Source organism: Xyrauchen texanus, chromosome 39 (genome assembly GCF_025860055.1).
Source record: "Xyrauchen texanus isolate HMW12.3.18 chromosome 39, RBS_HiC_50CHRs, whole genome shotgun sequence".
Classification (NCBI taxonomy): Eukaryota; Metazoa; Chordata; class Actinopteri; order Cypriniformes; family Catostomidae; genus Xyrauchen; species Xyrauchen texanus.
This window is the reverse complement of record NC_068314.1, coordinates 29,872,658-30,016,836: the sequence shown is the minus strand read 5'-3', so window position 1 is coordinate 30,016,836 and position 144,179 is coordinate 29,872,658. Positions and strand designations below refer to the sequence as shown.

General features: G+C 38.0%; 4 protein-coding genes and 1 pseudogene across 5 annotated transcripts; 1 reads left to right on the top strand and 4 right to left on the bottom strand.

Annotated features, from left to right (window-relative positions):
- Positions 1–40,943: 40,943 nt before the first annotated feature.
- On the top strand, positions 40,944–46,552 carry LOC127633012 (tribbles homolog 2-like; annotated as a pseudogene).
- A 6,689-nt stretch (positions 46,553–53,241) lies between these two features.
- On the bottom strand, positions 53,242–62,901 carry LOC127632920 (zinc finger CCCH domain-containing protein 11A-like). 2 transcript variants are annotated; one of them, XM_052111757.1, is made up of 17 exons: positions 62,759–62,888; positions 61,346–61,898; positions 61,061–61,206; positions 59,779–59,898; positions 59,562–59,685; positions 59,273–59,461; positions 59,126–59,185; positions 58,965–59,039; positions 58,242–58,343; positions 58,062–58,130; positions 57,872–57,976; positions 57,257–57,775; positions 57,080–57,147; positions 55,147–55,522; positions 54,890–55,056; positions 54,662–54,804; positions 53,242–54,500 (listed from the first exon to the last, which is right to left on the bottom strand). In XM_052111757.1, the coding sequence occupies exons 3-17, from the start codon at positions 61,112–61,114 to the stop codon at positions 54,284–54,286; spliced, it is 2,388 nt and encodes a 795-aa protein (XP_051967717.1). In that variant the 5' UTR covers positions 61,115–61,206; positions 61,346–61,898; positions 62,759–62,888; the 3' UTR covers positions 53,242–54,283. The 2 variants fall into 2 exon arrangements, with proteins under 2 accessions (XP_051967717.1, XP_051967718.1); XM_052111758.1 differs by having other exon boundaries at positions 57,080–57,144; positions 61,346–62,901.
- A 6,321-nt stretch (positions 62,902–69,222) lies between these two features.
- LOC127632708 (acidic mammalian chitinase-like) lies at positions 69,223–75,834 on the bottom strand. Its single transcript, XM_052111445.1, has 5 exons — positions 75,825–75,834; positions 73,462–73,574; positions 69,831–69,889; positions 69,704–69,710; positions 69,223–69,363 (listed from the first exon to the last, which is right to left on the bottom strand). Exons 1-5 carry the CDS (start codon positions 75,832–75,834, stop codon positions 69,223–69,225), a joined length of 330 nt encoding a protein of 109 aa, XP_051967405.1.
- Positions 75,835–76,292: 458 nt separating this feature from the next.
- LOC127632677 (acidic mammalian chitinase-like) lies at positions 76,293–81,160 on the bottom strand. The gene is made up of 11 exons (XM_052111415.1): positions 81,125–81,160; positions 81,016–81,042; positions 80,570–80,774; positions 79,575–79,631; positions 79,270–79,435; positions 79,048–79,172; positions 78,381–78,504; positions 78,018–78,200; positions 77,450–77,566; positions 77,232–77,364; positions 76,293–76,721 (listed from the first exon to the last, which is right to left on the bottom strand). Exons 1-11 carry the CDS (start codon positions 81,147–81,149, stop codon positions 76,465–76,467), a joined length of 1,419 nt encoding a protein of 472 aa, XP_051967375.1. The 5' UTR covers positions 81,150–81,160; the 3' UTR covers positions 76,293–76,464.
- Positions 81,161–87,528: 6,368 nt separating this feature from the next.
- On the bottom strand, positions 87,529–132,990 carry LOC127632676 (contactin-2-like). Its single transcript, XM_052111414.1, has 23 exons — positions 132,752–132,990; positions 117,678–117,775; positions 111,955–112,096; positions 111,277–111,452; positions 111,045–111,140; positions 110,240–110,452; positions 109,714–109,816; positions 109,398–109,579; positions 107,475–107,611; positions 106,424–106,553; positions 101,747–101,897; positions 101,409–101,536; positions 100,070–100,245; positions 99,359–99,479; positions 98,738–98,896; positions 98,466–98,615; positions 98,249–98,319; positions 97,861–98,095; positions 97,338–97,453; positions 94,038–94,224; positions 91,719–91,831; positions 90,171–90,339; positions 87,529–89,636 (listed from the first exon to the last, which is right to left on the bottom strand). The coding sequence occupies exons 2-23, from the start codon at positions 117,733–117,735 to the stop codon at positions 89,533–89,535; spliced, it is 3,117 nt and encodes a 1,038-aa protein (XP_051967374.1). The 5' UTR covers positions 117,736–117,775; positions 132,752–132,990; the 3' UTR covers positions 87,529–89,532.
- Between the last annotated feature and the right edge of the window lie 11,189 nt (positions 132,991–144,179).

Genomic DNA, 144,179 nt, shown 5'->3' with positions numbered 1-144,179 from the left:
TGTGTGTGGTGTTGATCTGTTTTATAACTATTTGTGTTCACATATAAAGAAAAGGTGTTTACTCTTTCAGGTTTTATTTATTTACAGTTAGGCTATTGTAGTCATTTTCATGGGAGCATTTGGTCATTATTGATTCACAGCTTGTAAAACGTTAAATTATTAATACATGGCACCTTGGTTAATGTAAATGGTAACCGCAGTTTATTGACTCATGAACACCACATCTGCTTAATTTGACAAATATGAACTTATGAACAAATCTTTTCGTGATCAACACCATTTCACAACGTTCAAAGTGTTTAAAAATTATTTGAACAATCTCTTCTTTTCAGATTCTCCAGTGAAACCCCATTTCGTGCTGTCCGAGGTCTAAACAAATCGTTACTGAAAAGAATATACTCATAAGAACGATTTGTTAGTGAATATGGGACATCACCATCCAGGCGCGGACTGGCTATTGGAAAGTTCGCGAAACGTTAAACCTACTTGATTAAAGTAGAAATATTCCTGAAATCAGCACACCAGTGCTTTAGTGCAGTGGTTCTTGCACACTAGGGTTGAATTCCACTTCATTATTTTTGTATTTACGTGCCCCCATCTCTAACTTCCCTCAGTCTTGAGTTCGAAATGACATGCTACCATACTCTCTGTGTCTACTCTGTTCAGTGAGTGACAGACAGAGGAGCAGCACATTCAGTTCACCAAACAGCAGATGACACAGACGTGAATGAGCTGCACATGTGCAAACATAGTTGCCAAGGTTACCAATCAGTAATCAGCATGGTTTGCTCTGTTTTAATTTGAACAATTTAATTTGACCATTATTTGTCTTGCGTATCACTCACTGTTACACAGACGGTGGCTGCGCGCTGTGTAAGAGATATAGAAAAATAAGACAATCGCTTCTAACTTTCTCTCTGAGTGATCATTTCACATATAAATATAGCTGAAATCATAGCACAGCCGTTGTCTTTAACTGATTTTATAAAATCAGGATTTTAGCAGTGTATAACAGCAGCTTGGGAATTGCTTGAAAGTGACTACCGGTTCACATGTAGTCTTAATGGGCGGTGTTTCAATCACTAATTCGTAGGCCTACTCGTTCCGTTGTCTGACAGAACAAATATGTACATGAGAACAGCATTATTAAAATACAGTATGAAGGCACAGAAAGTAGGAGAGACACAAACAGAAGTAGAGGGCTGACACAAGGCAGAATGCAAATACGACGTGATGACATCATGAATATGCTGTTTAACGCATGACGTTAAACACATTTTTTAGGAGGCTTTAGCTTCTTACAATGAAAGTAGTTAGCAACACTGGTTATTGCCTTAAGTTCATTTTACCTTCCTAATTGTTTACATGTGTTTATAGTTTGTGTCATTTAGTTCTGTGTATAGCCCTGCGTTCTCCCTGTATTTTATGTTGCATTGTTGACCGTATCGAATTGAGTTTGGTGAGCCTTCGTGTTTCTTTTGTTGTTCCTCTCGCCCTGGATTCAGTGTTGCCAACTATTTTCAATGGAAAGTAGCTAAATGTCGCCAGATGACGTCATGCGTCATTAGCATATTAATGACGTCATCGCGTCGTATTTGCATTCTGCCTAATTTGTCGGTACTGTAGCCTACTTCAGTTTATAATAACGGTTGTCTCCCCTAAACCGTGCTCATACTGTTTTTATATAAGTATATAGCCGAATGTCCAGTAAAACGGTTCTCAATTACATATTTTCTGTTAGACAACGGAACGGAACTTAGCTAACGTTACATGTTTATGAGTTTGAAGAAGGTTTATTGTTGTGTTTGGATAAGTAAAATGTATAAAGTCTGTAAATATACGATCTGAAGTCGGAGAGTTCAGAAACCGAACCGGAATGAACTAAAACTCTGATTAGTAGTGAATATAAGCGCATGCCAAGAAAAAACGGTCAAATTAAATGTTTTGAATTAAAACAAAGGAGAAGGCAGCTGCTATGTGATCACTGATTGGTTCCTGCTAACACAGCGTGCACATGCGCAGCTCATTCATGTCTATGTCCGCTGGCGTGCAGTCAACGGAATGTGCTGCTCCTCTCAGCCGCTCACTGAACAGAGCAGACGCAGCGGGGAAGTAAGACCTCACGCTTGCAGTACTGGCGATATTTGGAATTTGGAAAGTTGCTAAGGTTTGTCCAAAAAGTCGCTAGATTTGTCGCTAGTCGCTTTTTTGAAAAAATGTTGCTAAAGGGGTCTGAAAAGTCGCTAAAAATAGCGACAAAGTCGCTAAGTTGGCAACAATGACCATACTACTCATATTATTTCTGCCATATAGCCCAGTGACGTGCGGTGATGTCTTAAAGAGGCTAGGCACTGAGTTATGAAAGCCCTATTACCTGATTTATTGTTTAAGCTAATAATACGTAATAACAGTGAACGTTACGCACAAGCGCGGCATATCAAGAAATGTAAAAATCAGGATGAATTATTTGTCAATAAAAAAAAAATAAAAAAAATCAGGATGTATATCGTGTACTCTCTCTCTCTATCACAGACACACACACAGAGTGAACGTTACGCACAAGCGCGGCATATCAAGAAATGTATGTATTTTATATATGTATATAATATATACGATTTTGTTAATATATCTTCATTAGATATTATTATACAAAATTCAGTAGTCAAAACACAGAACATATAACAGAACATAAGTTGTTTATTTTTTACAACATTATGTGCTTATTTTTTTATGTGCAATCTTCATCTTTATAACAGAAGATACAATACAACAATCATTTACCTTTTCATTGTGGTAGGTTATATACAGCTTCCTTTGCTCGTCAAGTGCAAGGTTGATCCGAGATTTTCCAAAGGTTAAGAGTGTAATTTGACACTGGATGTGAGCTGACGACTTTTCATGCTGGCAGGTTGTTCAAATCACAATATCCTGCTGAAGTCCAAACAGTCTGACTGGTTGAAAAAAGCAGGCAGGGATAGCAGTACAGCCGCTGATTGTTAGCACAGCCACATAGCCAATCTTTTCTTACATACCATCAGTTTGAAATGATCGGATAATTTTTGGGCCCTTTACTAGCCCATCTAAGGCTGGCGTAGACCTCCCTCTTGCAATTAACTCATATTTGGAATTAAAATCGAGCTTGGAAAAAATTCTTAATTCCGTGATTACGGCCGGTGCTGTCATTTTGATTTTGAATTTGGCGGGGATTAGGCATGTACGCTAGCTGTGGTGTAATGACGTTAGCTACGCAAATGTCCAGGAATATCTCGATTTTAATTGGTCCATGTCTGATACGTAACGGAGATGATTACGGGCATAACATGTTTACGTCAAAAGGCACAGCAGATTTGTGCTTTTTGCCGTACATGTTAAAGAATACAGGATCGAGGGTTTTCCGCTTATCGTCTGCAATGAATGGACCGTAAAAGCACTGCTTATTCTACCATATGTTTTTAGTTGATTATGCGTAACTGCTACATTTGTCATCATAACGTCTAAACAATTGGAATAACACACATATTGCATATATAAATCACAAGAATAAAAAGTAAAAATACAAATACAAGTTTATTATTTAATAAACATTTTATTTTTGAATTTTGGCAGGGTAGGCAGTGCCTAGTTTGCCTACCCAGACCGCACGTCAGTGATATAGCCTACACATATGGCAAAAGAAGTAAGAGTAGTATGGGTAGTGTGCCATTCCAAATTCAGCATCTGATTTACGTAATTGTTTATGTTAAGCGAGTGCCCACTACTGCGAAACCATGCAATATGTTATTCTCAGTAGTGCCATATTTGACTAATGGGAATAAAAATGAGGATGTGAGGGATAGACTTGCCATCTCTTCATGGCAGTATGAAGCTGTATAAAGCTTCTATATCTCATCTGAATTTTGAAATTCTGAAACTGAGTTTTTTTTGTCTGATGAATGTTCTAGAAAATATATTTTTTTCATCGTCTGCTGAACGATCCAACAACACATTGAAGTTGGCATGACATGAAAATTCACCCTATCTAGTTTAAAAAAAAAAAAGCTTTTTATTGATCTTATTGTGAACGCAAAATTCACCATTGCATATGTTTTATTTAATTTTGTTATGTTTACCTCGTAATCTGTAGCTAATCAAAATGTAATAGATCGACCTTCCGGTGAAATGACAGACTTCTCTCTGGTGGTGCAGGACTTTCCAAATTATTTAGTCCGCCTAATCCCTGCCCCTTTCTTATAAATACCACAACCTTGCGTAGAGTTGAACAAAGAGTCAATTGCATGTTAGTGAAGATGGCAAGGTTTGAATATATTTTCATCTGTTTTCCTTAAAAACGATCGTTCCTTAACCCAAACTTCCTTGATTACGTGTCAGCTGGCTTGAGTTTACATTTCGAATGAGGAGGAATAATGGCGAATTCGCGGTTGTGTTCGAGACATTTCATAGCTGAGGTGATCACTATAATGAATACAACACTTTGGAAGCCTCTGGAGTTTATTTATATTTTTGAAAGCAGTTATCCTGAGATGCACAGCACGTGTAAGTGTGTTTTTTACATTTATATTTAGTGTATTGTGATTAAAAACGTTAAAATATCTTTACTCACTCGTTTTTCAACAGCTACAGTCTCTTCGTAAGCAAAGACCACAATGTGCCTGTGTGTTTATGTTGTCAGTTAATCATAAATGTGTTGAGATCACCGTTCAGTTTCACCGATAACCGTCTCGGGCTCGAGCAACAGTGGTAGGGGTTTGTGAGTCCACTGCAAACTCGCATTCAGATCTGCCTCTGTTCCGCTATTCAACGCCCATATTTTCCCAATCCAGTCAACAACCAATGGATAAACTCCAATCCCCTCCCAACATTTGTTTCACTCGGAAGTACATCACAATACATAAGTCCTTTGCAACTTCCATTTCATGCTGACTTCAACTGCAGTAGCCTACAGCCCATTAAAGAGACTGTACGTCTATCCCTCACTCACAGTCTCGTTGTCATTCCCAACAAAAATCAAAGATGGCGCTGCTGCGAATAAGGTCGTGGGTTGAAATGAAGTGACTAAGATCTTGATCACTTGGAGTTCGTTATCACTCTTGCAATAGCACTGATTTTGTGGACCTAAGAAAAAACATCTTCAGAGATAGATGCAATTAAAAATTCAGGTAATGTTTAGTTGTAATTTCAGAGCCTTGTATATAAATCTTGTCACGTATAAATTAACTTCTTATTTGAATTAATTGTTAGAAAGATTTACACACTTACAAATTATAACACTGCAATGAACACATAGGCTAATTACTGTGTCAGTTTAAGGTAGCTCTAAGTATTATGTGGTTAAATATCAATATAACTTTTCTAAACTGCTTATTTGATCTAACTTCAAATACAGCTTTCCGTTATCACTGGGGAAGGTTATGCGCAATCTGCTGTGATATCACATTAGAGTTGCATTGTGGGATGTGGAGCTGCCTGAAGCGTACATCTCAGTAGGCTCACTCCCTTGGTCAAAATCAAGAGGTTGAGGGTCTGTCAGTATAAATGTCCCTCACCCACTTTCCAAAATGATTCCCCTGAGGGTAAGTGATTAGGAAAGTTAGTGAGTGGATGTTTAAAGTGAAGTGGAACACAGCCTAGAGTGCACACTAGAGAGTTGAGTTGACTCAAGGATAACTGTTCTTCCATTTATTTATTTTAACCACAAGATGGCAGTAAATGCAATATAATAAACAAGATATCATGAAATCTTAACCTGGATGACAATTTCGAACATATTTTCATTATCAAGTATCATAATGCAATTTATAGGTCATGTGGGCCACATTTCCAACACCAAGTGCATTGCAAACATGCATTAACAGGATGAATTTAAACTATTTAAAGGCTTTTACTTTTTTTTATATTGTGTTTAAGGTGTTTCAAAACAGCTTTCATAAATACATGCTCTGATTTCTTAAGACAATTCAACCCAACTCATAAGCCTGAGGATTTGTCTACACTGCCTGCATTATAAACAAAAAATAGAATGAGTCTGCTCAGCACACAGCCCCAATGGTCTGCTGATGCCTTGTGTAATGAGATGAAAATGAGAGTGATTCTTTTGAAAGGGTCAGTATTGAGTTGAACTGTGGATGCCCGTTTTCCCAACTGACTTCCCATGTGAATAGCGACGCCTCAGAGCTCCCTACAATAACACATGACCACACACCACTTACCACAGCCCCCCACCACATCCTACATCCTGCATCCTGCCGAGGCCCGACCAACTGCTCCTGTCAGGAAGTGGCGCGCTAATAAGCAGAAAAGGTTCTGTGGATGAGGGTACACTCTGTTTTTGGGTGGAGGAGGAGGTCTATTGTGAATCTAAGGACCTCAGTGGATCATCACCCTGTAACCACGATGAGTTTGTTTCCGCTGGTCTGAGATGAACGCACCACTCAGAGGTAACTCTGCCGTAACTGGGTTATGTGAAATACTTCTGAATGAGTCACAGAAGACACATGTTCATAGTCACTAAAAAAACACTCATTGCTTCATACAGGTTTGTATAAAAGCAATTTTGATTGATGGTACAACGCAAACACTTTTAGGCTTTCCGTAAAAGAGCTCTAGGAATGTGCACAAGGATGCATTTTTCACTCATTAAAGAAATGAATCCTACTGTTGAAAAGGTTTAAAATTTTGTACATTTGAAATGAAGAGTCCAGTCGTATCAGTTATCATTAGCTGATTTATTTTAAATGGAGTAGGTTTCCTGATTGATGGAAACATCCTTGCAAGAGGAATGGAGAAGAACGCAGGTGTCTCGATATGTGTTTGTTCTTTGAAGTGGCATCTAAAAACAAGGCAGCCCCTGTGTGAGACACTTAAAAACAGCAAGATGCCCGTCTAATGCATGTTTAAACAAAACACGTTTGATGTACATGGCCCCTTTCGTTTGCTGCATTCACTGCGTGTCAGAAAAAATACTGAAATTGAGATACAACTGGAAGATTCTATTAAAATTCACATCTTCGGACCTCGTTCTCGGTTTATGGCAACGCTCATAACGCCAAAATGGACACATATGCAGCTTTGTTGTTGATGACGGCAAAACCTGAATGGTAACTGAGGCTAAAATTCTGCCTTACATCTCTGTTTGTGGTACACAGATGAAAAAACACCATGTGGGTGAGTGAGTGATGACAGAATTTTCATTTGTGAGTGAGCAATCACTTTAACTTTTGGCTGCTGCTATTTTGGTTCGATGTTGGACTGGCAAGTCAGAAAAAAGTCAAAAACTCATAATCACAGTAATGTCGACATGATGTGAATGCACTATTTATATCTGTAAACCCTGTTTTTAGCTAATTGTGCATTTCTACAATGGAATCATTAACTGGAAACATTCGCCATTGCATGATGCAGCATGCAAGTCCATGACAACTGCAATATCGCAAACGCAACATAAACCAAAAAATATGAGCACACTTTTAAGTCACACTCAAACAAAAAGTCACAATAGACCTTTTTCACACTCCGGGTTTAGGAACATGGAAGTAAACGTTTGCGGGGTAAACTTCGACAGCGGTGAATGGGAGATCACAGCAAATATTATTTTCACTTACCCATTTACTCAATGACCAAAAGAAAAAATCCACTTTTACGTTTGAATGACTTTAAAGAAGAGGAACAAATAGAGAGCGGTGGATTAAGACTGTCTTTCAGCAGCTGTAATAGAAACCCCCTCGCAGCTGTGGGAATTCATTTTATTTATATATATATATAATTTCAGAGTAAGATAACACAAAGTATATTATAATTACACTCAATATTTAAAAAATGTATAATATAAAAAAATGGCAGATTTGTTATCCCAGTCTGTGAAAAAGGTCTATAGGCCCATTATGTCGTGTAGCAGTGCAGTGGCACAGGCAAGGGCGAGTAGTGAGTGAGTGGGAGGGAGGGTGAAAATGCAATTGAGTGAGCAAGCATATGAATGAGTTTGCGAACAAGAGAGAGAGTGCGAGTGTACTCTGACTGCATGCTGAGGGCCAGAGCTGCACATCCTGTGCTCCGTTCCGCTCACATTTCACATGACCTGAAAGGATGTTGAGCAATCAGCAGACTCTGCAGAGGTACAGTATAAATACATGCAAACACACAGTCAAAAGAACATATGGACACATGCACGTCCACTAGCACATCCACATGCATACTGCCAGAAAAAAAAGGAAGACAAAATCTGTACATTGCCTTGAATACACATCTCCCAGGACTATTTTCAGTGAACACTAACACTGTTGGTTCTTCCAGTTGAAGGCATGTTGTCTCACAAAACCCAAACAGTATTTATGCTGATCTACAGCAAGTAGGTAGTTGACACTGACAAAATTATTTTAAAAGGAATTATCCAAAAATTAAAATTTGTCTTATGACCAAACATCTTGATGTAAAATCTGCACTGCCATTGTGAGTTGATCAATGATTTCAGAGTGAATAAAAACTTACAGTAATATTTTGTTTATTTTTTTTCATTTGTCATTGGTCATTATTCACCTCCATTCATTATATGGCAAAAAAAAGTTATGCAAATATTTTTTTAAAAGAGCACCATTAGGGTGAGTATATAATGAAAGCATTTTTATTTTTGGGTGATCCATTCCTTTAAAAATTATGACCTATTTTCATAAGCACGCATATCCAATTTTGGTGAGAGCACTTATTCTAAGCAAAATGTTCGTGTCATCCCAAAGCGCAAGTTTTTGCGCTGTCTGTGAGTGTATGCACACAAACTGTGGGTATATTGTAGGGCAATGAATTTGCCCAAAGTGCAATTTGCTATTTTCCTGAGAAATAGGCCATTGCAATTAGATGTTTCAAAAGTTTATTTTCAGAGCTAAATTCAGTTCCTACATTTGCAGTTTGAAGATTTCACAAGCAGATGGTAATAAAGTTCATGTCAAAACTCTATAAAGATAGTGGAACATCAAATTATGTTCCTGACAGTCGCCGTTTTAGGAAACAAAAATGTATTCGATTTTTGTTAAACTATCTATAGGTTATGGTTTTTTTTTTTTTTCAATTGTATTAATAATCTCATTAGTATAATTTGTATCAACACCCCCTGCTGTCGTAGAGTGATTTTTAAGTCATTGCAAAGTGGCTAGCCGAAGAAGTTGGAGAGGGTAAAATATTTGGATTTAGTATGATTTTTTGGACCACTTATATTTTCATTTTGTTTGAAGTGCAATTTGAATTTATTTTTGGTTTATTATGTGTGTGTTTCAATAAATTAATCAAATTTTTCAAAATCGACCATTACAATCACTGTTAATACTAGCCATGGTTTGTGTGTCAGTAGATGAAAATGATTAATAATACTTACATTCGAACCCAAAATTATATATTAATAAATCCCCTTTATGTTGGTCAGAGTGGATTGTGAAGGAGGTTAATACACTTGGTGACCTATATGAGAGTGGAGTGTTGAGATCCTACAACATTTTGGGATTCCAGTTCTCTGTTCTTTAGGTATTTACAGCTGCGCCACCTGCTCTGTACTATTTTTGGGAGTAGCATACACCCCCCTAAAGTGGCAGATACTCTGGGAGTGCTGATTACTGCTTTTGGAAAAGGTCATGAGGCATCAGTATATTACTCCCTGCTAATTCAGAGTCTGGGGGACAGAGCTTTAACGTCTGTCAAGAGATAATGGGAGAAAGATTTATACTTGGTATTGGAGGAGGGAGTGTTGGCTAGGATTAAAAAAAACGTCAAGTCTACATCTAGAGATTCAAGGGTGCACCTTATGCAATTCAAAATTTTACATAGAGCTGGAGGGCCCTCATTTCAAGAATGGAGCATGGTGATGGGGAGGGTGGCAGCATTCGAGGAATCATCATGCAGAAGGCTGGGGAATTGGGATTCGTTTGATGGGAAATGGGGCAGCTATTTGGCTTTTTGGAGGGCTCTTGGGGAGGGGTAGTGTAGAGAAGTTTAGTTTTAAATGTGTGTGATATTATATATATTATATACTGTATATAATGTTTTGTATGTGTGTGTCTATAATAATGTGTGAACACAGGGATGTTGTTGAGGGTCAGGGTGAGGGTGGGGTTGGGGATTGAGGGGGGTTAATAGTGGGGGTTAAATGTTGATTCTGTGTATATTTATTTTGCTTTTCTTTGTTATCTATTTGAATTAATACAAATGTTAATCAGAAAAAAATAATAAGACTTACATTCTCTACAATTTATCAGAGCCTACATCCAAATCCTGAACCACATTTTCCATGCACATAAAAGGAGCGTGTCACTGTAATGGAAATATGCCTGACATTCAAAAAGGGTTAATATGGTCAAATATGTTCATACAGTTGATTAGTGACTGTAAAGGGATTAATGGAAAGGAGGAGGCTAGAACTGGCTTGAGAATATAAATAATATTTTAATAAGAAACTTAAACAAAAAGACAAACACACAAAGGTGTCGGACAGCTGTCTCTCTCTCTGTCCCACTGCAGTCTCCAGTCGGCCTTTATCCCTCTCTGAGGCTTGATTAGTCTGATTAGGGGCCGGGTGTGTGGAATGCCCTGCCACATTCCTCCCTCCTTCTCTCAGGCCGGGCAGCTTTCCGGCATGACGTACATGCCTTTCCCTTGGGTGGGGCATGCCTTCCGCCCCGTCCGTTGGCAGGTCATCCGCATCTACCTGGATGAGGGAGGGGACAAGGGGAGGGAAACAAAAAAAAAATGTGGCACCTACACACCGTAACAGCGATTGTGCCAAATTAACAAACATTTTAAAAAGAGAGGAAAAGGCCAACACTGAGCGGCAGTGGAAGAGAGAGAGGAGAGAGAGAGACTTACTCGCCGGTTCTCCAATACACCGTAGCTTGGCCCTTGGCCACTCCTCCAACCTCTAATGGACAACAGCCGCGCCTCCCCAGGCGGATCAGAGGCCGTCCTCCGGCCCCTGGCGGACGGAATGCCCGCCGCGTTTTTGGTGGACGGTAGTGGTCTTCCCTGCCCCTGGCAGCGGTAAACGCTCCAGGTGGTCGGCGGCCATCCTCTGCTTTCAGGCGGCCGGTCTCCTCCGTCCTCCGGTGGATGGCTGCGGCTGCTCCTTTGAGGTGGATGGTAGCTGCGAGAACTCCACTACGGCGCATCCCTCCTCCTTCCCGGGTTTCGGCACCAGTGTAAAGGGATTAATGGAAAGGAGGAGGCGAGAACCGGCTTGAGAATATAAATAATATTTGAATAAGAAACTTAAACAAAAAGACAAACACACAAAGGTATCGGACAGCTATCCGTAAATCTCTCTCGCTCTGTCCCACTGCAGTCTCCAGTCGGCCTTTATCCTTCTCTGATGCTTGATTAGAGATTAAAACATTTTTTTATGTGGTCTCAGACTTTTGGACCCCTCTGCATATACATTGCAGAGACATGTTATATGTCAACTAGCAAAGTACAGGTCTGTCATGAGCACAATCAAAGAAGACCACAGTAAGCTGCATTTCTGTTATCTACATTTCATAATCACTCAGAGCTCTTTAGAAATCAGTGCTTTACATGAAACGTCTCATGATTACAGATAAGATTACCTGCAGCCCTTTTAAGGGATGTTTATGTCACATTAAATAAATGTGAGGCTGTCTACAAAGCTGCAGTATGTGCACATTACACAATCATGTGTTTATGCATGTGGAAATTTCTCCAGCAGGCCAAGGGCTGTGTTTCGGTTGACCACAAATAGTTTCTGATTGTTTCTCAGTGAGAGACTTAGCGCTTCTGGCACGGTCCCACGCCGAAGAAGGAAATACAAATCATGACCTCATTCACCGACTATTCTTCAAATGCCATATACATTCACACAAGGCATGTACTAATGTTGTTTTGCTCACAATGACAGACTAAATGTATTATACAGCACTGTGTGCATAAATTTGTCTGGGTAGCTTTTGTTAAAGATGAAGTGTGTAATTTTTAAATGTTAAAATACTTTCTCCTTTCCCAGTTAAATATGCAGCAGATACAACTAGGTAAGCCATTTGATGGCTGATTACCCTGAAGAATCTTTACATTGTGTCACTGTGGTATTTTCATAACATTGCTCTTTCTGTTTGATTGATCTAACCAGCCCGACATAACAATATAGGCTGAACCAATAACTTTAGTTTGGGGAGGGAGGCTAGTGGAACAAAATTACACACTTCAACTTTAAATTTGTTGAGTTAAAACTATGTGATTACAAAAACAGATCTGTTTTCAATGCATTAGGTCAGAGAGGAAAATTTAGGATAGGTCTCACTGCAGATGCATGGAAATACAAACCTTGAACTTGAAAGGAAGAACGTCAAATGACAAGTACACAACAGCATGACAGTGACAGGGAAATGTGACTTGTTTAAAAAGTCAGGCATTGTGTGGCCTTAACCCAAGTGGCACAAACCCCAGCAGGGAGTACCGAGTCTTAGGCAATCGTTACTCAATGGGCCATGACAAAGATGGCTTTGTGAGCAGACAGAACACTCACGTATTGTCTGCTAAATTGCAAAGCGTACATGCTGTTTGTTGTGTGGTCCAAAGTAGAAATTAGTTAGTGTTCAGGTAACAGGGGAAATGACAGAGAATACAGCATCCCCCTAAACAAGAGGTGGGAGCAAGTCTCAAGTCTTAACCATCAAGCCACGAGTCAAGTCTCAAGTTCAGTGCAGACAAATCAAGCAAGTCAAGTCGAGTCCAGTAGGTGGTGATTATGCAGCAGAAATATAGCTGTTACCCTGGTAATGCTTGTACACAAAGCAGCCCTGTGCTAATAAACAATACATTACTAGGCATTATACGGAGGTAAGATGAAAAGAAAATGTCATCGAAATGTTCTGAAGACAGTCAGTTCCCTTCAGAGATACATTTATATAAAATAGTCATAAAAGTATTGCATTCAAGGGCTTTAGTGTTGTGACTGCAAATCTGCCAGTTATGTTTTTATCTTGCCAAAAAATGGTTATGGTATATTGTTGACTGTTGAGAAGGTTTAGAAAAGGCACACACATTTAGAGGAAAGGTCAGGTCATTTCAAACTTGTCGCAATACAAAACATGAGATTAATCGTGAATCATTTTAATTTACTGACAACCCTCAAATATTTGAACAGTAATTTTACATATTAATCTTTCTGGATAATGAAATGATAATGAAATGATTTACTTACCTTTCCTTCGTTTTTGAAATGTCTGATGAAATTCGAGGTTGTGGTGGTTGTATCGGATATTTTTGCATTGCATATTTACATATTATATTCACACGGTCCAAATCGAAATCTTTATAGCCAAAGGAGATTATTTTGTAAACTCGACAATCATCTGTCATTTTGGCGCGTTGTGAGTGCAGCATTAACCGCGCAGATGAAGATCAGTGGTGCTGGAGGGCTGCAAGTCATTGTCGAGTCATGCAGTTCAAGTCAAGTCATTTTCTTCATTTAGTCAAGCAAGTCACAAGTCCTTAAATTTGCGACTCGAGTCAATTCATGTAATGCCGAGTTTACACTACACGATTTTAAGCCCGATTTTCGCTCGCCGACAGTTTTGTGGAGATTGCCAACAAAAGCCTGAAATCATAGGCAAATCTGAGCCCGCTCCCATGAGCGGCGAACGCAATGTATGAACTATCAAAGACGCGATTTGAGAGAAGAGCCGACACGTCGCCGATGTCAGCGAGATATCTAGAATTGTAAATATCTGGACCTGTCTGCGATTCCAAATCACGCGATGTAAAATGTGTTTTGACTGAATACAACAGCAGCGTTGACCTACAGCCAATAAGAGAGCAAGAAATGGGGCATCAACTAGCATGGCTGCAGTATCAAGAAAGTCTCATTGGACCGAAGAAATGGAGGAAAAATTTTTGGAACATTGGCTGGAGCACCAGTGCCTAGTTGATGATTCCTCTGAACTGTACCACAACTGGATGGAGAAATAGAAGAGTTGGAGTGAAATTGCCAATTTTCTTGGACAATCAGGTGAGCAAATAGGTAGATTTTTCAGTAGGAGGTACTTTTTAATATTGTAACCAATAAAATATATGATTAAAAACATACACATCATATTCTGAAATGCATAACATATGATCATGCATTTGTTTTCGTATCTCGTATTACTTCTCGCGTGTTCTCATTGTGAAATGTAATTTGGAGTCCTCGGGGATTCCTCAATAGTGAAATATTTTGTAATGTGTTCACCCCTGTCGCCGATTCCTCATGTAATTTGAAAACACTGCGACTTCCATGACAAGACAGAGAGTTGTGTAATATGAACGGCACCACAATACAATGTCTTTGAAAGTCATGTAGTGTGTAGGAGACTTCACTCGATTCCCCCACCTCTGCCGCAAACCAACCCAAAACTACTTGTCATGAGATCAAGTCCCAACCCATTTCCTGTAGCAATCCCCCATGTCTCCATCTCCCCCAGCTATTTTCAACAATAGCCCCAATGATAGCCACCCTCCCTCCCTGTGTCTTCGCTTTCATTTGCCACATGAAAAGTGAAAACAAATAGCAGTTTTTCTCCAGAACAAACAGCAACCTAAAGATTGTCCTTCAATGGGAACATGAAGAACACACTGTACGCTAATTGAGATAATAGCCTGATGAAAGGTACATGAAGTCTTACTAGTAATCTTTTTAAGTGGGAGGACCATAAAGCATTTCTAAAAGGCAGGTTTTCCATATAAAACAAGTGCTCCACTTCAGCAATAACACTGATGAATAGGAAAGCATGGTGAAAATACACAGCTCTGTACAGCTCTAAAGATGTGTTTGTGATGAAAACCCAGCAGCCAGACATAATAAAATGACTTTCTTGTCTAATGATAGGTCACATGTTGAGTTGTCGCAATACTGCCATCATTTTGCAACAGTGATTGCAGTATTCTCACAACCCCAAAATTATGACTGGAATGTGTTCTTAACATAATAAAAGAAACTTCGTTAAAATAATTGAAAAAATGTCCTGGGAATTGCAGCTGATTTCATTCGTTGCTTCACAATATTACAGTAAATAATTCAAGTCAGCTACCTTTTTTCTGCACTTTTCAGTGGGATGTTTACAAAGATTCAACAGCTCATAAATGGATTGGGTAAGTCTCCATCGTACTCTGGGAACTAGGAAGTCCAACATATCCAAAGGGTCAAAGTTTGACGTACTGCACACAGTCGGCCTTCTATGAGAGAGTGTAAACTGCTCCGCTTCCCACTACGGGAAACACAAAGCTTCTTTATTAATAGCTCAGATCGGAATGTGTAAACACTGGCCCCTTCACACTGTGTGTTTGCACACACATGCATGTAAATACAGTCTGTTGGATTGTCTACATCTGAAAGGACAAAATATAAAGGTTGCATGATTATATACAGTGGCCCCAAAAAGTATTTGGACATGAAAGACACACTTACAAATGTTTATGCATTATATAACAAAATATCAAACCATGTTGCATTTATTTTAAAGAAAGATAGCACAAACACACTATTTAAGCAAAACTTTTCACACTCAGTTTGTTGGTTTATAATGATAAAATAATAGATATATTATTTTTCAAAATGCATATGTATATGTCCATAGTTCATGTGAGGAATTAAACCTGGTTACTCTGTTCTGCTACTAAAAATCACATTGAGACTAGTGAGATAAAAGTAATGAAAAATGTCTCAGAAAAGTCAAGTTTGTTTTGTGTAAAGGTCTAACATAATTTCTTTGCCCAAAACACTTGGTATGATATGTTGTTATCTACAGGGGTTTTTAAACTGGGGTCTTGGGACCCCTAGTAGGGGGCCACAAGGGGATTCTACTGAACTCCTGAACATATTTAAGTATGGCTTAAGCGTCCAAATGTTTCTATACAGTATATAAACTACTGGATTAGCAAACAAGCCGTATCCTTTTTTACCATCCCAAGCCTCCTTGCAAAGCATACAAAGACAATGGTCATGTTGACACAGGAAATTCAATCCACTAAATGGACAGACATCCGAAAGGATCTATTATCCTCAATGGGCTGAGCAGTCAATGAGCTATCAATGCAAGCCTCCATTTACTGGAGGCTCTTGAAGTACACTGTGAGGAAAAGAATCCTTCCTGGAAGCAGACCAGTGCTTTATTGACAAATTAGCCTTTTGAAAAATGAATTAGGTGATACAAACAACCTCAAATCCACTCTAAACCCATTCACGAGGAAACCAAAGACCCTACAGTAGCAATATCACTCAAAAGAATCCAGCTGCATGGACTCGCATATGCAACTCCAATGTGTCCGAAGACAGTAAACCTGGCTTTGATAGTCATTCACCCTTAAGACTTGAAACTTAATCTCTCAAAATAGAGCTGGCATGACACTGCTTGACATTTTTAGAAGCAGCATAGACACAGATGTAGCCTGGCCTCCATTTAAAGGAGTCATTTGCACCGTAAAAAGTGGTAACCTGCAGTTGTTACCTTGAGGAGCTGTTTCTTTCTGATCTAACACTTACAATTAGTTTCTCTGATGTAACCTAATGTCTCAAAGTTTAACCAAAAAATTGTAATGTTCTCATTTACCTATCCTCAGGCCATCCCAGGTGTGTAGGACTTTATTTCTTCCGCTGAACACAAATGTTGATTTTTAGAAGAATATTTCAGCTCTGTAGGTCGATACAATGCAGGTGAATGGAGGCTAGAAATTTGAAGCTCCAAAAAGCACATAAAGAAAACATAAAAGTACACCATACGACTCCAGTGGTTTAATCTACATCTTTAGAACCGACATGATAGGTGTGGGTGAGAAAAAGTAATTGTTTGCTATAAATGTCCACCAGCCCAACCAATAGGTGGCGATATATATACGAAGAATGTGAATCGAGGAAGATTGAGGATGTGAAAGTGGAGATTTATAGTAAAAAAGGATTTAAAAATGTATTTGTTTCTCACCCACACCTAACATATTGCTTCAGAAGATATGGATTTAGCCACTGGAGTCTTATGAATTACTTTTATGCTGCCTTTGTGCTTTTTGTAGATTTCACTTGCAGAGGAAAGAAAGTCATACACATCTGGGATGACATGAGGGTGAGTAAATTATGAGAGCATTTTTATTTTTGAGTGAACTATTCCTTTAAATAATCATTTTGACTTGAATAAAATTTAGATGTTACCACATGAAACACATTTTTTAGGTTAATTTCTTTATTGTTGGGAATACATTTTTCCTTAATCTATTTGGATCTAGATCCATGCGCTATGAACACATACTATAAATTAAACTAAAATGTTCTGCTCCAGTCTATAAAGAAAATCACTTTTAGAAATATAAACGGATTCATTTATATGAGTAAAGATTACAGTGCCTTTTACCTACTAATTTTACCTACCTAAACATTGGTTATACTAATCCTGCGAGAATAGAAATAAAAGTCTACCAATCCTCCTAATCTCCTGTGAGAAAGGAGTTTCCTCTGTATTTATATAATGTTTTGAATACAATATAAGAACACACACCACTTCTCAGAGGATTAAGGCATGTTGCAACTTTAGGTCATATTTATTCTGCAGTAGCTAGCCTAGCGTAGCACATGCATCTTCCAATACATGCTGTAACTGACCCATAATGCTAATATTCAATAACCTAAATGCTTCATAAATAATCAGTTTTGACATGACAGTGTGTAAACGACAAAGCCAAAGGCCATCTTGGCAATTTCTACAGACATTGCTTATCCTGAACGAATTATATGTTAACAATACAGATGTCCACTGTAAAAACTTACTTTACAGAGCCTGTTTCCCTGAATGGAAATGAATGCTATGCAAAAATGAAATATACTGATTTAATCTTGTTGTTGATTTATATCTGCAAAATGCCTTTCCTATCTATGTCAGTTTCAACTTGAGTCACATGCAGAGGCACTCTTTGTGTATTTGTGAGTGTACATGCCAGAGTGTGCCAGGGAACACAGCAGTGCTGCATTCTACACTAATGCAACATTTAAAAGCCTTCAGGGCTCAACAGATTATTCATATTGTGACAGGTAGGTCTCATTGAATGCTTCTAGAATTACTCATTCATTCGGGCTGTCCTGCACAAATCGCAAGCTGCCATCTTCAGGAAGGAAATCAAAATCTTAGAAACAAAACAATGCAATAAATCAAAGCGTGAGACTTGCAAGCTGTGAGAATGATCTGAATATTCACTCGCTCATTGAGCAAAACCACAGCCATAAGAATCTAGTGAGTTGCAATTTAATGTTCCAAGAATTAAAAGTCAATGAAATTGACACAAATTGCATTGGAGGTCAACCACGGTCACGAAAAAGCGATAGAGGAACCCAAAGGTATGATTATTCATCCACTGTTATGACACCACGATTCACAGAATGACTAATGCTTTCTGACAAGCTCAAGCAGCGGCCCACATAAAACTCCATTGCAACTTTTTCCAGTGAATGTAACCACAAAAACTAAGCCAGCCAGATTTAGGCATGGCAGTTCTGATAGGGGAATACCAATAACTATGAAGACTGGTTCCCTCTCAAAAAAGCTTATTCAGGCTTTGTTCATGCGATGAAGGGAAACCCTGAATGTTTCTTCATACTTCCCTTTTCTAACAACCACAGGACCGTCTGAAAAGGGCCATAAAAAACAGAACCCGATTTCCACGTTAGCCAGAGGAGAACCTCCTATGTACCTTGTGCTATGTGAATGACTGTCTAAAGTCCCACTTGGTATTGTTTCCCTTTCCCGCAAAAGCAAAGCAAACAATGTCATTGAGGCTAAAGTGTACATTTTTATTCCAAAGTTAAAATACTTCCTCATATCACAGCTCCATTTGCAGAGACAACTGAGTTTAGAGCAGGACTATCTGTTTTCCCAACCAATGGAAGACAGTGAAAGTGTTCGAGAAACAATCATAATTTTTGCAATTCCGTTTGGTGATGCTAGTGGCGCAGAAATGACACACTTCCTTTTTAAAAACAGCAAGTTCGCAGTCATCGAAAATAGTATGTTATTTTTAGGGCTGTTGATTTAATGCGTTAATTTACTATGATTAATTATATTAAAATAATGCATAAAATAGTTTTTATGGGATTAATTATGTCCCTGGACCATAATAAGCAATATTCCTACCATTGGTGCAATTCAAGCATGAAGTACCACCTGTTTTCAGCAAGAGGCAGTAGGAAAAACTCCAGCTGTGTATGCACAGCTATTCATACAACAAACCACACTCAGGCTTGCTTGACACTAGCAACAGCACAAGATGAGGACGGACACATTCCTGCATTCAAACACAGCTGAACAGAGCACAATTCCGAATGCAGGGATCTCAAGATGTGTTTTTCTACATTCACCACGTGTTTACGATACAACCAAAGTGAGACACTCCAGAAGCAGCTATCTGATGCATGTGTCTACTGACGCATGTGTCCACTGATGCATCTTTAGAAAAGCCCTTATAATAAATCGATCTCAGACATATTGTTGAATTCAGTCAAATTGAATGAACATTACATTTATGTAGCTCTTTTCTGACACTACACTTAAAGCGCTTTACACAGTGAACAGGGGACTCTCCTCAACCACCACCAGTGTGCAGCATCCACCTGGATGATGCGACGGCAGCCATAATGCACCAGTACCCTCACCACACACCATCTATTGGTATTGTCTTATCAAGGAATTACTCATCTGCCATAATAATGTAACGCATTTTAATTATCTGAATTATTTATATATACAAGGTTGGAAATGGGCAGGAGAGGTGGGGGCGGGACACGAGGGAACAGAGTCTGGCCGTTGAATTTAGTGAAATATGCAGTTTCAATTCAAACCAAAATAATCACAAAGTCGACATGTTGCTACCGAATTTGCCGAGTTACTGACAAGCGGCATCCACCATCAGACATTTTTGCATCAGTTCAACTATGTTTACCTTCTCCTTTGGTGCAACTGAAAGAGTGTTGGGTCAGCAGGGTCACAGACCTGGTATCGTGTACAGAGAGAAACAAGTTGCAACAGTGTCCACCAACTTTTTCAGCCACCGGGGTTCCGAAATTCGTTTTCTCATTGGGTTTTACACAGTGCATCATGGAAGTGGGTGGTCGTTTTCGCAGGCACGTTTCGCTGGCATCGTTGGCAGCAGTTCTCTGATTGGTGAAGCTTTCTTTGCTGGTTTATGAGTAGTGTAGTTGTTTACCAGAAATTCTACTATTAAACACAATTTTTAAACAATGAAGTTGTAATAACGTTGATTGATGTCTTCATCATATTCCATCAATAAACAAGCTCTGAGCTTACGATAGGTCTGTCTTTAAAGGTTCATAAGTTATCATTATTAAAATATTGGTCTATGGAAGAAATTAATGGAATATTTACTTCCGAAACCAGACTGCTCTATCATTTTGAAACCAGGAAGTAATCACACATCATCAATGAGGATTGCCATATTGGAGATTCCATTTTCTCTCTAAGATTACATTTTTACTCAACTAACGGTTAGATTCAGGGTAGGGGTTTAGGAGTAGAGTTAATAAAGTATGCATTTCTCTTCAATGTAGGTTAAAGTTATGCCCTATAGTTATTTTACATTCAGTCACCTTCTGATAGAACTAGTGGTAATCTGTATTATATTTCCAAAAGAAAAAAGCTCTTTGTGATTACAGGCAAATGCTCAACTCCAGAACACTGGAGAATTTGAACTCCTACTGAGACAATTTTACTTTCCAATCTCTGAAATGACAGATCTAGGATCAGCTATTTGATTCTCAAGCGTAGCTACCGCTCTCATAGGCGACACACCCAAACTGAGTTCAGAGCAGTGTCTAGAGCTAACAGTGTCAACATCATCACTCTCACCTGACTCACATCCTGCAACTCCCATGCAATCACTTAAAATGTGCTTTCTCCTTGTTGTTGCATTTACCATGTGACTGAACCTCCTTTATCCGAGTTGGCTCACTTTACGTGAGTGTGTGGAGAGGTGAGCATTTCACTGTTGGTCATCGTTGCGCAGTGATTGCAGATCATTACGGCATGGATAAAGACGGGCCCGCTTTTATTGCAGTGAGAGACAGTGCTATTGCCTGGAGTTGCATATGATCACGTACTGTACAGTGATATCTGCCTGTTGTGTCATCAGACAGATTTAATACACACACTTTTTCAAAGCACTCTGAGGTCTTTTTATTTTGACGTACTGTACAGCTAGTGATTTGCATACAGTAGTTTGGGGGTTTATTTTGTCACAATACTTTTTGAAAGTAGGGCATTCAGTCACGGTGCATTGGTTGCGGCAATGATCTGTTCAGAATGTCTCTTTCAACAACAAATTACAATTTCACAAATAATAGCGCATATACAATGACTTCATTAATCTTTCTTTGTTTTGTTTCTCAGCCTGAAGGTTTCCCTCTCTTTCCTCCCTTGTCTCTTTGATGACTTCCATGAGCTCATTACAGTGAATTTTTCTAAACCACCTATTGCCCTTCGTCTACAATCAGGGTTATTATAGTTTAGAATTTATACATTCAATTTGGCCTTTAAATTTTTGTTGTTGTTTTTACGTTTTAGTTTCATTTTAGTTTTTCAGAGTACATTGTTTTTTTTTTTTGTTTACATTTTATTATTTATGGCCAGCCAAAGTGAATGCATTAAATTGTTTAAATATGCTTAAGAGCATTACATTTCTAAGGCCCAGCTAGTATTATTGCTTGTTGGAAAGGTGTAAAATTTTACAATAAACTATAAAAAACAATGTAAAATAGCTCAAGGATGGGCAAGGAGGAGGCGAGAACCGGCTTGTCAATATAAATGATAATTTAATGAAAACTTAAACCAAAACACATAAACAAACACACACGACGGACATGCCCATAATTCTCTCTCTCTCGAACCATCGTCACCGGCCGCCTTTATCCCTCGCGCGCCTCATCAGGCCGATTGGGGACCGGGCGCGCGATATTCTGATCGGCCGCGCCCCCCCTCCGCTCCACAAACAATCTGCTTAAATATATGGTAAAAAAGAAATTTGAATTACATTTTTTTTTATTAACCTGGCAAAAGTTGCCAGAAACTCAAATACAAAATACAGTAATCATGTTTCAGGGATTATGGGGATGCCATTTTGGTGCCTGTATATTTTACAGTTCACTACTGTATTTATCAATAAATGATATAATGGTAATATATCTGTGACAACTGTGTACTTTTTTAAATGTACTATTAACCACCATAGTAACACATGTGGTAAAAACAAAAGGCCACATGATGACTTAAATTTAAAAATAAAAATTGGCATAATTCAGAGCAATTGCCAATAAACATGTATAGATGTGCACAGTGTCACTTACACAATGACAAAACACCATCAGGGTAACATATGTGACACTAAAATAATGCAATAAACATTAACTAAACAACAAACAATGTAACATAAAACAACCCCCATGTATATAACTGAAATCAAAAATAAGAAGAAAAATAAATATTTCAATAAAATATCATCAAAAGTGAGGGTTACGCTTGGATTTTTTCATCCTAATTTGAACAACAATTCACTGTAATCTATTGTATTAAACACAATATACATAATTTCAACATTTAAGGTAAATCATTCTTTTTACTTCTAAAAAAAAATATTTGTATCTTTTTTTGCTTATCCTTTCAGTATCTTTTTTCTTATCTTACCTATTTATTTTTTGTCTTTTATACAATTAGTATTGTATGCCATATTTGTATATATTATTGTATAAATGATAAACAATTGTATTATAAATAACTGAATTTGTTTAATTTGAACAATAGTTTACTGTAAAAGTACACGTTTTCTTTTTTTGTCATTTAAAAGTACATATAATTGTCTTATGTATTGACATTTTTACTGTTAACTACAAGGAAAATCAGTTAGCCATGTAATGTTTTTTTTTTCCTGTACCATTTTTAGTCTTTTTCTCTTAAAATTATGAAATGTTTTAGTACACCTTAGTAAAATTGACTTTTATTGTGTTGTTTTATTAAATGTTTTATTTTAGTTTCCGTTAATGTTACCAATACTGTCTGCAGTATAGGCTGGAGATCCAAAGATCCAACTCAAGACTGTTGATTGTGCAACCCTCACCCCTCCTCTGTGCAGCCCCTGTGGGCTGGAGACACTGTATGTACACAGCATTACCTCACCTCTTGCAAGCCGAACATCTCGTGTGTCTAGAAGAGCTTGACTTACAGGCACGGACTGAAAAAGAGATGAACGGAGGGAGGGGGGCAGGAAGATCGCACCTGAGAGGAGAAGGATAGGGTTACGCAATGGCCCTGGGATTGCTCAACCATCTCCCTTTCACTGCCTACAGAAACTGTGTCGACACACCAGGCTGGAAAAAACAAAGCACGCAAGAGTGGTGACCATGGTGACTATCGGTACACAAACCTGTGAATCAAATAATCAAATGACGCCACTCAATGCCCGCTCCCTGATGGGAATAGTATTCAGACATTACAGGGATAGTTTATCTAAAAATGTAAATGATGTCATCATTTACTCACCCTCATGACATTCAAAATGTCAAGTCAAACAGTTTTGGGGCAATATGAGGGTGATTAAATCTTGACCAAAACAAAAACATTTCTGGGTGAACTATCACTTTAAGGACTCATTGTGCTTTGCACCTGTTATAGATTAATTAGTTATGTTGTACCTGTTGGTGTCATAGAGTTAAAAGGTGTTTAATCAGCTATCAGCTTTAGGGAATTGTTCTCTGGGTCAAAAGTTGAACGAGACATTTGCGCCAGGTTTGTTATGGACATTTTAGTGACAGACCTTCACATCCACCTCTGCTTGTGTGTGCTGACAGCTCATTGTGAAACAACTCTGGTTCAAATGAGGAAATTACTAAGAACACGGAATTCTTGAAACAGGATTCCACAGAACAAACACATTTGCTCCATTGAACTAGTTGCAGGCTATGCTATTTCCATGAAGATTTCACCAAATAATAGGGAGTGAACTTTTTTTAAATGCAACACATTTTTTGGCAGCTATATTTCCTAACTAAAGGCAGAGAAATGAAGACCCTTTCATTTTGAGCTCAGCTGAAGCTATCGTTTCAATCTCACCAATATGGTGATATTAGGATTGCATCACACAAGCCGTGATCTTTTATTCCCCAGCTGGAGCACTGCACTGGAAAAAGTGAATAAAACTAGAATGTCTTTGAGAGCGCTGACCCATTCAGATGTCACAGGCATGCAATTTTGATTAGCTGCAATGGGAAAAGCAGGATCATTGACAGAGATACGAATGAAAGTATTAAAGTTACAAAGCAAGCTGAGGTAAGAAAGATTAGAAAGAGAGAGACGGAGGAGGACAGAAAGACCTTTGGTGTTATGAATATCACAGTGAAACCTTACAGAGTGTTTCATCAGAGATAGATACATTGTAGCCTGCAGCAACTTCCCAATGCTAACAAGCCGGCTTTGGACACTGCTGAGACTCTGTTATATTCTGAGAAAGGATGATAAAAGTCTTCTGTAATACTATAATAGAGTTGAGAGGTGATGCAAAAGAGCATAACTCACAACAAGCTGCTCGATAGCTCAATTGGCACACACTTATTTTTAGTAAACAACTTATTTATAAATGGGAAAGTTCCCAAAGCCAAACTGTGAAGTAAGTGCTGGAGTTAGGTATTGTTTCCCAGTAGGTCTTCTCTAGTCTTGGTTGGAACCATATCAACCTAAAAAATAAATAGTTTAACATAATGAGATTAAAGGTAAACAGAGCTGACATTCTTTAAAATGCCAAAAAGCACTTTCAAACTATCATAAAAGTGGTGCACTTGACCTGTGTGATATGTGAAGTGTATAGTTATATTTTCGTGGATTCAGAAGACTTGGAATATGATGCATAAGTTATATAGACCAAATTTCTGATACTTTAATAATACTTTTTTTTTTTTTCCATTTTGGAGCTTGACAGGCCTAGTGACCATTCACATCCATTATATGCAAAAGAGAAACTAGGATATCGCAAAATAATACCTTTTGTTTTCGGCAGGAAGTCATATGGGTTTGGAATGAAAAGAGGGTGAGAATTTTCAGTTTTTGAGTGAACTAGTTATTTAAGATTTGTATTGCTTTTAGAAGGTCTTTCCAATCTCGGTTGGAACCACATCCACGCAATACGATTTTAAAATGATGAGAGTGAAAGGGAATTAAGACTATCAAGCTCCATTTTTATTTTTCATCTTATTTTGTAATTAATGACTGTCTGATTGCTCATTGTGCATCTTATTACAAGATTACTTGACAAATAAATAAAGAAATAAATGCACATGAAACATGTATAATTTGATTAGATTACTTGTAGATATTGCACATTGATCCGAGAAGCAGCAATACCTGGATAAATGACCTGTTACGTGGATGTGCATTTGTTACTGAGAAATATCAGACTGCTAGATGGTGCCATTGACCAATCAGAATCGAGTATACTAGAGAGCTGTGTAATAAATAAGGCATATGGCTTTACGCTAGATTTGGAATATGGTTTATGAATCATAATGACAGTTTTGGAGTTGTTGTTATTTTGAGGGTGAGTAAATAATGACAAATAACTATTTATTTATATTGTGTTCTTTATTTAGCTGGTCTTCTCTCATCTTGGATAGAGATATCCAACCTAAACAAATATTTTACATAAACAATAACAGCAACATTTGAGTTAGACTCGAGATGCCAACTTTTAACTTCAGACCATTTTAATGTCAAGAACTTTTCATGTGCTTTGGACATAAGGATGTACACTATAATCTAATAACACAAGATTAAAGTACACAATAACCTAATGCTTGTCTGGGATATCTGAGTCGATCTCTCATACAGATACTGTATTAGGAAAAGCAACCACTCCTTCCTCTCAATTAGCTGACAGGATCACACTGAAATGTCATGACAGGAAGACATTCCATAGATTACAAAACAAACTAGAGCCAGGCACCACAAAATACAAAGATATCCTGTGATAGGCAAAGAAAATGAAAAATGAACACACAAATACTCTCGCTTAATTGTCATTCATGGAGGCTCACTGAGTATTTTGTTAGGTAAGAAGGTTATTATACTGTAGTTTGAGACAATTGTTTTGGTTTTGAAACTGAAGCTTTCTAAGCTGAAAAGTCCCCAAGTAACCTTTTGTATTTATATCTACAAAATATTCATCAATCATTTATCAATGATAAGGTGGCGAGATAGGGGCATATCCAGAACATTATTTTCACTTTTGTTTCCATCACAGATGGTGTAACTCTGGGCCTACACTCAGTGTTCAGGCCTGTTGTTCTGTTCTTGTAAGTAATTTTCTGGGGCCGGTTGCATAAAACTGTTTTAGACTAGTCTTGTTTTAGACTAGTCTTACTAGTTAGTCATCTAAAATGTTGGTCTTAATTTTTTCAGTCAGTTGCATAAAAACTTAGATCAGTCTAAATAAAGACCAACATGTAAGACAGCACACCTCAGGCTAACTTTTGTTTACATTCCATTTTGCCATTGAAAATAACTGTCAGCTGAGCCAGTGGGGGCCTGAAAGGGGCTTGAGTTGAGACTTGGTTGAAGACTTTGACTTCAAAAATGGTAATAAAATATTGTGTTTTTAATTATTTGGGTTAAATCACTAAATGTGTTCATTAAAATTCATTTTGAAGCATTGTAGTCCTCTAATAAGCAGATATTCTCAGCGAATAAAAAATGTATTGAGCGTCCACTGTCGGCCATGTTTTTTAAGCTGTTCAGTGTCTTATTTTTCCCACAATGCAATGCAAATTAGACTGTCTTACTAAAGACAACTGTGAGCTTGTTTTATGCAACAGGCTTTCTATGGCGTCTTTAGCTAGTCAAACTAATTGTTAGATGCAGTCTTAAGTTAATGGCTATGTTTATGCAACCGGCCCCTGGTTGGAAGCACAGGGACAATCTACAAAAGCATGCCTGGTGGACTTCTTTATAATATTGCTGTGGTTGTGGCTGAATTGTTCAGGAGGGTTTGTTTTTAAAGGGATAGTTCAGCCAAAAATGAAATTCTGTCAGTATTTACACCCCCACATGATATTCCAAACCCATTTAATATTCTTCTTTTTTTTTTTTTTAAAGTAACTCACAGACTAACAGGGTTAGCACAGATCAAATGGGGAAACATTTCCCAATTATATTTATATATATTGAACAAGGGTGAGCGGATATACAGGCCGGATAGCTAGAGGACTCTGTGGCTCCTTGCTTCCTGTTTCCCACTGCTGCCTGTGGAAGTGCGGACATAGAGGAAATCCTTGTACTATAGGATGGGCCTGTCTAAGCTGGAAAACCGGATAATTGTATCCTGAATCCTGACTGTCATCCCTGCCCTGTCTCCTGGGCTCCCATTGACAAGATCTGGTCATTTCCCAAACATTCCTTTGCCTATATACAGACATGTTCTAGGTGCCATATGTTCAGTAGCAAAGGCCAACAGAGCAGATCTGCATACTTATTACAAGGCCCAAAAATGATTCTGATTGGTCAGTCACTGCATTCTGCAGTCAAATGTGTAAGGGATAATGTCTAGTCAGCCAGTTGTTATCTGTTGGTGTTTATTTTGTAATGATCATCTGACTCCTCATTATACATACAAGACTACTTGCCAAATAGATAAACGGACATGAAAATGACATGGCCATTTATTTATTTATAGTTTTAAAAGCAGTGTAATGAGCCAACATGGTCACACGGGAACTCGATATTTTGCTACCGAATGTTACAGTACCCTGGCATCTGCCGAGTTACTGACAAGCACCATCTCCAATCAGACATCTTTGCATCAATTCAAACATGTTTACCTTTCTGCAGACTCAGATGCTAAATTGCGTTTGCATAATTAATGACGTAGGCAATTTGGAGGTTGCATCTTTCCTATAAGTTTACATTTTTAGTCCACTGATGGTTAGGTTAAGGGTTAGGGTTCGGGTTATGGTGTAGAGTTAGTTAAATCTGCATTCCTGTTAATTGTATTGCATCAATTATGATTAAAATTACAACTCGCTTTTAGCACCACTCTGTGGACGTTCAACAACACTTCGGCCATGGGGGCAGTGATTCAAAATTCGGAAAGCACAGACCGATTTCAGCAGAAGCAATTTTGACCTACTGTCACAGTGAGATCAGGCGGGACTGTACATTATCCATTAATAAAATGAAGATTAAAGCCTAGATGGAAATCTCTAATTCAGTTTAGTCAGCAACACATGAAACATGCTTTGTCATTTCAAAAATACAACAGAATTTATTTTGCAATACTACAATTCCAAGATATGCCCAGAAACAGAACATGAATAACCAGACAAAAATCCCTATCAAGAGCGTATCGGTGTCAGATGTTTAAATACACACACAGCAGAAGTCGTGGTTTCCCTACATTCTGAAAAACCACCACCAACAAAAAAGAAAAAAGAAAAGAGAAATAAATAAATGCCAAAGCTGCAAAGCCCGTTTCTTGTTTCATCACTTCTCCTCTTATTTCCCAACATTGTTGGTTATCACATTTATTGATGGTAAGGAGATTTTCTATTGTTTACTAAAACCACAAATGCATACAATTCTCTCTATAGCTCATATTCAGAAAAAAAAGAAGTCAAAGAAAAGTTAAGTAAATCTAAATGCACACAGCTGCCCAAGTTAGTATAGTTAATAAGAATTTTTCTACTCTCACTGTAAAGAATCCCTGCCCTTATGATGGTAACTGCTGAGCCTTGTGTCTCTCCCCTGTCTAATGCCGGTGGGCCGGTGGGGCGTGAAGGACAATCACATGAGCGGAGCTGTGCTAAACATTTGTGGTCTCACAGACAGGAATTCATACCAAAGTTCAGTCAAACACAGTGCTGTAACACTTAACCTACAGCTGCCTTTAGCCAAAGAACCATTATGTGGGAACTGAGTTAATGTTTAACTCCTCCAAAATAATTAACTTTTTCAATTACATAAAAAAAAAATAATCATTTTGTAATGAGGAAAAGATTGCTTTTTATTTTTTAGCCTAGCTACAAATGGAAGCACAGGCAGCAATTAATGAGCAGTATTGGGAGGGTTACTTCTTAAATGTATTCCACTACAGATTACAGAATACATGCTGTAAAATGTAATTTGTAACGTATTCCGTTAGATTACTCAAGGTCAATAACGTATTCTAAACTTCTTTGGATTACTTCTTCAGCACTGGTAGATTTTTTTCACTTGTTTTGACAATAAAAACTCTGCCAGTACAGAAAGATAAAATACACATGTTAAAAATACATTTCCTGAAAAACCTAAATATCTTATGTAGTGTTGTTTCTAAAACAAGATTTTTTTATATTTTTACAGGAAAACAATACAAAAATTATTATCAAGAATATGATTTTTGCCCTAATATCAAAGATCTTACTAGAAAAAAAAAAATATGATCCAACGTGAATTTTCTTGATGAAAAACGTATAGGTTACTTTTGTGCCATGCACTGAACCGTGTACGTGCGCTGCTGACGGAGGTGTGGGCAGGCAGTTGTGTGCCAAAATCAACAGGCTGCGTCAGATGTGCCCTTCCCCAACGGCCCTTAAAAAAATCGTCATAAGATTTTTTGGTTCCCGGCATCCTGGAGGGATGGTACAAAGCAACGTATGGGAGCAGGCTGCACCACCTGCGCCTTCTCTCTCTCTATGTTTCTCGCATACAGTACAAAGCGGCTGGGGCCATCTTAACGCTATCACGCGCATCGGGTAAAGCATTCTTTCCAATTCCTATTTTTTCAGGGGGAATAGACCCCAAGGAGACCACCACCTGCCCAGGCTGGGGAGAGGTAAAGAGTGGCAATATACATCACATGGGTTTTCAGACCAAACATGGAAATGGCGCGGTGGTACCTACCTGCTGAGAGGGAGGAGTTGCAACAAACACGGCGACCAGGGGGCAGCGGGGATTTCGCAAGAGAGACGCGGGTCCGCCAGTCAGCCAAAGGGAGACTGCCGACCACGAGCGGGGAGGGGCTCACTGCCGACCACCTGTAGCGTGAGAACCGCTGCCAGGGGCAGAGGAGACCCCTTCTGTCCCCGAGAACGTGCCTTGGCGTTCCGTCCGGCAGGGGCCAGAGGACTGCCTCTGATCCGCCCTGGGAGGTGCAAATGTCATCCGTTAGAGGGTGGAGGAGGACCAAGCTACGGCGTATCGGAGAACCGGCGTGTAAGTGTTTTTTTTTCCATCTCTCTCTCCTCTCTCTCTCTCTATCACTGCCGCTCCGCATTGGCCTTTTCCCTCTCTTTTAAACTACACTGTTACAGGAAGTACCCCCCCCCCCCATTTTAATTATTGCTGTTTCCCTCCCCCTGTCCCCTCATGCCGGGGGCTCCCCGGCCTCAGAGAACGAGGGAGGAATGTGACAGGGCAGTCCAAGTGGTGATTCTGCACACCGGGCCCCTTATCAGGCTAATTAAGCCTCCGAGAGGGATAAAGGCTGACTGCGGATGGTGGTGCGACAGAGAGAGATCATTTACGGGCAGCTTAAAACATTAGCATTAAATAATAGCATTAAAACTATTATTTATATTGTCAAGTCGGTTCTCGCCTCCTCCTTTCCATTGAGCCCCTTTACACAGCGTTTTCGGGGCACAGGTGGATCGCAACAGCTCTGTCCACCTGGAGGACCTCTGAGTACCCGAGGGCCGCCCCACCGTCGAGGGAGGTGAGAGTGGATGAGCGAGGAGGTCAGTTTCAGGCAGTGAAAGGTGCCCTCCATGATCCCGTCAGCTCATCATGCACCTCTGGGAAGAAAGGGGCCGGGGGGGCTGTGAGCGGCACCCGGACCCGAGGAACCAATCATCTAGCCGTGAGGGCTGCGGGGAGAATGGAGGAACCAATCATCTAGAGCCCGCTGCCATCCCTAAATCCCCTCCATCGGCAGTCGGATTGTCCTCAATCCTGTGGGAATGAGCGACGCGGGGGCGGCTGGAGTAACGTTCCTCTTTAAGAAGGAAAGCCGCGATCGCAACGTTGCCATGGTCAAGTTCTCGCAGTGAGAACATGAACCATCCACAAACGGCGCCTCAGTGTGATCACAGCCCAGACAACTGAGGCAGCATCTGTGACCGTCAGGAGCGGAGAGAAATCGACCGCATCCAGGAACTACACAGGGGTGGAAGGGCATCTTTATAAAGACTCGTCCTGAAAAGGATGTTCAACGCCAGCTGTGTATTACTCTTTTAGAGAAAATAAACTCTTTTAAGAAATATTCTATTTTAGATGTGGGCATGTTATCCCAGGGGCAAAGCTGCACTGCTGTTCAGAGAAGAAGAAAGCCGCTGATATGCGCCAATAGATCCAACAGCAGACGCTCTACAGAGGTGAGTGGAACAGTAATGATCTCAGCTCGCTGATCGCACAACCACTCGGCTCCAAAGAAGAAATCTGAATGAACAGATGCACGATTCCCTCCCTTCATCCACGGGAGGGACAAGCAAATTCTGTCTGCCAAATTCTTACTGGCCTTTTCTCAAGTTCAGAGGTAACCGAGGCCTTCAAGAAAGTCCCCTAGTGTCGCTTCACTCGACACAACGTCGAAGTGAGCGACAGACGGGGAAATTTGATCGTGCCTGGTAACATGTGCATGTAAAATTGCTAGAAATAGCATTTTGTTTTAGCATAAAGCTGACAGTTTACACATTTATTCTATTTCTTCTGCTCCAAACTTACTTTTCTGTCTGTATGATGAATGATCATCATAAGAAAGTGTTTCATAGCTATTCAACTGCACATTGGATTGCGTAATTTATATGAAAGGACTAAATATTAAATGTTACAAATGACAATAAAATGCAAAGTAATCTCCAGTAATTCTAATTACTGTATTCTAATTACCAATTATTTCAATTGTAACTGTAGTGGAATACAATTACTTATATTTTGTATTTTAAATGCATAATCCCGTTACATATATTCCGTTACTCCCCAACCCTGTTAATGAGGATGGGGTTGCGTTGGGTTTACATCCTATACTATTCATCCCAGAGGCATTAAGCATCTCTAGTTGAGAAAGTCACATACTTTCTCTCTTCTCTTCTCCCCTCTCTCTCTCTCTCTCTCTCTCTAAACTTTAGTGTCAGGCAATGTTTGACTCATTCCATTTGGCCTCTGGTTTTATCACATACATTATGAAAGGCATGTGATTCAGAGAGAAACAGAGCTGACTCAAAAAGGCGGCTTACGTGTTTGGGAGTGGGATGGAATTAGCAATGTCTCGCTCAATATAGCCATACAGCAATGGCTCCTAAAAATGACAGGACCAGTCTTTGTGGGTGTTAATATTTTTGGGTTTGAAAGCCAGTTATATTTTGCATAAAATAAACCAATCACATTGATTCCATATAATAATGAGAATGTTACACTGGTGTTACAATGCACTGCAGCTTTACAAGGACTGCAGCTTCACAAATGCAATCATTAGGTACTTGTTAGGTATAGAAAAAAGTAATAGGTTAAAGAAATCTTCTACATTTTTAAAGTGTTTTGTAACAGATGGAAAAAACTGCAGCTAACTCATCCAAGTGAATAACCCACGCCTAAGCTCTGCAAAGGAGCAAGCCCATTTCTTTATAAATGCACATGCTCTATCTTTTTCTTTGAGATGGAAAAGAGGATATATCTAAAGTGAATACGACAACTCTGTGCTGAGAGAAAGGCACACTTTCTGCAACTAACAGGCCCTGAAATCAGCATGAAGATGCCTCCGGCTCAGGGTGCTTGTGATTTCTGTTATCACGCAGTTATGTCTGAAAGATTTTTGTATTTATTTTTTAAGGATTTTATGTTTTGTGTGTGATCACGGGTGATTCTAGGAAAATCTAAGGATTTTAGCTGTAGTAGGCACAGCCCCTTATCCTGCCTGATCTCATGAACATTAAATGACTGTGGTGACATTTTTGCTAATTATATTATGTGGTTCATGACATGTATTGCAGCAGTTTCAATGTGAAATATTCACGATGAGAATATTTTTACGGTTAATGCGCTACACAGTTTTACTTTAACAAAGCCTCCCTACCCCAACCCATAAACCTAAACGATTGTGACATAAAAGCAAAAAATCTCTCTCTCTCTCTCTCTCTCTCTCTCTCTATATATATATATATATATATAAACATTGCTGAAGCAACTACATCATTTTGTGGTGCTTCTATGACACTTTCGGCTAACATGTCACTCTTGCGTGCTCAGCGGGACTCGTAGACTGGTTCTTTGCATCGCATTCGTAAGTGCAACGCTCTTTTAGTTGCGCTATTGCAAAATTAGATCACATGTGAACAAGCTTGTAAATTAAGTTGGTTATGTAATGCAAACTTACTTACATTTATTGCCTAGCAAGTCATGCACTATAGTAAACATGTTTAGATGTCATAAGATAGCATTATGGGAGGAAACTGGGCAAAAAGTATGTTTATGAACTGATAATCAGCCGTTTTATTCGTGAATTTTGTGAAAGTGAATAAAAGTTGTTGTTGTAGCACCTCTAGTGTTCATTTTACAAGGAAAATGAGCGATACGAACAATGATGCATGTAAAAATTATTTAACAAAAATGTGGGCAGTAACATGTTTTTTTTATGAGATGTTGTGGCTCAGAGGAATATTTCTTGCCTTGAGATTAAGACAAAACTTTAAAATGTTTATGTGGTATGTCACTAATTAATTTAATCAGATATTTATGGGGGCTAAGATAAAAGCCTTAGACCTTAGCCAACCCCACCCCCCACCCACCCAGAATGAGGCCTATGTAAACAGTATGACTGGGTGCTAATGTTGGAGCATCCCACCACATACTATTATCTTGATCTTACAAACAATTGTTTTTCCAGTACATTTTATATACATTCAGAAAACTTTTAAAAGTAAAGTTAACCTGTTAAAAACCTTCAGAAATAGGTCATACCACAGAAAATGCGCGACGCTACTAAAATGACTCAGCAAGCATGGTTATGATTTCCACTTGTCTGATACACTAAATAAAGCTCAAAACCTCCTTGTTTCTCTGGTGAAACTTTAGGTGATTTCATGCACATTGCTGCACAAGTGGAAGGGACTCACTGTTGCATTGAGAAAGTTTGAGAAAACTGCTGAAGCAAGCGCTGTGCCGTCTGCTGGAAAATGAAGTAATCGTCCAGCTGAAATTTCCTCTAAATAGAGACTTTCTGTGCAGCAAAATGGGAAGTTAATCAATTAAGTAATTATATGTCACATTTTTATGACAGACTGAGCAAATGTTGGACTTTGTTTGCCGAATGTCCATGACACGCATGTTAGCTTAACATCCAATCAAAATGTCACACATTGGCAGACTGCATCTATTTACAAATGTATTTTTTACAAAAAGGTTATATACACCGAGCATGAAACAAGCATACACTGATTTAAAGCAGGGGCACAGTTCCTCAGTTTCTTGCTGTAGTGCACTAATGCAGTGGTTCAAACCATAATCTATGACTCAATGACACAAATTATAATGCAACATAGAACTTTTTTGCAGGTTCATCAGGTTCCATCAAAACAACTTCATAATGATTAATAAGCATGCATACTGTTTGTATCTACAATTCATATATATATATATATATATATATATATATATATTTTTTTTTTTTTTTTTTTACTTATAATTACCAGACTAATAGTTAAGGGGTTGGGCTGCTAAAACTAAAGTACTGTGATCATGTCTTGCTATTGTTATTGTGCATTTTAATGATACTACATGAATACCTGCCCTGGCATTAGTGTCCTGTAAGTTGCTTCGAATGGCACTTGCAAAGTGCAACTAACTAACTGTTAATGCCACTGCCAGACTATGGGGAAACATAAAATAGATAACAAACAAGCCAATCTAAAATAAATTATGATTGCTTCCTCACACACCCACTTACCACATGTTAAACACCAGTTTCTACCCATTTACTGTGCAAATGGCACCAGCTGTGTTTTCCGAGAAGACATGTATGGCGTGCATAAATGAAGAATGGCACTAAAGTGAGAAAAAACAAATGCAATGCATTTTTCATCGAAAACGCCCAAGTTTATCACTACAGTTTGCACAGATGACACATAGGAAGAAAATGTAGGCATATCAAGAGTCCTTTCTGTTAACTGTGGATAAAACAGAATGACTTGACAGAATAATATGGGTATTATATACATAAGCCATATTTAAAGCTGATATATTTTTTTATGGAGTTTTTAATACTTGGTTGTATCCTAGCCTAATATGCAGCGTAAACAATAAGAAAGTAATTTAGATTTTCCCTAAATGTTCAACACTGTGGGTCTATGGCACTATCAAAACATTGCTCTGTTTGTTTAAGCAGCCCATTCAGCAGAGACAGCAACATTTGCTCAACCAATGGAATGAGTTTGGGGCAGGCCTATCTGTTTTTTTTCAATCAACAGAACACGGGGGAAGCTTTCTGGAATCAGTTTGAAAACAGTTGCTGTATCTGAAATCGTGTACTGTTAGAGTATGTACTGTATTTATTGAAGGATGCACTTCTCGGCCGGTAAAACAGTACACTTTTTAGGTATGCATGAGAGTAGTATGAACAGATTCCTGACATACTTCATCCGGGAATGTGGGCAATGTCCCGTGACCCGAATTTATGATGTAAGAACAACAACCACGAAAATAATCTACTCTAGTAGGTCTTGCTAAGTTTATGAATACAAAGAATTTGGACATACTACTCCATTGCCATACTTTTTTGGCAAAGGGAAATATGAATATTCTGAAGCAGCGACTGATTATTTTCACAATTCCGATAGATGACGCAAGTGGTGCAGAAGTTACATACTTCAGCTTTAAAGGTAAAAGCACATATGGATATGTGCATATGCGAATTGACCTGCTTTTAGTGCATGCCTTAGATGCTGCTTAAGTTATCACCATACAGCGTAAAATATTGGTGCATTGAAGTCATGTTGGAATAATCATATTTACAAGTTGACAGTAAATGAATGCCACCACAAAGTCGTATCAGTGGGAAAGATTTTCGATGAACTCTTTCCGAGTTGAGGGTGTGCCGATTTAAGGTTCATGGCAGAAGCTAATTTTTTTGGTAATAATAATTCAGTTTTACTTATGGATTTTGCCAGTGCACTTTAGTTGGTTACCATTTTTTATACTATTAATGAAGAATAACACTGCTCATTTAGTGCAACAAAACTACATTTCTCATCATTCTATGTGGCCACATGAGAAAGTTAAAATATTTAGATAAAGCATTAATTACACATAAAGCCGCACTACATATTGTTGCATTGGCACTAAAAAGCTTCTTTGCCAGTAAGTGTAAACGGGAGAAAGAAATCACAGAGTGCAATCTCAGACCTCGTAAGTTTGAACGTCCCAAGAGAACTTGAGTGCACCATATCTCAGTGGATATCATGCAAATCCAATATACGCTGGGAGATATAGCACCACCCCCAGCACCCCCACTTCCTGCGGCCTTGTAGTCTGTGTACTACACCTATGTTTAGATCTGCCTCTGATCTATCACTATGTCAATCAGCTTGGATTCCATGCCATGGCTGTATCCTCAATGCTCGACAGCAAGTGCTCAGAAAGAGAGCAAGGGTGCAAGAGAGAAAGACACAAAGCCCAGTCCAGACGGAAGCATTCAATTCATTCAGGTCTCAGAACAGCTGTTGCCAAAATAGCTTAGTGATTAACAGACCAAAGGCTTAAAAGGACAAAATCTTCCAGAGCTTCATAATCACCCGCCAGACCTGGTGGTTAGTCAACAGACGACTGGACGGAACAAGCAAAATAAACATTTGAGAGGTCATTACTAATAAACCTGTGAGGATTGTTCATTTCGCTCAGAGTTTCACAAGATTTCAGAGGAGATTTTCTTGAGTACAACACAAGTACTCAATGAATCCAGCCTTGTCTTATCTTTAAAAGTTGTGCTGTTTGACATGCATATTGCGTTATTAACCAAATAATGCTCCTAGTAAACAAATGTACAAGCTTACATTACACCTAATTAAAGAAGTATTTAAAAAAGACGGAATGAAAAGGATGACCGAATATAGCATCATAGCATACTAATTAGACAAAGCTTTTGTTAAAAAAGAACAAAAGAAGAATATGAATGTCCAGTTGATTACGAAAGAATCTCTTTCATGTTGAATCACTGTTCTTTTGTGTGTGCATCAATGACCCATTACAAAGTAATACAGTCAATACACATGCAATACACAATCAAATTGAGCTGTCAGAAAACAAAAGACCTACCACTAGTACAGACAAGAGAAAGTTAGGGTGGAGCTCTATTTACCACAGTGGACCACAGTGAAAAACTATTTAAGCAGAATAAATTATAGTTTTGAATACACATAAAAAAGTAAATCGAAGAGTTTTAAGTGCCTTAAGAGAGTAATACATCAAAGACGAACAAAGTGAACTGGTTGTCTATGATAAATTCAGGGTCTGTAGATTAGACAAAGCCACTTTTTGAAGAGTTTTTTAAAGGATTGTTACAGGTTCAATACAAGTTAAGCTTAATCGACAGCATAATGTTGATTACCACAAAAAATAGTTTCGACTCATCCCAAATTTAATTTTTTTTATATAAAAAAAGAAGCAAAAATTCAGGTCGCTTACAATGGAAGTGAATTGGGCCAATTCTTGGAGGGTTTTAAGGTAGAAATGTGAAGCAAATCATTTTACAAAATCACTTACGCACATTCATTATTTTGTTCAACTCATGTTTTATTTGAACTGTAAAGTTGTTTAAATTGTAATTTTTACAGTCATTTTAGGGTTTTTTGACATTACATTGTCATATAACTTGGTAATAGCTTTACACAGAAAAGGTTATAAAGTGATTTTATCACACTAAAATCATGCTTACACGCATATTGTTTATGGCTTATGGATATTTTTGAAAAAGTGAGCATTTTAACATTCAATAACCGGCCCCCATTCACTTCCATTGTAAGTGCCCCAGTGTAACCCAGATTTGTGTATTTTTTTTTTTTCAAGAAAACAAGGGGCAAGTCACAATTTATTTGGGTGGTAATCAACATTATGCCACAAATACTGTTAATTGAGCTTAACTTGTATTGAACCCGGAATATTCCTTTAAAGACCCAGAACAGACACACAAAGCCATTCAATTTCCCAATAACAGTTAATGTGAAGGTAAATGGTTAATGCGAAAGACCACACACTTCTATGGAATTCAGGCTTTCACAATGTTTCAGAACATTGAGAAGGACCCAGAATTAATCTTTTAAAAAGGAAATAACCTGCTGACTGCACACTTTCTCTCTCTCTCTTTAAAGTACATGTGATAGTTTCGTTAAAATAACTTGCAAAAGAGCGACATGACGCAATCTTCCAGAAATGGCCTTTTCAATGGATTAACCATTACAACAGCAGGCTAATAATCTAAAAAGGAACTGATCCACTCAGGTCAAGGACAGAAAGTTGGTCCGTACTCTGTGATGTGCAATTGTTATGCTGATTGGAAAGTATTTTGGTTTTGGTGCGAGGTGAAATGACCATGACAATTGTCAACCATCACCTTATCCCCTCATTGACAACTGAAAACTCCACTCCCTTTGTCATTATCTATTGTTTAAGATACTTCAGAGAGAAAAAGGTGTACGTTTTAAGTGTAAGTGGGATGAATAAACCAAAGTTATTCATCTCACACTGTTTTCAGATCAGTAGTTGATCAAAATTCAATTTTGAGTACATATGATAATGTTTGTTTTTGCTACTAGTTCTCTTTAAATAAATAGTTACAAGTTCATAGACCTTAGTCATGATAGAAGTTTGATTAGTTTATTTTAAATGTTTCTGTTATGCTAATAGTATTGCGGTGGCTAACAAGAATACTCTGTTAGCTGCGGAAGTGGTGGAGCCCGTCCCCTAGAGAGAGACATCTGTGAGCTTTTTGCATAGCCCATTCAATCACAAAGCTAATCCAATTAGACAATTGATATACAGGTCTGTCCCTCTTCGTAAACTAGGCTAATTCAGCGGCACGTGTCTGAGTTTATTTGTGTGGGCCATTTTTTACCTCCATTGTGGGGACCAGCCAAAAGTCCCAATGAGGAAACGGCTCAATAAACATAAATAATGGTTTAATGAAAACCTAAAAAAACATAAAGGAATGTGAATGGGTTAGGTTTAGGGGATAGAAATTATCATTAGCTCTGAATAAAACCAATAAAAGTCAATTGAAAGTTGTGGCAAAGAGAGAAATACAAGCAATACGTACAAGTTAGCATTCCACATAAAAAGCATCAAGATACAAAAGAACAAATGTGCTCTTTTCTCAAAAGACTATCATCAGCTTGTAGTACCGGGAAGGAGGAATTTCATGACTTCCTGATCACTTTGGACCAGCACTTCCATGGTGGTAAACCACCATTAGTGCCCATCAAGATAAGACAGAGCCTTTGTGAGGACATTGCTCGTTCCCATGGTGACAATATGTCTCAATCCAGAACGTGTGACATCTGTTTAGATGTTCAGGAAGAAGACTTTGTCATATTCATCCTAACAATTCCCTCTCTGTGAACTGGAGAAAACTGTACACTTTTAACTTTCACATGATGATATATTAGGTACAAATTTGTATGACTCAATTGTGGCTGCTTTGTCAGAGGACCAAATGAGAGAAATCCCCAGAATAATATATTCCCCTATTATAGCGCATTGACATTCAGCATTTCAACTGTTGTATCTGGTCTCTTGAGGACAACAGAGGTGTTAGATAGAATGATAAAATGCATTGTACAGCTGAAATGTTTCCATTTTAAGGAGTGGTTTGTCTCCCACTCAGGCCTCTGATGGTGGAACAGCCCAGGAAACCTCTCTCCACCCACACACTCATGCATGAAACCTCTGACTCAACTTGAAACTATGAGAGCTGTGGAAGCATCCTGCCACTTGACTCAGGTTAGTGTGTCTGTCACTGCAACCTGCTTACCGGGCACTGTAGTCTGAGAGTTACGTGGTAAACATGCCATGCAGCTGCACAGTGTGCAAAATAATCAGTGGGCCAGTAATAATAAACACAGAAATTTAAAGGAATAGTTCACCCAAAAATGAAAGTTTTCTCATAGCTTCAAAGTTTTGGTCACCTTTAACTTGCATTGCATGGACCTACAGAGCTGAGAAATTCATCTACAAATATTATTTTGTGTTCTGCAGAGAAAAAGAAATTCATGCAAATCTGGGATGGCATGAGGGTGTGTAAATGATCTGAGAATTTTAATTTTTGTGTGAACTATTCCTTTAAAATAGGTCACCGAATCATATATGCTCAACATATGCAATTGAACATACTTTCTATGATAAATACATAAATTCTGCTAATGCTTTTGGTTTTTAGTCTAGATCTGTCGTCAACTTGCATGTCGGCCTAAAGAAAGGTGCAACACCTACCTTGTTATTGAGTCATACACAGGTGTGGGGCGTTGCTTAACAACAACGTCAAAAGGCACAAACTTAACGAATGTATATTCCTATATATTTAGTGTATGGTTTTTGTTGTTTCCGTTCATGAATATACGTGCATTGCTTTGTTTATTTTTCATGCATCCATCCCCACTATTGAACAAAATAAGTTTGCCTACTGCATAGCAGACGCTGCATTGTAGACATCACAATAATATGCGCTGCTTTTTTTTAATTTTGTATATTAGGGTCAGTTCAGATATGATTACCGTTTAAATTTCGGAAGATTCCTTTCACGTACGCTTTCTGTTTCCCCGTGTAAACTTCAATAGTAATGCGTTCTATTGCGAAGCTCTGTACTAGATGTCGTCAGACCCGATGGGCGGGGCTAAAATGTCGCAATCTTTCTAAGAACAGCATCATCTCGTCAGGCTGGTGTAACGCTGTGAGCATATTAGATGTGCCCGACCAAATTGAGATATTACACAGTCGGACGGTCAGACTGGGGGACACGTCTGATGTGTGATCTCATTTCTAAAGCGACCCGTATTGCAATTCAAAGATTTAGACAGCAACAAAGGACCAACTAAAGGAATACTTCGTGGTTCTTTCATTTCTGCGCTGTCACCAATTCAACCTCTGGTTCAACTTTCTTTGAACAATTCTCTTATTTGTGAAACACACAGTTAACTATATGCAATAACATCTTATAGAACTGTATTTTTAATCCGGGTCACGCCACCGCGAATGATCTTAAACTTTATCCGGCTCTTCAGCGAGGTTCGTGAAAACCAAAAAGCAGAGGAAATATTGTCCATGCAAGACGCGTTCATTCAGCGGGAATAAGGAACAAAGACATTCGTGCCAACAACAGAAGCGCTCTCCGGTGGGTCAATTTGCTTACAGATGTAAAGAGGGGCAAAAAAGATTTATGACTGAAAAGAACCCCGAAGTGCATTAATTTCTGCAACACACTTCAAAGTCGGAGACCTTTCAAAGTTATCTACTGTAAAAGTCACGCGCGTCCTCTCAAACGGACAGATTTGAATTCGTTTTCCTTGGCAAAGTTTTTATCCTTTTTAATTTTCTTATCTGTGAAACTACATTTGACAAATTCTCCGTCTTCGTTCCATTACATTTTGTTTACCCCTTTGGAAATGTTCTCTGACAAGTAGACAGCACTAAGTGCGCCTGTAGTTTTCATTGTTCTGTTCTGGGGAGGAGTGGGTCCTTTGTCTCAAGCAGCGAGGTAAGGCAATCCTGTAAACCTTTGAGTTAGTGTCACATTAACCTGTTGAAATCACCGTTGGTACTTAAACGAAATGTCTAGAAGATTGATGCCAATTATTGATTAAACTTTTCCCATTAAAACGATTATTGAGAAATTGTTTGGTGGGTAAACTTTCAGAGGAAATGTGATGGTGCAACTCACGATACACCTCGATATTGTTTGAACTTTGTCAACGTGTTTTTCACATCCTATTTATTGAGCTCTAGTTCGCACAGAGAGGTTGAACAAGATATTAAAATACATTTTAGGTAAAAAAGAAGTAGTTAGGTCTACAAGATAGAGTGATGTGGGAGAAAGAAACCGGGCTACGTCACTCTATGACGTGCGCGTGAATGTGTAATAACTTCAACACTATGTGACTCATAGGCGCCGAGCAGCCTTTCTCAACTGCATCTTGAGTCAGTCGGTATCAAGCCATGTAGTCATTCGTTAGTCTTAGATTACCTATTTTTATTACACAACATTAAATCTCCCATCCTTGCTTAGTTAGTTTGTGTGCGCGCTCGCGCGCGTTCAGTGGTAACTATGTATGAGTGTAGTATGATGTCAGGTGCAATAACCAGGCAGTTTATTAACAAACCCATTTTTAATTTACCTTTGTGCACCATTTGGCTGCATTAACTTTGCATTCTTCCCTAATCAGTATTTATGGTATGTTAAGCCATGCTGTCACAAGGCCATGAACTTACACTCAGTTGTCTTTGTCACAGATGAGTATGAACCTGTCCACTCCTACACCTCCACTGAGACTGAAGCGAGTAGACTTTGAGGACTCTCACAACACAGATACCTTCAAATGCAAGCGTCGCAGACTCAGTCAGCCTCCCTCGCCGGGTCTCGCACCCTGTCTTCGCCCCTTTCCCAAAGCCTGGAACAAGAAGGGTCGGAGAAGCACCATGTCTCGCGTATCGGACCCTACATCCTGCTGGAGGCCACAGAAGTAGCTCAGACATTCAGAGCAGTTCATCATGTTACAGAGCAGGAGTACACATGCAAGGTGAGCATATAATCCTCTATGCCCTGTGAATGCACAGTTACAATACTTCATAATAGTTAGGGCCTGTACTAGGAAGAAAACTTTAGTGGGGCACTTGTATGTTTGGGGGGGGGGCAATGCAGATTTGTTTGCCATCAGGCCTGGGGTTGGAGTGTCCCTTAATCGTTCCACTGTCAAATATAGGAGGGCAGGGCTATTAACAAGTAACATGATAATAGTTGATTTCGAGGTGAAATTTGTAATTTTTTTAGTACTTTTTATGGGTGTTCCAGGGTGGTCTACCAACAATCTATCATTAATATTTTTAATGGTGATTGTTTTAATCAATGTTATTCTCAAATTAACTGAGAGGTACTCGGTGAGCATTTTTGCATGATTAGAGCTTGCTGTGCTAAACAGTCAGCATGGTAAAAACCTCTGCTAGAAATTGTGTCTCTTTAATACTTTGTTTAGTCCTTTTATGTGTTGCTGTTACATTAATCAAAGTGCTGCATCAGCAGTACATTTCAAGTCGATCACTGTCGGATGTTAAAACCTCTGCTGTAAGGAATGCTTCCATATTTGTGATGTCTTGTTGTGGATATATTAATGTCTGATTCTGTCTGACACTGCATGAATAAAGTTGCAGTTAAAAGGTTAAGACATCTGGATGCCGTGGACTAGATATTGTGTACCCGCAATGTAATTTTACAGTTATTCGCTTTTAAAAGTAAAGCGAGGATTGCCCTGAAGCACTCCGGTTACATTGAAACTCATTATATATAGCCGATTTTGTGACGCTCCTATTGGAACCTTCCATATTTTGTACTTTTCTTACTTTGATAGTTTTGTGCAATAAGATGTTATAGTTATTTAGCCTATTTATTCTTTGAATATCTGTTAGATACCTTGTTGAAGTGCTGCACTCAGTGTCCGTATGTCCCTCTGAAACACATCTGAATGGGGTTATGTGAACATAACAGAGCCTAATTATACATGGGTTTCTTAACAGAGACTAATCGACTAATTGTAGAAACAACCCACAGACTATTTCATCATGAAAATTGGCAGTTTTGCACATCCCTAGTCATATTACCTATTTAATAGGCGGAGACAACTATAAGTCATCTTTAGGTTAATTCCTATGAAAAGTGGAAACATTGTGGCTGTGTGGTGCTAACAAAATATTTTGAGCAGCCTAACGCAGCAATATTGGCTCAACCAATGGCATGAGTTTGGGGCAGGCCTACCTGTTTGATTGACCAATGGAAGTAATTAGATTTGCACATCAATTTGGTGATGCTAGAGGCACAGAAATTACATACTTGAGTATTTTTATGGTTAAGACATATGCACAAGATCGGCTCAACTGGTGTATATACTGTACTGTGTGTATATATATTGAAGGATCAATAATTGTCATTTTGGTATGTTCCCATCAGGTGTTTTCAATCAAGAAGTATCATGAGTTCATTGCACCCTACACACGCCTGTTGCCACACAACAACATCTGTAAGATTTCAGAGGTGGTGCTGGGGGAGAACAACATGTACATATTCTTTGAGCGCAACTATGGAGACATGCACTCGTATGTGCGCAGCTGCAAGAGACTGCAGGAGGATGAGGCTGTGCGGCTGTTCATCCAGATGGCAGCGGCAGTCGCGCACTGTCATGAGAACGGTGTCGTTTTAAGAGACCTGAAACTGCGCAAGTTTGTGTTCACCGATCCACAGAGGTCAGTAACCCAAAGTAAAATATATGCTTTATAATTCCTGGTAATTCAAGGGCATAACCAAATGTAAAGTTTAAGTCTATAACAGTAGCAGGGACAAGTTGCATGGCTTGCAAAGGTGTAATCTTGTATTTTACTTGTATTCATCAGCACAGGACCTGGTTAACAGATGACTGACTGATTCTTTTTGTATTTCCAGAACAAAGCTGGTCATGCAGAACTTGGAGGATTCTTGTCTACTTAATGGCAATGATGACTCACTGACAGACAAGCATGGCTGCCCGGCCTACGTCGGCCCGGAGATTTTAAACTCGCGACACTCATACTCTGGGAAGGCTGCCGACGTGTGGAGCCTTGGCGTTGTTCTCTACACTATGTTAGTAGGACGTTACCCATTCCAGGATGTGGAACCCACAGCACTGTTCAGCAAAATTCGTAGGGGTGCGTTCACCATTCCGGACACTCTTTCACCCAGGGCTAAGTCTTTGGTGTGTTGTATGTTGAGGAAATCTCCTTCTGAGAGGCTCGAGGCTGGAGATATTCTTTTCCACCCTTGGCTGCACTGTAGCAACAATATATCCCTCAGCCAGCACTCCAGCACCAGGCACTCAACGGATCAGGTGGTCCCTGATTTTGAACCGAGCGATAGTGAAGATTGTTAGGAATTCCACAAGGGGGAAATGAAAGTGCCTCCTTCATTCTGTTTACCTCCCTGACTCCACAGTCGGGGTGGGGGGGGAGTGGATTCTACGGAGAGGTTGCCTCATAAGGTATGCAGAGTTCAAGGGCATCGAATGGAACAGATTCCAGATACTGTGGCAGGTTAATAGCAGTGCTGTTTTTCACCCAGCAGAGGACTACTGGGGTTTTCGGGACAGGCTGACAGAAAGAAGTAACTATGTGTTTTTGCCTATGAAAATACCCATTTGTGGTGATCTCCACACATGGCGGGCTTGTGTTGGACACAGGCTGCTAAAAACTCTCCTGCCTAGCAAACATTGATTTACAGCACAGTTTGGATTGAGTCCAGAAAGAAAATCGTGACTTCAGGTTCAACAGTATTGTCTAATCAGTGCATGGATTTCACCCATCGTAAACCCGTGCTGTTGTGTAAGAGTCTGATACCTCTAACTTGAATCCTGCGATACTTGACGCACACTGTGTGCCTTTTATGTACTGTTTACATATTTTTTTTGCAGTGGAAATACAGACATGACTATTAAAAAGTGCCTTTTTTCCCAGTAAAAGAGCCAGTGTTGTTGTTTGACTTGTTGAAGTACCAAAGATTTTAGTTTTTCCCAGCCAGAGCATGTGGCTCTTCAAAAGGTTAGCGCAAGTGCTCATGTTTCCTTTTTATGTGAAGAATTCAAAAAGGTTCTGTGTTTTCTGCCAGTTACATCCGATTGTAAATGTCATCTGTTAGACTATGTATTTCTGCATCACAGCAGGTTGGACCTTGAAGGATGTGGAGCAAAAGTTGACATGCACTGCAGGAAATATCCATATAATGGTTTTGCAGTGTGCATGTTGAGCAAAACAAAGGCTTTACATACACATCGTTTGTGATGCCTGCATGCAATTATTTGACCCTATTTTGTTAAAGGACTTGTCAATTTGTAGATATCTTTTTGTTACTAGAGAGACGTGGACACTACATGTTGTTTCAAGGTTTGTTGTACCTGTAAGCAAAGTATTTTGTTGTTGCCAGTTCAAATAAATAATAAAAACTTGATTAAATTGTTGCTCATAAATGACTTACATAATAATCCAACAGACTCCAGTGGTTGAATCCATATCTCCAGATCATTAAAATAAGTGGGGTGAGAAACAGAACAATATTCAAGTATTTTTTTCATCTAATTCTCCATTTTCACTTTTACATCTGGAAGTGAAAGTTAAAGTGGAGATTTAGAGTAAAAAGGACTTAAATTTTGATCTTTTTCACACCTATCATATCACTTCTGAAGATATGGATTTAACCATTGGAGTCTTAGGGATTATTTATCTTTCCTCTGTGATTTTTGGAGCTACAAAGGTCTAATCACCATTCAATTGCATTGTGTGGACCTACAGAGATTAAACTTTCTTCTAAAAATCTTGATTTGTGTTCTGCTAAAGAAAGACAGTCGTAAACATCTGGGATGGCATGATGGTGAGTAAATTATTAGAGAATTTAGCACATACAACCAATTATCTCAGGATAAGGAATATTATGCCCTTATTACTAAATGTGTTTTCAGTCAACTGACAAACATTTTTTATCGGAAGAAAGCTGAGTTGTAAAGTTTAGTTAAACATTTTACACCTCAGAGATATCATGAAATCCAATGAAAATTAAAACCACTTACAACTAAAAAAAAATGCAGTAAAAAAAAAACTTTATGAACCCATCATGTCCATAATGACTTTTCTCTTTCCATTCACATATCTACTAGCTTTGGGGTGAAACTAATCTATGAGATGAGTTGATCTATGATAACAGATTGCAGTTAGACTAATGCACCTTCTCCCATTAAATGTATAGAGTGGTGTTTACACTGATATACACATAACAATAGATTTTTCCTCAGGCAATTTAGTAGGAAAATGTATTATGCACACAACACACTATATTACACATTAAAAGCAAAATAGTCTAAATTGGGGAAAACATCTCATCTGTAAGTGGCAATATCCAAGTTGAGGTTGTAGACCTAATGAATATAAATGGAAACTCAATTTCCGATTTTTTACACTTCATTTTCTGTTTAATACTCAAAATGCCTTGCAGCTTTGTTGCCAAACCAAATAAAAAGAAACACTGAAAAATGAACTCGCGTGAAGAGTAATCAGACAAAAAAAATAAACCACTAACACACACTACGAGGAAGATTTGCTTCCCAAAGGTGCCACCTAGTGGACATACTCCATAATAATGACATAAAAACTACTGACAATGACAAGCATAAATAAATGAGGTTTGGAGAAACAAAAAGAGAACACTTCAACTTACACACATACAGAAAAGAAAGACCTCTTAAGAAATAGAAGAACAATATAGTCGAGATATCACATCACTTTTGTTCCCTCTAAGGCCAGTGCAGCCTTTAAAGAGAATCTCAATGGAAACAATAACAAATCCACACGTGAAAGAAAAAAAAACGCGAAAATAGAAAATGTATAGTGCAAGGAACAGCACTTAAAAATATATGGATTGCAGCACCTATCCATTCATATGAAATGACCAAAAATAACCACAAGAGAAACAGAAAATATAAAATGCATTAAAACTCAGGCAAGAGGTTGCTGGATTCAGGGGACAGGGAGAAGTGCTTCCATTGTCAGGCACACAGTGCACCATACACACTGTTTTTTTTTCCAGTCTAGTGTTGTTTTCAATTACAATGCAATGCTACCTTTGGCTGCTGGCCCTCTACTAGCACATATATTGTTACCATGAGATTTATATGTGTCACATGTCTGTCAATTCTCAATGTCACAAAAAAAAAAAAAAAAAACAATGACATGGGTGTTTTAGAATGATGCAGTTCTTCAAGTCATTTTTGTTACAAATTATTCCTGTGCAATTTGCCCGGTTCCTCACCTTTCTTCATCCATGTTCCCCTCTTCCTCTTCTTCACAGCTGCCCTTATCCAGCTCCAGATTCAGTTCAGTGTCGATACCAGAGTCTCAGGGAGCAATGAAAAGACTAAACAATATACAATTTTGTTTAGAATTAAAAACTCACAATAGTCAAATTTGTATTGTTGCTTATAGTCGGAACAGCACAATAAAAACATGAAAGGCATGTTTCAGTGAGGCACTTACAATGGAAGTGAATGGGGCAAATCTTTGAACATAAAAATTCTCACTCGTTTTGAAGAATAAATACAAGACATAAGCAAGACACGTGTAAACATAATTTTAGTGTGATAAAAAAATCATAACAACAATGATTTAAACAACTATACATCTCCAATAATACATGAGCTTTAACAGAAGAATTAAGTATTTTTTTTATAAAATTATAAGCTTAACATTTCTACCTTTATATCCTGCAAAAATTGGCCCCGTTCACTTCCATTGTAAGTGCCTCACTGGAACCTCAATTTTTGCTTTTTATTTTTTTATTTTTAAGAAAAGTTAATTTTGTGGTAATCAACATTATGCCACAAATGCTGTCCACTGAGCTTAACTTGGATTGAACACGGATTTTATTACACTAAAATCATCATGTTTACGTCTTGTGTCTACACTTTTGAAACAGTGAGTATTTTAACGTTTAAGGATTGACCCCATTCACTTCAATTGTATTTGGAATTGCATAACTCCTGACACAAATTAAGATTCGTTCAAAGCCACAGATTTCATTGCAAAATAGAGCAATAAGCCTGACTATACTGTTTTAAATGTAGTAAATCACTTAATGTTACCCTTTTGTTTTGTTTTTTAACTGTTGTATAAAATCAATGTCACATTTGAAATCATGTGGATAGTCGGGAAACATTGCATCAACATTAAAAACACTGCTGGGATATCAGCCTGCATTTTGTCCGCACAAACAGCGCAAGCGGCTCGTGACAGAACACAGGCCGACTGAATGACACTTCAATTTAAGTTGACAGTCTCAAATGAAGATTGCTGAACTCCAGCTCGTCTGTGTTTTCAGATCATCCGCGCTTCTTGCGTTAGAGAGCGCGCGCATGATTGCCAGATACTATTGAAAAGACCGGGTAGAAAACATGTTCTTTTAACAGAAAAGCTCTGATTTGGGGTTTAAATTATTGAATTCTGGCATTAAACTGAAACGTTCCCATTTCAGACGACAAGCTACGCTTGGCTACTATCTTGTTCTGCAATTCACTTGCCTAGTAACCATAGTAACGGTGCTCACGCGTTCGCGCTTTCTGCTATGACGTGGAGTGCGGGATGCACTCAACGTTGCATGAATTTTTAATTAGCCTGCATTAGTAACAGTTAATTTTGTTATGGTATGAACTTAATACTAGTAAATACAAAAAATATATAATACCTTTGTAACGAAATCCAAGACTTTGTATACCAAATACAAGGCTTTTAAGGCCTTAATTTGAGATTATTTTTCAATGCTTTTAAGATCCTGCGGGTACCCTATTTAATGTGTCTTGTCCCCTCACAATGACAGTAAATTAATTATTAGGCTACATTACATCAGTCACGTCACATAGTGGTCTATTTTCAGTTAAAAATGGCGAAAATAGACAAAAGTTTATTAATTTGCCTGCTTATTTTTGTGATTCGTTTAACATTTATGACCTAAAAAAACTGTCAAATAGCAAATGTTTAGTTTAGCAACTTACATCTTATCTCGCACTTGACCGACTGTAAACTGAAGCGCGTCGAGTCGCTCTGCTAAAATTCGCGCTGTGAACATAAAGCCCGCCTACTTTGATTTGATTGGTCATCTCAAATATTCAGACATTGACGAGCAGTGACAGACCAATGAGGCTCAGATGAACACACACACACACACACACACACACACACACGCTCGGCGCCGCTGCGGAAGAACGCGCTGATAACAAGACTGAAGCGGACACGAAGGCTTATCACATATTTAAAGATGGAAAGGGAGAAAACAGGACAGAGTAACACGGCGAATATCACTCATATATATATTTTTGACGACGTAGTTAAGGCGGCAGGCGTGTGTTGCTTAGGCGGCCGCCTTAGTTTCAAAGTGCTGCGGGAAACCCTGCTTAGAAAAAGACTTTTGACTTGTTTGGGCTGATTCCAGAACTTTGTGGAGGAGACAGAGCCTCCAGTACACATGACAGTCCCTCATGACAAAACTGCTTAATCAGGAGTAGCTCTCAATACTAGTAGAAACAGATCACAATTTTGTAAGTGGCTTGTGGAACACCCACAATACATATGCAAATGTTCCCAAAAAGGAGGTTTTCCACTTCGCATCATTTTGACCAACTAAGAATGATTTTTGAACACTTACAGTCTTATTACTGATCTGACTGTTTATGGCCTCAAAACTTGAATTCTCCAGGAGCTTCACGGTTTATTCTGCTGTCTTCTAGTTATGACAGCACTGCAATGACTCTTTACTACCACTAGACGTCAACCTATAAAGTAAACAACCATTGTTGCTCTGTTATTGTGCCGTTAAATCAAACTAAGCAATGCTCAGCACGTTAGTTTGGAGAATGTAAGACGCAAACTGAGAATTATTAATAATACATGGTCAATTACCTATAACCTCGATGTTTCCTACGGAAGCCCCTTTAAAACGACTCTATTTCGAAAATAAACGGATCTCTTTGTTGTTCTGATTGTTACGACCACGTAAGTAATCTGCGACGGTTGCTTATTGCACTTCCATGTCTAATAAATATGTATTCCTTTTTACTGTGAAATTTCCAATATCTGCCATTAAACAAGCTAATATTTAGAGGGAAATTATGCACCCAGCTATTGAATCAGAACTTGAGGAAAATTCCAAGCCTTAATCCTCGATTATTTGTGTTAAAATATGACAACAGTATATGACGAGCGTTGTGTTTTGCAGTGTTCAGTCGCAGTAATACTTGTTTACTGCCACCTACTGGCTTGGGATATATATATATATATATATATATATATATACACACACACACACACACACACACACACACACACTAATAATACCTGGGGTATAATACATACATAACTAATTGCAGATCACCACTCTTTTACAAAAAAAAAAAAAAACCTTTGGGGTTACAGCGAGGCACTTACAATGGAAGTGAATGGGGCCAGTTTTGGATGGTTTAAAGTTAGAAAATGTGAAGCTTATAATTATATAAAAGCACTTTCATTAATTCTTATTCTTCTGATAAGCTGTGTATTATTTGAGGGGTAGGGTATATTCAAACCTTCAGGACAAAAATGTCCCCATTGAAACCAATTAAAACTGTAATATTTGATCTCAGTGCCAGTAAATCATAAACTCATGAATTTTATATTATGCTTTCATTCCAAAGCGTTGGCTTCTAATTTTTTTTTAAATTTTATATAGGCCTATATATATTAGGGATGCACCGAAATGAAAATTCTGGGCCGAAACCGAAACCGAAAATCCAGGATGCACTTGGCCGAAAACCGAAACCAAAATTTTTACCTATTTAAAAAAAAAAAAAAATGTTGTGTATAATTGTATTAATTTGATACTTTTTCATTAATTTCATGAATTTAATTAATCTGAATTGAAAAACTACAAACCAATAAAATAAATCACACTTTTATTGAAAGTAGCACAACAAAATTGGACAAAAAATATATTAAAACTATATTAAATATTATTCTTCTTTCAGTTCTGTAAAAATCTAATTTTACAGATTTTATTAACAATTATCCAAATAATGTAAAGTTTTAGAAAACTATTATATGCACAACAACAGTCAAGTAATGAACTTAGCTAGCATCTTTCAAAAAGTTTAAATATGCAACAGTAATTTTAATTAAAACAACAGGCAGAACACAGAATGGCCTCTATTCCACTGATCTATATATAACTATAATATATAATTATATATATAGATCAGTGCTCTATTCTGTTTATGTAAACCTATGTACGCTAAGTGAAAATGATTGTGCAAAACAGCAGTAATTGAACTAAATCCAACCTCAACTGTAAACGACAGATGTATCCTCAAGTGAAGAACGATCGTGTAATGTAATTGCTATACACATCATATTGGACCGCTTTCTATTTAACTACAAGTGACAGGTTTCTCTTCAAGAACAAAAGTTGCTAAACTTTCTGACAGTCTCTCCTTTCAGAAAGCTCATCAAGAACATGAGATGCTGCACTGAACAGTCTCTCACTCTCTGTGCTGGTGCTTGGGCATATAAATACCTGTGCGCAATCCGCGCAAGCAAAGGAAAGCGGTGTTTGTTTATGCGCCCGTAGTCAAGGGGATTGTCGCTTCTGGCATAGTTCAGATAAATACGTCTCAAGTTGTGGTGTAGCTGCGCTAGTTGTGACATTTTTCTGTTGTGACAAACACTGCAGATCGCAATTTGACGTCCTTATCAGAAACTTTGAAGAATTTCCACACCGCTGACATGATCGCCTTTGTTTGGTAGCGCCGTTGTGGAATTATCTAACAGCTGTGATAAGGGCTACATCGATCCAGATTGAAATCTGAGCACTGAGGGGCGGAGCGAGGAGGTATATATTTTCGGCTCATATTTTCGGCCTTTTTTCTCTTTCGGCCGAAAACCGAAAGTGCCGAAAGTGCCATTTTCGGCCGAAAATTTTCGGCGGCCGAAATTTCGGTGCATCCCTAATATATATATTCCACCAGATGACGCCATTGTCTCGTGTTTAGTCTATGGAGCAAACATACTTTTTACCTATTTTCTGTTTGCTGTATTATATAGCACTGCAGCTAAAATTGTGTGGGTGTGTTGGTATGGATGTCAGACTGTGCTTTGTATGTGCATATTGAGAAATGTGTGTGTGTGTGTGTAAAAAAAAAACAACAACAGTGACAGTATGTAAACAAACTGGCATTTAAAGGGTTAAAATCCTGAAAATTAATGAGTATTCTGAAGTTATGATCAGGACTGATGTTTGTTAAAAAAAAAAAAAGCTAAGTCAGAGAAAGTGGGAAATAATATTAATACAAAATTTTTATGGCAGTTTTTTGACAGACATTTTGTCCTCTAAGGTATGAGAAAACTAAAACAACTAATAAACCAATTAAAAAATGAATCCCAAATATATATTCTCATAGACATTTTATTTACAAAGCTGGTTTGTAGAGGTGCCAATAAAGAATAGGCACATACACCCACACAAAATACATTTCAGATCCAAGTTTTGAATGCATGACAAGTTCAAACTTGATAAAAAAAAAAAGGAAGCTTGGATGACATGGATGGACAAAACTGTTCCAAATAAAACATGAAGATATAAAGCTAAGCGGTTTCAACACCGAAACATTTTTCCTGAGAATACAGCTTTTTCTTGTATTCCGCTTACTGAAGTCAGAAGTCTGAGAAGGAACATGACTGCTAAAACACATTAAACCAATTTCGCATGAACTACTAAAGGTGAAAATGTAGAGATGCTCACAAGGCAATTCAACTGAGTGTAAAATTAGCAATAGAATTGATTCTAGACGAAGGGGAAAAAAATAAATGCAGGATCCCTGTCCTTTAGTTCCATGTCAGATCAATAAACAACAGACAGATATAATGTCCTATGCTAGATCAAAGATTAGGGAAATTTGCCATTAAAATAATCTAAAAAAATGAACACAGGCAAAGGAACACTTAATGACTCACTTTAAATACATGTGAAACAGAGACAATATTAAGAAAGGTGAGGCCTTGCAGTGCCTACTTAAAAACTACTTTCAGTATACATAGTACACAAGTGAAAACTTCCTGTTATTGTAACATGATGTGTGCTAGTGCTGTATGACATCCAACACAATATACCCGAGGCTGTTACAATGGTGGCTTGTTAAACAATACCTGCAACATCAGAACAAAGTTTTTTCCTTTTTTGACAACAGAAGTAAAATACAAGAAAATTGAGGGGGCAAAACCAGTTAAATCAAGTACAATTTGATGAAAAAAATCATATTTACAACAAAAAAAAAAAGTGAGAAAAAGTTAAGACACTTAATTTGCAAATAAAACATTTTAATTTAAAATGCTGTAGACTAAAAGAAGTCATGAAGTCTTTTCTAATCCTTAATGGCAGTGGGTTTGTTTGGGGCAGAGGGCACAGGCCTGTAAGTGAAGGGATGTAGACCACTCAATGTCTAACTGTCGATCATCTCGGAGAGTTCTAAAAGGAGGTCGTCCTCTCCCTTGGCCGGGTCCAATTCCAAATCATCCTCCAGCCGATCGCCGGTAAATTCATCTAACAGGTCTTCAAAGTCGTCCAATGATGAACTGCTAACGACAACAGCAGCGGGAGTACGAGCAGCTGTACTGGACCGCCGAGAAAGCTGCAAACTTGGTGTTCTGATCACAGGGCTATGGGGAAAACAATCCAAGGATAAAAATAGGATGAGAAGTGACCTCACAAAGCAAAATATTTGAGACTGGTTGGGCACTTTCACTCTGTTCATCAATCTTTAATATCTCCTGCCTCCAGAAACATGTAAAGGACACAGGATATTTCTCATGTTATATACCTTTTAGGGACAGCAACGGTCTCAGAAGCTGTTGACGTGGTACTGCTGGGCTCAAGCGTAGGCACCATTTTAACATCCTCAGTGTTGGAGGGCACCTGCTGAGTGTCAGACTGAACGTCCATCACAGGGATAGGGGAAGCCAACTGAAAGAGGATCCAAAAGTCTTACAACTCTATTCTATTTTGATCAGTAATGACACCTAACTATTATGAGAAAAAATAAACTCACCTTTATCCACTTGTTGGGAATTTCCAATAATGAAGGCATTTGATAAGCAGTGTTATGTGGTTTCACTTCAGCAACAGCAGAGTGATGAACCTTAGAAGCTTTCCTCTTCAGTTCAGGCTGAGATGCTGGCTTCATCACTGATGGCTTCACATTCACCTTAGGCTTCACTGAAATGGAGACAGAAAACAATTATATGCATTTACAAGTTAAATAGAAGTAGAGTAGAATACAACTGTAAATTCAGATATGGTTAATACCTTTGGTCTCTACCATTTCAATGGTTCCCTCAGTTAGCTGGACATGTATCATTGCAGGGGTTGAGGGAATCAGTGTGTTTGAAGATGGAGTACTCTCACCAGATTGCTTAGGGGAGCTCTGCTGGGGCACTACAGCAGCAGGGACCAGAGGGGTCTGGGGTTTGAGGGTAATGCGGTGACCCACTGAGGTCTGAGGCTGGGTGGAGGGTTCAGAGGCTGGTGGTGAGGCAGCAGGTCCTGCTTCTTTTTGGACGGTGGAAGTGCCTCGCTCCTGCTGCTGCTGCTTGCGGAGTCTCTTCTCTCGCATGATCTCCTCAAACGTCTTCACTTTAACGGTCTCGCCGGTGTTGTCCCCTTTTCCATTTGCCTGGAACAACTTGATAAGAGAAACAGATTTACAATTAACAACCCGTCATTATCCGAAAACAACAATATTCTCTTAAGAGTGTTTCACATATCTTGCGTCTCCATCGACACCTTTTCAAGGAATATTCCTGTGAAGCTCAATAGACAGTATTTTGAGGCATAATGTTGATTACCATCAAGTAGTATTTCGCCTACATGTCAACTGATAGTGGATTTCTGCCGATTCCGATTTATTGGCCGATAGTTTTTAAAATGTATTTATAGAATGTAAAAAAAATGATGTCTTACCATTAAAATTAATATTGTGCAACCATAATACAAATAATACCCAGAAAAAAGACATTAAAACCGATATATAGATCTCTCTCTCTACTTTCAACACATCCCTCCTTTTCTAAAAAAAAAATATATATATATATATATATATATATATATATATATATATATATATATATATATATATATATATATATATATATATTTTTTTTTTTAATTGCAGGTAGTTTGGCCATCTGGTAAGGATGCCCCCTGGCCGCCTCCCTAGGGAGGTGTTTCAGGCACGTCCAGCTGGGAGGAGGCCTCGGGGAAGACCCAGGATTAGGTGGAGAGATTACATCTCCACACTGGCCTGGGAACGCCTCGGGGTCCCCCAGTCAGTGCTGGTTAATGTGGCTCGGGATAGGGAAGTTTGGGGCCCCCAGCTGGAGCAGCTGCCCCCGCGACCCAACTTCGGATAAGCGGTTGAAGATGGATAGATGGATGAGTGTTGCAATGTTTTCCAAATTTTAGATTCTCACATTTGTATTGGCGCTCCCCCTTCAACAAATATGGTCCCCATGGGAGTGTGCTCAGGAGATTAATTTGCTTCAATGCTTGACCTGTTAGTGATTTGTCTTGATTAGATGGTAATATACCTTATTCGCTTGTATTTATTGTATTACGCTGGCTTTGTCGGAATAACAGGAAGACAGTCCCCTAATTTCTTATGTCTCAAACGTTATCAATTTTATTCATGTAATGTTTGTGGAATTAATGACACTAATAAAAAAAATGAAGGATTATGGACTTTCTAATGAGTAAAAGAGCAAGTGTAAGTATTTTACAAGAAACACACTTAACTGATGTGGAGCATCACAAACTTAGATCAGGATGGGTTGGCCAAGTTTACTTTGTTTCTTACAACTCTCGACAAAGAGATGTGTTTGTATTAATCGGTTTATCCAGATGGACGTTATATAATTGTGAATGGAGAAATTGGAACAAGAAACCTAACCTTTGTAAATATATATGCTCCATATAAGGATAGCCCATAGTTTTTTCATAATATTTTGGCTGAGATACAAAAATTCCCTGAATCTGTTTTGATAACTGGAGGGGATTTTGATACAGTTTTAAATTCTCTGCTAGACCAATCTTATATATCTGGTTTAAGCAATCTCAGTCCTCCCATATTATTTTATCATACATGGAGTTAGGCCTCTCTAATATTAGGCGTTTATCCAATCCCACCGAAAAATACATACAGAAGAAAAGCCACAATTCCACATTTGGTTGCAACTTGTCTTACCTCTGTAGCAGGTTCCAGTTTCTTGTAAGACGCATCTAGTTTTGTCTGACTCACATTGTTTGCAGCTGCTGTAAAAAAGACAACTACATAAACACACACTTCAAGGCACGAAGCAATTCTTTAACCATTTTCTAAAAGTACAGTTTCAATCAAGAGAAATGCATGTCTTTGACTTACGTGAGGATTTGTTAATGCGCAGAATGCGCCCCTTTGGAGCTCCACTAGGCTCACTAGAGGTTGTGGCCCTGTCGTTTGTCGTCTCTTTAAGTTGTGCCTGCATTCGTGCAGCCTTCTCCCTGCGTATTTCCTCTAGTGTCTTCACTCTCACCTCCCCAGCAGCGACTGCGGCCTTGACTGCAGCTCCCACAGTGGAAGGGCCCTCATTTTGCTCTGGGCTTCTGGCAGCAGCATTTACTTCCTGGGCTTTTTTCTCCTGAAGTTTTTTCTTTTTGTGAAGGATTTCAGAGAAAGTCTTAACTTGATGTCCACCAGCAGTTTTTTTGGAAGGGCTCGACTCCTTTGATGGGACTTCTTTGACAACACGCACTACTTTACTCGCTTTGTCGGTTCTGGCAGCTTTCTCTTGCCGAATCTCCTTGAGGGATTTTATACTAATGTTGCCAGATGACTTTGGCTCCATATCATTAGTAGCGAGGTCAGTAGTCAATCCAAGTCTTTCACGCACTGGTTTCTGAGCTGTGAAAAGAGAAGCGCAAGCACATACACAAAAATAGTTAATAAATAATAAAAAAAATAAAAATGTGTTGCTAGCACAATAAGAAGGTCTCTTACTATTCTGTGGAGGCATGTCTGCATGCTCTGCGGAGGATTCAACAACTCCACAAAGACATTCAGCAAGGCTTCGTTTCAAAGGTATTTCTCCTTCCATAGGAATATCTTGACAAAGTATCAAAGACAAAGTCATGCAGGAGCATGTAAAAAGGTGACACCTCTCAAACTTATAAATGTAAATTAAATTTACCTCCTCCAAAAATTCTTTTCCCAAGTCTCTCTGTAATTTTTCTCTTTCCAATTTCATTCACAGAAGAATCTGAAACAAAGATTTTAAAAGGGTTTTAGAATGAATAGATGGCTCAATAGTATTAAAAGTAGTTCTCATCGTAGATGGGTCAATAACTGAAAACTACTTGGGAGTATGTACCAATCTTGGCATTGTTAATTTCCAGCCACGAGAACGATTGAATGTTTTCCGTCTCAATAGCAGTTCCATTGCTTTGATCAGCACCTTGCAATGTGGACTGTCCTATAAAGAAAATGAAGGAACAGTAAAAGAATTGTTCACATTAAAATGTCCGAACTAGGCTTGCCACTTTATACGGTGTTACTGGTTATACTTGGTACATAAAAAGACACCGGTGCAAATTTTTATATAGGAAAACATTATGAAAGAAAACTTAATGACAACAGTTCCTATATTAATAGCCAAATGAATAGAATTGCCTACATAAAGTCGTTTGGGTTTGCAACACATAAATAAACCTAGATGAACGCACTGAAAGCCAGATGTTCTTGATCTAGGATCAAAATTACTGTGATCCACAATTTAATCTGATTGCACTTAATTTTTTTCAGCTTCATTTTCATTTAGTTAAAATAAATAAAATTCAAAGATTGATATCAACCCCGCGACCTTGTACACAGGATAAGCGGTTGACGATGGATGGATGGATGGATGGATGGATGGATTGATATCAAGCTGCCTTGAAAATCACACCATAGCACCGAGTGTAAAACCAACAGTATTAACGGAATAACCGGTTTTGTATGCAGATACCACACCAGTATGAAAATTAGGACATTGTGGCAAGTCTATTCTGAACAAAAGATTACACAAAAAACAAAAGATCGTTGAGGGTTAATTTACCAGTCATATTTAGATTGGACAAAAGTGCTTTCCTCAATCTGATCTCCTCTAGGATTCCAAAGTTCAGAGAATCATCTATGTGACAAACCAATGATTACATAAAGCTTTTATCATTACATAACAGAAAACATCAGAGTAAGAACATTGAAATAGTTTTTTACTTGTGATCAGTTTCCTGGGTGAGCCTCCAAGAGATTTATCTCCTTCCTCTGAGAACTGGTCTGCAAATATAAAAGCACCAGAACAGTGAGGTATTTCTAGAGGAAACATGACATGAAATGTGACATGTCACAGAAATCGGTTCTTACCATCTTCATCATCATCATCATCCACAGGGTTGATGACCACTGGTGGATGTGTAGGGCTGGGCACATTTTCTTGGGTCTCATTTCTAATGACTCCTCTAAGCTGTGGATTGGTTGGGGGTGCAAAGGGTGAAGGGAGTTGGATGGCTTGGTCCTCGTGTGGTACATCTTTTTCCTTCCAGACTACTTGCCCTGTAAGGCGATGACAAATAAAAGTTACGTTTTTAAGATTAAGTTTGCTTATGAAAACCAGTATGCTTCAACAAACAATACTGTACAGGTGATGCGATACCTTCATCTGGAGGGAAACATTTCCCATCAATGCTGCGTGACTTCACATGATGGAAAGCACAGTGAGGTTTCTGGCAACCTTCTGGCTGGTTCTCCCAATAGCATGGGATATCCTTGCGGTTTTTCTATAAACGAAGTAGCAAAGTGTATCATTGCTAATATCCCATTTAAGTCAAAGAAACAAAATGATCTCAGGTGTTTTGGCCATGAGCCACAACCTTTATTTCCATGTGGCGAAACATGCAGATTTTGCGGAAGCACGTCTGCTCTTGCCATAGGGTGCAGACAGTCTCGCTACCGATGGCAGCCTCGCAGTGACGAAAAGGGCAGCTGTCACCCTTAAATCGAAAAAAGCAAGAGTGACCACTTTCAATTTACAAAATCAACATTTGTTGAAAATTCAATTTTGAAACATGAAAAACCCACTTTTGAGCAAACAAACATATATGACTATGCTGATGTAGTCTATGAGTTAATCACAGAGAAAGCTCTGACCAAAATCCAGCATAAAGACCAATTTATACTTTTGCTCGAACGTACGCCTTAGGCTACTATGAGTACCTTTGGCAGTTATGGCATAGGATGACGTGCACCTCTTTAAAAATGTAACAATGCATCGCGTTGACGCGGACTACAACAGCTAGTCCCATTTGTAACCAGAGACCCTCTCCAGGAAGAACTGAGGCAGCGTCACATTTCCTCCTAGATAATTTTAAGATCTATGCATTATATCACATTGTATTTGACCAAGGGACTTTGATTTGGACAAGGGACTTTTGATTTTGTATTTTTTAAATCAAGAGCATCTGCTGTTTTATATGGTTTATGTTTCATGAAATTACAAGCAAAAGCGACAAAAAGACACTGATGCGAACATTTACAACTTTTGCTTATTTCCTCTGGGCTATTATTTGGTATGTGAGTGCCATAACATTTGTTCAGTACAGTCTCTCCCTACACGCATACTACGCAGTCTGCGTAGGGCACCAACTCCCTAGGGGGGGCACCATCTTACTTAAGAAGGGCACTAGAAAGACCACCGGCTACCCTTACTCGCACGTTATACGTTATTCAAGGACCCGAAAGCAGTTGCATAATACAGACGATTGCTTCACGCTCATATCACGCGAACTCTGCATAGGGCATCAGTTTGGCCAGTAGAGTATTTGTTGCACTATTTGAGAACTTTGTGATCTGTATTATGTTTTCACTGTATGTTCAACAGTGGTGTAGAGCCAATTAAAATATTCTATATGCTATGAAAGTGGAAAACTTCTAATTTGACATTTGTTGTCACGGAAACGCAGAACGGTCCACCGCCGCCACCCCACCTACAACAACTGGAAAGGGCCCCTCTGCGGAACAGGGAACACATGGGCCCACAGGTACTTCCCTGCCTAAGGCGTAGATTTGACGCAGAAGTATAAATCGGCCTTAAGCCACTCTATTCTTGTGACCAATGTTTTACCAAATCAACAGTGTCTCTAGACTTCAATTTACCTTACTACACTTTGAGTAGTAGTAGAAATAGCAGTCATTTCCTTGCATGGTCATACTGGCACAAGTCTGTACTCTTCAAGGTCAGGAGCTCTTCAGCGATGCTGGGATCTTGGGGGATGCCTGCGACAGGCTTCACGTGAATCTCCCTATTTAGAGTGTTACAAGCCTATTCATGCTCCTGTTGATCCGCTCATATTTTCTCACAACATTTAGTCCTGAATGATGCCAAATGGCAGCCGATATAATAATACTGAAGAGAGAAAGCACTGCAAGAACTTCGTTCACCTGCTGTGGCTGAGATGTTTCCTGGTGATCTCAAGCACTTCTTGAAGCGTCACTCCGCACTATGTGGATCCTGAAGGAATACTTGACTGATGAGTAAAGACTGAACAGGTTGAGAGAGGCAAATTTTGCCTCTCTTAGAGACCTGTTCCCATTAAACTGCTTTGTTAAAATTGGTTGATGGTAGAAAACGTCCTTTTTACTGATTCCAGTATATTTTCCTCCAATAATGTTGAAAATTCAAAGTGGGTTGGCGAGTTAAAAAAAAACTAAACAGAACTGCAAGCTAGATGTTGTCAAAAAGGAGAGCCAAGGGACTGCCTTTCTTGAAGGTGATGGAAAGAAAAAAGGGATATCTTCTACATCTCCTGATGCTGGATGGGAAATTTAATTGGGGTGAACAGGAACTTTGAGGGGAGAAAAACTCCCAATGAGGGATTAAAAAGAGCAATCAATGGAGAGTATAAAAAAAAAAAAAAAATGCAGCAATCTTCAGCGAAGCTAATGCAGTCAAAGTATCCAGTTCCTCTGGATGAAGAACATGTTCTGGCATAACCTAAATGTAAAAACAAAAGAGACAAAAACACTCCCCATGTGCTGAACAAATAGTTATTTGAATATGAACTGGGATCCAATGTATATTGTTATATGAACAATATTGTTATTGGAGACAGCACAAGTTTTTAAACTTACAGTACATTTAAAAAAGTAAAATATGGATATTCATGCAAAAGGACAAATAATTAGGACGACAGTTTCGCAGTTTAAAACCTGAAAATATTATTTTGGCAACAGGTGATTTTTTTCGACCATGGCAATGAGGAATTTCTTATTGGTTACGTTTTAAAATGGTTGTTGTCTGAATAGATATTTCGCCGATTTTGTGTCCGCAACTGTAAATATACAGAGCAGACACCGGTGAAGTTCACATCATTCGTAAATCCGTCTGTAAATCCTAAATAATCAGAAGGCCACATTTTTAAAAATAAGTCACAATCAAATGACCAATAAACCAAAAAGTTAATAAATACGTTTACAATCACAAACAGATAATACTTCAAATTTGTAAAAATGTGTAACGAACTGACTACGCTCATTAAAGATTATATCAACTATTTAAAATTGTCTAAAGTTGGATGCTTTCAACAAATCTAGCAGTCTTGATGTTAGGCCTATATTTTTTGACCGATAATTATATATTTGTACTAACTGTTAGTAACAAAATCAATTTCAAATCAGAAACACACCTTCTAAATAATGTATACAGAATGTAATATTAACAACTCAATATTCTACCGCGTATCGAATAGCATGTTGCCAACGTCTTTACTGCAGCACGATTATTACTATTTTTCCCAATAAAATAAGTAATTAAGTAAATATTTCAATCAGATCAAATAAAGCGTTTACAATTACCAGTTTATACCGATTGCAATTAACAATATTCGGTTTGATGCGCATGAAGAGCGGTCGACGGTCTTCGTCCCTCACTGCTTCACTGGCGAACAAGATGGCAGCCTGACTCTGTCCAGGAAGGAAAGCGGATTACGGTGACACCGCCATTATAGGTGAATGACAACAAGCGTTTGAAATGGGTACTGCAGTCCAAATTCTAAATGTTTGAGAGTTATCCGCCCCAGTCTTGAAGCTCATGCGGGTTGCCAGGTTGAGGAATCGCAACAGGAACTAGTGAAACTGAAAATGTCAAGCAACGAGCTTGACACTGTAAATTGATCATTTAATGTATACGTTTGCATTTTTTTTTTTTGTGCAAATTATAAACTAGCTCGTGTTAATTTTTTTCGTGATGCAGTTCGTTTGCTGGCTTCATGGCTGCAGCAGGCAGTGTTGCACTCACTCACTATCTGTTTCACTCACTCACTCACTCACTCACTCACTCACTCACTCATCTCTTTCACTCACTCACTCACTTACTCACTCACTATCTCTTTCACTCACTCACTCACTCACTCACTTACTCACTATCTCTTTCACTCACTCACTCACTAACTTACTCACTATCTCTTTCACTCACTCACTCACTTACTCACTATCTCTTTCACTCACTCACTCACTCACTATCTCTTTCACTCACTCACTCACTCACTCACTGTCTGTTTCACTCACTTACTCACTCACTCACTATCTCTTTCACTCACTCACTCACTCACTATCTCTTTCACTCACTCACTCACTCACTCACTCACTATCTCTTTCACTCACTCACTCACTCACTTACTCACTATCTCTTTCACTCACTCACTCACTTACTCACTCACTCACTCACTATCTCTTTCACTCACTCACTCACTCACTTACTCACTCACTCACTTTCTCTTTCACTCACTCACTCACTTACTAACTCACTCACTCACTTACTCACTCACTCACTATCTCTTTCACTCACTCACTCACTGCACTCGACTCACTGACTCATCACTCGCTCACTCCAATGAATCGAATGGAATGAATGAATCGAATGGAATCGAATGGAATGGACTGAATGAATGAATGGAATGAATGAATGAATGGAATGAATGAATCGAATGAATGAATGGAATGAATGAATGAATGGAATGGAATGAATGAATGAATCGAATGGAATCGAATGAATGAATGAATGAATGAATGGAATGAATGAATGGAATGAATGAATGGAATCGAATGGAATGAATCGAATGGAATGGAATGGAATGAATGAATGAATGACGAATGAATCGAATCGAATCGAATGGACTGAATGAATGCAATGAATGAATCGAATGACATCATCGAATGAATGAATGGAATGAATGAATGAATGGAATGGAATGAATGAATGAATGAATGGAATGGAATGAATGAATGGAATGAATGAATGAATGAATGAATGGAATGGAATGGAATGAATGAATGAATGAATGAATGTGAATGGAATGGAATGGAATGGAATGGAATGAATGGAATGGAATGGAATGGAATGGAATGAATGAATGAATGAATGGAATGAATCGAATGGAATGAATGAATGGAATGGAATGGAATGAATGGAATGAATGGAATGAATGAATCGAATGAATGAATGGAATGGAATGGAATGGAATGAATGAATGAATGAATGAATGGAATGAATGGAATGGAATGCGAATGAATGGAATGGAATGAATGAATGGAATGGAATGAATGAATGGAATGGAATGGAATGGAATGAATGGAATGGAATGAATGGAATGGAATGAATGGAATGGAATGGAATGAATGGAATGAATGAATGAATGAATGAATGGAATGAATGGAATGAATGGAATGAATGAATGGAATGAATGAATGAATGGAATGGAATGGAATCGAATCGAATGAATGAATGGAATGAATCGAATGGAATGCACTCACTCACTCACTCACTATCACTCACTCTCTCACATCATCTGCACTCACTCACTATCTCTTTCACTCACTCACTCACTCACTCACTATCTCTTTCACTCACTCAATTACTCACTATCTCTTTCACTCACTCACTTACTCACTCACTCACTCACTCACTCACTCACTCACTCACTCACTATATCTTTCACTCAATCACACACTCGCCATTTGAATGGAAACATGCAGAAGACGGTATAACCTTTTTTTTAAAGGCATAACCTTTTTTCCCATTATAAACATTATATTGACTCAATCCAATTTTCGTGATGCAGTTCGTTTGCTGGCTTCATGGCTGCAGCAGGCAGTGTTGCACTCACTCACTATCTGTTTCACTCACTCACTCACTCACTCACTCACTCACTCACTCACTCACTCACTCACTCACTATCTCTTTCACTCACTCACTCACTCACTCACTCACTATCTCTTTCACTCACTCACTCACTTACTCACTCACTCACTATCTCTTTCACTCACTCACTCACTTACTCACTCACTATCTCTTTCACTCACTCACTCACTCACTTACTCACTCACTCACTATCTCTTTCACTCACTAATGACCATAATTATTAGATGATAATAATTATGTTAATTATTATTAATTAAAAAAACCATTAAATGTTTTAGTTTGACTGAACAACTGATCCTGTTGATAGATTGAATTTATTGTTCTTGTGTAGGAAATAAGGATGTCTTAGCAGCCACACAATAAAGTGTACCATAAAAAAAGAACTACATGCAATACAAATAAACATATTTATTTGGACCATACATTATAAACATTGTACTCAAAAAGTTTGATGTTCTCTGTGAAGCAACTATAAAACAGTATGTATTATTAAAAACACTGTACAAATAAATGTAAATGATACTGACTTAATGTTTTCCAAATCACCTTTTCCCCTTAAAGGAAGACATGCACATTCTGCAAAGACACAGGGGCGGAGCCAGGAGTTTTTCAAAGGGGTGGCCAGGCAGGGGCAAGTGATCAGTCTGTAATGGCACAGAAATGTTCGGGCAGCATTTTTATAGCACACTGTGGGGCGGAGGTGAGTGGATACAATGACACCCGGGACGGAGAGGTTTGGCGACCTTGGTGGCACACATGTTAAGTTTTTAGATTTGTACAGAGATGATTTCACCTCTAAAGACTTAAATTGTGCCCAAAAATGACAAAAAAAATTACTAAAACAGCAATTGCGAGTGGGGTGGCCAATGGGGTGGTCAGGCTTTGGTCCATGGTGGCCACGGCCACCCCTGGCCACCCCTAGCTCCGCCACTGCAAAGACACACAAAAGAAAGTGAATTGCAGGCAGGAAAACAGCAGGAAAGAGGAAAACATAACACAAATTATTTCAACCATAATAAAACATATTGCTACTGTACCATTCTCATCTAATAATTATGGTCTTTCACTGTAGAACTGATCCATTTAGCATCACAGCATGAAAACAGTTGAAATCATCATCACTACTCACAGACAGTTCAGGTAAAACACTAGCTGTTCCATATTATATTCAGTAATAATGCCATTTCAAAACATATGAAGCATTCACAAAGGCGAACGCTGAATAGAAATGAACAAACTCTCAAAATGCCTAATGAACTTTCAGCACGTGTACACACACATGTTAGCACAAGTCTGATCTCATCCGTCAACCTGTCCATCATCATTGCAACCATTGCAAACAAGAAATGCACCCCCCAAAATATTTGAGGCTATTTTGAAGATTTACGCATTTCAAGTTCACAACAAAATTCCAACAAATTGAATTGTGTAATGTTAAACTAAATAAAATTCAAAAAACTTAATTAAAACTTTATTAATATAACAGTGTATGTATGTACACTACCGGTCAAAAGTTTTGAAACACTCATTCTTTATTATAATTTTTTTTTTTTTTCTCATTTAGAATAATGGTAAAGTCATCAAAACTATGGACAAACATAAATGGAATTATGGGAATTATGTTGTGATTAAACAAATCTAAAATAAATCAAAATTGTGTTATATTTTAGGATCTTCAAAGTAGTCACCCTTTGCATAATTTGCAGAAATGTACTCTTGGCATTTTCTCAACCAGCTTCTTGAGGTATAACCCTGGGATGCTTTTTAAACAGTATTGAAGGAGTTCCCATTTATGTTGGGCACTTATTGGCTTCTTTTCTATATTATTTGGTCCAAGTCATCCATTTCAAAAACTTTTTTATTAATTAAATCTTAGTTTTATAATTAAATAAATGAATATGGTGGCACAATTATATTTTTGTTTACAAAACTAATTTCAAACATTTAAGCATACGCCTTCAGATCAAAAGATTTTTAAGATCATGTGAAACATTTCAGTCAAGTATTTCAAAACTTTGTACTGCATGTATTTATTTATTTATTATTTTGATTGTGATAACAGATGCTGTGGTATAGATGTGGTAAACATTTATATTCTTAATATATAACATAAATAGATATCCTAAAAGAGTCTTTACAATTTAATATCAATCAATTAATAAATCTAGCCTATTTTTAAGATTTAAATTAAATTAATAAACACAAAGTATATTTTTATTATTCTATTCTGTGAAAGATTACTCTTTCTTTGTTGAATTTTGTCATGAAATTAAAATTTGTAAATCTCAATATATATATACATTTTATTTCGTTTTTTGAGTGTATTATATTATGTTGACAACTTATTTTTATTGGTAAGCCACTAATTTTAAGTCTTGGTTTAGGCTCATTTAACCATTAAGTGAATGAATGAATATCGTTTTTCCTATTTTTATATTGTATTTAAAAAATAAATAAATCTCAATTCAGATCCAATTCCTGTATTTATTCATTTTTGGAACCATGTAAAGATTGGTAATTGTTAGTACTATTTGTATTGTTGTTCCTTGATCAATCCTTTAATTAAGGTATTTAAAAGAAAACGTATTTTCAATAATACAGTTAAAGGATAGTGTTAAAAATAATAATTCATATTTAGAAGTTGGTCACATTACGGCAGAGCCAGTATGCCTATTCTATAGATAATATACACAGACATGTTGCTTGCTTACTTTTAAATGTATTATTAGTATTATTTACTACAACTACAATAACAACATATTATCATAGAACAATTTTACAGTATTAAAATATACTCAGTAATAAATGTTTTGTTTCACATTAATTGTGTAGAGGTAAACAGTTATTTACAATATCCAGTATACATGAGCAATAATAATTACATTGAGCTCAAGCTGGTGATTAAAATGTCTCAAAGGTACAAAACAAAACAAAAATGGGCAATTTTACAGCAGACTCATGAGTTAAAAAGACTTCAGAGTGACAACCACAATTCCCACAAGTATCCCACATCACAGTATTTAAAGTATAGAATTTAGGTAGGTATCCTTTTCTATGCTCAGTCAAATCTGTACAATGCTCCTATAGGACTATGACATTGAATTAGGATCCTTGCAGTGCATAATGCAATGAAAGTGATCATCTGTGATGGCTGTATTGTCCTTGAATTATTTAAAATGGCAGGGATACACCAGGTGATATTTGTCTTGCCCTCATGGCATAAATAAAAAGAGTTAAGGTACTCTGATATGCGATAAAACCTGTCTGGTCTGTTCGCACAAAACTTACTTTCCAGTGCTGGAAGAGAGCTGAGGGACTACTCACATGTTGTTGGTGGTGAAGAGCTCTGCCCAACTGCTACATTAGGGTTGATGGAAAGGCTGGTCAATTGTAGTCACGGAAAGATGCATTTCTCATTTTGCTCCTGTAGCAGATAAATAAACATATATCTGAAAGTTCCAAAAATGCATTCAAACTTAGTAGTACAAGCTTTTACATGTGCTTTACATGTGCCTTGTCCACACAAATTTCCAGAAAAATCATCTAGGTCCAGAGCCCATACAAACGCTCCCCCAAAGCTATGTTCCTGTATGTATTTTATCTGAACAATATAAAGCAGAGGGGTTATATTTGATGTTATGTTACATAACCTGTAAGGATGGACATAAGAGTAGCATGGCATTAGATGAGAAGATATGTACCTTTATCTCAAAGCTCTTTATAAAGTCAAAGACCACCCATTCACTGCTTTTAACAGAAAATTGAACTTTCTGGTCATCTAGCCACTGAATCACCCCACCATTTAGGAAACGACAAATCTTGAAAAACAAAAAGAGAATATTCATATTAAAGCTTGAAGGAAAAGGTCACCCAAAAATGGAAATTCTCTCATAATTTACTTACCCTCATGCCATCCCAGATGTGTGTGACTTTCTTTCTTCAGCAGAACAAAAATTAAGATTTTTAGCAGCTCTTTTAGTCCACACAATGCAAGTGAATTGGGTGAAAAATTCTGAAACTCCAAAAGTCAGCATAAAAGTAATCCATATGACTCCAATGTCTCCAGAAGCAATTTGATAGGTGTGGATGAGAAAAAGATCAATATTTAAGTACATTTTTACTATAAATTCTCCTCCCTGCTCAGTGAATGTGCACCAACACCTCTCTGAATGTAGGTGAAGGAGCGGCCATAAGTGGCAAAGCCCATCAATAACTTCTCAACAGGTGCTCCATGGACTCTTTGATATTGTAGGGCATAATCCTGCATGCAAGACAAAAATTATATTACAGTTTAATTGCATGCAAACTACCCAGTCCCATATTGAAGTTGTTCACTGAATTGAAGCCAATGCTCATATTATCTGAACATTATCATATGCTGGATGCCAATCCACTTACTGTGATTGTGTACACGTATATTCTCCTTGTCTTGGATACTACTGTACATAGGACTGTGATGTCTCACGATTCCATTTTCAGTGGAAACTTGGACCATATCATACACTGATATATACCATATGAGCTCTATCGACAGCATTTGTGATAACACACATAAAGACATTATGTTGATAACAATTTTTTTTATTTTGACTCGTCCCTACTTTTCTTCTGCAATGCAGAAAAAACACCTTGGAACTATATGAAAATATATTTGTCTTTAACCTTGCACAATAGAGTGCAATTTTAGCTTATCTTCAGGTGGTTCCTCTGCAGTGCGTTCCCTATTACAAATCCAGTCCATCAAATGTATGCTTTCTAAGGAATTCTATGGAAGACTTGATGAATATCTGATGGTTGATCCAGTTATCCAACATATTGGAGAATCTGGTGAAACCATGTAAATTTATTGCATGTGCTTTACACATGCCATAAATGGTAATGCAAACTCTGGTAATGTGGCTATACATATTTACGTTTTGGCAAAATAACTAGCAAAATAGCTCATACAGCAAATTTAATCATGAACTTTGTGAATGAGCCATATATGTTTTTATATACTGTGTGTATATTTACAACAGAGAATGTAAGATTATATATCCAGCAACATGATTTGAATCTATGGAAAAACCCAGTCTTTCAGTTTGGAATGTTTCAACGTCATAAATGACAGGCCTTCAGCCGGAACCCCCACACAGTTAAACGAGGCTGTTCTGTGTAAGGTTACAAGGGCCATCAGATTTGCACAACTCTAAGACATTTCATCTTTATCTAGCCTTGCTAGATAATGCTGAAAATCGCTTTGAACTGTGGTAATGTTGTACCTGACAAATTAATGATTATAGACCGATGGACCTGTTTAAAATGAGTGTAACGATGAGCAATCATCTATAATTGATAAATATAATCTTTCATTTTGTATGATTCATCTCATACTACTAAGAATGGTAACTATAAGGTTTAACTTGATAAAATACAATGATGTATTTCAGAGAAAGCTGATGACAACGAATTTCTTGTCTCTTCTACCATTCTCAAGATATAAACGCTCATGATTAAATATACACTATTTATGAACGGGAGATTTTTAAGACTCTAGAACAAAGAACCATAAATCGACTCTCGGAAAAGACAGCCCAGTTGACCATGTGGCTCTGAAAAGTCACTTCTGATTGGCGCAGGACACCTTTGGGGATGCGGCCAATTTCAGTTCAAATTTTTCCAAACAGGAAGAACACGCACTCTTGCCTCTTGTCTCTCCTTCTTCGGCTCTCCTCTCTTCTGCATGCACGTGCTTCGTCTGGTCGCTCCGCTGACTGCCAGGTCGATGCCATGTGAGGCCCAATAAAGGAATCGACGTCCCGAGAAAGCTCATCACTCTCTACGGCCTCGCTTCAAAGCTAACCCCATAATTCATACAGACAATAACTTCGATCATACAGAGGTTAAAAACATAGATGGAACGAACTTTCGACCAAGCGCCAAGAACCAAGCAACACAAAGAATGCAAGGAAACACCACAAAGACACTCAAGTACATTTCCAATATTGTGCTCAAAGTGCTGGTGTATTAATTAAATAATCTGGGTAATCTGATAGTAAATCGATGTAGTGTTCCAAGGTATTGTCAACAGACTCCATAAAGTTCATTTTCACTGTACTGATCATTTTATTTCACATTCTATCACTCTTTTCACCAACCTGTCTCATGTATATATGTTTTAGATTAGATTTATGTTTAGACTAGTAATAAAGTTTGTCTGTGTTCAAAGACGATGTGACTGTGGTATATTTTGATAAATAATCTCATCCTTGTTTCTAAAACATTTAGCTTCAAAGCTGTACATAAATACGTGTGATATTATTTTCAATAAGGCATGAGAATAATATCACTCCAATAAGTGAATTAATCATAATTCACTTATTAAAGCTAATTCCTTACAGTAGAAATTGTGAGCTGATACAACTAGACATTGTATTACGATTTCAATGGTGGAGAATCTATTAAGACAAATAATCTAGTTATTTGTCATTTATCTAATTTATAATGGTTGTCGAATGCGACTAATTATTAACTAATATACATTTCATTACCTAATAAGGTACAATAAGGACAGTTTAATTTAGTTCATAGCTCACATAATTCAAGACACTAAATTCCCTTCTAAATTTAGCATACCAAATATCCTTACATATAATAGTGTGAGAATGAGGGCAATTTAAAGTTAACTTCTAAATGTCACATTTCCTTTATTCCCTACAGAACATACAGGCCTGAGCCCTGGTCCCTGACAGATAGCAAAGTTTTCATTTGAGAATTTCTACAGAAGTGGAACAAGCATTTTTGTGAACTCTTTGTCACACAGCAAAACATGTGCCAAATTAAGACTCCAAGTTGAACCACAAACTTACCGGTTCTTAAGTGCATTTAAGCCCACCGGCAACTATAGTTTCCGCAGTGTTTTGTTGTCATTTTCCTTTTGTAAGTATTTTTCTAGATTCTATCCACGTTTTATATCTCAATGACTTGCAAGAAAACAACCAAATCACCCAAACAAAACAAATATTACAAGAGATCTATAGTGTCTTGTATACTTAGTCAAAAGTCCAAGCGGCAACAATAGTTGCCGGTGGGTAAATGCCTTGTAAGTACATATATCATTGGGAAATGTGGTATACTGTGTTAAGGTATACTTTTTTAGTGCTTTTTGTTTTTGTAATATTCCAGCTAAACATAACTTAAAGCATGGGATTAATTGCTGTAGTTTATCTTTTATGATATTATGTCCTGTAAGGGGCAAAATATTGAGACCCCTTCATCCCGTTTGGATGCGTTTCATTCTAATCGGTCAAGGACCCTAATACTTCTAATGACTCGTAGCTTATGATTCCATTATAAAGTTGAAATTCAGACAAGTAAAGAGTTTAGATTTACATTATTTTATGAAATCACCTACAGTATAAAGACTGAAATGCACATATGGGAGGTGTTGACCTGCATGACCAATGTGTAAACCTTTACCAGATTGGGATCCGATCAAAGAAGTGGTGTTGGCCATGCTACAGCTGGGCACACAACAGTGCTATTGTCAATGCCTGGTGTTATTACAGGTACATAAAGGTGTAATGGGAAGTGGGAGGTGAGGCTGCGGGGGTGGCAGGTTGGAAGGATGGGGTCTATATGTTAGGTGGCATGACACAAAAACAAAACATGTATTTATTAATTATTTCATTCATTCAAAACCAACCCAAAAACAAAACATGTATTTATTAATTATTTCATTCATTCAAAACCCACCCATTGAAAATTCATTCTTTCATTCATTCATTCATGCCAGTCATGTAAAGAGGGAGACAGAGATCTCCTCTCCTTCCAAAGGCTGGTTGCCCAGAGTTTTCTCCAGCGCCATGGGAGTTAATGCATTAATTATATTTATTTTCATTTAACTTTTTGATACACAATGACCTGTTAGGGCAACTTAATGTCTGCACTTTGTTCTGCACTATGTTCCACCACTTTAAGTAAATGGGTTTGTTGATGACTGTTTAAATCCCCATTTATTCAAGATAATTTCGACATTTTAATAATTTATTTTCAAATTCAAGAGATTATAAACTAGAAGCAGCTATTTTGGGTTTGAAGTGAATGTCTTTACACATAATACATTTGTTTATGAATAAAGATTGATCTGTTAGAAAGCAGTTATTTTGAGAAAGATGCCAAATGTTCTCCTCCTATTCAAATTTGACATTGAAGGTGTGCATACAACATATTTGCCCACCGGCAACTAAAATTGCCGCACATTCAAATATGATTTTCAAGAAGAAGAAAAATAACTTGGGAAAATAAATGCAGAACATGTTCATATAGGACACTATTAGCATGACTATATGCATGAAACCATTCAGAAAAATTTGGGCACAAATGGGTTAAAGGTTGAGTAGAGGGCCACATCATTCCACTCACTGCCTGCTATCTTATTGGCATAGTTTATAATGGCAAATGCATAGATTAAATGAGTACACAAGTTTGTACCTAATGTACACACGCACGCACGCACGCGTTGGTACGGCTATGCTTATGAGGACTCTCCATAGATATAATTATTTTTATACTGTACGAACTAGAGATTCTATCCCCTAACCCTACCCCTAAATATAACCCTCAAAAAAAAACTTTTAGTATGTTTTTTAAGTGATTTGAATTATGGGGACAATAGAAATGCCTCCATAAACCACATTTATAGCATAATAACCTTGTAATTACCAGTTTGTAACCTTAATAATATGTCCACCATAACCCGCCCACACACACACGCACACACACACGCACACACACACACACACACACACACACACGCACACATATATATATACAGTCAGGTCCATAAATATTGGGACATCAACATAATTCTAATCTTTTTGGCTCTATACACCACCACAATGGATTTGAAATTAAACGAACAAGATGTGCTTTAACTGCAGACTTTCAGCTTTAATTTGAGGGTATTTACATCCAAATCAGGTGAACGGTGTAGGAATTACAACAGTTTGTATATGTGCCTCCCACTTTTTAAGGGACCAAAAGTAATGGGACAGATTAACAATCATAAATCAAACTTTCACTTTTTAATACTTGGTTGCAAGTATTGTAATTAGTCAATTACAGCCTGAAGTCTGGAATGCATAGACATCACCAGACGCTGGGTTTAATCCCTGGTGATGCTCTGCCAGGCCTCTACTGCAACTGTCTTCAGTTCCTGCTTGTTCTTGGGGTATTTTTCCTTCAGTTTTGTCTTCAGCAAGTGAAATGCATGCTCAATCTGATTCAGGACAGGTGATTGACTTGGCCATTGCATAACATTCCACTTCCTTCCCTTAAAAAACTCTTTGGTTGCTTTCGTAGTATGCTTCGGGTCATTGTCCATCTGTACTGTGAAGCGCCGTCCAATGAGTTCTGAAGCATTTGGCTGAATATGAGCAGATAATAAACCCGAAACACTTCAGAATTCATCCTGCTGCTTTTGTCAGCAGTCACATCATCAATAAATACAAGAGAACCAGTTCCATTGGCAGCCATACATGCCCACGCCATGACACTACCACCACCATGCTTCACTGTTGAGGTGGTATGCTTTGGATCATGAGCAGTTCCTTTCCTTCTCCATACTCTTCTCTTCCCATCACTCTGGTACAAGTTGATCTTTGTCTCATCTGTCCATAGGATGTTGTTCCAGAACTGTGAAGGCTTTTTTAGTTGTTTGGCAAACTCTAATCTGGCCTTCCTGTTTTTGAGGCTCACCAATGGTTTACATCTTGTGGTGAACCCTCTGTATTCACTCTGGTGAAGTCTTCTCTTGATTGTTGACTTTGACACACATACACCTACCTCCTGGAGAGTGTTCTTGATCTGGCCAACTGTTGTGAAGGGTGTTTTCTTCACCAGGGAAAGAATTCTTCGGTCATCCACCACAGTTGTTTTCCGTGGTCTTCCGGGTCTTTTGGTGTTGCTGAGCTCACCGGTGCGTTTTTTCTTTTTAAGAATGTTCCAAACAGTTGATTTGGCCACACCTAATGTTTTTGCTATCTCTCTGATGGGTTTGTTTTGAATTGTCAGCCTAATGATGGCTTGCTTCACTGATAGTGACCGCTCTTTGGATCTCATATTGAGAGTTGACAGCAACAGATTCCAAATGCAAATAGCACACTTGAAATGAACTCTGGACCTTTTATCTGCTCCTTGTAAATGGGATAATGAGGGAATAACACACACGTGGCCATGGAACAGCTGAGCAGCCAATTGTCCCATTACTTTAGGTCCCTTAAAAAGTGGGAGGCACATATACAAACTGTTGTAATTCCTACACCGTTCACCTGATTTGGATGTAAATACCCTCAAATTAAAGCTGAAATTCTGCAGTTAAAGCACATCTTGTTCGTTTCATTTCAAATCCATTGTGGTGGTGTATAGAGACAAAAAGATTAGAATTGTGTCGATGTCCAAATATTTATGGACCTGACTGTATATGCATACACATATACTGTATATATTAAATTAATTGTACTGTTTTGGAGTTCATGTGCCAACTAAATAATTCTAACAAAAGAAATTGTCGGTTATACTTCTTAAGTACAGAAGTCTGAAGTAAATACACAGAAATGTAATCACTATTCCAGCACAACACTTCCAGATAAATATCCTTCTTTGTATCGGATTGGAGGATATATTTGGTGCAACCAAAGCCAGACCTGTATGATTATGAACTGTTAGAAAATATACTAGTACAGGTTTCCATGACAACATGATGGTCTAATAAGGTCTTTCTTTGTAGAACACAAAAAGTAGAAGATTGGCAGAATGTCTGTTTGTAATTTTTTTCCAATGTGATAACAAAGAACGGGGACTGAATCAAGCTTCCAAAATGACATGTATGCACCATCAAATTGTGATAAGAGTAGTCCATGTTACTTGTGTGTTAGTTTTGTGTGAGAAACAGTCCGAAATATAAGTTGTTATTCACATTATATAATTTTCTTTTACATGTTTGATGTTTTATTTTGAGAAGTTGCTTTTGAGTTACTTTTTTGGGATTTGTAAACTTTTTGAGTGATTCAATGTGCAGTTTGTAGTTGCATCTGTCAAATAACATATTTTTACATAAAAGTCTCCAAAGATGATAAGTCAGTTTATTAATTTCTTCATAGCAAAAAGGAAAAAGAAACAGATTTACAATCATTTAAAAAGAGGCATTTTACACATTCAATATACACTCAAACAGAAAGAAGTCAGAGCACAGTAAGGAATAATTTGCAGTCACACTATTGTTCCTTCATAAAGTTACATTTGTGTGCGTATGCAAATTTGCAGCATCCTGTTTCAGAGTCCGTAGATGGTTTGTCATTAGTTGTACATTAGCGATGATTCCTTAGTGTTTGGGCCAACTGCAGCAACTACAGCTTTTATCAAACACTGTGCCCTCAGCACAGGAACTCATGAAAGTGTTGCCTCCAGCACAGTTATAAAACTTCTGGGGATCATCAGGGTGGGGGTAAAGTCCATCTGGCTTTCCATTGCAGAATCCTGGTCCTGGGGCATGAGTGGTGGTTGTGGTAGTTGACCTGGTGGTTCCTGTGGATGTTATGTTAGGTCTGAGAGTGGTAGATGTAGACATGATAGGGAAATCTGAAAAAATAGTATTTTGATTAGCATTAGTTTTGATTGTTTTGTGATGTTTGTTTGATGTTGTTTTTTAAGGATAGATAATAAAAACCTGGTAAAACTTTACAATAAGGTTGCATTAATTAACAATAGTTAACATGAATTAACGCTGCACAAAACTTGAACAGTATTTATTCATCTTGGTAAATGTTCACTTCTACATTTATTCACACATTTTCTACATTACAAATTGTATAAGCTTATTAAGTTAATAATAAGATTAGCATTTTATGCCACAAAGGTTAGGGTTAGGGGCAAAGGTTGGGTCAGTGCAGGACTCCAAATAAATACAGTGTATGAACATTTTATGTGAAGTCGCAAGACTTTTTGCAGAACAATGGTTACCTTCTAAACATCCACCCTTAATATAAACACAATATAACAACACACATTAACACAATGAGTGCATTGAACAAAATGCTTTATGTGAGCATTTAGTTGCCAGTTTTGCAATGACAACTTGTGAATTCTTACCAATATCCAGAAGATTGCGCAGATGACCCATGAGAGGATGGTTCCCCTCTCCACAAAATTGTCCAGCAAAGTCATCCAGATCAAGGGCCCACACAAAGGCTCCTCCAAATTTCTTTTCTTTCAGATAACGGACCTTGAGAGGCAAAGAATGGAGTTTGTGGTCAGTTGCTGGCAAATTGTGTCAATGAACCCAATCCCCAGTATAAGCTCAAACATACCTTAGTGTCATAGCTCTCCTTGGTGTCAAATCCAACCCACTCATTGTTTTTTGTGGCATAAGGTACCTTTTGATCATCAATCCACTGGATTTTTGTTCCCTCAAGGAAGCCACAGATCTATGTAGAAGTTGACAGTAATAATAGATGTTGGGAAGGCTTTACATTTTCATTGTGAATATTCATTTGTGAATATTATTACTTTTATGGGAATAGTTCACTCAAAAACGAAAGTTCTGTCAATGTTTCTACACCCTCATGTTGTTCCAAACGTGTATGATGTTTTTTTTCTTCTTCTGAGAAACACAAAAGAAGACTTTAGGCAGAATGTCTCAGCCTCAGGCACCAATCACTTTCATTGCACCTTTTTTCCCTGTGCAAACCAGTGAATGGTGACTGGGGCTGTCAGTCCCTAACATTCTGCCACACATCTCCTGTTGCGTTCCACCGAAGAAAGAAAGTCATTTGGGCTTGGAACAACATGATAATTTTTGATGGATTTTTGGATGAAATAATCCTTTAACATTATGGCCTTATATTGTGGAATAAATGGTTGTTCTAAAGATCCCACCTCATAGTAAGCCCAGAATCCGGCCTCACGAGTGTAGGATCCTGCTGCAGCAGGTCCACTAGCTGGGGCTCCAACTCCAGTTTCTGAAGTCGTCAGACGGAAAGTGCGACCGTATGTTGCGAAACCCATTCTGAGTTTCTCTACAGGGGTGCCATTGTCCCTCCAATAGCTCATGGCAAAGTCCTGAACATGGAGAGTTGATGATTTTCAAATGAGGAAATGATAAATTGTGTAGTTACGTGTTTTTTTCCCTCCTTTATTTGGGAGGTTTGAAAATCTCAGGTGAAATTATATTACAAAACATACATCACAGAAAATAAGCTCATAAAATGGATATCAGTATTTCATGATATCAGTTCTTACAGTATTGAAGTAGATCAGGTCTCCCTCATCTTTAGACCCCTGATACAGAGGGCTGTTGTGTCCTGTGAATCTTTCCCAAGTTCCGTGGAAGTCATAAGTCATGATATTGATAAAGTCCAGGTACCTGGGATAAAAAAAATCCTCTCAAGTCAGCATTCCTATCCTATTGGGTACTAATATGCACATTCCATTTACACTTGCCCACATAATTTTGTCTCTGTAAAGCAGATATAAATCTGATTTAAAATTCTACATTATATGCAAATATAAGAGACTTCCATGATGATGATAATGGCAGTGAGTACATTTTGCTGCACTTCATCTTGTTTATAAAAACTAAAGCAGGATTTGATTAAAACATTTGTGATCTGAACTACCAGATGCATTTATAATTAGCCAATTTGAATATAAAGTGCATTTTAAATCACATTCAAACAAGCTCCTCCCCCATCTGCCATTGGTAGAACAAACAGATATTCCCACCCCAAACTGACAGCATTGGTTGAACCAGTATTTTGCTATGTTGGGCTGGTCGGGATGCTCAACCAAACAGAGCAATGTTTTGATAGCGCCACAGTGTTAATACTTTACGCAGGAAACAACCTTCGAATGGCTTACTCATGGTAATCTATCCATATTAAGATGGAACAAGAGTCATCATACTTACTTGGCAATCTCTGCAATCTCGTATCCAGCATCAATTGTATCTTTGCCAGCTGCTACTGCAGCAGTAAGCATTAGTTTAGGTCTGCCAGTAGCTAAACCCTCGGCCTCATAGGCCTCAGTAAGTTCCTGCAAAGAGAAAAATAGTTTAGTAAACATTAAAAGAGATTAGGTCAGGAAATTGCACCACATAGGTGCTTGAAAATGGCTTTGACTCTAATCTGACCTTGCACAGCAGTGTGAATCTTTGTTTGTCTTCGGGAGGACTGCCTCTTGATCCAGGGTACTCCCAATCCAAGTCAAGACCATCAAATCCATGAGTTCTCAAGAACGAGATGGAAGACTTGATGAACTTCTGACGGTTTGCTGGAGTGGACACCATGATGGTGAACCTGAGATAGATTTGAGATACAATCTTTTAAGTTTTTTGCATTATGGTTGACATGGTGCTTAAAAAAACAACCTCAAAATAGTTTTTCCAGATTATGACAGGACAAATCATAATTTATATTATTTTTAATGAATGCTTACTGTGTTGAACCAAAGTTCCACCCACCAACAGCTAAAAGAGTCTTAAGATGGGGATTTCTGTGAGGATAAATAGAGAAATTTCAGCAAAGAGTCATTCCAAGTTAACATTTCTAACTGCAGGTACATTAAATGTTACATTTTAAGTCTTTAGAATAATTGTTTAATAAAATACAGAATCTTAAATTTTCAGTCATTACATAATTAAAAAAAAAATCTGTCATCATTTACTCAATCTTGTGTTTTCCAAACCTGTATGACTTTCTTTCATCTGTGGAAATCAAAAGGAGATGCTAGGCAGAATTTTAAAGGAATAGTTCACCAATTTTTTTAATTCTCATCATTTACTCACGCATAATGTCATTCCAGATGTGTATGACTTTTTTTCTTATGCATGGCACAAATTAAGATTTTTAGAAGAATATTTCAGCTCTGTTGGTCCATTTTATCACCCAAAACCAATTAGCTCGCTTCAGAAGACTTGAATTAAACCACTGTTTAAGTCGTATGTATGAATATTATGCTGAATTTATGTGCTTTTTGGAGCTTCAATGATTTGGTCACCATTCTCTTGCATTGCAAGGACCAATAGAGCTGAGAAATTCTTCTGAAAATCGTTGATTGTGTTCTGCAGAAGAAAGAAAGTCATACACGTCTAGGATATCATGAGAGTAAATGATGAGAGAATTTTCATTTTTGGGTGAGCTGTCCCTTTAAGGACTGACTGTCTCAGTCTCCACTCACTTTTCATTTACATTTTACCATACAATGAAAGTGAATGGTGACTGAGGTTATCATTCTGCCTTTCATTTCCTTTTATGTTCAACAGAAGAAAGAGTGTCATACTGGTTTGAAACAACATGAGAGTGAGTAATGGTGACAAAATTGTCCTTTTTTGCTGTCCCTTTAAAAAGTTTACGAACATTATCATCTGAAAAATGTTAAGCAAGATCATTAAGTGAAAGTTTGTATTTTGTTTACTTAATTATTATACATACGTGTTCTTGAGGTTATTAAAAGACTTGTAGAGAGTCTCGTCATTCCACTCATAAGTGACAAGCTCGTTGGAATAGTTGATGATTGAGAAAGCATAGATAAGGTGCGTGCAAAGGAAGGGGTCGACATTTGTGGGCGTATACTTCCCAATTCCAGGTCTGTACTGAGACCAGTTTGTAAAGTAGCAGGCAAATTCCGTGGAAAAGGCTAGTCATAGACACACAAATATGCACTAGTTAGCTACAAAGTCAATGTGTGAAGCTCTTGTACTGACATTTATGCACTGAAATATTAATATGCATTCATCTCTCTAGAATAATGAAATTTCCTGAAATTTCCCAGAATAATGACTGTCATCTCTCTGTTCTCAACAAAGCAATCATTGATAGTTTATTAAAATGACAACTTTAGCATTGTAAATTCATGCAATATGCATTAAATGACTTACCAACATGGCAGAACACCAAGCCCAAGCCTAGAATGTGCAATGATATTATGTAAATGGCAAATATAATAGAATTAATAAAACATTAATACAAATGTATATTTACTCTTACCTGCTATGAGTGTAAGTTTCCCCATTTCCAAATCCAATTTCTTTTCAAAAGTGTACATGTAACAAAGAAAATTATGTCTTAATTACATTTAGAATGATAGCAGAAATATACATTCGAAGTGAAACTCTCAACTCAGAAATTCTAGTCATAACATACCTGGGGCAACCTCAACCAGACAAATGCGTAAAGTACATTAAGACCCCAAAGTTTATATAGGTATTGAGGAGAGCTGGGTTTTGGCTATGCCTCCAAATATAGGATGATTTATTGGGACAGTGTAAGATATGTTATCTCCTGTAAATGATGGACTGAAAAGACATTAGCATGCGAAACACTTTAATACCTTTGCCCTTTTCAGTAAAATTTGCGTAACGTTAAAACTTAGATAAGATGAAAATTGACAGCTATATAATGTGCATTAAGATGTCAATATGTATTTTATTTTATTTTGTTACCATGGAAATTGCAGTGTCATGCATCTTCTAAAGAAAACACCAAACCATGCTGTTGCCTTTCAACTCTAATTAACAAATGATCTATCTAAGCAATCTTTTAAGTCAAAAACTGGGAATAGAACTTACAAAATCTGAGAGTTTTATTTTTGGAATAGTTTCCTGAATATTCAGTGCAAGAAAATAACTAAAATATAGTTATTTCGGAGTTCTTCTGGTTCTTCTGATGACTATAAAAGATGTGGTATCTAAATGGAAGGTTTCCATGCAGTGTTTTTTGCACAACAAACACTTCTGAGGTCATTATGATGCGCAGGGGTCTTTGTAAAGACAATTTTATCTTAAGTTTTGTGTGCTATCAACACCACATAATACACTGTTAAAATTTGAATTTTCAGTCTGTTGCAGTCAATGTGACTCTTTATGATCTCTTTTTCAAAACCAGCACTATAAAAAGTTTTACTATTTAGATTGCAATTTTTTATTTCACATTAATTTCAATTAATAAATACAAAACGATTACAGTAAGTGGTACTATTAAATAAAAAAAATAAAAAAGTATTTTATCTGTGCCTATATATAGTATTCTAAAAGTCTTTTAATAGCTTATCAGTTGTAATAGAAATAAAGTATAGGGTGTTAGTGTACCGTTATCAGGAGAGTCTTAGTTTATGAGGTAGCAAGGTAATTTGCGATTTCATAACTGTTCCTTTCAGGTTATCTTGGCAAGATGAATGATCCCAGAGGGCAGACTACTCAGCAAGAACACTGTTTGTTAATATACAAATCGAGAATACATTTAAAATCATAAATATTGGCAATAAAACCAGTTTTTATGTAGTTTTTGTAACTCAAAAATGGTCTTATTGGTTGGTGGGAGTAGGAGCTTGTCTGATAGGTGTTAATAATATTATTTATCATTTTAAAAGTTAATATAATATACTATTGTATTAAGATGCTCTTAATATTATGTGCGGGCATGTGAGAATGTGTACAAGCTGCAGAAATCAGAAAAGTCTGGGAAAGTAGTGGAAAATGCCCCCAGAATGTTCAGGACATATTTATTTATTTAAAGCTAATTTATTTCTAATATAATACCATTATATAAAACAAAGCTTGGCTGTGGCACCAGCTATATATACACACTGACAAGTAAGCAGTTTGACTAGACACTTTCAACCACTAAAGTCTAGAAGTTTTATAACACATTTATTTTTTACACATTCCCACCATAGCCTTTAATTATTTTGTTAATTGCTTTCATGCATATATATGGTGTCATCATTTCTAGTGAATTCTTCTGGGTACAGTAGGTTCCCTATCTGTCTCTCACTCAACATTGTGTCAATGTAGTGACACTAGGTGGTCGCTCTTGGGAGCCAAAGACACCTCTGATCTTTGATAAAAGGCCAACTAGAATTCACTTCAGAGCCGAGCGGTCGATGGTTCAGTGAGCCGAATTTCCCACGGCTTCCATTCCTCACCTCTGCTGGATCCTTACGGTGCAAAACAGCTCTTTCTCCCCTGTCTGCACAGTTGCACTGCAGTGATCGCCCCTGGACGCTTCAGCAGATCATTTAGTGTATATTCTGAAAGACGTATATTTTCCTTTCTAAAAGTTTTTTCTAAAAAGGCGGCACACATCGGAACGTCTTATTAAAGACGCGTCTTTTTAAGATGCCCTTCCGATTGTGTGTTATTCCTGGATGCGGTTCATATCTCTCGCCTTCCGACGGCCACGATCGCTGTCTTTCATGCCTGGGCGCTGCCCACGCGAGACATCTTGCGTGGATGCGTCATGTCCTCATTGCGAGGGCATGACCATGGAAACGTTGCGGTTTTGGTTTGCTTTCTTTGGCTGTGCCTGGAGTTCGGTCTGGGCTACTCTCACATGAACCTGAGACCCCGTTCAGGGATCAAGTGGTATACCTGCAAGTGCTGCCCCAGGAGGAGGCAGACCCAGCCTTAGCGTTAAGCTGCTGTGTCCAGTGCGCGCTTAATACATCTATTTGGATCGCACACAGAGCTTTAGGATCTCTGAGCAGCTCTTTGTCTGCATTGGTGGACAGCGGAAAGGAAGCGCTGTCTCCAAACAGAGGATCGCCCACTGGATCATTGATGCCATAACTGGTGCTTACCAGGCTCAGCATGTGCCGCCCCCTGCAGGGCTACGAGCCCATTCCACCAGGAGTGTGGTGGTCTCCTGGGCTCTGACCAGTGGTGCCTCTCTAGCAGACATTTGCAGAGCAGCAGGCTGGGCTACACCCAACACATTTGTGAGATTCTACAATCTCCGGGTTGAGCCGGTTTCGTCCCATGACTTAGCAGGAACAAACAGGTCAGTGTCAGCCGGCCGGGAATATCGCTTGCGCTTAGCATCTTTCATATCCCTTGAAAGGGCCCCTCTGCCTCAGTCACCATGCTCGTAGAGCCTCCTTCCCATGGGACTTCTCCACATACTTCCGTCGGACATACTTCCGACTAGACTCGGCAAGACCATGTGATGTATTTCCACTTAAAATACCCCCCTCTGGGCAGGGTGTGGTCTCCGTGGTGTCTTCCCGCTGGATATGCGGCACACAGTAGTCTGGCCGTCTTGAACCACAGATCCACGTAACACAGTTCAGCTAGTTGTGGCATTTTTGTAGGGGGCCCCTAGTGTCACTACATCGACACATTATCAAGTGAGTGACAGATAGGGAACATCCTGGTTACTTCCGTAACCTCCATTCCCTGATGGAGGGAACGCGACATTGTGTCCCTCCTGCCACAACACTGAACTACCCGCTGCAATGGCCGGGACCTTATTCTTGGCTCCTCAGCATAAAACCTGAATGAGCGGTTTGCATGTCCCCTCCTTTATACCCGTATGTCTGGGGGAGGGGCATACAAATACCACTCGCAAGTTCTCATTGGCCTTTTATCAAAGATCAGAGGTGTCTCGGGATCCCAAGAGTGACCCCTAGTGTCACTATATCGACACAACGTCTCGTTCCCTCCATCAGGGAACGGAGGTTACGGAAGTAACCAGGACGTTTTCACTGCTAATGGTGAGAGTTGACATTCATGGGTCAATGTGTTGACTTTAGCGCTAAACCTTGAGAATTCAAACTAAAATGGTTTTCAAGTTTTCATAGTAAGAATTTTTATGAACTAAATGTGAATAACAGGAGCAAAATAGCTCAGCTTCATTAGATTATTCATTAAAAAATGGTCTGTCATTAAAAGCATTGTTTTATTCTTTAGATGAGCAGCTTTGTGTAGTTTAAAGATGTAATAATTCTGACTGCAATAAATATTTTTATTGAAAGAGAAAGGAATAACAGTACATCATTTTTACAACAAGAGAATTCTAGACAGCTCTATCGAACAGAATGAATGAATTTCAGCAGGAGTGCACTAATTTTGCAATATGTGATGTTCTGCTTAAGGCCAGTCACAACATTTACAAGCATCAACAAAGACCAGACCAGGCTGGCATTTCTGCAGGTATGTGTTTCCACGGAAGCACTGGAAGTAAGTGCTCTGATCAGCAGGGTTGGGGTACAAGCCATCTGGTTTACCAGCACAGAAGTATGTGAGGGGGTCTGCGGTTGTGGTGGTTCCTGGTATAGTGGTGGGTTTGGGAGGGAAACCTGTGAAAATAGAAAGGACAGAATTAAATTTTTTGCTTTATAAGGATGGCTTGAAATGAAATATATTTTTTTCCGCATTATCACATAATTATCCTTGCAAAGTGTTTATTAACCTAGTGAGTTGAATGTTGTTTCAAGCCAGTGTGACTTTCTTGTTTCTGTGGAACTCAAAATGGATTGTTAAGCAGAATGGCAGCCTCAGACACCATTCACTTTTAACTGTATGGAAAAAAAAGATGCAATGAATGTGAATGCATCTTAGGCTGTCATTCTGCCTAGGCATGTTTTGTGTTCCATGGAAAAAGGAAAGTCATGAGTTTGGAACAACATAAGTGTGAGTAAATGAAAACATATAGAATCAATTGCATTTGAAAATGAATGTCATGCAAATTATTAACACTTCCAGCCTTCTTACCTTGATGAATGTAGTAAACCTCTGCTTGTCCTCAGGTGGGCTACCATTATGGCCAGTGTATTCCCAGTCAAAGTCCAAACCATCAAAATTATGGGCACACAGGAACAACATTGCGGAACGGATAAAAGCCTTGCGGGTTTCTGGTGTCGACACCATTTTAATAAATCTGGAGAGCAAAGAGGGACAGATTTTTGCACTGTAAGTTTGAGTAACTCATGTTTAATGAGTTGGCAGATGTAGCTTGGATTATAATATAAATTAAACGTTTTGCAAAGCAGTTTTGTAATTATCTGACTTATAAAGCCAACATATTGTTATTGTAGATTTGGATTAGAGTTTTTTTTTTAATATACCCAACCCCACCCAAGACCATACTGTCTGACTCTAACCTCTACTTTATTTCTTGTTATTTTTAGTGTTTATTTACAATATTATAGTGACGAGGTTGATATGTACACACAGCGACTGGTGTCATATGTTTTAGGTGTTAGGTCATGCACATGATGCACAGTATAATGCTTATCACTAACGGACTGATGCCGTTGACCAAACCTCCAACAGACAGCATCGTCTTCAAAGAAGATGAAAATATAAAATTCAAATTCAAATGTGCAAAGTCTCAAACTTGATTCATGAACCTTTGTAATTACAATGCACTGTAATGCTTATAAATTGCTATAGAAATAGCCTTTGCTTACACATTTTTCAGGTCGTTTAGTGACTTGTAAAGGATCTCATCATTCCTTTCGATGGTCGTGATTTCATTTTCGGGGCTGATGGTGGCCAAAGAATAGATCAGAAGCAAAGGAAGGGGTGAACTTTCCATTGCCAGGTCTGTATTGGGCCCAGTTGGTCATGTAGCAAACCAGCTTAGTCGAAGCCACGGTAAGAAATGAGTGATATTAGTGATAGTTCATAACCTGCATTTCATTTCACCCTTTAGACAAAGTGCCAAGGAGAGAGTTATAGTGTATTGAAAAATACAGTAATTGATAAGTGATTCTTACCAATCTGAAGTGTTAACAAGAGCCCCAGTCCTACACAAAGACAACATAATTAAGTATAAAGTAAACTGTTTGTAGTAAAATACCATATCATTTCATATAAATATGGAACGTACCTGCCAAAAGAGTTAATTTAGCCATTTTGGTGTTAAAGCCAAACAAATATTCTTCAGAATTCGAGCTGGAAAAACTGAATGAAACTATAAATCAAATGAATTTTTTTCACTAGCACGCCTTAGCATGTTTTGCAAAGTGGAACTTTCATGTTTGAAAAGGGGAAAATTAGTGACGTGCAAAACCAAATGAATAGCATTTACAAATGACAACAAGTATTAAAATAATACCTAAATGTTGTAAAACTAAAAAGCTTGTCTCTTTACCTGTGTCAGCGCACTGAGAATGAGCTGTTTGGTGAAATCTGTTAATACTCATGCATACTTATACATTATTAAAAGTTCCAAAGTACAGGCTATGAGTGCTGGTTTCATCAGATTTAGGCAATAAATTAGTAGCTAATCATATAACTGACACATTATGGTAAGGTGTTGCAATCTTTGAATTTGTTATTTGACATTTATTACCACCAAAATAAATACCCAATGCAATAAACTTGCTCAGCAAAAAACAGTAACACCTGAAACGGGGGGGCAAAAAAATAAATAAATAAAAATACAAAAAATGCTTCGATCTGAATATTTGTACAAAAACAAAATGTCAAACAGTGCAAAACAAGTACATACATATTGTACAATATATTATAAAGCCAGAATGTGTGCTAGTAGTATGACAGGCATAGAAGAATATGTGCATGTCAATATAGGCCTAAATATGCATGTGTATCTGCATTTATGTCTGCAGTAAATAAGCCAATAATTACTGAACATAGTTTCTACAGTCAAAAGGTTCTTTATTGAAGAATATTTACAAGTGCTGAATTATTCACATTTAGTCCATAGTGGACAGGCTCAACCAAAGTAGTGAAACTACTGGCATTCAATTCGACTCTTGTAAGCGTATACAGCCATTCTGGAAAATGTACAATGAGACGTTACAGTTCTGAGACCAGTTTTGAGAAAAGCCAGGCAATGGAGCCCTGGATCAACACAAAAGTCTAAACTGTGCACAAATGTGAAACAGCAGAATGATTTCATTAAGGAAAAGGTGGGAGTAAAGAAAGTCATGGAATTTTACATAGTGCTCACATCTGATTACAAAATGCTGGAAAGCATGAGTACAAAACTAACACAGGGACAAGAGAACACTCCTGTCTAAACGGTTTGGTTTGGTAGTCCTAATGTGACTTTTACGCTCTTCTACTGTACATTTGTAACATTTAATTTGCTGCTAATAGTGTTGATTCTAGATCCACTAAACAACTACTGATGATGCTGTTTATGTGTAACAGCTTTTAACAACCAATGCTCTAAATGCAATTGTGTGAACATGAATCATACAGTTAAAATCACATGGATAAAACATGGTAGGAATAATTGGATAAAGATGTTACAGAAATTGTTACAGACGATGTGTAAAAGTGATGGATCAGTACAAATCAAGCACCCCCCACACATATTAGTTTTCTGTCAAGGTGAAAACGGCTCTATTTACAGTAAGAACTTATTGAAACCACGAGACATTTCCCCCTGAATGAAACATACAGAGTAACATAATAATACATTAATTAAATTAGCTTTAGCTGCCCTCAAATGTGCCTAAATAGAAAAACAAAACCTTCACAAACAATAAAAGTAGCATTTAAATAAATGAAAACACCCATTTGAATCAGCATCAGCAAACCAACAGAGAAAAGAAAATACAAAAGACAAAAGAAATCTGAAATGTATATTTCTTGAACTGAAGGAGCCTCTAAAAGTCAGTATTATTACATTATGACATTAAAGAGACGTACAACTATTTTTGAGAGTGGAATACTGTTAGCTGCTGTTGATGCAACTATAGAATTTAAATAATATAATGAATTCAAATAATAATAAAAAAATCTACATGGGTTTTAAGCCAATGAATGGCTTCATGTGTACCATATTACAGTGTAACAGGATTATGATTAACTTCGATGTCCATGAATGTTATCTTCAGTATTGTTCAATGTCCAGTTACATGTTCTTTTAATGAGAAATTTGTGCCAAGAAAGTAAATCACAACCCATGAACGTCATAATTATGTAACTCTTGAAAAGACAAATGGCAATAATGATGACCAAGATAACAGAGTATAATTTTAGCAAGCCAAGCCACCTTTATCAACTTTTGTTGTACCGTCATATTCAAAAGACCTTTCATCTATAAAAAGTAGAACAATAAGTGAAAGGCAGAATGCTACAATCATTCCGAGGTCAACACATATACAAAAAACATTATTAATAAAAATAATGATCAGCTCTTGCCTCCAATTACGTTACATACAGTACAGTCGCAAAAATAAAAAAGGTAAACGTTTTGCAAGTTCACATGCTGCCATGAAGTAGCAACAACATATTAAAAAAAGGAGATTTTCTGTTATGTTCAGGATGGAAATTTCACCAATACATCCATGTGTTGATCTTGACCATGTTGTTTGTCTGTGTTCAAGAAGTGGCAACTTTAACTGAATGCTGACGTAACCATTGATCAAGTTTGAGTTTCCATAAGGCAAACTTCTTGTGGTAAAATGTATAACACAATCAAAATGTCTCAAAGACTCTCATGTATTCTACACATCCAGATATCCTTGTAAAAAAAGCCTTTTTATACAAAATAATCAAATGACTTTCACTAACTATTCAACCATTCAAATAAATACCTCTCATCAAAAAAATCCAACCACCCAGAGCCCTGCCCCATCTGAGGAAAACCTGCTCAGTTATCTGTAATATTTTTGTAAAACACCTCATCATTGGCTTAAATCACAGTCCCGACAAGCCAGTGAGAATGAGTGCAGTCAACCCCAGAATTGATGTGCTGAGGGGCTCAAAAGTGGCAGCGGTGTTCTGGACCATCATTCCAGTTCCTGTGGATGAAACAGACCAAAGACTTAAAGGAACAGTTCACCCAAAAATGATTTCATCATTTATTCACTCTTATGCCATCTTGTATAACTTGTATTACTTTCTGTCTTCTGCAAATCACAAACGAAGATATTTTAAAGGAGATATGAGGTGAATATATCCATACAATGCAAGAAAATGGGGTTTAAACTGTGAGAAACAAGTGAGAAAAGAACCGATCATAACGCTTCAGAAAACATGGATTAAACTGGAGTCAAACAGATTACTTTTATTCTGCATTTATGTCCTTTTTGGAGCTTAAAACAGTTGGACCCCATTGACTTGCATTGTATGGATATATTCACCTCGTATCTAAATAAAAAATATATTTGTTTGTAATGCGAGTTTGAGACAGTATAAGGGTGAGTAAATAATGAGAGATTATAATTTTTGGGTGAACTATTCCTTTAATTTAGTACTTAAATACTAGTCCTAGTGTTGCTTAGACATGTATGCCTATTTTCTACAAACTGTTCTGCTTTCCAAGTGTCATATACCTGTGTCTCGAGATACAATGGTCTCATGGGCTGCTCCATCTCCACCATCTCCCCAAGAGCGGATCTCAAGAACCACATAACCATTGTCCTTAGGTAGCGGGAGACTGACGGATGTCTTGCCTTTCTCCAGAATCTTCAAAGCAGAATGTCCTTCATGCTTGTACAGGACCTAGCAGAAGAACACATATCAATGGTGTTATAAATAAATATTTTGAGGATGAAACAATTTATGAAATTACTAGAAAAGTATAAGCTCCCCATGTCTTTATACCACACATGGTATTTAAAAATGTAAATTTAAATCACATTTTTAACTTAAATTATGTTAAAAAGACTTCTCTTTCGTCTCTCACAGCCCACTTTCTCATTTGTTTGGGCGTGACACAATAAAATACAGTTGAGACTGCATCTGCTATAATACGAAACACAAATCTGATCCCTTATACACTGGATGAGTACGGATGGTTGACAACTGTTATGTGACACATGACAGAAATTGCATTAATCAACATGCAGAACTGCCTGCCCACCGGGAATTCTCCCGGTCCTCCTGATTGGCCACTACAGCACTACTGGGTCACACCAACAAAAGTCATTTTTAAGGGCTTAAAAGTAAATGATGGCAACTTATGCAATAAATGATTACTTACCCTCATGTTGTTTCAAACATGGAACATGGATGTTAGTCTCAGTCACCATTCACTTTCATTGCATCCTTTTTCCATTCAATGAAAGTCAGTGGTGACAATGGCATTCTAACATCCTTCCTAACATCATACTGGTTTAGAATGACATGAGGGTGAGTAAATAATGAGAGAATTTAAATGTTTAGGTGAATTATCCCTTTATTTATTACACACTTGCGTGTTACCACTTTTAACAGTATATCAATTCTTAGTTAACATCTGAACAAGAGGAACTGAAATCATTTTGGGAACAATTATTGAAAGAAAGGTTTTGGAATGTATTATGAATTTTTTTTTTTCTTTATGTCTATTAAAATGTCTTTCAATTTCCCTTTCTTAGTTTGACAAAAGACCTTGTTCTGTATTTGATAGCTATTCTTATGTCACATAATTTCTATGACTGTCAAATGATTATCTCAGAAATCAAGAGTGATAAGAGAGAATTTATCTCTGAATCAACAGCAGAGTTAGATAGGGGATTTGTGGCATATGACACGCTATTTTGATAGCCATCTTGACAAGAGATCACCTCAATTCCGCAGCAGATGAGATATGAGATGCACATGCAATTGTTCCCAGTACACCTTTTACAGAGGTTTAAAGGTTTCTGCATTTGTTTTTGTAATTTGTTAAAAGGTTCGAATTAAGGTTGGTGGGTTGATTTTGCATGATAGCAACAACACATGTGTCCCCTTCTCATGTGCCCATTTATTAAGTACTTACCTCAGAGGTATGAAATTATAAATTTCACCTTTGATCAAAATGACTGAATCTGAGCAACTATTCGAACAACATACAGACAGATGACCCAACACTATCATACATGCAGCAGTGGTGTCAGGTGGCAGTGAATGTCACTCACTTTGTAGCCCAGCACAGCAGACTCATTGTCCAAAGATTTAACATGATCCCATCTCACTGTAACCAAAGAGCCATCGACCTTCCATGAGACGTTCCCTGGAGGACGGTTAGGGGCTAGAAATGAAGTGACGAGCAAAGTAAGTCCAGAAATCACATTGGCTTTCACATCCTTCTCACTGACAAAGTAATTTCCAGGAATTACATATGTACATATATTTGAAGTACATGTAGGATTGCTGGTTGAGCAATATTAGCCAACATAGTCCAAGTTAACAATTGCTTGGGTCAAAATCCAAGCATTTAATTAGACTTTAGATAAAATATCTATGATTGTAACAGCAATCTGCAGATGTAGGTTAAGTGACCAGATCAAGTGACAGTTTATTTCCTTCACAGGGAGGAGGATGAAAATGAAGACAGACAGCTTGGAGCCAACTGCAGAGATGGTGGGCGGACATTACATTTGACAATTGTTACTTAAAACAACTAAAAAACTTTACACTATGAAAGATCAAAAGTTGAAAAATAAAACTCACAAAAAAACCCACAATAATATCAATTAATAAAATGGAAAGAACGAAACAATTCTCATGCTGTTAATAGAGGACAACAGTGCCTGCCCACTTTTTTTTTCTGGATGTATTTTTCACATTCACACAAACTTTAATTTGAAGCAAAAAAGTCTGAAAAATGTAACAAAAATTCAAAAGTAGAAGACTGTGTACTTGCTGTCTTTCATGAGGGAATAAACTACAATTCCATTAAGCATTACGGATGCAATTGAATTAAAAACAATGGGAAAATACAAAACTATTGTTTTAAGTTGTTGATTAGAAGTATAGAATAAATGTATTTAAAATGTAAGTTTATTGCAAAATATTCAGATATATGCAAATATATATGTAGTTTGAGAGTGTAGGGAGACCAATTCGATAGCGTCATTCATGGTGAGTCATGAAAGTAGGCGGTCTTTGCTGGTCTCATTTGGCACATTTTGACGGACGTGATTCTCTGATTGGTGGATTGTTTCCCTTCAGGATCATGAGTAGTGAAGTTTTTCAACAGGAAATATGCTATTAAACATGACTTCTTTTAAATGAAGTTGCCGGTTACAGGGTCACGTTCACACAGCAGCAGAATACGGTAGTCAGACGTGTTGACAGTGCTTAATACGGTTGTGATCACACACAGGATGGTTATTTACGAGAGTGACAACCGCATTCAACCGCTGTGGGGATGGTGGTGGCGTAGTGGCTAAAGCACAGGGCTGTTAATCAGAAGGTCGTTGGTTTACTCCCACAGCCACCACCATTGTGTCCTTGAGCAAGGCACTTAACTCCAGGTTGCACCGGGAGGATTGTCCCTGTAATAAGTGCACTGTTAGTCGCTTTGGATAAAAGCGTCTGCCAAATGCATAAATGTAAATGTAAATGTAATGCATTCTATAACCGAACTGACACCTGCAAATTGTTAGGTCTCACAACTACATTCTCGGTAAACCTCTGCTGTGTGTATGGAACCGTTCTGGACAACTAGTTGTTAGTTACGTCACGTAGCGTGAGAAACACGCTTCACTGTACACGCATGTGACTCATGTGGGGTTTTATTAACTCACAGAGATGGAAATGAACTGCATGTCATCCGTAGATTCAGCCGCTGTCTTCCACCAGCTGCTCACGGGCATGAGCCACGTGAACACAAACGCTGCGCTCTGCATGCAGTAAAAAGGCTTTCAAAGCCGCTGTAGGTTAATTATGATCTGATGGATGAACTCGCACCTCGATTGGACTCATTTATTTAATAACGCGCTGCCAATTGTGATAAGACATGCTGGTGTTATGGACATCGCTATCTTTTAGTCGCTGTCACTATGGTTACGGTTGTGACTTCGGTTGTTTGTTCATACAGACAGCATCCAAACTGCTACTGTAAGCTGATGTATGAATGGGACATTTCAAGACTCACACCTGTAAGTACTGTAAATACGGTTGTCAATCCCAAACACTGACTGTGTGAACGTAGCCTAGAATGCTTTACTCACAATCAGCCATGATTGAAGAGTGAATGTATCCAATAACAAGATGGTTACTGAGATAAACTAACCTTATGGTTCTTGGAACAACATTCTTATCAACCAATCACTGCTCTCTTATTTTACAGGTAGGGGTCAGGTAAGGTTTAGAGCTATGATATCTTGATAGGAATTATGTTCAAGAATCAGCAAAGTATGCTGATCCAGAAACAGGTCTTACTTTTGTGTATGACACTGTGCAAGGCTACTCTTCCTGTTGTCCCTAAACTCACAAATGATGGTTCTTACGGGGTCTTTTGGTGATGACGGTGGTTCTTGGGGAGGGTGGGCCGGTGCCGGCACTGTTGTAAGCCAGTACAGTGACATGATAGAGAGTGTTAGGTCTTAGGCCCGTCACCCGTGCTGTGTTCTCCAGTCCTGCCGTTCTGACCCGGTCCGCTGCAGCCTCCCGCTCATGTTGCCGCCAGTAACGGATCTGTAACCAGTGCAAGACAGTGAAGAGGACATTCTCAATCCTGGTACTACGTATATGTATTTTTAATAATAAAACAGCATGTGTGTGACAAATACAGAATAGTGGATTCTGATGGACAGATTATGGAAGTTAATATTTAGTGATGACAGCCTATTCCTTTAGAATATAAAGTAGACTGGATACAAATCCTAAGGTTTATTGTTGGATTGCTGTTGGCTGTAGGCCAGTGATAGGCTTATGCACAATGATAAGGAAAATAATTCTACAGCCACTTTATGTGTCCTTGTGCCTATTCAATGCTTTAGTCTGCCAACATAATGAAATGTGTTTCAATTATCTTCATTTGGGAAATTTTTTTAGGCAAATATTTACATATTTGATTTTTTTTAAATGTATAAATTATATAATTGATTTTCATTAGTTTGTTTATATTTTTTTAACTTCAATTTAAATTGACAGCTCTTAAAATACCCTTTGATGCTGAATTTCAAAGCATGGTTTTATCTAAGGCTGGTTGATGATGTGTCTTATCTAAATCATATGGTTAATGTTGCTTTATTTAATCTGGACATGCTGATCATAAAAGGGAGCAATCTTTATCAGATATCAAAATCTCTGCTATGCAAAGCTCACTAATGCTGACCACCACCTAGTCTTGACCAACTTCACCAACTGATGCAGAAGTGTCACCATATAACCTTCGACTCTGTCATGCTATCTATGCTGATGTTTGGGTCAGTGACAAATAAGGTTGTCCGAGGTGAGAAAACAAATGGCTAACTGCATGTTAGTTACCTGATTTTAATTTAGTGGACAATTTTTTAAAATTATATATATATATATATTAGGGCTGTGAATCGATTAAATTGTTTTTATCAAATTAATTACATGGTGTCCCGATTAATTAAATGCAATTAATCGAATATTCGCTGAAAGCCCCTCATATAAAAATAATTCAATATATAATGATGAAATAATAATATAGTTATCTTTAAATATTAAAAAATTATATATATATATTCAGATAATTAAAATGCATTACATTCTTGTAGCAGAATAGTTCATCATTAATAAGACAATACAAAAAGCAGCTTTAGAATACAATGTATTGTTTACTACCATATTATTGATCATAAGCAATCATTGGCATACAGTTCACAGCAATCCATTTCACAAGTGAATTTGTCAATCAGTTTGAGATTCATTATGAGGGACCCGTCAATGAACACCTGCGTCAGACATGATTGTGTAGCGTCTTGGATACGTTGCTGTCACGAACCCCGCTCCTCTGCCCCATCTCCGCGTCCGCGAGCACGCACACATGCACTCCGCGAGCGTGCTCGCTTCCCGCTCCCTCGCTCCGCCCCCTTGAGCTCGTACACTCTTTTTCCTCCCTCGGGCTTCCACGCCCGGTTTTGCTATTACGAGCTCTCGCTCGTAAACTATCTCCCCCCTCTGACTCATGCTCGCTTCTCACGCGCTTCAGCCTGAACATTATGACCACCTGCACTCACGGGCTTCCTATCCCCACACATTAGTTTCACCTGCACTCGTCTCATCACTGATATTCGTTACACCCGCACCGCTCGTTAGTTCCCCTATTTAACTCACTATCCTTTCGTTTGTTTGGGGTTGGTTATTCTATTTAGTTCCCCGTGTCTTGACCCCCGCTAGTCTCATCTAGTTTTGACCTCCCTACTCGTTACCTTTTTAGCTTGCCAGCTCCCTAGTTGTTAACTGTTTTCCCGTCCTCGACCCTCTTGTTATTGTTATTCTGATTACCCCGGCTTTGACCCCCTTGCTTTCCGTGACCACTCTATTTGCTATTGCCCTTTTGTTATATCCTCGTTCCCCGGCTCTCGACTCTACGCTTTCTCTGACCATTCTCCCTCTGGATTTTCCTTACTGTACCTTCGCCTGCTCTTTATTTAATAAAAGCAGTTTGTTGACTTACATTGTGACTGACTCATCTTGTGTGTGTGTGTGTGTTCGCTACAGTTGCTTCATAAACATAAGATTTTTAGGTCACTGTGTCAAGATAAATATAGTTTAATATTAGAACACATATTGAGATCCCTTAGTTCGGATTTGCGCTCCATCAAGTGATTTGAACGCAAGAACGTAACGCATGTCTGTGTTGTTCTACTGCTCAAGGGTGTTTTTCTTCACTGTATAAACTGCGCATTGCCACGCAGCTGAAGTTTCACTTACTGCTCTCTGGAGTAAACAGGTGGTACTACAAGCATTTCTCAGGAATCTTCCATATTACGGTCCAGAGGCATTGTGATAAATTTTTTTAACACATTATTTTTAGTCAAATTAATCGCACTGAATTAACGCGTTAAATCGACAGCCCTAATACACACACATACACACATATATATATATATATATATATATATATATATATATATTAAAGAGATAATAATCAAAAAGTTTATTCAACTTATGTCAACATTTCTACAAGAATTTCAGCTTTTATTGAGAATTTTATTTTGTCACTTTTTCTGTCTAGGGAGGGTTACACCATTTCTAAATTTTTTACTTCAATTGCTAGAAACCTTTTCTCCCCAATTTAGAATGCCCAATTCCCACTACTTAGTAGGTCCTCGTGGTGGCGCGGTTACTCACCTCAATCCGGACAATTCACAGTTGCCTCCGCTTCTGAGACGTCAATCCACGCATCTTATCACACGGCTCGTTATGCACGACACCGCAGAGACTCACAGCATGTGGAGGCTCATGCTACTCTCCGCCATCCACGCACCTCACTGAGAGCGAGAACCGCTAATTGCGACCACGAGGAGGTTACCCCATGTGACTCTACCCTCCCTAGCAACCAGGTCAATTTGGTTGCTTAGGAGACCCGACTGGAGTCACTCAGCACACCCTGGATTCGAACTTAAGACTCCAGGGGTGGTAGTCAGCTTCAATACTCATTGAGCTACCCAGGCCGCCTTAAGAAAAATGACTTTGAACTCAGAAACTGAAAACATGTTTATAATAGTAGTGTATTCAAGTAACTATTTTGTGTGAACTGTATCTGCTTTAAAAGTTACCACCCACATACAAAAATAACATTAAAGTAAAGAAGGAATGGTGTCTGTTCTGACCTCATAACCTCGCAGAACTCCGTTAATGTTCAAATGTTGAATGGGGTCCCAGGACACCTGAATCTCAAAAGCGGTCAGAGCAGTGGCGTTAATCCTTCTTGGGGACACGGTGGGCTCTGAGAGAGACCAAAATCAGAATGAAATTATCAGGGACATGGTTAAAAACAAACTTCATTTAGGAATAATTTTATTCTATTCTTTTATAGGTACAATTGTATTACTGTGACAGGACGAGTTATGTAGATGAAAACCAAATAGGCCTCATTAGCATAAAAATGGGCGGTCGTGCACCTATTTAATGATCTGTCTGATATCAGAAAGTTGCGGAAGCCATTTTTGCAGCTTGGTTTCAATAAATGGATAATAAATGGTTTTTAAATGTCTGCCCTCTTGTTTGCACTGTAAGCAATTCCACCCAGAATATAACAGAAAATAACATGAAATTCAAGTTAAGAAACCAAAAGCCTCACGGGGATTGAGTTATAAGACATCAAATATTTGGAAAATCTTTATTGTTTCTCACCCTCTTCCGCAGAGTGCACTACAGCAATCTGGCTGAAAGGACCTTCTCCTTTCTTGTTGTAGGCCTTGATTCTGACCTCAAAGGGACAGTAGGCAGACAGACTCTCATTGCTGTAGACATATCGTGAAGACTCAACTTGTGGCACCCTCACCACAATCCATGTAGGCACACCTTGCCTTCTGAATGCCAGGATATAGCCAAAGCCATCTCCATTCTGATACTCCCTCGCCATGGGCTATAAAATAGTTTTTTTGTCTCGTTATGTAATATAAGGTTAGGGTTGTGTTATAAAGTCACACTGATTTAACACCTTGCTGCTAAACACAGATTTACATGGATTAAGCAAATCTAATGTCAAATTAAACCAACAGAGCTCCATGACACATACTGTCCATGTTATGATAAGTTCATTACGGTTTCCTCCACCTCCACCAAGTCCACTGGGTGCTACGGTTGGTGCTGCAAGACAAAATACACATCAATTTACAGAGGAATACTTTACAATTGCATACATATTTCTATGTGCAAACCCCAATATTTGACAACAATTTGTTTCTAAAACTAATTTCCATTCAAAATTAGCAAAATTGCAATGGTTGTCTGACCTGCTTGTTTGGTTCGGACAGGCTGGGAGGGCATGCTTGGTTCTCCACTACCCAGAATGTTGCTGGCAATGACCTGGAACTCATAATCCATCCAAGGTCGAAGATCTGTCAAACGTGCAGACTCAGCATTTCCTTCTATGTTTGTTGGGTCTGGAGGGGCCAATTATATGTAAAAATGTGTATTAGTGAGAAAGACAATATCTATAATGCTCTTAAAAGTAAGTAATATATAGGGTGTGATTGTATGACACTAGATTGGCCCCTAACCACACCTGTCCTCATCGTCTTCCAGTCAAGAGTCTTCGAAGAACGGCCCAAGATTACATACTTGCCGATGGGACTATGGTTGTCATATCCACGGCTCCATCTTAACTCAACTGATGTGTCATTGACACTTGTCACCACTAAACCTCCAGGAGGGCCTGGTGGGCCTGCAAAAAGAGGGAGTATCTGAACTTTTAACTTATCCAAAAAAAAAACGTTAACAATAGTTTCAATTTTCTTTGAGTCACACAGCAAAAACAAACTATCAAAGTGGTGTAGTTGCAGCTGCTTTCATTAAAAACTTTAACCATATTGAACTTGGTCTGTTTAAGAGGAATTTTGGGCATTTGTCAGCTGGGCAACCAGACTAGCCAGGCTGGGAAACCAGCTAGACCTGATAAAGACAACGCTAGGAGATCAGTTAGACTAAGCTGGTTTAGTCAGCAGGGCTGTACAAAATAGGTTTATGGGTACCAAATGTATATTTCATGACTCATTTATTCTCAAGCTCAGCTTAAATGAAAGAAAATACAGCTGTAGAGCAGCCAATGGATGCAGGTCTGTACACTAAGCTTTATTAAATTAAACACTAAATCAGCCCCTTTAACACTGCTTGGACTGTTGCTCACCCCTTACAACCAGCTTGGCTGAAGCCACCGCGCTGTCCACCACCGTCTGGGCTGTGCAGGTGTATGTGCCAGCATGACTGAGCTGCCCGTTGACTATCAACAGGTCACCGATTGTCTCTTTCTGCACAGAGTTACAGAAAGTTGAAACTGTCAGTATTAGCCCAGTTTAATTTCACATGTGTGATTATCCTTGGTTTTATTACACATTTAGAAGCTCCAGTGCTGTGGCAAAATATTAAAATTCAGATGGGTCCACTAATCTTGCAAATTTTAAACATAAGGCACATAACCAGAATTTCACATCCCCTAGATATAGCTCAGAGCCCTCCTTGAGTTTAGGTTTAAGTAAATCACAAGTTTAATCCCTTGATAAAACAAATAGCACACCTCTTCTCAACAAGCCGCATGATTTGAGATGTCATTAATGTCTGCAGCACCTTAGATTAGTCCTAAACACTAATTGTGAGTAATTATAGTGATGCTTGCCTCAGGGTGTTTGGTTAGAAAGCAGGATGATAAATTCATTATTTATTTTTGATAGCAGAGCCAACTGTCAAGTTATTATAAAAACTATGTACGCATGACACAGTTTCACAAACTTATACCAACAATACAAAATCAAAGTAATAAAACAGATTTAATGTACTATGTGCATGCATGGAGCTTTAGTATCCAAAGGCTCTTTCAACAAGTTCAAGAATAAATGCTCACCCCCTCCAGTCGACGATAGTGTCCATTTGGTGCTTCCAGGTCCAACAGAACCCCATTGAGATACCAGGTGAAGGTAAGATCCATAGTAGGGTCATGTGATGAGTGGCATTGCAGGGTGGCATTATCACCTTGATTGATGTCAGAATTAGAGGGCGCTAGTGTGATTTTTGTGGCATCTGTTAATATAAAAAAAAGGTAAAAAATACTTTGAGGTGTGATATAAATGTGCAATTACCTGTAGAACAAGCACTGATAATGACCAAAATCCGCTGAATATAAAGACCTAACAAACCAGAAATAACAAACCAGCACTGCAAACAATCATTATAAATATTGTATTTTTTAAATGGATAGTTCACCCAAAAATGAAAATTCATTCATCATTTGCTCACCCTCATGCTATCCCAGATATGCATGACCTTTGTTTCTTCGGAACACAGATGAAACATTTTAGAAGACCATCTCAACTCTGTAGCGCCATTCAATGCAAGTGAATGGTGGCCAGAATGTTAAATCTCCAAATATCACATAAAAACAGCATAGAAGCAATCAATAAAACTCTAGTGGTTAAATCTATGTCTTCTGAAGCGATTTAATAGTTGTGGGTGAGAATCAATATTTACGTCCTTTTTTACTATACTGTAAATCTCTAATTTCACTTTCACATCCACAGTCTTCTTCTTTTGTTTTTTGGTGATTCACATTTTGACATATCACCACATCCTGGTCGGGGCTGGTCAAAGGTGGAGATTTATAGTAAAAAAGGAGTTAAGAATTGATCTGTTTCTCATCCACACCTATTATATGAAAACATGGATTTAACCACCGGAGTCTTAAAGATTACTTTTATGCTGACTTTGTGTTGTTGTTTTTTTTCCAAAGTTCTGGCCACCATTCACTTGCATTGACTAGACCAACAGAGCCGAGATATTCTTCTAAAAATCTTCATATGTGTTCTGCAGAAGAAAGAAAGTCACACATATCTGGGATGGCATGAGGATGAGTAAATGACAAGAGAATTTTCATTTTTGGGTGAACTATTCCTTTCAGTAAAACAAGATAAGGTGTTAATTGTTGCTTGCAAAGAAATCTAACAAAATTTTGTGAAAAGAAAAACAAACACAAATTGTCAGTGAGCTAAGAAAGATAAACTTCCCTTTGAATTAAGTTATCTTTTTTTTTGTTACCCCATTTGCAAATAGTTTTTCTTGTTTTAACCATAATAGGATTAACATTGTTCATGATGACACACTCACTGGTGTCAGTTTTCAGTGCCAAACTGATAACCTTATCTTAATGAGATAACTGTACTAAATAAAAGGTCAGGTAATCATGTTACCTCTGACAGACAGGTGTCCTGTGCTGTTGGCTTTTCCAAGGTAGTTTTCTGCAAAGCAGGTGTACTTTCCCTCATCTGCACGACTGATGTTGAAGATCCACAGAACCCCATCTGGAGTGACTGTTATCCTGGAGAGAGTTCATAACATGCCCTTTTTGAGAGTTTTTAGAAGTGTACTCTAAACATCCTGCATATTTACTATATATAGGCAAATGCCTTCACCTTAACTCAACAACAACAAATGTTATGGGAAGCATTCATTTTGCTACCCTAACTATCCAAGATTGTATGCTTAGTTGCACTGTTAAATCATAAAGCATGTGCTACAACTGTATTACCTGCTCCTATTGGTCAGTAGCTCTGTGCCACGGCTCCAGAAGAGAGTTGGTTTTGGAGCCGCACGAGGTTTACACTCCATTTTAACCTGTCCTCCACGGGCAGCAGGGACCAACTTGCGTACTGGATTTAACCTGAAGTCTGGAGCCTGGACTGAAATAGGGCAACAGGATGGGGCATGCAGGGAGAGAGAGAGGCAACCACACAGTGAGCCGTTACAGGAGAGGTTTAAACATAGAGGAGCATTTGAAGTGCATTAAGATCTTGGTCGACCAAGTTTTGATTGGTCGGTTGGTCGCAGAAAAATAAACTCCACAGGATGTGGCAAAGTCACACAGTCAGTGATGGAGAGACATGATAGTTTACACGGCTGGTCCATTCGGTAATTAATTACGTCAGGCAGGAAATCCAATTTAGAGGGTAAAGGTTGACCCCAAGACGGTGACATGGAATCTCTGCAGGCAAATGTTCACCTATCATTCATTGACCTCAAACATGGCTTATCATTTGAAACATGCAAGTAGCCTTAAGTTAGCCACTTTGCATGGCCGCTTGCTCTAATGTTAGCTAACTTAGATAAATATGCGCTCTTAGGCTTATCTAAGTCTTCGTGGGGAGAGGGGAAGCTAAATTAGTACCTTGCTTATGGCATTTTTAACTTAATGTGCATTTCTCTCTACAAATTAACTAAATGTTCAGACAGTCTCTTTGATGGTTTTTCTGATACATTCAGAATCATTACTGCTTTTGATGGTGTCACTGCAGCTTGCTTCGTCCGTGCTCTTGTAAAAGGTATATTTTAAAGGCTCATTATTATGGTTTAGTATTTCTCTATAATGTAGAACAGTGTTAGCAATGTTACTTATAGCATTCTTTCTCAGCCCTGCAACACAAACTATATTCTGATGCCCCCCAAAACATTTATATTTAAGTAATTAAATTAATTTAATAAACATGCGACAACTAGTCGACTAATGTTTTAAACTAATGACTACCGGTACTTGTCAACTAGGAAAATCTTTGGTCAGGGGCACCCCTATTCTTTACATTTAAAATACAATTATGTATTTTAGCCAGCAAGTGGTGGCAAAATAATTTTTTGGTGTGTAATATAAGCCAGTTAGGTTATGTGAAATTAATCAGTGTCACTCAGTGTTTATATTCAACAGTACAACGTGATCGCTCGTATTACTTCTACAATACTAAAGCTAGGAAATAGCTTTAAACTAACAACTTCAGCATTAAGGCTCATCACAGCTGAGAGACACAACAGACTGATTAATTACACAAACTAAAGGTGCTTACCTCTTACTGGGGTTTATTGGAGAGGATGTACTGTTCAAAATTAAGGTTTCTATAGTGAAAGACTGTTATGCATCAGCTAAAATAGGGAGGAATTCCCCTGCTTGGATGCTATTTTTCCACTGAGAAAGCTGATCTTCAGAAAGCTGACAGCATCTCTGCTTGGGAGTGGCAACAGGTGATTGCACACACTCCATCACTCTCTCTCTCTCTCTCTCACACACATGTAATGTAATGGGATTACTTATTTAAAATACAAAATATAAGTAACTGTATTCCACTACAGTTACAATTTATATAATTGGTATTTAGAATAAAGTTACATTCAAAAGGTATTTTGATTACTGAAGAGATTACTTTGCATTTTATTGTCATTAGTTTTATTTAATATTTAGTCCATTCAGATGGAAAACATTTATACATATAAATGATGTGATCCAAAGTCCATTTGAACAGTGGTGAAACACTTTCTTATGATGTATACATGTACATTCATATGAGCAGACAGAGAAGTGCGTTTGAATTAAGTTTGAAGCAGAAGAAATGGAAATAAACCTTGTGTAAATTATCAGCTTTACGTGAAGCTAAATTATATTTCTATCCATTTTACATGCACATGTTACCAGGCCGCTCCCTACACGCATACTACGCAGTCTGCGAAGGGCACGAACTCCCTAGGAGGGCACCAGAAATTCCACCGTCTGCCCTTACTCGCACGTTATACATTATTCAATGACCAGAAAGCAGTTGCGGAACACAGGCGATCACTTCACGCTCATATCACGCGATCCACCTTATAACTCTGCGTAGGGCATCAATTTGGCCAGCGGAAGCCCTGGGCATGATCATATTTTTATATCAAGAAAATTCACTTTGGATCATAATTTTTTTTTTCTAGGAAGACCTTTGATATTAGGGCAAAATCATATTTTTGATAATAATGTTTGTATTGTTTTTTAAATCCTTAACACATGATCAATTTGATTTATCTTGTTTTAGAAACAACACTGCATAAGATATTTAGGTTTTTCAGACAATGCATTTTTAACATGTGTATTTTGTAATATGTGAGTTTTTATGGTCAATGCAAGTGAAAAAAATCTACCAGTGTCACGTACCCCGCTCCTCTGCCCCATCTCCGCTTCCGCGAGCACGCACACATGCACTCTGCGAGCGTGCTCGCTTCCCACTCCCTCGCTCCGCCCCCTTGAACTCGTACGCTCTTTTTCCTCCCTCGGGCTTCCACGCCTGGTTTTGCTATTACGAGCTCTCGCTCTCTCCCCCTCTGACTCATGCTCGCTTCTCACGCGCTTCAGCCAGATCATTATGACCACCTGCACTCACGCGCTTCCAATCCCCACACATTGTATACACCTGCACTCGTCCCTATCTCCTGTCATTGTTTACACCTGCACTCGCCCCTATAAATACACTATCCTTCCGTTTGTATCCGGTTGGTTATTGTATTTAGTTCCCCGTATCTTTGCCCCGTTAGTCTCGTCTAGTTTTGCCCCCCCCCCCGCCCCCCACCGCTAGTCTCGTCTAGTTTTGACCTCCCTACTATTCTTCCTCTTAGCTTGCTAGTCTTTGCTCCCACTTGTTATACATCCTGTTTACCCCGGCTTTGACCCTCGCTCCCCTCGACTACTCTCCCGGATTTGCCCCCTTTACTCTCCTTGATTCCCCGGCTTTCGACTCTACGCTTTCCATGACCATTCTTCACTGGATTTGCCCTGTTTTTGTACTGTTGCCTGCTCTTATACTAATAAAAGCAGTTTTTCTCCGACATTGTGACTGCCTCATTTTGTGTGTTTGTGTGCGGGTTACAACCAGTCCTGAAGAAATAATCCAAAGTATTTAGAATAAGTTATTGACCTTGAATAATCTAACAGAATTCATTACAAATGACATTTTACAGCATGTATTCTGTAATCTGTAGTGGAATACATTTAAAAAGTAACCCTCCCAACCCTTCACACACACACATTCTTGTTTGTCCAATAACTTGTTAGAAACAGCACAAGTCATGATACTAGTTCTAATGTGATATTTTTGAATTACTAACGAAGGCTTGGATGCATCAGTTGTTTTGAATCAGCAACGACATATTCTGATCCATCACATAAGAATGTAGCTCCAATGCACAAATGCTCTTTTTATGACCGTACTCAGTTTTTCCTAATTTTGTTTTTATTTACTTGTTCATTGAACTGTTGTATATAAGCAATATCACACTTGCAGTCATGCTATATGGCCCTACATCAGCACTGCTGTGATTACCTATGGAACTCGGCTTGCGGCCTCGTGCCTTCGGCCGAATCACAGCAGCACTGATGTAGGGCCATATCGCACTCATGCTTGTGTGATATTGCTTAAAGAAAACATAATTATAAATTATTGGTAACACTTTAAAATAAAGTGCCATTTGTTAACATGAGTTAATGCACTAGACATCATTAACAATAAACAATATATTTATTACAGTTAACAAATACAACTAGATAATGTTGTAATTAACATTAAAAAAACATGAATAAATGCTGTTGAAGTGTTGTTCATTGTTAGTTAATGTTAACAAATGGCACTATTGTAAAGTGTTACCAAATTCTTATATCTAGGGCTGTTGAATTAACATACATATTAGTGCGATAAATTATATTAAAAATGACTTTTACAAAAATTAATAAAATTAATAATGCCACAGATGCATACTTAAATTCCGTAATAAGTAATGTTTCAACCATTGGAGCAATAAAAAAATAAAATAAAAAAACCTGCCTTCCACAGTGTTTGAAGACAGCTGAGATGAGAACAACAAAATACAAGGTTCTCAAGATGCATTTTTTAACGTTACAAATTACAGTACATTAAACATGACAAAGCGTTCTAAAAACACAGCCCTTATGACTAGAGTTGCTGAAAGTTAGAGAGTGCAACCAAAGTACTAATTATTAGAACATAGCCCAACAATTAAAAATAGCTCAGACTGAAGCAAGCCAATGATAGGGTTATGATCAACGTTAAATAAAACAAAGAATGTTTGGACTATTAATCCACATTTTGTATTGTAGAAATGCTTAACTTTTCTGCTGCCACAATATTTGTTTGTGATGTAATGTATTTGAATGATCTGATTTATAATACAGTATTTATAATATATTATATTAATAATTATTTAATATTCGTATTAAATACTAATTTATCTTAATTTGGAGGATTCTCTCTGTAAATATTGATATGATAAATTGCCATTAATTCTATTAATTAATTGGCACATCATGAAATTCAATTACAAATTTTAACTGATTGACAGCCCTAATTTTATCATTTGGCTTTCATGTTGAAATTCAAGATTGCAGATTTGTGTTTTTACTCACCTTGAACTCGAAGCTCAGCGTTTGAGTATATAGTGCCGTGTTTGTTTTCAGCCACACACTGATACATCCCTGAATCCTCTAGGGCAAGGTTACTGATCCTTAATCGGCCATTATTCACTTCGACCCGGTCCTGCACGCAGGCAAGTGTAAAATGAAGAGGTAACACTTTACAATAAGGTTGTATTTGTTAACATAAATATACTTACCCTCATTTTACTTGAAGTAAATGAGGAATTTAAAAAAAAAAATCTGAGTCACACTGATTATTTTACTGTGGTTTTATGATGATTTTTTTGTCCTTTGCTGAGCATAACAGAACAGAGTCTCAGTTCACTTGCTTTTTATGGCAAATAAGCTTTAAAAAGAAATACAAAATCTGCTCTTGTGTTCTACCGGGGAATTTTTTTTATATAGGTTTGGAGCAATATTAGGTGAGAAAATGATGACAGAATTTTCATTTTTGCCTTCAATGATTTAGCTATCATGAAATCACAAATGAATAATCCTTTTATAACAGCATTTGTTCATTCTGGTTAATATGAATTGTTAAATCCATTTACTCATATTTAAGTATCCTATAACATTTCATTTTTAAATATATTAGTATATTTAGAAAATAAATATCATAAATATATATTCATATATAAATAAATAAAAAAAGGAATGTTAATAAAATGTTGTAATAGTTGAACTACATTGTTCATTTATGTTAAATATTGCATTAACTATTATAACCAAAGTATACACAAGATACTTTCACAATCAAGTACATTAATGCTGGCATACGTGCGCTGCCATGCACCACTAACACCTGCAGAGGGCGACACAAGATTTCTCCTCTCTCATATATCTCACAAACTTCCAGTTCAAAAAAGATAATGAGCAGGTTATATACACTAACGCACCTCACTGATCCTGAGACATTAAGAGTTTTACAAAAAAAAGTCCTCACTGCTAGAAGTCCTGTTCTGTTCTGATAACAACACCGAGTTTGACTACGATCCGGCTACAGTTGTTCGAGCGTGTGTGTACTGTAATCAATATGGCTGACCTGTTTGCTGAGTGGCTGTCCGTTACGTAGCCAGCGGATTGTGGGTCTTGGTTTGCCGGCAGCGGCGCAGCTCCACTGCAGCTCAGAACTGATCTCCACCTCTGAGTCGCTCATTACCTGCAGCCACTCCGGCTGGGCTGGGGAGCAAGAACACACACATTCGTATCATTGCTTATCATTCGCTGTTCTGTCTTTCTACTTCTTTAATTTCATATATTAAATTAAATGGTGCCCATATTTTTCAAAAATCTATTTTTTTTTTTACTATTCATTTCATAAGTTACCATCTAGAGTAAACTTTGAGCATTGAGTTTAGCCAATTTCGTGTTATGTGTTTAAGTGTTGTAATTCTTAAGATTCTAAACAAATGCAAATCTCTATTAAGGACTTATAGACATATACCCAATACTATGTTTCGTGCTTTTATTATATTCGATATATTGCATTTTTTATCTATTATCTTGAAGACTCCTGTCTACAATATTTTTTATCCTTTTACAAACATAAAAATATGTGTATGGTTAGCATTAAACTCACCACATACTCTCCAACACCTTGAAGTAGATTGGTTATACTATTAAAAAATGATTTTTTTATGATTACTTTTAAAAGATTATTTTTCAAGCATATTCGTGCCAAAATGGAGATTGTGTGATCATATGTCATTCTTTGAAACTCTGATCCCAATCTGTTATTTTGGCAACACTTTACAATAAGCTTCTATTTATTATCATTAGTTAATGCATTAGGTATCATGAAGAAACAATTAACAATTTATTAATATTAGTTCATGTTAATTCATAGTGCATTAACTAATGTTAACTAAGACCAATTTTGATTTAAAAAATTTATTAGTATATGGTTTAATTAACATTAACTAAGATTAATAAATGCTGTATAAGGACTGTTCGTTGTTAGTTCATGTTAACTAATGTTGTTAACAATTGTTAACAAATTGAACCTTATTTTGAAGTGTTACCATAATTTTTTTAATCTAATTCTATTTTTATTTAATTGACTTTAATTTCTCAACACCATTTTCTTGAAATATTTTATAAACTTGTCCTATTACATTTTCTATTTTATTAGTTTCGACTTTAATTATATATCTCAAATTAGGATGTATCTAATCTAATTTATTTCTTTGAAATTCATCTTTCAGTTAACTTCTTATTTGTAAGTACCTATAGAATAATTTCCCAGATAATCCATATTTTAATATTTTTCTTCAAAGGTATTCATCCCTTTTTCATCATATATTTGACAGAATCATACATTATAAGTCAAATTTAAATTGGATCCATTGGATCATCATTACCTCTCTCTTTTCAAATGAGTGTTTATGGGCTTTTTACCTTTAAGACAACATGAAATCAAAATAGGAGTTTTATGGCTTTTAATATATGTCTGTTAACATTAAGTTATATCTATAGGCATCTATAAAAGTTTACACGAATACTGTTTGGATAATGGGCACATTTGTCCAATAAAGTGCTCAAGAATGGGAATATGCTCTTGCTCTAATACCACCTGCCACTGAATAGTAATTACAAGCAGCAAATAATAGTTCACAGCAGTGACTTAGACTAAAGCTTTTTGGTCAATGCACAACATACTGGAGCAAATGTACTATCTGCCAGCCCATGTCTCCAACTCATTACCCTTTTTAACATGAACCTGATGTTGTTCTTTCAACAATGGAGCATCTGCTGTCGATACACTGGACAAAGCCAGGGGGAGCACAGCAAAATTGCCATTACTGAAGTGCAATTGGAAAAGCATATTGTATACAGTCTAAAATTTGCCATGCTCACATCTTTTAGACACTTCCCCTCTTAATCAAACATGTTCAAGTAATTTCAGCATTGCACATTTGTGTCTTAATGGCTGAAATTTGCTGACTGGTGCTGACGTTATGCCTACCCTGCACAGAGACTCGTCCCTGATGTGTCTCCCGGCCCTCTGAATTATAAACCTCGCACTCATAGATGCCCTCATCATCAAAGTTCAGTTCAGGAATGATCAGGATGGGTCCTTCTGCACTGGCTCCAACCTTTGGGGGTAAAACCCCATCCACCTTCCTCCAACGGATATTACTAATGGGACTAAGCAGGGAAATCAATGAAACAGGGATTTTAGGGAAAAGTTCTATTTTTATAACTGTGGATTATGTTAAGCTGTTGTAGAAGTGTTGATGAAACGCTTCCAAAGAGAAGTGGTGAGTTCAGGTTGGACTTACTTGCCATAGGCAAAGCATTCCAGCTGAGTGGTCTGTCCCGCTAATGCATACGTCTCAGCGGGAAAACGCACTCGGATGTTTGGTGCAGCTTTCCTTGGGTTTGCTGTGGAACCAGGGAGGAAAAATGATCACCAAGAGCACTGTATTGAATACAGTAAATAGTCCCTCAGTGGAGACTACTACTGGGCAACAGTGCCAATTATTAAGAGAAAGACACATTTTTCAGAGACAAATCAGAAACATTGGTTGGATATCTTTAAAATGTAATTCTGACACCATTAGAAACACTGACATGGCCAAAAGTATGTGGACACCTGGCCCATAAGCCAAATTTTCTCCTGAAAAACTTTAGTTTTAGGAGATGGTATGGCTGTATGGTAAATTTGATGTACCTGTTGGTTATGGCTGAAAAAGCCAAACCCTTGAATTAGAAGAGGCTGTCCACATACTTTGGTCATGCAGTCTACTTGTGTTTACATGCCAAATCATGTAGAGTGGAGTGGAGTATATGGAGCTTCACACTAACCGTCAGGGTAAACAGTGAGCTGGATGGCTTTACTGAAGATGCTCTTGGTGCTGATGTCCATGTTGATGGTGGTGAAGCAGAAGTAGTTGGCCGTGTCATTGGCTCTTGCATTAGCTAGGTATAAGTTACCCGTCACCTGAGACACAAACCATCTGCCCCCCTCTGGCTGGATGAAGTTGGGAAATTCATTGATGAACCAGCGGTAGGACAAAGCTAGGTGGCAATAAATTGGACAGAAGATGGAACTGTTATATTTGGATGAAATAACATACTTGGAAGGTTCAAATTCTGACATCATTTCGGCTACTCACCCTCATGTCTTTCCAAACCCATAAGACATTCTTTCTTAAGTAAAATACAAAAGGAAGAATTTGAAATGATGTCCTGTTTGCTGTTTGCATACAAAGGCAGTTAATAGTGACTCGCTGTCATAAAAGTAGTCTATGCGACTTGTAGGTCATATTCAAAATCTTCTAAAAGCATACGAAAGGCTTATTATGCAACTTATTTTAGGGTGAAAATCTAGACTTCGCCATAGAGAGAAGCTTGTTCACAATGACTCGTGCTTAAACCTCACAAAAGCAAAAACAGTGCAAGCTCTCAGATGAACAATGTAAATTCTCATATAAACACATGAATACCTAATAACTTTCTCACTTCATCATGTGCCTTCAGAAGACCTGGAATATGACACACAAGTTGCAATGTATGGAAACTAATAAACGGAACATCATTAAAGATTCTTTAAACTGTTCCTTTAAGAATGACTGCAGTGTTTTGCTAACTGATAGTTTGTAGGTCATACCTGGGTAATGAGCAGGTGGTTGACAGGCAAGAAAGGTTCCAGTGCCCTCATGGACAGTCTGAGGGCTTCTACTCTCAGGAGGGAAATCATGGATGTCTAGAAAGCACATGACAATAATTAACACCAGAGGCATCTCAAAGCACACAATGGTTCTTCATGCTCGAAGCAATCTTCATGGTGATTTGAGAAATTTTCATACATGGAGAAAGTTAATCATTAGGTTTGTACTCACAGCCAAACTTTAGGTTAGCAACACGGCTAACAATGGTACCACAGCGGTTGATGGCAAGACATTGGTACGACCCAGCATCTCGCCCATGTTGCGGGTTATTGATGACAAGGTTTCCCGCAACCAGCGTATAGTGTGAATCCTCTCCGATAACTACATCTGTGCCATTCACACGCCAACTGGATGAAACCACACACAAAATCTAATTTCGGTACCCAAGACACTGTCAAAAGATGATAATGTTGTAACTTTTGGCAAATGTGGACTAAATCTACAGCATGCCTTACACAGCAACAATAATTTTCTTTAGCAGTACTTTTTTTTACTAGTTTTACCAAGTAAAATTGTATAATACTGTATATTAAGACTTGTTTTCAGAGAATATATCATTAAGTTTAAATATTAAAGTACATTTTTCCAAAATGTTTAAACCAAAATTTGAGAGGTTTACACTTAAAAAAAGAAATAAAAAAAATGCAAGATATATTCTCTGAAAACAAGTCTTCATTTACAGAATTTGTTAGAGAAATTATCTTGTTTAAGGATGTTTAGATATTTTTCCTGGAAACCAAGACAAAAATACTGGAAAATTACAGTTTTCCAAAAAGTACAGGTCATTTTAAGTAAATCAGGTCCTGTTTCGTTCAATGAAGCATAAGTGGCAAAAAGGGATCTGAGTACCGGTACACAGCAGCAGGGCTGGCACGAGCCTGGCAGCTCAGGGTCACCTTGCCTTCTGGCATCCCCTCTGGGTAGATCAGACTAGACGGCTGCTCCTCAAACACTGGCCCACTGTCGTGACCCGACACACACACATCTCCACCTGAAAAAAACACATACAAAGACACACAAGAAAGATTTCATATTCATGCCAGGGTTATTATAACTCTTGGATTTTTAATTTAGCTTTTATTTCTATTTTATATTCAACTTGTAATTTAATTTAGTTTCGTTTTCACACTTTGCCTGTTAGTTTTAGCTTAGTTTTAATTTTCTCAGTGTTTTCTAGTTTCAGTTTGGTTAGTTTTTATATTAGTTTTAGTATTTTATGGCTGGCAAAGCTAACGCATTTTCTGGTATCATTTAAAATGTCTAACGTCATAAAATTTTTCTCAGCGCAGCCTCGGGTTAACCTCTACATAGCGGCACTTTCATGTTTAATTAAGGTAGAGTAGATTGTAAATGTTTCAAATTTTATAATATAGGTGAAGATGGATAAAGTGACAGTTACACTTGACCTGATGGTATCCATATGTCCATCCATCCATCCATTGTCAACCGCTTATCCTGTGTACAGGGTCGCGGGTATCCATATGTATTTAATCAAATCATTATTAAACTATCTTTGGGAAGTAAACGTTGACATTTTTTTTTAGGTTTAAGATTGATAGAAACTCATTTCATGACCACTGGTGGGAAAAGCCCCATTTAAAAAAAGTAATGTGGTGGTACCATGGTACAGCAACTTGATACACAATGTTAATGGATCACTCCTCAAAGGGTTTGAAGGAGTGGTTACCACATTAAATGGAATATATATATATATATATATATATATATATATATATATATATATATATATAAAATAGTTGGTAGTGGAGTTTTATCATATTCAGGTCTTTTGTACTGCCTATTTTTGTGCAGCTGGTGTACTGTGCCAGAGAGACTCTTTTGGGGGCTCTTTGTGCCTAACAACAACAGCATATTTGTACTCAGAGTGGGAGTGTACTCCTCCCGGGGAAACTCAGCAGGGGATACAAAGTGTCAGATATAATTTCATGCAGTCAGCTATTTTGACAGAAGAGAGGGGAACTGGGGAGCTTGAAAACATACAGTAAAGTCTCCAGGTAGCCGTGAATGAATCTAACGCATTATGAATTGGGTCAGATATGAGTTTGGATTATAAGGGACTGTGTGTTTGCATTTGTATCAATATGCGCATTTCTACTTTGAGATTTATAGGTGTTCCATTATAGATTTGGAACTGTGTATTAATGTGTGATCTCTGAGGGAGAATTTACTCAAAATTAATTTATCCTCACAAAATTAATGAGTCCTCAGATGTGCAGGAGACCACCTCAATCTGGCATACTTCATTGTACAGCATCACTCCTTTGATTCAGACACCTGAAACAGCTCTTTATACTGGTGAAAATCCAGATATTTGCCCAGTAATTACAATTTTCTCCATCATATGATCATCATTTGATTAATTTATCGTGTTTATTTCCATGCTCTACGATGTTTAAGTGCCCATTTCACTAAAGGAATTGTGTAAATCAGGTAACGGCACAAACATACCCTCAATTTAGTGCCGAACACTATTTGCATGGTGCATTTTCTGATCTTTTTTCACATCTGAGTCCTCAGATGTGCAGGAGACCACCTCAATCTGGCATACTTCATTGTACAGCATCACTCCTTTGATTCAGACACCTGAAACAGCTCTTTATACTGGCGAAAATCCAGATATTTGCCCAGTAATTACACTTTTCTCCATCATATGATCATCATTTGATGAATTACCGCTGAGTCTCATAAACAACACATAATCTATTAAAAGCCACATTTATATAGAAACAAATCCGTTTGTGCTGAAATTGTGACAATGTTTTAAAAATTCAGTGCAATACCCTCGCACAGAAAAAAGCACATTAAAGCATCACAAATGTTTAGTGAATTCACACCTGAGTGCGTGTTTGTGGTTTTGGTTTGTGAATTTGCAATTTAGAATTCACTGGGGTGCTGCATGCACAGGCATGTCTGTAGTAATTGTGTGTATGTGAGTGTTTATATTCAGTTTTGGTAAGACCCACAGGAAACTAGGGAAATAAGAGGCAGTGGAGGAGAGATGAGCTGAGAAGGGGAGCTGGCTTCCCAGGAGGTTTTCCACACTGCGATTACAGTGAAATTCAGTGGTGTGTTGGCTGCTTCCAGTAATGGGGATAAACAGCTCAAAACTGCCACTTAAGTTCTTTTCCACTGAAATCTCTCAATAGCTCACCACACAGTCTAGTGTAGCTACTGCTGTGTAATAGACTAGAAACACAGTGATTGTGTTGTTAGCCAATTCAACCTGAATGCCTGCCATTTTTTGCTATGTACAGTTGTGTGCATTACTTTCAATGCCCAACATGCAGTTTTGATATTTATTTACTACAACTAAACAATTATATTAATGAGCAATCTAGATCTAGTAAATAGGGGAAAGGAATAGCATTAGTCTCATCCTCAGACGGCACACCTACGGATTCCCCACAGTTTGCACACACTGAAAGTCTGATGCATATTGCTCTCAAAAATGGCAGAGCTAGCAGATAATCTGCAGTTTAGATCGGATTGGCTGGCTGCACCAGTCCGCCTGGTACCAAAGTTGTGCTTACAAATCACCAGGTTGAAAAACTATAACTGAATGTGGCTAGAGGGAACAAACCTTTAAAATACAAGAGTTTTTTGGGCTATATTTCATTTTATTTAATGAAGTTCCAAACGTATGTTCGGGAGGACATTGTTCATCTAGGTCCCAAGGATACATAAGTGGCTTCTTCCCTCGCTCCGGCGACGATTCTTCCAGCATCCCTACACCTCCACATTTCCACCTTTATATTTTATTGCACCTGTACCAATTATTTCAAATGAGCTTGTGATTTTTCACTATAGCCTGATATTGCAGGTTGTGGTGGATCTGAGAGCTCAGGCCCAGTTCTGCGATTGAACTCCCCCACTAGAGCAAACAAATATGTTTACCATAATACAATCCAGGACTGAATGTATCAGTGAACTCGTGAATCTGAATTCAGTAGTTCACATGTTAATGTAATCCTTGAATAGAGGAAAACAGTAAATGGATTTGGCTTGCTGTCCATAGTGGAGGCCCCCCTGGACTTACTTGTGTTTAGTAATAATAAATAGACAGAAAGTGGAGTTGGAGTGCAGGAGGGATGCCGGAAGGATTGTCACAGCATCTAGGTAAGCACCGGTTTATATATGCTTACTCCAGTGACGTGCGGTGATGTCTTAAAGAGGCTAGGCACTGAGTTATGAAAGCCAGATTACCTGATTTATTGTTTAAGCTAATAATACGTAATAACAGTGAACGTTACGCACAAGCGCGGCATATCAAGAAATGTAAAAATCAGGATGAATTATTTGTCAATAAAAAAAAATAAAAAAAATCAGGATGTAATCGTGTACTCTCTCTCTCTCTCTCTATCACAGACACACACACACACACACAGTGAACGTTACGCACAAGCGCGGCATATCAAGAAATGTATGTATTTTATATATGTGTTATAATATATACGATTTTGTTAATATATCTTCATTAGATATTATTATACAAAATTCAGTAGTCAAAACACAGAACATATAACAGAACATAAGTTGTTTATTTTTTACAACATTATGTGCTTATTTTTTATGTGCAATCTTCATCTTTATAACAGAAGATACAATACAACAATCATTTACCTTTTCATTGTGGTAGGTTATATACAGCTTCCTTTGCTCGTCAAGTGCAAGGTCGATCCGAGATTTTCCAAAGGTTTTCAGTGTAATTTGACACTGGATGTGAGCTGACGACTTTTCATGCTTGGTTAAAGCTGCGGGCAGGTTGTTCAATTCACAACATTTTTGTGCCCTTTTGCTGTACTAGTCCATCTAAGGCTGGCGTAGACCTCCCTCTTGCAATTAACTCATATTTGGAATTAAAATCGAGCTTGGAAAAAATTCTTAATTCCGTGATGACGGCCGGTTCTGTCATTTTGATTTTGAATTTGGCGGGGATTAGGTATGTACGCTAGCTGTGGTGTAATGACGTTAGCTACGCAAATGTCCAGGAATATCTCGATTTTAATTGGTCCATGTCTGATACGTAACGGAGATGTTTACGGGCATAACATATTTACGTCAAAAGGCACAGCAGATTTGTGCTTTTTGCCGTACATGTTAAAGAATACAGGATCGAAGTGCGCATGCGCAACATGGGTTTTCCGCGTGTCGTCTGCAATGAATGGACCGTAAAAGCACTGCTTATTCTACCATTTGTTTTTAGTTGATTATGCGTAACTGCTACATTTGTCATCATAACGTCTAAACAATTGGAATAACACACATATTGCATATATAAATCACAAGAGTAAAAAGTAAAAATACAAATACAAGTTTATTATTTAATAAACATTTTATTTTTGAATTTTGGCAGGGCAGGCAGTGCCTAGTTTGCCTACCCAGACCGCACGTCAGTGGCTTACTCTGGCTCTGTGATTGGTTGGATTGGTTGGAAGATCTTCGTATATAAAACTCCATTTATGTTGAGGGATGGGTGGATTGATCCTTATGTATTGATTCTTCCGATATTGATGTTATAAAGAGAATATCAATTCACACATAAATATATTGATTTTGAAGAGGTTTTTTTTGCACTAGTGATTTTATTATTTAGTTATCAAATAGTAGGATTGGAACTATTTCTTCTTCCACTCATCTCTCATGTGCAAAAAAGCTGAAAGACACAAGCAGTCGCAGACTATGCTCATGCCGATAAGCACTTGTTCAAACAGAAGCGGCAGAGCTTGGCTGAGGCAGAGAAAATTTTGTTAATTCACACTAATTAATGACTAAGTTGAGATTCATTATAATGGGTTTGTGTGACCTTTGTTATAAATTGATTTAAATATAAAGTTCTTAAACCATTGATAGTGTTCTGTTATTGTTAATAAACAATAAACAAAAAGAATGATCATTTTCAGATTAAGACCATAAATGTAATAATTCAATGTAATTTTTTATTGGACGCAAGTCGTGGAACAACACTGCAGTACCTTTATTTGAATCGATTTTTTAAAAACAAATTATAAGCTGTGGTTAGTAATTTTACATGTAGGTCACACAGTCCTGTCTTTGTGGGAGGTTTCTGGCCAGAATTTGTTGCAAAGTGTACCAGACTTTATGCCGCTACTCAAAAGTCTGTCTCTGTGAGACTCGAACAGCTTTGATTTGAGTGCGGTTTGACAAGTTAATTGCATTATGGACGAAACCACATTTTTATCAATGTTTAATAGGGCCTGGATCTCTTTGACCATCAAAAACACCTCTCAAGTTAATCAAATCCCTTCTGCCCAGTGATCTAAAATAACATAATGAATAATTCATCTAAATTTGTGGCCCCCCACAGATGCACAATCCCAAAACCATGTATGCCAGACACATTACCTGTCATCAAAATGACATGGTACATTTCAATGATGTTTCAACAAGGAAATGGTGGAGCACAGGGAATACGGAAAACAACTGGGTGAGTGCTAACGAAATGTCCCAAATGGGGGAAGGGGCTAGACTGCTAAGCAGATTTTCAGATGGGATATGAGATGATTGAAGACAACAGATCAGACCATACTTACCCAGAGCGTAGCTCAGAGCCAGCGAGCTGAGAGACAGCAGACACAACAGACTCGTCATTCTCCTACTTCAACCACTCCCAGATAAGGCCTGTCAGCTCCTGGGGAGAAAGAAAAGGAGTAGATGACTCAATAAAAAAACATCTAAATGATTACTTCCTTTGTTGAGATTGAGGCTATAGTTAGGAGCCAGTTTGATTATGAGGTGAGCTTCCTTTAGCCAATATAAGCTCCTGGTTAATTTGGTTTTGTGTCTGACTCATATAGGCAGGTTTCTGAAATCCTTCCTGTAATGAAAAAGAGGAGAGAACTTTAAGGAAATAGTTCAATGAAAAAAATGAACCTGTATTCCAGATGTGTATGACTTTCTTTCTTCACCAGAAATTTTTGAATGATACCCAGCCTTAATCACAATCCACTTGCATTTACACAATTACTTGCAGATATTTTTAAAATTTTCATCAGATGTGTTCTGGTGAAGAAAGAAAGTCATATACACCTGGGATATCATGAGGGTAAGTAAATGATGAGAGAATTTTCATTTTTGGGTGAGCGAGCCATCCCAATAAGAGCTTCGGTTCGCCTTCATTTGAATTGCATGGGAGAAAAAAACAGTACAATTCTGCTTCCTTTTGACTTTCCACAGTAGAGGGAAAGTCATACAGGTTTGGAACTAGATGAGGGTGAGTAAACAATGGCAGAATTTTCATTTTTGGGTGAACAATCCTTTAACAGCATGGGTTGCAAGCTTCATATGTGACAAAGCAAAATTGAAGGAAATGTTCAGAGAAAATGCAAAAAGAATAAGCAGCTACAGATATTTGTGGATGTCTCTGGTTCACGTCCCACGACAACGAATCATGTCCTTTGTTCAAGCGCTGTTATGTTTACATCCTCAAAACTGAGGAGATTCACAACAGCCCCATCGAACCATTGTGAGGATGCACAGCCGAATGCTTTCTACAATACTGATTTATTCTGACATCTCTAACAATTTCAAAACCATCTTTACACTGTCATATTCACAGCTCCCTCTCCCTGTACTGTCACCTGCAAATGCATGCCGCAAAGCTGGGGCTAATATGACAGGGGAAAGCAACTTTGAACTTGACAAGCGAGAGCACCAAGCAGCAGCTGTTTTGCACTCTTCACCATCCGGTCCGCACATCTGCTTTGGGTCTGCAGGATTTCCTCCACTGTGCAACATAACCCCCCAGCCCTATAATTGGCATCTTTTCCTGGCTCAAGTAATGCCAATAGCAGCATGAGCCGCAGCTCTATAGATCCTAGTAAGCCAGATGAGACAGCAGGCGAAACAAAGAACCACAAAGTATCAGCACAGATCAGCACAGTAGCTTTTATTGGCTCAAACAAGAAAAAAAGGGTGCTTCATCAGAGAAATTGCAATCAAACAAGACATTGACTGCCACCTGACCCACTCCACGTTATGCCCCATTGGATCACAAAGCTATTCTACTGGCTTAAAGAACTGTTAAAATCATATGCAATCACTGGACGATTCATATACCGTCTTAATTATGTAAATATGACACGAATACCTTTTTTTAATGTCATATATATTCTAAAACAGAAGAAAGAAATTGTGAAATTAAACATTTCTCTCTTCTGTTTTCTACAGTTAGCGCACAAGCTAACCACTTAGCCTATTAGCTTAGCATACCAATCATATTCTGAAACAGAAGAAAGAAATTGTGAAATTAAACATTTCTCTCTTCTGTTTTCTCCAGTTAGCGCACAAGCTAACCACTTAGCCTATTAGCTTAGCATACCAATCATATTCTGAAACAGAAGAAAGAAATTGTGAAATTAAACATTTCTCTCTTCTGTTTTCTCCAGTTAGCAAACAAGCAAACCACTTAGCGTATTAGCTTAGCATACCACTAGCCTATCAGCCTGCTAGCTACGCAGTGGTACCTCTTCTTCTCCTCTTCATTTTTATTTCTCCTAGTGATATAAATGTGGTATGATTATATTCAACAGAACTTTTACATTGTAGAACATTTATTAATTTTACAAAGTTCTCATGTTTTAATCTTTGCGGTTAGGGTTAAGTATAGGGGTGGGGTTAAGGTTGGGTTAGGTTTAGGGGAAGGGGAAGATGTCAGATTGCTGTGGGACTCCAAATTATCACAACAAACACAGTAAATTAATTTAACATCCAACTGTCGCACGACTTTAGCATTTCGCCGGTTATTTGAAGTGGGGATAACTTGTAGTGGGTGTGTAGATTTTTTAGTGAATCAGTTTGTTCGGACGGTCCATGTAAATGAACAAGCGCAAATGAACGATTCACTGAGTCACTTTAGCCACTGGCTTGCGTCATTGTTAAAGTTGCACTCTGTAATTTTTCCTCATTAAAAAAGTTTTACTCCTAAAGAAATTAACAGTAATTTTGAAACATATGTATAAAATCATGAACACTCACAAGAGATGAAGACCCCAGTCATGACATTATAAAAGTTTAACATTTGCATTCTACATGGAGAGGGTCCCCCCATGGGGGCCACCATGTTAGGATCACATGATTAGCCAAATATTACTTGCTTATTCTCAATAACTGCCCTGCTATTTGATACTTTCACTCATGGATTACATTAATCATAGCTGACTGAGTGAATTTCTATGTTCCAATGTTTGAATGACGCTCCATCCATGGCCCTTGGTGTCAGAATAAGAAGACATAAACAAAAATTACTGAGTGGGAAGGGAAGTGAAAATTACTTAGTGGAAATGGGAAGAAGGTAGTTTGTCATGGATTGCGTAAATTGCCAAAGCTACAAATTTATAGCAAGGTCATAAAAGAGTAAATCAAAGTGTAACAGGCAACTCAAACACACACACATAGCTAATGACATTTCTCTGCAGTCTGCCCAGCAGTTTACCATCTACCATACATACAGTCATCTCTCAGTACATTCTTTTCTCTATAAAAGTCATATTCCTTAAGAGACCCAAAGATTGCCTCAGGCAACAGTGCTCTACTGCTGCCCTGAAATCTGCTAATGGGACTAAGGCCCCCAAAATTGATTTTCCCCCAGCAGGTGGCCAGTTTAAGTCAGAAGTCTTTGTAGAGACTTCACAAAAATACATCTAAGGAATTTTTTCTTAGTATATGTACCTCCTACTTCAGGTTCTCACTGTCACGTGCTGTAGAATGATTAGGTTCTGCTTTCTCAAAGGGCAAAAAGTAGAAAAACACAGAAAGCCTCAGTTTACAAACAACTAAAGATTTTATTTGCAGATGATACAGCAAGAAATATCTTAAACGTCAAGGTATTCTTAAAGCCCATCAAATTGGTATTCAGTGAACCAATCCAAGACTGATCTAAAATGTATGGCTTAGTGTCCCCAAGTCATAGCCTTATCACTGAATAAATATTCAGTGTTTGCAATCCCAGTTTGCCAATAAAGTTAGCACTTGAAGATTTGGAGGAATTGTAATAATGAACCATGCTGAAAAAACACATTTCTGTTCATTGCAAATATAAAATATTAAAAAATATAACAAAATGAAATAAAATGGATACAGATAACAAACAAATACAGATAACTGTATTGGTTTCCAATTTAACTGCATTGCATTTGCAGGTGTCTACATTTCCAATGCCAAAGGAAAATATCTATGTTTCATGTAAGCATCAACTTTGTCTCAAATATTTCTTCAATCACTTCAAAATCGACACAAATTAGACAATAGTTGACATACAGTAAAAGTAGTCATGTGGAAAGCATAGCTCAGATAATTTGGTCTTGACTTGAAAGAATTTGGTCATATTAAGCTCTTATTAAAATCTCTGACTGTATCTGTATTTCAGCAAATCTGAGCACAGTTTGAAATACTGTTGAGGTCTCTTATGAAACTCTAGAGAAGACACATGTAAGATTACTAGGGTCTTTTTCTTCAAGAGAAAAATCTGAGAAGGACGAGCTTCCATTTGCTCTCCATTTAACTCACTGCTATCTAGGTAAGCAGAAACAATTGGGTTTAAAAGATATATATTTTGTTGGTATGGAATTCTCTAACAAGAAAAATACATTCTTATGAGTCATTCCATAGCAAATCAAAAACAATAGGTCAGCTGATTATTCAACACAATGGGCATCTTGTCATGATAGTATTCATGCCATGGTTAGCTGTTTGTTGTGATTGTTGCAAGTTTGCTCAGAGCAATGAGTCTTCTCCTGACAGTGTTTGAACAGAGACAAAAAGCTCAAGCCTATTGTTTCACACTGAAAATCTTGGGTACATTAAACCCAATCATTATAATGACTATGCCATTAAGTCTAGAGTCTATGAACCAAGACAACAAAGCAGGGCAGAGAACATGATTAAACTTTAAGCAGCAATGTGTAATTAACAGATACTACTGAGAGATTAACCAAGCTGATTTATTGAATTAACAGAAATGAAACAGAGGGCAGAAGTTTGTTTCTTTCAGGGATGCCAAGGAACCCTAAATATGATGATCATTTGCAAGGGACCCCCTTTCCTAACACAAATTAAGGCAGATATTTTGATGTATAAAGCAAGCTTGATATTATTAAGACAACATGTACAAATTAAATGAAGACAAATTCAATAATTGGCTTTTATATTGTCATTGATCTAAAGCCAATCGAAATAAAAATATCTTTTTTGTCTGGAAAATATCTATGACGTATTAAGTTGACAGTGTTACTTTTTTCTACCCACTATTAAAATAATTTTTGATGTTTATACCTAAAGATACATATTTTCAATTCAATTTCAGCATAACAATTTTTATTTCATATTATTAAAAGATATGGTTTTAAATGGAATAAAATAATTATTATTTATTTCAGGATTTCCAGTCAATGAAAGGTGTCTAATTCGGTACATGTAAACTTAAATTATTTATTTGGGTAGGTAGCACTGACACCTGAACGCAAGAAGGTCCTGGGTTTGAGTGCCGGCTCAACTGGGCCTTTCTGTGTGGAGTTTGCATGTTCTCCGTGTGTTTGAGTGGGTTTCCTCCAGGTGCTCCGGTTTCCCCCACAGTCCAAAAGACTTGCAGGTTAAGTTAATTGGTGACCCTAAATTGCCCGCTGGTGTGAGTGAGAGTGTGTGTCTGTGTGTGTTGCCCTGTGATGGACTGGCCACTTGTCCAGGGTGTTTCCCTGCCTTCGGCCCAAGACAACTGGGATGCACTCCCCGCGACCCTACATAGGACAAGAGGCTATAGAAGATGGATGGATGGATCGATGTTTTACTTTCTTTTTATCTGAAATTTCCACGGACCGCCTATAGCAGCACCTTACAGCTCCTCATGGGTCCCCGGACCCCAGTTTGAAAACCCCTGGTTTATTTGGTCATATGTTGAACTTCCTTGATGAAATGCAATATGCCTATACAAATATGAATACTAACATTCTTGAGTCAAACATGACACTAAACTCTACTCTACTCGCTAAACACCTTCTGCATGTTCAGGCTTATAGATTCTTTGTCTTATTAGGCCTCGATTTCCCTGCTGAAAACCACTTAAGACATCCTATACTGGTTTGCTGGTCTTAAATGGTTTAAGATGGTTTAGCTGGTCTCCCGGTCTGGCCAAGCTGGTGTTCAGCTGGTTTAGCTGGTCAGCCAAAACCCCTCTAAAACCAGCAGAACAGACAAGCCTGAGCAGAATGGGAGACCAGCTAAGACCAGGGAACCATCTTAGGCTGGTTTAAACTGCCCCCCCCTCCCCCCCCCCCACACACACACACACACACTCACTCTCCGGCTCACTGACTCCGCTGACATACTGCCACTTAGCCCTGCACCATGCATTATTTAAGTCTTGCCCTTCCCGATATTTTACCTAGCTGCCACTCACTGAGGCGGCAATAATCAACTGAAAAGTTAAATGAGGTTTAGAGGGCTGCTATCCAAAAAGCAAAGAGCACAGGTCTTTATCTTGAACTAAAGCTTAGGAATGATGCTAATTAATAAGTGAAAGATTTTCATAATTATGTCATAATTATTTTGAGCGTAGCCTATATCTGCAGGCACTTTTCTGCTTGAGTGTGGCACATTAAGAAAATTACACCACCAATATAACTTATATAGAACATTGTGTGGCTGTCCAGGGCATGTTTACTGTCACCTAAAGGATGATATAATATACCTTTGGACTGCCTTACTGTCACAGTCACTCTAATTGGTGCCACCACAAGAGACAGGGAAGAACAAACAGACGTAGGGGAAAAGTGCTGAGGTTGGGTACAGCATATAGCCTTTGACAGGCAGCATGACAGCAAGTGGTGAAGAGAATTGTCCGCTTGAAATGCTGTTTTTGCTTGACTTTACTGGATGTATGAAACCAGAACCCTGCTCTCGAGTTAAAATGGCTCATATATCACAGAATCCAAAGATCAGTGCTAATCTGAGACACACTCCTTGTGAATTTACTTAATCTTAATGCCTGAATTGTCTCCGTTTGGTTTAGCAAAGAATGAGCCATCTAAATTGAGCTTAAACTGCAATGTGGAGCCTCTCAATTTGCACGCAGTGTGAAAGGTCTTTTCTGATGTACCTTGCATATTTGCAATGCTAAAAAAAACACATAGTGTGGGCAGGAACGATGCCTCGTGTTGCAGGGACACATAGCAAAGACATAATAATGCATTCCATGGTGAAAGAAAAACAGCTTAGACCTGCCTAAGAAGGTTTGCTGCTCTTAGCTGGTCTTCCAGTCTGGTCAGGCTGGTCTGTTTGCTGGTTTTGGAGGGGTTTTGTGCACCAGCTAAAACCAGCAAATCAGCTTAGGCTGTAATTTTCATCAGGATATATAATCAATATAATATCAGTACATAAAACTACGGCAGCAGCAGTCTGTGCACACCCTGTTTCGACTGTTCTGAACTTGTACCCATGCATTAAATGGCACCTCATTCCCACCTCTTTCCGTACCTAAGGTAGTGCCAGTCTAGACATTTAAGACCATGGCCATACATAAAACTTAGAGAGAGAGTATGTGAGAGGGAGAGACCCTAGGAAGACAAACAGTCTCTTGTGGACCCTCTAGCCCTCCTGTAAATGCAATATTAACAAGATAGTCAGAGAGTGTTGACAGCAAGCCAAGATGAAATGTCCTGTAATAGCTTGGCTCACTTCATAGAGGACCATGCTATGCTTGTCCTTTTGAAATGGGAACAAGTTGACTTATAAAAGGGTTATTATAGTCTTTTTTGGTTAGAAATTTGATGGAATGGTATTTCAATCATTGATAGATCTAATAAGTTTACATAAGTGTTTACACTAAAATTCCTATTAGTGATAGATTGATATATTGTCCTGGCTGATATTAGCCAATAACATGTATGCTTGGATGATTAACAGAAGAGTAAAGGCTCTGATACACTCATGGCGAAGTTCTTCTTCACTCTTTGCACAGAGCTAGAAAGAAGGTAGAAACAGCTGAAACAACGTGATACATTTTTAAACATTCTGACACTGCCAAAAGTGATGAGGCCAGTGATTTAAAAGAGCATTCAAATTTGAGACACATACTGACAAAAAACAATGAGACATGAAAATGAGTTATCAATGACTACATGCCTCATTCTATCTATATAATTAATATGCGATCAGTAAAAGAAGCTGTTTTAACCAATTAATGATAATATACAATGTATTTGGTATGGATCTTGTATAATTTGTCATGTTTACTATCTGCATTCATGGTGCTAATGCTAATGCTAACACGCTATGTGTAGTCAAAATATTCACCTCAGACCACCTAAATGCAATAGGAGATCCCCTGGAAAGTGAACTTGCGCATTCTTGGGGGGTCTTGTTTAAAATCATGCAATAAATTAAATACGTCATTTAACACCATTCTTTTTAATGGTGTAGTAATGCATATATTTAATTTGATATAAAAGATGAAATTCTGTTAATTCTGTTGTGCAAATTCCTAAAAATGTATCAGAATCAGAGCTGATCTCCTTCCCTCCCCCTTGGTCTCTCTCTCTCTCTCTCTCGCTCATTCACTCACTCACACGAGCGCGTGTGCGAAAAATTGGAAATGTAAAGTCATTTGCACTCGGTTGAATTTAATCATCATCGAACAAAAAGACAGAGGTCTTTCCTGTCATCCAGGCTTGGTTCTATGGGGTGCTTAAATGAATGTTAGAGCACCATCAATTGAATGCAAGGCCTTAACCACAATATACATTGAGGGTGACAAGTCCCCCCCCAATAATCAGATATGGCCAGATTGGCAGGACTCAAACTGAAAAAGCTGAGGGGAACCTCGTGGATAACTCCAGTGCCAAGCAGCACGCACGCATCAGTATCAGCAGTTCAGGTTAAGAGCGTTAGTGTCATGGAAGATGTCAGTATTTCACTAAACATGCAATATTTGCCCACTAGTTTATGACTGAAATGTTGTACAGACCAACAGTAATTTCCAATGTTGCAAACTATTCACCAATTTGCTGTTTTGAATTAAAAATATGTCTCGTACAGTACATGATTCATTGTGCATGTGAGAACGTTTAATGGAGCCATTATCAGCATTTCAGGCTTAAGACAAAGGGCGAATGTGTGTATATTGTAAAGGAATCGAGTGAATGTGGTTATCTGGTAAGTTTCTGTTAATTTTTCTTGGAACATAAAAATAGATATTTTAATCTGGTCTATTCCATAGAATAACAGTTTATAGTGAGCAGGAGCTGTCAAGATTCAATGAGGATAAATAATAAAGCACTATTGAAGGTTTAATATAAAGACGTAATAACAGTAGTCCATATGACAAGTGCACTATAACACTTTGTGTTGTATGGACTACTTTTATGGTATATTAATAATAATAAAAAAATGTTGGACCTTGACAGTAGTGCTAAATATGAACTGTTTTTGTATGAAAAGAGCAGCTTTCAGGCTCTCAAAGTAAAAGATTCTACTGGTGAAAAACACACAATGAGGGAAAACTTGATGGCAGTAAATCATTTTGTGTATTTTCTTTTTGCTAGACAGCTGACACAGTCATGTTATTTTACAGATACATCCATGATGAAAAGAAATTCCATTTGTATTCGTGTTTTCTTTGATACAGCACACAAAAAGAAATAAAATTGTTAGCAATATAGACACAGTGGTAGTCTTGTACTGTGTGAACTTTTGTGAACATTTTTGGGCCTTTATCGCATTTAAAGCCTTTATTCAGAAAATTATTGCATTCAGAGCCTTTACAATCCGACAATTATATTTGTGACCACATCACCCGTGACCCCCAATGGTTTGGTCCCCCCCGATGTTCAAGACATGGTTACGGCCTTGATTGAATGTGTAAGCGTAATAATACAGTGCAAAGTAGATTTTATTGAATCCCAGTGAATACATACACAAAATCCCTGCATTTAATCTAACAAATGTGAATTTTTTGGCAAACCTTCAGTGCTCGGTATTGATACAGATTTCCCGATTCGGTTCGATACTGATACATAGGCTTTGATTCGATTCCGATTCGATTCAATATTGATTTATATGGGTTTATTTAAATTTGAATGTGCCATTTGCTTATATATGATTGAAATTCTCTCCCACCTAATGCTGTTACTTATGCAGGGGACCTTTAAACTAGGTATATTAGGAAAGTATTAATTTTACTAATACAATTTTATTACTTTTTCATCATTATGCTCACATTTTGGCTTTTTAAAAATGTACAAATCAATGTATACTATCAATACATAAGATAGATTTTATATATTATTTTATGTTACAAATGTATTGTTAAATTGCACAATTTGTACTATTTACAAGTATTTACATAGATTTGTTGAGCACGTGTGTAACAGGTAAAGAATGGGCAAGGAGGATGCAGGAACCGGCTGAACAGTCAATGTAAAATTTTATGCTATAAATGAACTTAAAACCAACATAAAACAACATGCAGCATGGCCGCGTGCATTTCTCTCTCTTTCGAACAGACATCTCCGGCTGCCCTTTATCTCGCTCTCCCACTGATCAGCTGATTCAGTGCCGGCTGTGCTCCATCATGGCCTGGCCACGCCCTCCTCCTCTTCACAAAGTGCTAAAAACAGGTACTGTCTCTTTAAAAACAAAATCTGTAATGAGCTTGGCTGAATCAGCATCAGTGTCCAAGAATGCTGGAGCATATAGTTTTGAAATACTTTATTCTTTCTTTCTCTTTCTCTCTGTCAGTCCCGTCCTACATTTTTGGTTCTGGTCAAACACCTGAGCACACTGATCGAGCCGCTTATAGCCACAGGCAGGTCAACATTAGCAGTCTGCTGTGTAGTTTTCTACAGTGCTTCACTGAGTTTTAATTAGCTGGTACTGCTTTGTCTGTCACTATCAGGTTAAACCCCTGGCCATGGCTGTCCCCTGCCTCCAAAACACCTCTCTCTCACTACAACCATCACTAAAAAACCTCAGTGAGCCTGTGCCAATTTACATACTACCTTTATTACCTTGTGCAATTTACTTAATCTTTTTCAAGATGTAGTTGGACCAAAATAAACATTCAGGCAGGTCATGTTCAATTTGCACAGTCATGCTTATTAAATTAAACTTCTGTAATATAGGGTCCAATGGCTAAAGGCCCTGCTGGGTAAAAGCCTCCACTGATTTTATTTTCTCCCAAAACACTAAATAGCAACCAAAACTACCACAGCACTTTCCTAAACACCTGTTATCCACTATACACTGCAAACATTTTCTGATCCATGAAATCTTTGCATGTGGCATTTAAAGGTTGATTTTGAGGCAATTTTATCTAATTGTTAATATTTTTTAAAATGTTGCAAATTTATGAAGCTAATGAAAATCCCTGAAATTATCACATTTATTTAGAGACAAAATACTTATTTATAATTTTCAGTTTTGTTTAAGGTCATTAAATGAAAAAATTTCAATAACTGTCCAGTAAGTAAAAGGGTAATCATTGGGGTAAAAAGCCCCCTATTGGTGGGGCTAAAGGCGCCTATAAAACTTTTATTTATTTATTTATATATTTGAATAGATTTGTGATAAAAAATTATCAAAGTGGCTCAAATGTATATATTCAATCATAATAGCAATTAATTTGTTTAGAGAATACTTGATATGCAATAAAATGCCAAATGTGTTTGAAATTAACAGGAAATGGTTGCCTTTTTTCTAAAGTAGTTATTTGCATTAGTTGACACATTTTGCACTACAACTATTGCCCCTGTATCTACACGATATCACTGTAAACCCCCTAGGGTATTTTACCCCAAGTGAGGTAGCCTTTTACTACCACCGTTTTGTTTTATTTTTTTACTGAATTTTAATCAAAACAACCTTCTGTTATTATTTATTTTCACAAAAATGATGTTGCTCCATCAATATTCAATAAAAATAAATACATTTTTTAACCTTGTTACATTCAACAGAAAAAAAACTAAATTTCCTTAAGGGGTGCCTTTAGCCAAGTTGAAACCTTCTTTTTAGTGCTTCAACTAGTAGATCTTACATAGCAGATATGTAAGATCTCAATGCCAATTGAATGTGAGGGTGTAGCACATTGAGACATCATGAGGACACCGGATTTCGGCATTTTGTTTCCGATATTTCCAGTACCCTAGGATCAGCCACATTGTGTCGACTCACCCACAAGTGCCATCTCCTATCAGATATTTTTGCATTAGCTCCAATATGTTTACCTTACCCTGTGATGTGACCAGAAGCATGTTTCGTCAGCAACGTGAGAGACCCGGGTTCGGATGCCGCTTTAATATCAGGAAATAATCACGTTAGCATAATCGGAAATGAGAGAGATTCAGAGGTTGCATTTTTCCGTCTAACAATAATTTTTATGTCACTGATTGATTGTTAGGTTTAGGTTTGGGTTGGGGAGTACAGTTTGTAAAATATACATTCCTCTTCACTGTATTACATCCTTTTGTATTACGCTTTTGGCGCCCCTCCGTGGACATTACACCTGGAAATTCAACCTCACACATTCCCATACGCCCAACAACACTTGTGCTTTGAATTTCGGTGAACTCGATTTTAGCTAATGAAAAGTCAACCTACTGTTTCCAATTTCACTATGAGATCAGTCTATAAGAAAACGCAGAAAAAATAGAATAACATTTAGTAAAAACAAAGGCTCAAAGACAAACCAAAGGCAAAAACACATAGAAGCAGTGTTTCAAATAGAGATAACACTTATCATTCAGATTTTACTGATAAGAACGGAAAAAACACTCGACACATCAAGTGACTAGTATCTCATTCCACGGGGCTGAGTCACAGAACAAGGCGGTTTGCATTGGGCACACTGACCTTGCAAGCTTTTGTGCATGGTCATATGAATTGAAGCAGTTTGTTCTGACACTAAATTCAGACTACATTCTTTACAACATGCTGAAGAAGATTTAATGGACCTTTTTCACATATCCGGGTTTGGAATGCGGAAGTAAACTATAGCAGAGTAAACTTGTAGGTTAATGCTAGACCACAGCAAATATATTTATTGCTAAACTGTTTGTTTCAACAACAGGAGAAAAACCCACTATTATGCTTTCACAGCTCTCCAAGAAAAAATAAATAAAGAGCTTTAGATTACAGCAGTCAAAATGAGAGAAAGATGCAAAATGTACAGTCACTCTGTCAGCAGATGTAATAGAAACCTCCTCGCACCTGAGGAAACTTGTTTGTTTTATTTTTTATTTTTTTACTTATTACAGTGTAATATAAAACAAATTATAATGCTATAAATTTACACTGAATAGTGTTAAAAATTGCACAAATGCACAAATGCAGTACATTTTACTGTTACCCTTTAAATTTAATAATTAAAATTTCTGAGCAATGTTTCAGGGCTACAATACAGAACATACAATATAATTTCCATATATTAATAGACATTTCCATAGATTGACTGCTATATAAACAACTCCATGAAGCAGTACTTCATGGAGTTTCCATTACAAAAAAGTGCCCCCATGTCCAATGTCAATGCACTTCAACTTAATAAAATATACATAATATTAATATTGGTACTGTTGGGTTCTGGCTCAGGCTCAAAAATAAAAAGCAAACGTGCAACTAACAGGGAGAGAGAGATGTTTAAATTAATGTTGCCATTAATGTTGCCACCATCATTTTTAAATGTTTAATAAATCTTCATTGTTTTTGTGCCAGATAAATACCGTCCCATGTAGCATGTAGTAATCGGCACAAGCTTGGCAGCCTAGCAGCACCTGCTGCTCAGACTCGGCATCTGGGTCGAGTGATACCTGCAGCCAGTTGCCTCATGTGTATTTTCGTTATGGTGTTAAAGCACTGGGCCGATTCTGGCTCAACACAGCGGGGCCAGATCAGGCCACTTGGTCTGGGCCACATCTGGAAATTATTCGGCTTGGATTGATCTTTATTAGGCTGCATTATACTGTATGTCTATTGTCTATAATAAAATAAACATCATAGACCTGTAATGTCGGAAAATCTGTAAAGCATGTTTAATGTTGTGAATACAGTATTAAATGAGTTTAATAAATGCAAGGAAAATAACTGCTTTGCCTTTTAACAAACTGTATTTTTTTTCAAACATATTAATTTTGTTTAGACCTACTACATTTAAGTTCAAGCTCCTCATTTAAGTTTATATACTTCACAAATATTCTGAAGTATACTTTATAAGATTACTCAATTAAGTGAAATGATTTAGTTATTACTCAACTTAGAGATTACTTCTTTAAAACTATGTGAGTTGAAAATGTGTCTTTCATGCATATGTACAGTATATGGGCCTAATTGCTCCTTGTAACATTTATACATTTTTTCATGCACATGCAAACACTCTTATATGCTTGTAAAATGTTGTCAATAAATGTTCTTCAAGCATTCAAGGGAGTTCATGTACATTTATTATAATGAGATGGTTATATTGATGTGTAAACATATATTATTGATGTATTATAAACAATATTTAAAATGCAAGAGAACTTTTAGGCTGAATATAAATTTTAAAACGTAACATTTCTAACTTGGGCTATCTCTAGCACGCTGTCACTACTAGCTTGGGGACGATTCCGTCTTAACTCCAGCACCATCAGCACGTCACCGGCTGCCACATCTGGGCTGATTGATTTGGGCCGGAATCGGCCCGAATCAACAGGCATCCAGCCCATTAACTGGAGACAAGCGTGCCAAAGAGATAGTCTCCAGCGGGTGAGATTTTAAACGGAACTGGCCCGAGTGTATTTTAATACCTTGGGTTCTAATTAAATAATATGTAATCTGATTAGGCCTATTCATAGCCTACAAATGTTGATTTGAAAGATTAGTTTAGCCTAACTACAAATATGAGTAGCTTGTAACTTAGAAAGTGACCATTTCAAAGCAGCTTCCAACAAATAAATACATTACTTCATCGAAAAGAAGTATGCCTACACTCTATTTGAAGTCAAACGTGTGTTTGTCAAAAGGTCTGTTTGGTTAGTAGCCTAGTTCACCGCTTGCACAGGTAAGACACATATTGTCCATCTACCGGCTATCTCTCCCCTGTAAACAAAACGCTGCCGCTCACCGTTTACACTACAGTAGCTCACAACATTATTCCGAACAACTGTTCCCTATACAATAGACTACCATTAGGGTCATTCACACCGTTTTTCTATGTAAACATGCCCTAAACGGACGTATTTAACGTTGTGCCGTGCCTCGCTGTTTTTTGTAGCGTCTAGACAAAAAGTGCCGCGTTTTTTAGACATCATATCAAGTTGAAAAGAACTTCAACTGTTAAAAACGCGTCTCGAGACACATGCGTTCTGCTCGTTGCGCAGCGTCTAGGTTTTGGTAGCGCGAGGACACGTTCGGTGAGAACGGCCCCATAGATGGCCAAAATACTCCAAATATTATTCAGGTACACTATCTATTGCGCAATCATTTGATACAGGATATGGGACGCTTTCAATTATCGGAACAGTCTAAACAAAACACGCGTGAGAAAATACCACCTCAAAACACACAAACAGCGAAATCATCGTAATACAAATGTTAATTGGCTCGTTGCTGTTTGAATGACAACGGTTTGAAAACTGGTTCTTACCTTTGAAAGAGCGGCTATAAATGAGGACGGGCTCGTAGTGTTTCTCTGCCTCCAACAGTGATGCTGAACGGATGCTGCGCGCCTTTAACGCCCTGCGTCAATAACAGCAACTGGGCTTTACTTAGGTTTCAAGATTTTTTTCTCTCACGAAAGAGCTTTGCAGCCCCCTTTCACAATAAGGATGTGTCGTCTGTGTGACACGGTCTCTTTACCTCACTCTGTCTTCCTCGCTATCTTCCTTTCATTATAGCCTAAAAATCATTCGTCCTCCTCCCTCCCACTCCCACTCCCTCTCACTCTCCTACCATGAGCCAATTTACCTTCCTCTCCCCTCCCTCTCTCTGTCTGCTGGATTGAAATGGAAGAATAAGATTAATTCAATCCAAGTAAATGAACCAATTTTTTTCTCTCAGCATAACCACAAAGAAAGTAGCTGTATTACAAATGAGGTAAAGTGTCCACCCTTCCTTCAACACACACACACACACACGCACGCACGCACGCACGCACACGCACACGCACACGCACACGCACACACACACACACACACTCACACACATGTTGGTGCAGCTATCATTATGAGGACTCTTATGAGGAAATAATGATTTTTATACTGAACGTACTATAGATTCTATCCTCTAACCCTCACAAAAAACTTAACTTTTCAATAAAACGTGTGGTTTTTAAGTGATTTGAATTATGGGGACGCTAGAAATGTCTTCATAAACAACATTTATTGAATAATACCCTTGTAATTACCAGTTTGTGACCACTTAAACCCGCCCACAGACAGACACACACACACACACACACACACACACACACACACACACACACACACACACACACACACACACACACACACACACACACACACATACAGATGCACTAACATGCCTCTTCACACCTCTTTAATGAAAAACCCCATGGCACACTCGCACATGCCATTGTCTGAGTCTATTGAGACAATTTAATGTTATTATAATAATTATAATTTTTTTAATAAAACATTTAGTAAATAATGATTTCCCTGCCACACTGATTAAGAAAGAATGAGACAACACATATTGCATTCAAACACTTGCTGATGGTAGAAATTAACCTTAATGAAAAAACATAAATACTCATTTTATTCTAATCAATTTAATATAAATTAAATTATAATATTATAAATTATAATATTGTTATATGTGTGTGTGTATATATATGTTATATATATCCCCAAAACATTTAGAAGAAACATGATACTTAAATGAAACATATAATGGAGAACTCAATAAAGCATCCGTAGCAAGAGCAACCTCTAGTCTGAGCAATACATTTTAAAGTAAATTACCATTTAACTTTTTTATTTACAATAAAATACTAAATTCATAATTTTTATCATAATTTTACTCAGGACTGGCAACTAAAGGCTAAATAATGTATATTATTTCAAACTTGTAGTATCACTCTTTTTATTAAATTCCAAGTGCCAGAGGATTTAAAAAAATAAAAAATAAAGATAGACAGCAAATAGATATGACATTCAATTTCTTTCTCTTTTTAATTGGTTTTTGAAAAATTGTACTGTAGCACAAAAAGCATAATGTGATTTCAGGCAAAGGCCTAAACCGGTAATAAACTAATCTTAAAATTGAGGTACAGATGCCTTTGTGAAAGAGAGAGAGAGAGAGAGAGAGAGAGAGAGAGAGCGAGAGAGAGAGAGAGTTGCTTAGCACAGATGAAGAAAAAGCGATTTGTTAATTGATCATGTTGCCTCAGTATGAAGTCATGAAAGGAGAGATTAAATAGCTGCCTGACATGCTAGAGAGCAATGGTTTTTAAATACATTTATTTGACAAGATTCCAGGAAGTTCCAGACTCCTCATTCTCCCCCTGCCCGCTCGTGCACATCCAAGAAGATGCTATCATTTTTCAGTGCCCTGGTCCCCTGGGACTGTCACTGCCCGTCTAAGCTGGACCTCGCCAGTACTAAGAGCCTGTAGGCACTGATTGACTGTGCGCTGGTCCCTGCTGTCGTATTAATTTTCATTTTGACTGCTGGAGCCTCAACAAATCTCATCAATGTTGTCACGGACTGTGGTGATTCAGGCACTGAGCCTATGTGTGATTGTATGTGTGTTTGCCTGGCTGATGTGATACACTATATCCTGATTCTCTTTGTTCTGACCATGTAATGAATAGCTATTGATGCCAGAAGAAAAGATGTCACTATATTTGCATGTTGCAGAAAAACATGGATTTTTACTGTCCTTTGCCACAATGAAAACATAAAACATTAGGCACTTTGCCAAAAGGAAAACACTGGGCTTCTATACACAAAGCCATATATACATATATTGAAAACGTACTCGTGTTAAAAGTTTATCTCTCCTCCCAGCTCAGGTGTCAAAATTATCTCCTAATTTCCCAGTTGTAATTACAACTTGAGGGGGCATTCATGTGCACCTTTCAGCCTGATCTCATGAAATTTACTTGTCCAGGACAACATTTTTGCATATTCAAAATGTACATGCTGTATTACACATTTCGCTGCAGTTTTCCAGTGTAATGTCCAGCAGGGGGCGCCAAAGGTGAGTGAAATTGTGTCGTATTCAGACGAGGTTTGAAAGTGAATTTTAGATGTTTTAATGGTTTAAATGTACTGTACCTCTCTAACCTAAAACTTTAACCTAAACCTAACAAATAGTGTTTTAAAATATAAATGAGATTGTGGAGCGGGCGTGGTCATGTGTCTGTCACTGGGAAGAGAGGAAGCGGTAAGGGCCATCACCTGTTGATTAATGATGCGTAACACCTGTTTCTCGTTACAGTGACGAAGGAGATGGGTTTGAAAAGGCCACAGAGAACACCAGTGAGGGAGAGAGAGTTGTGTTAAGCTGAAAAGACACTTCTGTATCTGTGATGTCTGTTTGGTGTTTGTGGAGCTGAAAAGCCAGCTCTTTGTTTATGAAGCTGAAAAGCCTATACTTTGTCTGTGAAGCTGAATGCTTGACTTAAAGCTGATTTACCTGGACTGCCAACCCGCTTCCCACGTTCTTCCTGTTGGAACCTTTACAGAGATGTTAAAAAAGACATCCTTACCCAATCATCGCCTAATCGATAGTGTTTTAAAATATAGAAGCAAAATGAAAAGCACATTTTCTGAAGCAACCACGTCATTTCGTGTCAATTCTATGACTCTGTTATATCACGTTTCAGCTTGCGTTCTTGACTGGTCTTGATCCATGGTCCTCTGCAGGGCTGGACTGGTAAATCTGGCATACCTGGCATTTTCCGGTGGGCCGACGCACTTTGGGCCGCTCATGGGCGAATTGGCCATCGGGAGAACCGAGCGGGCCGTTGTGTCGGCTGCGAAACATGCTGAATGGGGCGCGATAAGCTAAAAAGAGCCGTCGCGTTATGCAGAACGGACCACAAAACGGACCCGCGATATGCAGAAAATGACAGCGAATCCCCCCCTCCCCCCCAAACAAGTACGGGGCCAGTTGCCATGTAAAATCCCGGGCCGATTTCTCTTCCCAGTCCAGCCCTGGTCCAAAGGCCAATGCTCTATGAGGTGATCTACCGTGCAAGCTAATCAGACTGGAATAAGTGTATATATGTATGGGGGTCTGTAATACAATCGTTTTTCAAAAGTTACGTTAGAGTAAAAGTGTGTCGATATCATAACATAGCAGGGTCTGAGTAATAGAGAGAAAAAAAGTATTTATAAAGTCATAATCAGCCACTGAAGTTGTGATTTATGTGAAAGTGTATAAAACACACAGTTGTTGTAGCACCTCTAGTGTTCATTTCACCTGGAAACTGCAGGGAATTGTACCTGGAGACATGTATAACAAGTTTTGTAAAAATGTATATACAGTCACATGACCAGGTAAATGCAACCCATTTATCAGTCATTTTTAGTTGCAAAATAAAGAAATAATGGGTGACAAATACACCTCCAAAAAAAGTGTTTCCACAACTGCATACAATTACACCAAAAACGTATTTTTTTTTTTTTTAACATGATGCTGCATCCCTTGCCAATAGGTGTCAGTATAAAGACCAGTGTCGTAACCAGAATGATTACACAGGAAGTCATCGTTTTCTACCGAATGTTCCAGTACCCTGACATCTACACCATTCTGCTCAGTTACTGACATTTTTGCACCAGTTCAAGTGTGTTTACCTTCTCTTGTGGCGCAACTCATAGCATGTTTCGTTAGCATTGGAGACACATGTCCTTGTCTTGAGTTGGAACCAGAAAGTAAACATGTTCGCATAAAGACGAGCGTGAATAGATAACATTTTTACTCCATTGATGGCTAGGTTTGTGGTTGGGGTTAGAGTTAATAAAATATGCATTCCAGCCACAGAATGAGAAGTGATCACTTTTAGGAGGAAGATGGGTGAAGCACAACAGAAACAGGAATCACTACTTTTAATTCGTCACAGAGTCCAAAAAATTTGCCGTTTATGATGATGAATACCAGTGAGACGCTGAATTTCAATCCGTCTTATTTTTTTATAATAGGTCCTACATATTATATTTAAAAATATTAAAAATTTTTAGGCATTATTTATATGAATTAGCTTTATTTGGGGGCCTTTCTCCTGCGATGGACTGGCGACCTGTCCAGGGTGTCCCCCGCCTATCGCCCAATGTTAGCTGGGATAGGCTCCAGCCCCCCGCGACCCTGTACACAGGATAAGCGGTTGACAATGGATGGATGGATGGATGGATGGGGGCCTTTCTCAGCAAATTATGATGTATGTAATTCGATGAATTAATCTGCATGTCATGTAATTAATTTGATAAATGTGTTTAATCAACTGACAGCCCTAGTTTTTTTTTTTTTTTTCTCTATTTGTTTGTTTACTGATCACTCACACAATAAAACATGTCTGGACAAGGCAGGGAAGCCTACTCTCAATAACACCACTGCATTGCACAGTGAGTAATGCTGTTAAAAAACAGCATGTAAACTAAATAAATTGAATATTATGCTGCTAATGTTTCTTTCTGGTTGCTTTTACTACAGGCTTTCTGTATTGGCTGGCTACAAACCCCCTGAAGAAGAGCAGAGCTCCATCTGTTGCTTTCAGTAGGATCAATATTTATCATTTCTAAAGATGTCTAAAAGCTCTGAGTAACTTGAGTATTTTGCCCAAGGCCCCCACTGCCTGCGTTCAACAGCCACTGAAGAACAACACTTTTGTGCCCATGCAAAGGCCACGCAGTCTCTCTACTGGACTGATCAAAATGCTAATTTCTGATTGTGTAGAGCTAATATGTGAGATAAGAGTGTTGTCTGATAGGCTGAATGTCATCTTCTTGCTACAGTAGGATGACGTATAGTCATGGAGAGAACCAATTCAATAATTCAAATCGCAAAGTATTTTCAAGATCTGCCTTTTTACTTGTCATTTCAATAGAGCAAGTTGAATAGATATAGAACCAAGAAAAACTCTCATTGCATTGCCAGTAGTAGTTTCAATGTTAAGGACACACACATAGACTTACATTCCTGCATGCATTTATGAAGGAAGGCAAACACCCACATAACATTTGCACACAGAATATGGCAGGACTGAACTCATGACAATGAAACAAACTGTGAATGTGTTCTCAGCTAATATTTAAGAGTACTAAATATTCCATTTCCATCCTCTGTAATTCAAATGTCCAATCGATGGAGCCCGTTTCCTTTTACCCATTTCCAGGCAAATGGACAATTAGCATTTAAATAGAAGGACTCTCAGATAGCACAGAGAGCGACTGGCCCTATCTCAAAAACTCTTCATACACTGGGGACACAGAAAAACACTGACAGCAGTCTTAAGGAGCACTGCCACTCTTACGTAAAGGGAGGCACCTGGACTCAGTCCTCTAGGGGCTGTCTGTCATTTCTCATTGATGTGCACATTGGGCCTCAGTTGTTTATGTGCATATGTATGTGCATGTCTTGAGTGGGTTGATCAGAGGTCCAGCTGACTCTGCCTGTCAGCCTGCAGTAGCCTGAAAATGCATTCACAGCACAACTGTACTCTATGAAATATGGTTCATTCCTTTGCTAAAAATAACAACAACAACAACAACAAAACTGCTTTGCCAGAATGCAATTCCCATGTTGGTATAGGCTTGATTATTCTTGTTTAATGCTAGTCTAGCTGGTGGATCAGCATACTGTTAGGGATTCATTGGCGAGAAGCTGAGAATCCTCAAATCTCAATTAAATTAACAATGAAAAATTTGTCATCATTTACTCACCTTTATATTGCTCCAAATATTGTAAACAAACATATGATATATTAAATTCTGTTAACCGCCTGCTTTCTGTTGAAAAGTATTTTGAATATGGCACGATCTGTACTCACTAAAATCAAATGGTGGGTTGATATAGCACCGACCCATTGTTGGGTTATTTTAACACAATGCATTGAGAAGCAACTTTTACCTAATAAATTGGGTTATAAAATAACTCATTTGTTGGGTTTTATTACCAAAATGTTGCTTTAACCATCCTAGTATTATTGGTACTATTATTATTGTTGACATTATTATCATTATTATTATTGCTGTGTAAATAAATTATAATACACAAGTTACAAATATCTTGAAAATGCTTAATTTCCAATAAATTAAAAGCAAACATTTTCATTAATTAAGTAAATGGTTACAATTGTGTTATCAGTTTACTTCCTATCTTTAAGTTACTTACAATCATGTTTCAATTTACAAGAACCACCACAAATAAATAAGTAATAAATAAGTAGGCAATGGTGTAACGTTGCTGGCAAGGACGAAGACGATGGAGTGACGAACCCAAGTGCAGTTTATTAATGAGAGGCTTGAGGAGCGGAGCCAAGGTGAAGTCGTAGGGATGGAGGTGGGCCTGGACCGTGGAGCAGAGGTTTGCTTGTGACATGGCATGGAGCAGTCTGGGGTTCGACTGATGGTGTGGAGCAGACTGAAGCTTGGCTGTGACATGGCATAGAGCAGTCTGGAGCTAGGCAGAGACATGGCATGGAATAGACTGATTTTCGGCTGTGACATGGCCTGGAGCTTTTTTTTTTAGAAATGAATGTTTCAAGGTTCCACTTCTGAAGTGTTTCCCTCACATATGAATCCATCACATCCTATTTAAAAAATATATTTCATATAAAATGAATTAACAACTTGTAAGTTCAATTTCAAGCAATTGGCTTCATTAATGAGGCGATCACAAAACGAGCCAGGTACCCTCCTGCAATGGTAAAAGAACACCATCAAAATGTTGCTGATTTTTGGCATTAAAAAGTCACAATAAAAGTGATAAATGTCACGACTTGAAAAAAGTAATAACTGTCATGAATTCAGGGACGCAGAACTATCTGAAAAGTGGCTTCTGATTAGGATATCACCCAATGTCATGTAGATGCTGGCTATTGTGTAATACAAGGGTCGGCAACCTATGGCACACATGCCAGCATTGGCACGCGGAGAGGTAATCATTGGCACGTCAGCAACAGCGAGAGTTGTTTACTGTCACTATAGTTACAGCTTTAGAATACTGTTGTGTCTGTTGTTGACACAACAGTAATTTCTACCGTAGGCCTATGCTGTTGTATGAACGGGACATTTCAAGACTCACTCCTGTAAGCCAGTAAGACATAAAATTCTGACGTGAATTCACAAGTGATCAGCCAGTTTGTGTCTGTTGTATCTTTCACTCTTGATCTGTAGGGCCTACACGATTCTCTATTTCTTGAATGTAACATCTCACAGCACAAGTCAGAGGGGTGGGGAGGAGGGGGGTGGCAAGCTTGCCAAATGAAGGGCTGTTCATCCCAACTCCTGGGAACAACAGTGAGAAAAAATGCTCAAACCAGTTTCCGCATCTTCATCTTTAGAAAGTGTCAGGCCGGGTAGCCTGTTATGGAGCAACAAATCCCTGGGCTGGGAATTGTGGATGTGCACTTAGGCAGACCTAATGCCATCTGCCTGCAGGGCATATTGTGGTGGCTCACCAGGGCACTGCCAGAATGTAACACATGACATGCAGAGTCAGGACACACCTGCGATAAGGCAACTGGGACATGCAGCAAAAATAAGATGCTACGTTTCTCTAACATTGGGTTTGCACTCAGCGCCACAGATGCACATGTGGTACTGCAATGCATGCATTTATGTTTACTTATAAGTCTTTTCTATCAGGCTGATGTGAGCTTGCTGTTCTAGTGGTTTGGAAGTGCATTGGTAACAGAATGAGCTACAGGATTTTGAGATAAGGTATTTGAGGTGAATATTCCCTGAACAAATTTTAATAAAAGCTCTTTTGAAATTGACGTTTTTATAACCATTGTTATAAATTTGATCCACTTACTAATACATTTTTGTCATGATATGGGTGTGATATTTCTTATTAAATACAACATTTATAAAACTGATTCTGGTTCAGGATGCTGATTGGTCAAAACCGTATTCCGCCATGCTATAATCCACAAACAAGTAAAAGCAATAATAGTGGACCAGCATTGCCATGCTATTAGGGCTTCATTGGAGCGAAGCTGAGAAACCTAAAATCTCCCAAGACAGTTGATAAATTCCCAACCAATGAATAATGTGTCATCAATTACTCACCATACAGATGTTTTTAGGCAAATATGACTTTATATAAAATGCCAAAACTGTGATCAACTACTCCAAGCTTCTGGATATTTGTCTGGGTTTTACATTCTTTGATCCTGATTTAAAAAATGACTGCTATAACAACAATAGAATATGTAAACAAACATAATATATTGGAGAGACTGGGGCTAGTTGTCACACTTTTCACTCAAATGAAATTTTTCAGGATAAGTTTAGTTTTGAAAGTCAGTTTCTGTAAAGTCTTGACTACAAAAGCTTTGATTAATACAACGTTCCCTCATGCTATAGTGCACAAACGAGTAAACGCTATGACACTAAACACCTGTTTACAATATCACTAAGCAGCATCCATGGCAATTAAGTGCCATCCTTCAGCTATCTTCTAGCTGAAGGATGGCACTAAATGATTGTGGGTAATAAAATGCAGTTTTAATGAACATTAGCATTCTAGCAACAGTTTTCTAACAAAAAACAAGAAGGCTGTGCTATATTGCAGTACTGGTTACATTATTTTTAAACTGAAGCATAGAAACACACTGTAACAATTATACATTTATAAATATATTCACACATTTCTGGAGCACCTTGAGGTTAAACTGACTCTACTTTGAAGCAAATTATACTTTACTAGCCATACACACTTGACGTTCTGCATTTTAAAGCTAGCACCAGGACAGACTGTAAAATCTAAATCTTATTTAGAGAGATCTGTGTTCATACTGAGCTCAAGACAGATTACAGAATTAGTCATGCAAACAGAATTCATCTCAGCCATTGGAAGCAGCATGCGCAGATGGTTGCATATGTAATTTGAGTCTGATTAATTCTGCTATCTTCATGTGTGTATTAAAAATGAACTAAAATTATGACATGAAAAGAGGGATGGACCACACATGGTCACAGAAGGAGAGACCCACAACAGATAAGACTCAAAGGTCCCAAACAGTCTCCACCCCTCAGCTCTTATCACAGTGGATGAATCCCAAGGGGCATGACCCATTAAACCCCATTATCTAGATAGAGAGAACACGAGAGAGTAGACCCATTGATCCGTCAAAGGAGGAGGAGGAGAGATGGCTATCATCTCCTGTCTGTTGGCTGATCTTCACAGGGAGGCTGACATTTTTTAGGTCCTCAGAAGCTGGAAGTGACACCGCTTTGTCACAAGACAGCTGCTTTGTGTTCAGCTGACGTCAGGCTTGGCCCAAATCTTAGTGCATCGACCACTTTTCAGATGGACATCGACCTTCACCGGGCCAGATACCTCTTTTCCTGATCTCAACCACTAAAGAGAAGACATTTAATTGTGGAATGAGATGAGTTTCCTTTCAGCATGGTGTCATGTGAGAAGCTCCCCAGATGAAAGGGATGTGCAAGCACTGTGAACCAAGCATCCGGAGGAGAGATGGTGGCGTCTCTGGAGTCAAGGAGCTCAGATGCAGAGATCTAAGAATCCCTTTCGGGATGATTAGTGAAAATGTCAGAATGCAGAATGCACTTGCTCTCTACTTGTAATCACAAATCTTGACAGCCAGATGTCAGAAAGTGTTCTTACTATTTTATATTTAATCTTAACATTGTAACTTTGAGTATGCCCAATTGAAAAGACCAACATTGTTGGTCACCAGCATATGTTGTGCTTTGGCTGTTGCTGTGATGGTGTCCCTACCAGACCTTTAAGTCTTTTTAGCCTTCCTTGACCAACCAGCAATTTAGCGGCTTTACAGACAGTCTTTATTTGTATCAAGTTACCTCTTAAGTAAACTGATTGAATAATGGCTTCCAATACTGCAAAAAAATACATTTTTCTTACCAGTGAAAAATATCTAAACATTCTTAAAGAAATATAAATTAACTTGAAAAGTAAATGTATAAAAAAAAGTCCCCATGGAGAAATAAAACTTAATTCAAAGGAAAAATGTTTTAAAAAAGGCAAAAACAAATTTCTTGCTCTAAGTATTATCATCACTAATTTCTGCTTAATATCTTGTCTTTTTTATCATCAAATTTGTGTCACCTACACTTTGATACAGTCTATTAAAACAATGTATAACTGAAAAAATAAAAACAAAATGTCATAAGATGTTTAAACTTAAAATAGGTAACTAACTTCGGTTCTCATCTGAGCACCCAATTATCTGACTTGGAAAACACCAGATGACAGTAGAAGTAATGAAATGCATATTTGAAAGATTAATATATCTGACTTTGAGGACCCTTAATTAATTATTAATAGCATATGTATTTATTTCAGTGCCTCTCCCTCCCTTCTCAGTGGGGTGATTAGTAACTCTTCACTTCTTCATGCTCAGTGGTGATGGTACCCATGGCACCACACTGTCAAGGATAGAGAAAGTGAAAAAAGGGGAAGGGGAGTATGTCTCTGAAATGTGAGCTAATTGACTTCCAGTGGCATTCACCCATTGTGCCAGCTGGGATAGTTCATTCTTATCCGCTTTCATGGGACCTCAGGGACCAGAAACCCCCCATCTTACCCCTTCCCCCTTCAGAGGAAATGTAGATTTGGGATAATATATTGTTGGATGGATGGAAGGATGGAAGACTGGTATGAAGGAGCAGAACTACGAGCTTTGAATCTTTCCACATCTTTATGCCATACAAGATGTTGGTTTGAACCCGTCTTCTACATGGAAAAAGGTGGTAACCTGCAAGTTTCACTTAAAGCATCTATGTCTACTTGAGCAAACCCATAATATTTACTTTAATTGGCGTAATCTAATTTGTAAAGTTGAATTGGTAAGATTAAAGTAAATAATAATACTAGATAATTTAGATGTTATCACATGA

Coding starts and splice junctions, on each gene's coding strand:
- LOC127632920 (XM_052111757.1), bottom strand. CDS start 61,114: ATGACCATGCAAGGAAATGACTGCTATTTCTACTACTACTCAAAGTGT. Junction 57,148..57,256: donor GCGCATTAACAAATCCTCAC/GTAAGTCAAAGA, acceptor TCTTTTTTACAG/CAGCTGCAAACAATGTGAGT. Junction 55,523..57,079: donor AACTGGAACCTGCTACAGAG/GTAAGACAAGTT, acceptor TCTCTTATCAAG/TTGTTCCAGGCAAATGGAAA.
- LOC127632708 (XM_052111445.1), bottom strand. Junction 69,890..73,461: donor ACTCAACCTTTAACCCATTT/GTGCCCAAATTT, acceptor ATCAACCATCAG/ATATTCATCAAGTCTTCCAT.
- LOC127632677 (XM_052111415.1), bottom strand. CDS start 81,149: ATGGGGAAACTTACACTCATAGCAG. Junction 79,173..79,269: donor GATTCACACTGCTGTGCAAG/GTCAGATTAGAG, acceptor TTCTCTTTGCAG/GAACTTACTGAGGCCTATGA. Junction 78,505..79,047: donor GAGATTGCAGAGATTGCCAA/GTAAGTATGATG, acceptor TTTTTATCCCAG/GTACCTGGACTTTATCAATA.
- LOC127632676 (XM_052111414.1), bottom strand. CDS start 117,735: ATGACGAGTCTGTTGTGTCTGCTGTCTCTCAGCTCGCTGGCTCTGAGC. Junction 111,141..111,276: donor TGCTAACCTAAAGTTTGGCT/GTGAGTACAAAC, acceptor TGTGCTTTCTAG/ACATCCATGATTTCCCTCCT. Junction 98,897..99,358: donor AGCCAAGCTGGTTGTAAGGG/GTGAGCAACAGT, acceptor CTCTTTTTGCAG/GCCCACCAGGCCCTCCTGGA.